The sequence below is a fragment of the Rhinoderma darwinii genome, chromosome 1, assembly GCF_050947455.1.
Source record: "Rhinoderma darwinii isolate aRhiDar2 chromosome 1, aRhiDar2.hap1, whole genome shotgun sequence".
NCBI lineage: Eukaryota > Metazoa > Chordata > Amphibia > Anura > Rhinodermatidae > Rhinoderma > Rhinoderma darwinii.
This window is the reverse complement of record NC_134687.1, coordinates 387,749,523-387,893,701: the sequence shown is the minus strand read 5'-3', so window position 1 is coordinate 387,893,701 and position 144,179 is coordinate 387,749,523. Positions and strand designations below refer to the sequence as shown.

The 144,179-nt window shown below is 40.9% G+C and overlaps 2 protein-coding genes across 9 annotated transcripts; one reads left to right on the top strand and one right to left on the bottom strand.

The window, feature by feature from the left end:
- Positions 1-75,280: 75,280 nt before the first annotated feature.
- Positions 75,281-130,005, bottom strand: RMI1 (RecQ mediated genome instability 1). Of its 7 annotated transcripts, none has more exons than XM_075828607.1 (3): positions 129,024-130,005; positions 88,494-88,550; positions 75,281-77,443 (listed from the first exon to the last, which is right to left on the bottom strand). In XM_075828607.1, the coding sequence occupies exon 3, from the start codon at positions 77,433-77,435 to the stop codon at positions 75,897-75,899; it is 1,539 nt and encodes a 512-aa protein (XP_075684722.1). In that variant the 5' UTR covers positions 77,436-77,443; positions 88,494-88,550; positions 129,024-130,005; the 3' UTR covers positions 75,281-75,896. The 7 variants fall into 7 exon arrangements, with proteins under 7 accessions (XP_075684722.1, XP_075684736.1, XP_075684729.1 ...); XM_075828621.1 differs by lacking the exon at positions 129,024-130,005 and adding an exon at positions 128,709-128,952; XM_075828614.1 differs by lacking the exon at positions 88,494-88,550 and having other exon boundaries at positions 129,011-130,005.
- HNRNPK (heterogeneous nuclear ribonucleoprotein K) lies at positions 129,226-136,551 on the top strand. Of its 2 annotated transcripts, none has more exons than XM_075828656.1 (15): positions 129,226-129,346; positions 130,723-130,807; positions 130,946-131,043; positions 131,204-131,260; positions 132,202-132,245; positions 133,041-133,113; positions 133,192-133,305; positions 133,533-133,661; positions 133,760-134,067; positions 134,214-134,271; positions 134,573-134,588; positions 134,715-134,779; positions 134,976-135,145; positions 135,807-135,885; positions 136,419-136,551. In XM_075828656.1, exons 2-14 carry the CDS (start codon positions 130,753-130,755, stop codon positions 135,844-135,846), a joined length of 1,227 nt encoding a protein of 408 aa, XP_075684771.1. In that variant the 5' UTR covers positions 129,226-129,346; positions 130,723-130,752; the 3' UTR covers positions 135,847-135,885; positions 136,419-136,551. The 2 variants fall into 2 exon arrangements, with proteins under 2 accessions (XP_075684771.1, XP_075684779.1); XM_075828664.1 differs by having other exon boundaries at positions 129,227-129,346; positions 134,235-134,271.
- The last annotated feature ends 7,628 nt before the right edge of the window (positions 136,552-144,179 follow it).

The window sequence follows — 144,179 nt, the reverse complement described above, 5'->3', positions numbered from 1 at the left end:
CCCCAACTCCTTCCATGTGTCCCTCCTGAAACCAGTGGTCCTGAACCGCTACAGCAAGTCTTCTAGTTCCACAGTTGCTCCCAGCGGTCCTTCTGATGTATTCGAGGTAAGGGAGATCCTGGACTGCAAAAGGGTAGGAGGAAGGACTTTCTATTTAGTGGACTGGAGAGGGTTTGGTCCTGAGAAGAGGTCCTGGGAGCCAGAAGAGAACCTCATTGCTCCTGCTCTTATTAAAAAGTTCCTCTCTCGCTCTGGCCCCAAGAAGAGGCGGCGTAAGAGGGGGGATACTGTAGTGTCCATGGCCACGGGCCGTCGGGTTTACTCACCTCCCGACACCCGCAGCCATGGATCCGTGAGCGCTGGTCCCCATTTCCTTCCTAGGAGACGCCAGCGCTCTGTTCTGCTGTGTGCCGTAGGGTGCGCGCGTACGCTCGTGCCCGGCCTTAGAGGGCCAGCGCGCGCACATAGGAAATCGTCATCATCATCATCAACTGCCATGATTTCCTGGTCTATAAGAAGGCCCCAGCCCTCCTGATCCTTACCTGAGCGTTGTTAGTTTATCCCAGTCTGTCTTGCAAATGGTCCCTTAGTGTTTCCCGTTCCAGTTGCTACCCGTGCCCTGTTACCTGTTCCTGTATCCTGTACTGTTCTTGTTCCTGTGCCTACCAGTGTTGGAGTCGTGTCTACTGCACCTGCTGTCATTTGCCACGTACAGTGTCGTTTGCCACGTCCAGTGTCTCCTGCCACGTCCAGTGTCTTCTGCCACATCGGATACTGCCCGCCACATCTGGCGCTACCTGCTGCATCGGCCTCCATCCGTGCTGAAGCCACAGCCACCGTCTGGACTAGTTCAGGTACCCAAGCGTTACTATTGACTTTCATATAGACTGTGACCTGGTCAGCTGCCTCTTCGCTACGGCGGAGCGGCCTAGTGGGCCCACATACCCTGTGACCGTGACACTCTTTCACCCCCCACTAGCGTCTTTCTCCTTTATGGAACTTTTTCGAATTACCGGAGATCATCATCTACACATTATTCTCATAATGCCAGCTGAAAAGAGTATGCTGTGTCCAAATACTCTCCCAAGTTTAGATGTTAAAGGTTATTATTTCTATTTAAAGGTATTTCTGTTGGTACTACTCATAACTATTGCTATTTCAAGGTACGTATACATCTCCAACTATGGCTAATGCAACTATAATTTTCTGTACATTCAATGTAAAAGGATGCAATTCCCCGCCCAAGCGTAGACAAATTTTTTCTCTGGTGTCTAAAGAAAAATCAGAAGTACTCAGGGGTGGGATCCGGCTGGTTTGCTCCGGTTCTCCAGAACCGGTTGTTAAAAATACGGCCGGTTCACTGAACCGGGTGAAGTGGGAAGCCGGAGCAGGTCCCCTGCACTCAATTGTACCGACGTCCTTAGGACGCGGATACACTGAAGTTGCCTAGCGCTGCCCTGGTGAGGCACATGATGCCTCGCCATTCGTTGCTTTAGTGATGATGCAGTCGGCGAGATGACGTCATCGCGCCGCTGCATCGTTCCGCTGGAGGAGGACTGGCATCGCTGGAGGATGGCGCGGGAACGGGATGGGTAAGAATATAATGTGTTTTTTGTCATTTTCCTTCTACTGCGGGCAGCGTTGGGGGACTTATCTATAGGGGACTATAAAGGGAACAGTAACTACAGAGGACAAGACATAGGTAACAGTAACTACAGGGGATAATACATAGGTAACAGTAACTACAGGGGACTATATAGGGAACAGTAACTACAGGGGACTATATAGGGATTAGTAACTACAGGGGACAATACATAGGTAACAAAAAAATATTAGCTCCTATGTGTAGAAATTTTTTACTTTCCCTTTCCCAGTCCCTTGGTTGAACTTGATGGACATGTGTCTTTTATCAACCATACAAACTATGTAACTATGTAACAGTAACTACAGGGGACAATACATAGGTAACATTAACTACAGGGGACAATACATAGGTAACAGTAACTACTGTGGACTATATAGGGAACAGTAACTACAGGGGACTATATAGGGAACAGTAGCTACAGGGGACAATACATAGGTAACAGTAACTGAACGGGACTATATAGGGAACAGTAACTACAGGGGACTATATAGGGAACAGTAACTACAGGGGACTATATAGGGAACAGTAACTACAGGGAACTATAGGGAAATAACTACAGGGGACTATATAGGGAACACTAGCCACAGGGGACTATATAGGGGCCCTTATCTACAGGGAATGCCTCAAGGGGGCCCTTATCTACAGGGAATGCCACAGGGGGCCCTAACTACAGGGAGAGCGACATGGGGCCATATCTACAGGGACCGCCACAGGGGCTGTATCTACAGGGGGCACTATACAGGGAACGCTACAGGGGGCACTATAGAGAGAACACTACAGTAAATGCCACAGGGGGCTCTATCTACAGGGAACGCTACAGGGGGCCCTTTCTGCAGGGAACGCTACTACCTAAAGAAGGCTCTACTGGGAGCACTATCTACAGAGGGCTCTATGGGGAGAACTATCTATAGAGGGCTCTACTGGGAGCACTATCTACAGGGGGCACTGTGTGTGGTGCATTACTTTACAGTGTTTGACACAATTATATTCAGGGGCACAGTGTATGGTACTATTATATTCAGGGGCACAGTTTGTAGCGCTATTATATTCGGGGACACAGTGTATGATACTATTATATTTGGGGGCATAGAGTGTGGTACCATAAGAATTTGCTCTTCGTTTATAGGTGCAGAAATGTTGAAAAAGTGAGCATCTGAAGACATTTGAGCAGCAAATTGACCCATTTCCATAGAAATGGGTCATGGCCAGGAGGCATCATAGAGTTCTGGACCAGATGGAAAAGTAAAGAGAACGACTAGAATCTGAGAAGTCGTCACCGGTGACTCACTAAATGTAAATGTTTATTCTCCCTGTGACTGCTCAGTACTATAGTCACTGTATGATCTGCAGCGAGATGATGTGTGTATCGTTCTTTTTTGTGAAACAGCAACTGCTAGCATATCCTTACCATCGTTCCGGTTATACTGGGAGCTGTAGTTTTATGCCGTACAAACTTATATGGCAGGGGTTAAACTAAATTTGCTAATGATGTCTGTACTGAGCTGTATTTGTACTGGTGCTGTATATATGTACTGAGCTTTGTTCTGGTGCATTATATATGTACTGAACTGGGTTCTGGTATTGTATATATGTACTGAGCTTTGTTCTGGTGCTGTATATATGTACTGATCTTTGTTCTGGAGTTATATTCATCATAACAGCCAAGCTCAATACATATATAAAGCACCAAAGAGAAGATCAGAACATATATACAACTCCAGAACCAAGCTACGAGTATAAATACAGCACCAGAACAAAGCTCAATACATATATACAGCACCAAAGAGATCAGAACATATATACAACTCCAGAACCAAGCTCTGAGTATAAATACAGCACCAGAACAAAGCTCAGTACATATATACAGCACCACAACAAAGTTTAGTACATATATACAGCACCAGAACAAAGCTTAGTACATATATACAGCACCACAACAAACTTAGTACATATATACAACACCAGAATCAAGCTCAATACATATATACAACACCAGAACAAAGCTCAGTACATATATACAACACCAGAACCAAGCTCAGTACATATATACAACATCAGAACCAATCTCGATACATATATACAACACCAGAACCAAGCTCAGTACATAAATACAACACCACAAAAAGGTTAGTACATATATACAGCATCAGAACAAAGCTCAGTACATATATACTGCACCAGAACCATGCTCAGTACATAAATACAGCACCAGAACATAATCCCGTACATATATACAGCACCAGAACAAAGCTCACTACATATATACAGCACCAGAACAAAGCGCAGTACATATATATCAGAACGACCAAGCTCAAAACATATATATATATATATATATATATATATATAATATACACTACCGTTCAAAAGTTTAGGGTCACTCAGAAATTTCTTTATTTTTGAAAGAAAAGCACAATTTTTTTCAATGAAGATAACATTAAATTAATCAGAAATATACTCTATACATTGTTAATGTGCTAAATGACTATTCTAGCTGCAAACGTCTGGTTTTTAATGCAATATCTACATAGGTGTATAGAGGCCCATTTAAAGCAACCATCACTCCAGTGTTCTAATGGTACATTGTGTTTGCTAACTGTGTTAGAAGGCTAATGGATGATTAGAAAACACTTGAAAACTCTTGTGCAATTATGTTAGCACCGCTGTAAACAGTTTTGCTGTTTAGAGGAGCTATAAAACTGACCTTCCTTTGAGCTAGTTGAGAATCTGGAGCATTACATTTGTGGGTTCGATTAAACTCTCAAAATGGCTAGAAAAAGAGAGCTTTCATGTGAAACTCGACAGTCTATTCTTGATCTTAGAAATGAAGGCTATTCCAATGCGAGAAATTGCCAAGAAACTGAAGATTTCCTACAATGGTGTGTACTACTTCCTTCAGAGGACAGCACACACAGGCTCTAACCAGAGTAGAAAGAGAAGTGGGAGGCCCCGCTGCACAACTGAGCAACAAGACAAGTACATTAGAGTCTCTAGTTTGAGAAATAGACGCCTCACAGGTCCTCAACTGGCAGCTTCATTAAATAGTACCCGCAAAACGCCAGTGTCAACGTCTACAGTGAAGAGGCGACTCCGGGATGCTGGCCTTCAGGGCAGAGTGGCAAAGAAAAAGCCATATCTGAGACTGGCTAATAAAAGGAAAAGATTAATATGGGCAAAAGCACACAGACATTGGACAGAAGAAGATTGGAAAAAAGTGTTATGGACAGACGAATCGAAGTTTGAGGTGTTTGGATCACACAGAAGAACATTTGTGAGATGCAGAACAACTGAAAAGATGCTGGAAGAGTGCCTGACGCCATCTGTCAAGCATGGTGGAGGTAATGTGATGGTCTGGGGTTGCTTTGGTGCTGGTAAAGTGAGAGATTTGTACAAGGTAGAAGGGATTTTGAATAAGGAAGGCTATCACTCCATTTTGCAACGCCATGCCATAACCTGTGGACAGCGCTTGATTGGAGCCAATTTCATCCTACAACAGGACAATGACCCAAAGCACACCTTCAAATTATGCAAGAACTATTTAGGGAAGAAGCAGGCAGCTGGCATTCTATCTGTAATGGAGTGGCCAGCGCAGTCACCAGATCTCAACCCCATAGAGCTGTTGTGGGAGCAGCTTGACCGTATGGTACGCAAGAAGTGCCCATCAAGCCAATCCAACTTGTGGGAGGGGCTTCTGGAAGCATGGGGTGAAATTTTTCCCGATTACCTCAGCAAATTAACAGCTAGAATGCCAAAGGTCTGCAATGCTGTAATTGCTGCAAATGGAGCATTCTTTGACGAAAGCAAAGTTTGAAGGAGAAAATTTTTATTTGAAATAATTGCCTTTAACACTGACTCACTTGACCCCTTATATTTTATATACCCAATTTGATGACCCTCTGAATTTGTGGAGCTCACTGGACTCAGTGTCATTGGGTGATCTACACAAAGGAGGTACTGTTCCATCCATTACTTATATTAATGACTTGAGAGCGGGTCAGCATTTGTCCAAAGCACAATATGAACATTTTCACAGTATTAGTACCGCTTTTCTGAACAAATTTACTATAAGCAGGTCACTCTTATGGTTTGAAGCTCTAATTAGCTCCACTTATCTGCCTAAGAGGCTAATCTCCATGTTATATAATAAATTACTCACCTCAGATGTACAGGATAAACCCCCCTTTCTGGTAGCTTGGGAAAAAGACTTGAAGGTTTCATTTTCCCCCAGAGATACCTCAGCTATACTTAAGAGGTCACATGGTCTTTCCAGATGTGTTAGGAGCCAAGAAAACTCCTTTAGGCTTCTCACTAGGTGGTATAGCTCCCCAGACATTGTAGATGTACCATACTGCATCAGAAGTTTGTTGGAGATGTGGCAGGTACTCCCAAGTACTCGCTTTCATATGTGGTGGGACTGCCCTATTATTGCTCCGTACTGGTCCTATATTGAATCGACTATTAACATGATCTGCTCTACGACTATTAAGATAACTCCTTCTCTAGTACTTGTTAACCTACCTTCTTCAGACTGCATTCTGACTAAGCATAATTTACCTTCGCTCCTTATAATGGCAGATAAACTTTTCATCCCTCTTAATTGGTTGAATAAAATGCCACCCGATATCTCTTTGTGGTTAACTATAGACTAGAAGAATTAGCCAGTTGGGAGTCTAGAACACATGAAAAATTCTTACATCTATGGGCCCCTTGGAGTGCTTGGGTTCGGATGCACCTCCCATGTCCTTAGCATAATTCCATCCTTGCATTTGTAGTGCTATAACTTACTGCTTGTTATTTGCTTATTCCTGCAGTGGTTTCTTTATTGTAATGTATTAGCGGTCCTCATCTGATATATATGTAAATGTGTTTTAGGACCTTTCACTTTAGGTGATTCATGCAAAGTAATTTTGAGTACCCCTACTATGTGTTATCTTGTTTTTCTATTTCTTTATGGCAAGTCCTATCACACTAGTTATGAAGACTGAAATTTATGTACTTTCTGTGATGCATTTCTGTTGTACTGTATTCTCTATACCTTGTGACCATAGAATGTAACATCTCATGTGGGAATTTATTGCTCAAGTTACGATTTTGTATTTCTTATTTTAAAATAAAGATTTTAAATATATATTCTTATGGACTAGTAGCATAGTTATTTATATATCTAGATTTTATGGGACAGACCTTTTACATTTATGAGACAGACCTTTTACATTTAATGAGACTTTTTGTAGTAAGACTTTTTCTCACAAAGTAATATAAAAATGAAGAAGCAATTTTTTAAGTGATTTCCAAATGATTTCCAGCTATTTCTTATTACTGTATGGAGGAATACAGTAGCTACTTTTTAAAATTGGTCACAATCGTGTTTGTATGACAGTGCAATGATTTTCTAGGCTTTTTACATGTATCCCTTTGTGTAAGTAATGATATCTTTTTTTTTTTTTTTAAATTTGTTGGACAGCCAGGACAACATAGAGTTACAATGCATAAAGTTGTTAAAAATGAAATGCATTCCTCATGTGCTTTTAATGCGATTTTCTGAAACTGCACTAAAATAACATGCGGTTTTGATGTGTTTTCTGTGTATTTTTTCTTCTCTTTTTTTTCTTTCCCCCATGCATTACTTCCTCTCTCTGCACTATTTTAAAAAAAAAATACATACAATTACCTCATAAAAAAACACATTACTATTGATTACCTGCGGTTTCCCCATAGTAGTCTGTGGGAGAAGAACAATTCACAAAAGCGTGGGTTACGCAACAGATAGAGCTGCTGCAGTTTAAAAAGAGAAGTAAACAAATGCAAAGCAGCTCTAAAATTACACTCATGATAACGGCAACATGTGGACTACACTTTTTACCAAACACATCCTTATGGTGAACTAAGGAATACAATTCCCTGTCAAAGTGCAGCGGAAACATATGAACGGTCCATTAAAAGCTTTCAGCTAATGCACTATGGGGTCTTTTCCTGGAATAAAAATGACAGTGGCTATGCACCATAATGACCTAAGAGATTTTGTGTAAATATACAGTTTACCTGCTTTGTCTCATTTTATTGATCTTGTTAAACACTACTTACAGTATGTCATTCACTAATATGTATGTATATATTCTCGAACTTTGATAATATTTGAAAGACTCCATACTGTCATATTTTCTGTTAAATTAACTGCACATTGCAATATCAGTCATTTTCGACTGATAAAAACTTCACATTTTGATTAATGGACAGGACATCTAGTGGTTCAATATAATATCTAGTCCTTCGAAAGGACTGATTGAAGTGAATGGGAGAAAAGGCTGCAATACCTGTGAATTGCTGCTAAATGTGTGTCAAACATTCACAGTGAGGAAGTAGAAATGAAGGGGAAGCAGCGCTTGTACGAGCACTGAACCCCCTTCAAAACAGCCGATCGGTGGGGGTCCTGGGAGTCGGACCCTGACCCATCAGCTATTGATGGCCTATCCTGAGGATAGGCCATCAAGTTTTAATGGCTGGAAAACCCCTTCAAAGCTAATCGCTGAGGGTCCAAGCAGGGAGACACTTTGTGATCAGCTTATTGTCCAGGTGCCCTTCTAACAAGTAGGGATAGACCAAAGTGGAGAACTTGTTTAACCCGTTAGTGACCGGCCCATCGTGTTTCTACGTCGGTCACTAACGGGCCTTATTCCGATGCCATAGACTTTTTACGTCGCGGCATCGGAATAAGTTTACAGAGCAGGGAGCTGTCAAATCTCCCTGCTCTCAGCTGCCAGAGGTAGCTAAGGGCTGGGAGCGTCCCTGCTCTGCCGTGTGAGATCGATATTAGTATCGATCTCACACGTTTAACCCCTCAGATGCGGTGCTCAATAGCGAGCACCGCATCTGAGTGGTTTTGGAGGGAGGGAGGGAGTGTCTGTGTCTCTAATGGCAGCCGGGGGTCTAATAAAGGCCCCCAGGTCTGCCTGGAGTGAATGCCTGCTAGATCATGCCGCAGGCATGACCTAGCAGATGCCTGTCCGTGTTAAACGGACAGGCAGTAATACACTGCAATACAAAAGTATTGCAGTGTATTATAAATGCGATCGCAGAATCGTATATTATAGTCCCCTAGTGGGACTAGTAAAAAAGTGAAAAAAAAGTTTAATAAAGTTAATTTAAAAAAAAATTTGAAAAAAAATGAAAAACCCAGCTTTTCCCCTTACAAAATGCTTTACTATTAAAAAAACTAAATAAAGTTAAAAAGTTACACATATTTGGTATCGCCGCGTCCATAACGACCCCGACTATAAATCTATTACATTATTTAACCCGCACGGTGAACGCCGTAAAAAAATTAATAAAAAACTATGGAAAGATTGATGTTTTCTGTGAATACTGCCTTTAAAAAAATTTGATAAAAAGTGATCAAAAAGTCGCATCTACTCCAAAATGGTACCAATAAAAACTACAAGTCGTCACGCAAAAAAAAGCCCTCATACAACCGCATCGGCGAAAAAATAGAAACATTACGGCTCTTCAAATATGGAGACACAAAAACAAATAATTTTAAAAAAAAAAGCGTTTTTCCTGTGTAAAAGTAGTAAAACATACAAAAACTATACAAATTTGGTATCGTTGCAATCGTAACAACCCGCTGAATAAAGTTATTGTGTTATTTATACCACACGGTAAACGGCGTAGATTTAGGACGCAAAAAAGAGTGGCGAAATGTCAGATTTTTTCTATTCCCCCCCAAAAAAAAGTTAATAAAAGTTAATCAATAAATAATATGTACCTAAAAATGGTGCTATTAAAAAATACAACTTGTCCCGCAAAAAACAAGACCTTATACAGCTATGTCGACGCAAAAATAAAAAGGTTATAGCTCTTGGAATTCGACGATTGAAAAACGTAAAAAATAGCTTGGTCATTAAGGTCGAAAATAGGCTGGTCATTAAGGGGTTAATAAAAGGTTTACTTGTGATTATTATTAGATTGCTCCTAGTTGTATAATTTCAAAATAATACTGTGATATTGATTTGCTATGCATTTAATTTCCCTAACTATCTATAATAATCAGTTGAAGAATGTAAAGTTTAGAATTCAGTTTTAGATAAATTACAGATTAATTAATTACAGGTTCACATGAAATTATCTACATTTCAAATTATTGACTTGACTGTGCCAACTTTTCAATATTAGTCAAATCACTCTTTGGGAGGAGATATTATTTTTGTGAATTTCATAAATTGAGTGGCAGAAATTTAGCTTGTTTGCATTCAAAAGACCTTACCGGAATACCATACAATACATTTGGGAAGTCTTCAGACCCTTTAAATTTTTTCACATTTTGATATATTGAGACCTTCTGCTATAATAAAAAAAATAATCACGTTTTTTCCCTATCATTCTGCAATCAATACCCTATAATGACAAAGTGAAAACAGAAAGTTCGTAATCTTTGCAAATTTATTAACACCTTCAGGAATGAGCCATGTTTTGATTTTTCATTTTAGTTTTTCACTCCCCGCATTCCATGAGCGATAACGCTTTTATTTTTCCGTCAATAGAGCGGTGTGAGGGCTTATTTTTTGCGGGAGGAGTTGGTTTCTTTTGGTATTATTTATAGATCCATATAATGCTCTGAGAAACTGAAAAGAAATAATTTGCGGGCTGAAGTGTCGCCACGTTCAGAGAGCCATAACTTTTTTTTTTTTACCGATTGAGCGGTGTGAGTGCTTATTTTTTGCGGGACGAGCTGTAGTTTTTATCAGTACCATTTTTTGATCACTTCTTATTAAATTTTTTTTACACCCAAGTTGACCAAAAAACAGTGATTTTGGCGTTTTACATAATTTTTTACGGCGTTCACCATGCACGTTAAATAATGCTATATTGTTATAGTTCAGACTTTTACGAATGCAGCAATACCAATTTTGTTTACTTTAGGGGAAAATGGGAAAAGGTTTTGTTTTTTTAACTTTTAATTTATTTTTTTTTCCACTACTAAAAACTTTTTTCACTTTTTTTGTTACAAACTTTACTAGCCCTCCCCTAGGGGACTTGAACCAGTGATACGTATTGCAGTATATTGTCATTTTTACAGGCTTCTGTTAAACCCTTAGCAGAGGCAGAGTGAAGGCAGCCCTGGGGGCCTTCATTAGGCCCCTGTGTGGCCATGACAACCGTCGTCGTCATCCCCCCCCCCCTGATCTCATTGCAGGGGGGGTGATGAGCTGTCGGAGGTGGCCACCCCCCTCTTTTCAACACCTCAGATGCTGGGGTCGCGACTGACCGCAGCATTTAAGGGATTAAACAGACAGGCACAGCGCGAACGCTGCTCCTGGCTGTTAGTCCCGGGTGTCCCCTGTAAAATACAGCCGACACCTGCAGCATATGGAGTGCAGACAAAACAGATAAAAACAAGGGGACATATATACAAAAACACCGAAAAAGGCCATACTTACAAATGGACACAGCCAGGTCAGAAACGCTGATGAAGGAGAGTGAGCAGGTGCTTTAAATAATAATAGCCACTCCCACTAGTCTTGAGGGGAGTGGTGTGTGGTGCATGGGATGTGTAGTAAGAAATAATAAATGAATAGTGTATGTGCAAGTGTAATAATGTAAGTGAAATATAGGGGGCAGTAATGAGTAAAGTGCCTCAAAAATAAATGAATAATGGGGTGCAAGTGTGTGAAACATGGAGGGATAGTGTGTAAGTCATGAGGCGCAACGTGTATAGCCAGGTAGAAGCCTATTTGTGACGCCTTGATAATTCATAGAGCGGGCTACCCTGCTTGCTATGCCAAACAACAACACACCATGCTCTCCCAGCATCAAAGACCCGGCTGTGTCCAAGAGAAGCGAATAAACGTAATAATGAAAAATACCTGGGGTATTAGTGATCATTTTGGGCAAAAGGACGCAAGCTCGCAATCCACGACAAGGATCCCCAGACTTGCGAGTCCCTAACTCCCTAACTGGAACGAAAAGCTCCTGATGCACAGACAAAACAGATAAAAACAAGGGGACATATATACAAAAACACCGAAAAAGGCCATACTTACAAATGGCCTTTTTCATTTATTTTTGAGGCACTTTACTCATTACTGCCCCCTATATTTCACTTACATTATTACACTTGCACATACACTATTCATTTATTATTTCTTACTACACATCCCATGCACCACACACCACTCCCCTCAAGACTAGTGGGAGTGGCTATTATTATTTAAAGCACCTGCTCACTCTCCTTCATCAGCGTTTCTGACCTGGCTGTGTCCATTTGTAAGTAAGGCCTTTTTCGGAGCATATGGAGCGCGCTGAGTGCGTGTGTGCGCTCCAAACATCAGCCCCTGCACCCACGATTACTTCGTTTGGTTGGGCGGCCAGCTCTAGGAAGAGTCCTGGTTGTTCCAAACTTCTTTCATTTAAGAATTATGGAGACCACTGCGCTCTTGGGAACTGTAAGTACTGTAGAATTTTTTTTGTACCTTTCTCCAGATCTGTGCCTCCACACAATCCTGTCTCTGAGCTCTACAGGCAGTTCTTTCCTCCTCCATGGCTTGGTTTTTGCTCTCATATGCATTGCCAGCTGTGAGACCTTATATAGACAGGATTGTGTATTTCCAAATCATGTCCAATCAAATGAATTTACCACAGGTGGACTCCAAGGTGTAGAAACAATTCAAAGATGATCTAGGGAAATGGGAGGCTCCCAGAGCTAAATTTCAAGTGTCATAGCAAAGGGTCTGAATACTTATGTCCATGCAAAATTAGAGTTTTTCGTTTTTAATAAAGTTACAAAAATTTCTAAAATTCTGTTTTCACTTTGTCATTATAGGGTACTGAATGCAGAATGATGCGGAAAAACTTTCCCGAATGCACTGTATATAGCTCATTAAATTTTATTGTAATTATTACAGTGGTGGTCTGGTCGTAACAATTAAATGGTGTATAATACAGTGTTTTTTTTAACCAGGGTTCCTTGGTCAGGTGTTCCCTAGAAGACAGGAGCAACAAGAACTTTTATAGTAGGAGTGTCAAATTTATTTCTGCCTGCTCATAGATGTATTGCATGAAGGCGGATAAATCAGCCAATAGAATTAAAGAATGTTTTACCTGCCCCTTCAACAAGCTTTTATAAAATAAAATTAAGATAAGAGGGTTTCCCATTGTAATAAGGTAGGGAATCACAGATATAATAAAAGTTATGAATGGTTTTCAAGAACCCTGCTTGTAGTCATTGAATGGGAACCTTCATTGTTTACTAACAGAGGGTGAAAACCTTTCCTGGTCCCTTGATGCTTAGGCTGGGTTCACACAACCTATTTTCAGACGTAAACGAGGCGTATTATGCCTCGTTTTACGTCTGAAAATAGGGCTACAATACGTCGGCAAACATCTGCCCATTCATTTGAATGGGTTTGCCGACGTACTGTGCAGACGACCTGTAATTTACGCGTCGTCGTTTGACAGCTGTCAAACGACGACGCGTAAATTGACTGCCTCGTCAAAAGAAGTGCAGGACACTTCTTTGGACGTTTTTGGAGCTGTTTTCTCATAGACTCCAATGAAAACAGCTCCAAAAACGGACGTAAAAAACGCCGCGAAAACGGCGCGAAAAACGCGAGTTGCTCAAAAAACTTCTGAAAATCAGGGGCTGTTTTCCCTTGAAAACAGCTCTGTATTTTCAGACGTTTTTGGTCACTATGTGTGCACATACCCTTAACGCTTGCTTATTGTAATAGTTCAGACTTTTACGGATGCGGCGATACCAATTATGTTTATTTCTTTTTTTACTATGCTCTAAGGGGGAAATGGGAAAAGGTTTTTTTTTTTAACTTTTAATATTTTTTACATAAAAAACAACAACTTTATTTAACTAAATGTAACTTTTTTTATTAGTCCCCCTAGGGGACTTCAAACAGTGATCGCTGGATCGCTTGCACTATATACTGCAATACTAATGTATTGCAGTATATCGTGATTCTGACAGGCTTCTATTAAGCCCTGCCGGAGGCAGCGTTTAATAGGAGCACAAAGATGGCGGACCTGGGGGCCTTCATTAGGCCCCCAGGCAGCCATAGCAAACATCGCCAACCCGCGATTGCATTGCAGGGGCGCGATGAGCTGTTAGAGGGGGTCGCCCCCTCTTTCTAACGATTTAAATGCCGCGGACGCTATTGACCACGGAATTTAACGAGTTAAACGAGCGGGATCGCGCTCGAGCGCGATCCCGCTCGTTACTCTGAAGTGTCGGCTGTAACATACAGGCGACACCCACATCGTATGGAGCGGATTCACTCCATGAGCCCGTTCCATACTTCCCCTACCCGACTTTGGCGTATGGATACGTCAAATTTTGGGAAGGGGTTAAGCCCTTAGGGCCCTAATAAGCAAGCTATTATTTTTTTTCTCGTTTTTTTTCGCATTCAAAGAGCTGTAACTTTTTTATTCTTCTGTCGACAAAGCTCGAGGACTTGTTTTTTGCGGGACTAGTTGTACATTTTAATGCCACCATTTTGGAGTAGATATAATTTTTCGATTAACTTTTATTACTTTTTGGGGGGGGGATAGAAAAAAAAAACTGAAATTCTGCCGTTGTTCTATGTGTTTTAAATTGACGCCGTTCACTGTGCGGCGTAAATAACATGTTACCTTTATTCTATGGGTCGGTACGATTACGACGATACCACATATGTAGAGGTTTTTTTATGTTTTACCGCTTTTGCACAATAAAAATACTTTTGAACTAAAATTATTTCTTTTTGCATCGTCGCTTTCCAAGACCCGCATTTTTTAATTTTTCCGTCAATGTAGTGATATGAGGGCTTGTTTTTAGCGGGACGAGATGTAGTTTTGATTGGTACTGTTTTGGGGTATGTGGGACTTATTGATTAACTTTTATTATAACTTTTTTGGGGGGCAATGGAAAAAAATAGCAATTTCGCCATTGTTTTTTGCTGTTTTTTTTTACGCTGTTCACCTTGCGGTTTAAATTACATATTAACATTATTTTTTGGGTCATTATGGTTGCGGTGATACCATATATGTGTAGTTTTATCTATTTTTCACATTTGTACTAATTAAAACCACTTTTCATGGAAAAAAATAGATTTTTTTACTGTAATTTTTATTAACCATTTTTATTTCACATTTATTAATTATTTTATTAGTCTCACTAGGGGACTTTACGATGCGATCTTCAGATAGCTGCTATAATGCTTTGGTATACTTAGTATACCAGAGCATTATTCCCTGTCAGTGTACATCTGACAGGCAATCTATTAGGACGAGCCTCCGGCGCATCCTGATAGGAATATGCCCAGGGCAGACCTAGGGGCCTTTATCAGGCCCCCGGCTGCCATGGCACCCCATCGTGGGCCCGCTATTGCCTTTGCGGGCCGCCGATGGGTGAGAGAGAGCGCTCACTCCCTCTGCAAATTATTTAAATGCTGTGGTCTGTAAACTTCGATTGTGGCAGGTGGAGCAGGAGCCCGGCTGTCATTAGACAGCCAAGCCCCGGCTCCAGGCTGCACGGGACACCTGTGCAGGACTTAGACTGTGACGCTGTAGTGACCGCCGTGAAAAGGCATATGGGTGATCACTAAGGGGTTAAGGCCCTATTACACCAGCCAATTTTGGCCCGTGCAGCGAGCGCCAATCAAATTAGTTTCTCTCCTTTTATGCCCATAGCAGCCAATGACACAGATGTATTCTTTGCAGCATGAGATGGTGCATTGTCATGCATGAAGATAATTTTGTTACGGAAGGCACGGTTCTTCTTTTTGTACCACGGAAGAAAGTGGTCAGTCATAAACTCTACGTACTTTGCAGAGGTCATTTTCACACCGTCAGGGACCCTAAAGGGGCCTACCAGCTCTCTCCCCATGATTCCAGCCCAAAACATGACTATGCCACATCCTTGCTGACGTCGCAGCCTTGTTGGGACATGGTGGCCATTCACCAACCATCCACTACTCCATCTATCTGGACCATCCAGGGTTGCACGGCACTCATCAGTAAACAACACGGTTTGAAAATTTGTCTTCATGCATTTCTGAGCCCACTGCAAGCGTTTCTACTTGTGAGCATTGTTTAGGGGTGGCCGAATAATAGCTTTATGAACACTTGCAAACCTCTGGAGAATCCTACACCTTGAGGTTCGCGGGACACAAGAGGCACCAGCGGCTTAAAAAAATCTGTTTGCTGCTTTGCAATGGCATTTTAGCAGCTGCTCTCCTAATCCTATTAATTTGTCTGGCAGAAACCTTCCTCATTATGCCTTTATCTGAACGAACCCGTCTGTGCTCTGAATCAGCCACAAATCTTTTCATAGTACGATGATTACGCTTAAGTTTTCTTGAAATATCCAATGTTTTCATACCTTGTCCAAGGTATTGCACTATTTCACGCTTTTCGGCAGCAGGGAGATCCTTTTTCTTTCCAATATTGCTTGAAACCTGTGGTCTGCTTAATATTGTGGAACATCCTTCTTAAGTAGTTTTCCTTTGATTGGGCACACCTGGAAAACTAATTATCACAGGTGTCTGAGATTGATTACAATGATCCAAAGAGCCCTAAGGGTATGTGCACACGATAGCAGGCATTTACGTCTGAAAAGACAGACTGTTTTCAGGAGAAAACAGCTGCCTCGTTTCAGTCGTAAATGCTCCTCCTCGCATTTTGCGAGGCTTCTCTGACAGCCGTAAATTTTGAGCTGCTCTTCATTGAGTTCAATGAAGAACGGCTCAAATTACATCTGAAAGAAGTGTCCTGCACTTCTTTTGACGAGGCTGTATTTTTACGCGTCGTCGTTTGACAGCTGTCAAACGACGACGCGTAAATGACAGGTTGTCTGCACAGTGCGTCGGCAAACCCATTCAGATGAATGGGCAGATGTTTGCCGACGTATTGTAGCCCTATTTCAGACGTAAAACGAGGCATAATACGCCTCGTTTACGTCTGAAAATAGGTTGTGTGAACCCAGCCTAAGACACAATACCATCCATGAGTTTAATTGAAAAACTAATAATTAAATGTTTATGACACTTAAATCCAATGTGCATAATAATTTGGAACACTGTGTAGGTCTGTATAGATTTTCATTCTCCAGGGGGTAAATAATGAAGGTTCCTATTCAATGACTACAAGCAACTATCTTTAAAACGGCAAAAGAATTGATACACACTGCAACGTCCACTGGGTATGTGCAGTGCGGATCATCATTAGGGCGGTTCGGGTGGCCGCCCGGGGCGCAAGGCTCCCAGGGGGCCCATGGCTGCCCGAACCGCACATGACCGCATGGACCCCCTCATGCCCGGTGGCGTCACTAGCACCGGAGGAGGCCCCGGTGGCAGGGCCGCACCTGTCATGAGGCAAGGTGAGTTTCTGCCCGACTCCCAGCTATTAGCAGCCGTGGCCTGTGCTGCGATCTCTCCCTGTGCTGCTTTAGAAGCTCCCCCTTCAGCCCCCCTTCTCTGCTCTACACACCTCTCCTGCCGCTGCAGTTACTAGTCAGGACGTGACGGAGGGGGAGGGGAGACTGTCTCGGGCCATCAAAGCTGCTGAACGCCCTTCACAAATATCCTGCATAAAAGGTAAGTGCATCTGTGTTTACAATGTGTACTTTATATGTGTATAATGTGCATATTCGTGTGTCTGTGATGTGTATATGTGTGTGTATGCATATAGTGTATGTATATAGTGTATGTATATAGTGTGTGTGTGTGTGTGTGTGTGTGTGTGTGTGTGTGTATGTATATATAGTGTGTGTATGTATATATATTGTGTGTGTGTGTGTGTATGTATGTATATATAGTGTATGCATGTATTTATAGTGTATGTATGTATATATAGTGTATGTATATACAGTGTGTGCATGTGTATATGTATGTATGTATATGTAGTGTGTGTATGTATGTATGTATATATATATATATATATATATATATATATATATAGTGTGTGTGTATGTATGTATGAATACATATATATACAAATAGTGTATGTGTGAGTATATATATATATATATATATATATATATATATATATAGTGTGTGTATGTGTGTGTGTGTATATATATATATATATATATATATATATATATATATATATATATATTTATATTTATACACATATACATACACTACCGTTCAAAAGTTTGGGGTCACCCAGACAATTTTGTGTTTTCCATGAAAACTCACACTTGTATTTATCAAATGAGTTGCAAAATGACTAGAAAATATAGTCAAGACATTGACAATGTTAGAAATAATGATTTTTATTTTAAATAATAATTTTCTCCTTCAAACTTTGCTTTCGTCAAAGAATGCTCCATTTGCAGCAATTACAGCATTGCAGACCTTTGGCATTCTAGCTGTTAATTTGCTGAGGTAATCGGGAGAAATTTCACCCCATGCTTCCAGAAGGCCCTCCCACACTTTGGATTGGCTTGATGGGCACTTCTTGCGTACCATACGGTCAAGCTGCTCCCACAAAAGCTCTATGGGGTTGAGATCTGGTGACTGCGCTGGCCACTCCATTACAGATAGAATACCAGCTGCCTGCTTCTTCCCTAAATAGTTCTTGCATAATTTGGAGGTGTGCTTTGGGTCATTGTCCTGTTGTTGGATGAAATTGGCTCCAATCAAGCGCTGTCCACAGGGTATGGCATGGCGTTGCAAAATGGAGTAATAGCCTTCCTTATTCAAAATCCCTTTTACCTTGTATAAATCTCCCACTTTACCAGCACCAAAGCAAACCCAGACCATCACATTACCTCCACCATGCTTGACAGATGGCGTCAGGCACTCTTCCAGCATCTTTTTAGTTGTTCTGCGTCTCACAACTGTTCTTCTGTGTGATCCAAACACCTCAAACTTCGATTCGTCTGTCCATAACACTTTTTTCCAATCTTCCTCTGTCTAATGTCTGTGTGCTTTTGCCCATATATATCTTTTCCTTTTATTAGCCAGTCTCAGATATGGCTTTTTCTTTGCTACTGTGCCCTGAAGGCCAGCATCCCAGAGTCGCCTCTTCACTGTAGACATTGACACTGGCGTTTTGCGGGTACTATTTAATGAAGCTGCCAGTTGAGGACCTGTGAGGCATCTATTTCTCAAACTAGAGACTCTAACGTACTTGTCTTGTTGCTCAGTTGTGCAGCGGGGCCTCCCACTTCTCTTTCTACTCATTAGAGCCTGTGTGTGCTGTCCTCTGAAGGGAGTAGTACACACCATTGTAGGAAATCTTCAGTTTCTTGGCAATTTCTCGCATGTAATAGCCTTCATTTCTAAGAACAAGAATAGAGTGTCGAGTTTCAGATGAAAGCTCTATTTTTCTAGCCATTTTGAGAGTTTAATCGAACCCACAAATGTAATGCTCCAGATTCTCAACTAGCTCAAAGGAAGGTCAATTTTATAGCTCCTCTAAACAGCAAAACTCTTTACAGCGGTGCTAACATAATTGCACAAGGGTTTTCAAGTGTTTTCTAATCATCCATTAGCCTTCTAACACAGTTAGAATTCACTGTATTTCAAAGATACATTCAATTGTGCTCCCACAACATAACAATTTTAAAGGATTCACTGGTGTGATATATGAGTAAAATATAACATTTATTTATAACTCTCTAAAAACAGGGGTACAATCACCACTGTGAAAAAGCCTCACCGTGTGTATAAAAACGTATTAAATAATAAACTCTGAGTTCTAATTCAATTGTGAACCTACTATAGCTCAGTGTTCAACAAGAATATCAATACGGAATCAGCATTTGAAAAATGGGCATAACAATAGTCTTGACCCTAATTCACACTAGAGTCCATGATAACCGCACCGGAAGCTCCTAGTGTTGAGGTATACAAACAATGCTAGTGTTCCCAATGCTAAAAAATTCCTATTCACAACCGACCCAACGCGTTTCAATACTCATCATCAGGGGTCTGTAGCTTGGTCACTCTGGCCAGGGATGCCAGCGATATTTAGTTCAGCAGCAGGTATTCTGCTGTGCTCCACGGAAGCATGCTCGGATAGATGTCAGCGGCAACACAGTTAGCAAACACAATGTACCATTAGAACACTGGAGTGATGGCTGCTGGAAATGGGCCTCTATACACCTATGTAGATATTGCATTAAAAACCAGACGTTTGCAGCTAGAATAGTCATTTAGCACATTAACAATGTATAGAGTGTATTTCTGATTAATTTAATGTTATCTTCATTGAAAAATACTGTGCTTTTCTTTCAAAAATAAGGAAATTTCTAAGTGACTCTGAACTTTTGAATGGTAGAGTATGTGTGTGTGTGTGCGTGTATAGTGTATGCATATATATATATATATATATATATATATATATATATATAGTGTATGTATGTATGTGTGTGTGTATATATATATATATAGTGTATGTATGTGTATATATAGTGTATGTATGTGTATATATATAGTGTATGTATGTGTATATAAATAGTGTATGTATGTGTGTGTGTATGTGTATATATATATATTTAGTGCATGTATGTGTGTGTATATATATATATATATATATATATATATATATATATATATATATATATATATATATAGTGTATGTATGTGTGTATATATATATATACAGTGAAGGAAATAAGTATTTGATCCCTTGCTGATTTTGTAAGTTTGCCGACTGTCAAAGATATGAACAGTCTAGAATTTTTAGGCTAGGTTAATTTTACCAGTGAGAGATAGATTATATAAATAAAAAAACCTGAAAATCACATAGTCAAAATTATATATATTTATTTGCATTGTGCACAGAGAAATAAGTATTTGATCCCCTACCAACCATTAAGAGTTCAGCCTCCTCCAGACCAGTTACACGCTCCAAATGAACTTGGTGCCTGCATTAAAGGAACAGTGTCATCACAAATTATTTTTTTATATGTTAAAGATGTTAGTGCTTTATTAAAAACGTTTATATTCATTTGTGTGTTTGTGTTTTACTTTTTCTTATTTTTACACTTTTTCTTCCCTATGGGGGCTGCCATTTTTTGTTCCATTTCTGTATGTGTCGATTAACGACACATACAGACATGGAATACGGCAGCCACAGTCCCATAGGGACTGCGAACGGCTCCCGTCCCATTGACTTCAGTGTACGGCGTCTGTGTGGGAACTGCGCATGCGCCGCTCCCACACAGTCCAATTCGAAATTGGCGCCGTCCGGCGCCATTTTCCTGTGGACCGGAAGTCGCGGCCGGACAGTAATATTACTACTTCCGGTCGCGGCTTCCGGATTTGTGCACTTGGACCAGCGGCAGCAAACGGAGCGACCGGGCCGGAGGGAGCCGCGGCGGCAGGAGCAGGTAAGAGATTTCAATGTATGTTCGTGTTTGTGTGTGTTTACTACTGTATGTAAACCTACTACACTGTGTGTTAGCTCAAAAAATGGCGACACACAGTGTAGGAGGTTACACCGTTCAAACCCCTCGTTTATCCCGGCACTAGCCAGGATAAAGGAGGGGGGGATGCTGAGAGCTCACTAGAGCGAGGGCTTTTTACCCAATTTTGCAAAGCTGCAATTTTGGGAAGAGCTCCATCTAGTGACCAAAAATGGGTAGTATTATAAATTAGAATTAATTTATAATATTTCCTGACTCGTGAAAAAAATAAAAAAAATTTGAACAATGTTTAATCACCCACACACTAAATGTTTAATTTAAAAAAAAAAAACATGTTTTTCTGGCAACACATTCCCTTTAAAGACAGCTGTCTTAAATGGTCACCTGTATAAAAGACTCCTGTCCACAGACTCAATTAATCAGTCTGACTCTAACCTATACAACATGGGCAAGACCAAAGAGCTTTCTAAGGATGTCAGGGACAAGATCATAGTCCTGCACAAGGCTGGAATGGGCTACAAAACCATAAGTAAGACGCTGGGTGAGAAGGAGACAACTGTTGGTGCAATAGTAAGAAAATGGAAGACATACAAAATGACTGTCAATAGACATCGATCTGGGGCTCCATGCAAAATCTCACCTTGTGGGGTATCCTTGATCCTGAGGAAGGTGAGAGCTCAGCCGAAAACTACACGGGGGGAACTTGTTAATGATCTCAAGGCAGCTGGCACCACAGTCATTAAGAAAACCATTGGTAACACATTATGCTGTAATGGATTAAAATCCTGCAGTGCCCGCAAGGTCCCCCTGCTCAAGAAGGCACATGTACAGGCCCGTCTGAAGTTTGCAAATGAACATCTGGATGATTCTGAGAGTGATTGGGAGAAGGTGCTGTGGTCAGATGAGACTAAAATTTAGCTCTTTGGCATTAACTCAACTCGCCATGTTTGGAGGAAGAGAAATGCTGCCTATGAAAGAACACTGTCCGCACTGTCAAGCATGGAGGTGGAAAGATTATGTTTTGGGGGTGTTTCTCTGCTAAGGGCACAGGACTACTTCACCGCATCAAAGGGAGAATGGATGGAGCCATGTACCGTCAAATCCTTCCCTCCACCAGGACATTAAAAATGGCTCGTGGCTGGGGCTTCCAGCATGACAATGACCCGAAACATACAGCCAAGGCAACAAAGGAGTGGCTCAAAAAGAAGCACATTAAGGTCATGGAGTGGCCTAGCCATTCTCCAGACTTTAATCCCATCGAAAACTTATGGAGGGAGCTGAAGATCCGAGTTGCCAAGCGACAGCCTCGAAATCTTAATGATTTGCAGATGATCTGCAAAGAGGAGTGGGCCAAAATTCCATCTAACATGTGTGCAAACCTCATCATCAACTACAAAAAACATCTGACTGCTGTGCTTGCCAAAAAGGGTATTGCCACCGAGTATTAAGTCTTGTTTGCAAAAAGGGATCAAATACTTATTTCTCTGTGCACAATGCAAATAAATCTATATAATTTTGACTATGTGATTTTCTTTTTTTTTTTTTTTTATATAATCTATCTCTCACTGGTAAAATTAACCTAGCCTAAAAATTCTAGACTGTTCATGTCTTTGACAGTGGGCAAACTTACAAAATCAGCAAGGGATCAAATACTTATTTCCTTCACTGTATGTATATATATATATATATATATATATATATATATATATATATATAGTGTATGTAGGTGTATATATATATATATATATATATATATATATATATATATAGTGTATGTATGTATAAATATATATAGTGTGTGTGTGTATATATATATATATATAATATATATATATTTCTGCAGCAATGCCGCAGAAAGTAGCAGGAATTCTGCTGCAGAAAAAAAGCACCATTTCCTGCCGTTTTTACTGGAGAAAATGGTGCATATTTTGCTGCGTTTTTCACAATGTTGCGGGGTGGTGACGTCTCCTCTGAAAAATGCAGCATTTCAGTCCACTATCCGCAGCAGGAATTGACATGATGCGGCACAAAAAATACGCACCGTGGGACAAAATTTCTGGTCGGAAATTTTGGGCAGCGGCTGGATGACATTTGTTAAATCTCACTCACTTTGCTGCTACAGTATTCTGCGTATTTTCTGGGCAGAAAATTTGCAGCAATTCCGTTAAGTGTGGACAAGCCCTAAAACCGTAGCAGCAGAGTAGATTAGATGTGAACAATTCAATTCACACGCTGCGTAAATAAGTGTGAAAAAAAAAGCTCAGAAATTGACCTGCGGTGCGGTTTTTTATTCCGCAGCATGTCAATTGTATTTGCGTAAATACTGCTTATTTGTTTCGGGTTTTTCCCATTTAATTCAATGGGAGGTAAAACCCACAACAGATAGCAGATGTTGTGTAAAAACGCAATTTAGAAAAAATATATACTTATACTTATACTTGCCCAGAATTCTGTTTCTTCGTCCAGGCCGGCCTCCTGGGATGACGTTTCACCCCATGTGACCGCTGCAGCCAATCTCAGACTGCAGCAGTCATATGGGATAAAATGTCATCCCAGGGCTGCAGTGTAGCAATGCTGTGTAGCACTATATACAAGGGCGGGGAGCGCTGTGTGGCACTATATATAAGGAAGGGAGTGCTGTCTGGCTCTATCTATAGGGGGCTGTGTGATGCTTTCTATAGGGGTGTGTGTGTGTGTGTGTGTGTGTGTGTGTGTGTGTGTGTGTGTGTGTGTGTGGCGCTATCTACACGTGTGTTTTGTGTGTGTGGTGCTATCTACAGGTGTGTGTGTGTGTGTGTGTGTGTGTGTGTGTGTGTGTGGCGCCATCTACAGGTGTGTGTGGCGCTATGTACAGGGGGGGGTGTTGCGCTATCTACAGGGGGGGTGTGTGAGGCGCTATCTACACGTGTGTTTTGTGTGTGTGGCGCTACCTACAGGGGGTGTGTGTAGTGCTATCTACATGGGTGGTTGGCGCAATCTACAGGGGGCACTGTGTATGTGGTGCTTTACTTTACAGTGTGTGACACAATTATAGTCAAGGGCGCAATGCATGGTGATTATGTTTATTATAGGAAATACTTGTATTCCACATAAAGTCTTTCTGAAGTCCAGGACTTATAGAAAGATTGGTGTTACCATTCCCAAGAGGATGTGTCCCTGCACAGTGTGATACTGTCAGTATGTAGGGACACAGCCCTGTGACAAGGGGAATCGTAACACCCATTTGTTAATGCTTGTGCAAAAAGGTAGTGTTAGCAATAGTTACAGCGCGGTGGTGGAGAAGGGGTGCCCAAGTTTGGGTAACAGCCCAGGGCCTATGGTCTACTTAATCCGCCACTGGGTAGGTGGACCCACTGGGCTACTCTGCCATAATAGAGCAGCTGCTGGCCAGACAGGTATAGGATAGTAGTCAATAGTAGATAGTTCCTTGATAGCAGGCTGGTGCCGGATTACTGGGAACAGGCTTGTGCTGGTTAGTTGTAAGCAGGCTTGGGCCGAATAACTGTAAGTAGGCTGGCGCCGGATAACTGTAAGAATGCTGGCGCCGGATTACTGGAAGCAGGCTGGCACCAGATTACTGGAAGCAGGCTGGAACCAGATTACTGGAAGCAGTCTGGAACCAGATTACTGGAATCAGGCTCGCGCCAGATTACTGGAAGCAGGCTGGCGCCAGATTTCTGGAAGCAGGCTTGCGCCAGATTTCTGGAAGCAGGCTGGCGCCAGATTACTGGAAGCAGGCTGATGCCAGATTACTGGAAGCAGGCTGGTGCCGGATTACTGGAAGCAGGCTGGTGCCGGATTACTGGAAGCAGGCTGGCGCTGAATTACTGGAAGCAGGCGGGCGCCGAATTACTGGAAGCAGGACTTGTCACGGACACTGGACTCAGGATACAGGACTGGATAGGGTACAGGACTGGTTACGGACACTGGACTCAGGATACAGGACTGGACATGGATACAGGCTAGACATGGATTTATAACCTTTGCAGACTAACTCTAGGTTAGAGCTAATGTTGCTCAGGCACTGAGGAAGTGGGCAGACTTCCTTAAATAGTCCAGGGTGTGCTGGGATAGGCTGGGGGCAATAATCCTGGTGTACGCGCGCTGGCCCTTTAAGAACTGGGATGTGGGCGCATGGGCATAGGCCGGGGGAGGAGGAGAGAGCAGAGTGCCCAGGCATCCCTGGGCAGGCAGACCTGTGGCCGCTACACACAAAGTATATTAGTGTAATGATGCCGGCTGGCCACAAGAGAGCAGACCTAGACTTTACCTATAGCAATCCCCTTTCCCAAGAACTAATAGTGTCTCCTGATACTCAGTTGTCCCCACTACACACAGTAGTAGCCGAATTGTGAGCCAACGGAACTGTTGAAGGAAAGGCAATTTCTCTAGGCACTGACCTTAACAACAGACACCACTAACCTTCACTGTCTCAAAGACTGTCCCTAATGGAGTTACTAATCTGCAGACACTGTCCCTAATACAACACCAGGAAAAAAACTAGAAACCAGAGGAAATTAAAACAAAGCTAAACAAATCCCAAACCCAGTGAAACAAGGCAAAGCAAAACAGAGAACAATTGAAACAGGATAAAACTGAACAACTAAACAAGACCAAACACTGAAGTAAAAACAAGGACTGAGGAAATACAAGACAGAGCTGAAAAACACAAGAAGGGTAAGGGTATGTTCACACGAGGTCATTACGTCCGTAATTGACGGACGTATTTCGGCCGCAAGTACAGGACTGAACACACTGCAGGGAGCCGGGCTCCTAGCATCATAGTTATGTACGACGCTAGGAGTCCCTGCCTCGCTGCAGGACAACTGTCCCGTACTGTAATCATGTTTTCAGTACGAGACAGTTGTCCCGCAGCGAGGCAGGGACTCCTAGCGTCGTACATAACTATGATGCTAGGAGCCCGGCTCCCTGCAGTGTGTTTGGTCCGGTACTTGCGGCCCAAATACGTCCGTCAATTACGGACATAATGACGTCGTGTGAACATACCCTAACACACGATCTTGCACAGAGTACAGAGATGCACAAGCAAACACACAAAGCATTAGCTATCACTGAATCATAATGCTGGATCTAGGGATTCTTAAGGAGAGGCAGACCAATCAGGTCACGCTTTCCAAACGAAATTCAGTGACTCGCATCAGTTTGGTCATCCGATCTGCACTAATGAATCAGCTGTGCAGCAGTTGTCTTAGTAACTGCTCCATCTGCTGATTAATAGCTAGGGGATGACGAACGTGCAGGAATAGACCCGCTGCTCGTAACAATTACAACATAGATTCATATTTTATCATACAGTGTATAAAATGTATTTCCTGAAACCAGAATACCCTGCTAACATTAATAATCATTAGTAATCATTTATTTTAAAAATCATTAACTACACACAAGGCTCTAGATTAATTTAACTCTTAAGGCACTATTATACGGTCCGACATAGGCCGTGAAAATGAGCGCCGATCAACGAGATGGATTGTTGATCGGCACTCATTTGCTCCTATCACACGGAGCAATGATTGGATACGTATAGGTACGAGCGCTCGTTACAACGATCACTCGTCCTTATACCTTTTCATCAAGTCAGCAGCGCATCTCTCTGATTACACAGCAAGATGCACTGCCGACAACAATGATTTTTAATTCTGCATAAAAAAAAATTATCAGCCGATGAACGAGCAAACGCTTGTTCATCGGCTGATCGTTTACCTTTTTACACAGAGCAATGATCGGGAACGAGTGTTCATATGAACGCTTGTTTGTTCGATCATTGGCCAGTGTAATAGGGACTTTAGGCTGGGTTCACACGACCTATTTTCAGACGTAAACGAGGCGTATTATGCCTCGTTTTACGTCTGAAAATAGGGCTACAATACGTCGGCAAACATCTGCCCATTCATTTGAATGGGTTTGCCGACGTATTGTGCAGACGACCTGTAATTTACCCGTCGTCGTTTGACAGCTGTCAAACGACGACGCGTAAATTGACTGCCTTGGCAAAGAAGTGCAGGGCACTTCTCTGCAACGTAATTTGAGCCGTTCTTCATTGAACTCAATGAAGAGCAGCTCAAGATATACGAGCGTCACAGACGCCTCGTATATTACGAGGAGGAGCATTTACGGCTGAAACGACGCAGCTGTTTTCTTCTGAAAACAGGCTGTCATTTCAGCCGTAAATGCCTGCTATCGTGTGAACATACCCTCACTCTCGGTTATTAAAGTGACCTAGATAAATAGAATTCCAGCCATCAACTATAATATCTGTTATTTACGTACAAGAGTACAGTATTGGAAATACAGACTAATTATTCTAAAAGCATTATTCAACTTGATAAGAACCCCTCAACTATAAGGCTATGTTCACACTGAGTTTTTTGCAGGAGGAAAATTCCTCCTGCAAAAACTGCTCCAGACGGTTTTTGCACAGTGGTTTGACAAAAACTCGTCAAAACACTCGTTGAGGCGTTTTTTTCCTCTTTCTGACTGATTGAAATGGGGTTTTGGAGGCAGAACCGCCTCAAGATAGGTCATGTCGCTTCTTTTTACCGTGACACGGTTTTTTTACTCGCTGGGAGGCATTGGGAGGCATTTTCGGGCGGTTTTTGAGGAGTTTTGCGGCGCGGTTTCCGCGTCAAAAAACTCTGTGTGAACAATGCCTAATACCTTCTCATTACTGCGGTCACAGTGATGGCTCATGAGCACAGTATATAGTTGTTGTAAAAAAAAATATGTATATACATACACATATGTTATATACACACACTGTGTGTATGTGTATGTATATATATATATATATATATATATATATACATACACACACTGATATATATATATATACTGTATATGTATATATATATATATATATATATATATATATATATATATCTCCGCCTCATTGGTTAATTCCAGGAGAATATTTAGAAGTGCTTGGAACTGAAAGGGATAGTAAATAAATTTTTTAGGCTGAAAGCTGAAGTGGATTGATTAGGAACAATTTTGTTCTGTTTTATACAATAAAGGGATGAACTATACCGTGCGCTGAGCCAATTTGCAGAGCAACCTCTTCTCGCTAATTGCTGCAAGACTAATGTAGAAGAACACTTCTAGGTAAGTAGAGAAATCCATTTACCAAACCATGACATTTAAGTAGAGAACACAAAAACTGGATTTTTTTTTCCATTACCCTTCATATTAGCCCTGCTATATTCCACCTGTGACCCTAGTTTTGTGAGGACAGTGCTTTTCTATTTAATGTCATATTTTGAAAAAATATATTCGCTAGAAAATTGTTCAGATTGCAAAAACATAATTAGCGGCATAACCAAACCCATTAATTCCTGATAATGCTTTAAAACGTAAAATTAATTCATTAAATGCTTCTTTAAACCTGTAATATACCAAGTGGAGGGCGAAAGCCATATTAAATTTAGTACAACATTCCGTGCAATGTTCCAGCAAGATGTATCCATTGTACTTTTGACCCAATGCTTGTGAAGGGAATGTTTATACGGATATTTTATTTATCTCAGGGCTCATGGACACAACAACATTACAGAACTCAAAAGTAGTGTATGGGACCTTACTGTACCTATGCATGCCTCCGATATCATAAGGAAGTTATAATTTTTTGTCGGATTCTGTATAAATGTGAGAAAGATAAAAAATCATGTCACACTCAAGATGCCGCACATGGGCTTAATTGTAGCAGCCATAGCAGCTGCCTTGAGACCCAAAAGGTTCGGGGCGGCCACTCAGGTACAAAAACTTTGTTCCTTTTTGTAGGGGAAATAAAGAGTTGGTGGGTTTCTGCTATCAGGTATTATTAGGGTATGTGCGCACACACACACAAGGGAAAACAGCTCCTGATTTTCAGACGTTGTTTAATCAAAGTCGCGTTTTTCACGGCCGTTTTTGGAGGTGTTTTTCTATAGAGTCTATGAAAAATGGCTCCAAAAACAGCTGAAGAAGTGTCATGCACTTCTTTTTCGTGGCCGTTTTTTTACATGGCCGTTTTGAAAAACGGCCGCGTAAAAAACGCCCCGTCGGAAGAGAACGCCGTTTTTCCCATTGAAATCAATTGGCAGATGTTTGGAGGTGTTGTGCTTTCGATTTTTCAGACATTTACGGCCCATAAAACGTCTGAAAACACTCCGTGTGAACATACCCTTAGGGTAGATTCACACAAGGCAGGCTTTGTCTCAAAAAACTCTGTGACTAAAAAACAGTTCTATTCATCTAAATGGAATTTGCAGTAATCCATGTGCTCGCAGAAGAAACAACCCCATTGAGATTAATATAACAGATTTTTAGTTGCAGAAACTTCTGCAACTAAATCTGCCATGTGTGAATCCATTCTTATGTGGATTTTTTGATATATGGCGCTATTATCCGAACCTTTAACCCCTAGCAGCACCACTATACATCGTTGTGGGAGGTTACTTCCTGCACAAGGACATATAGTTACTGAGTCGTTCCCGGTGCACACTGTCGGCGACAGTGTGCATCGGGAACCGGGAGGAGAGCTGTCTCCGACAGCTGACACTCCACACTTGCCGGCCAGCGGTCATTTACAGCCGATTTTGGTTGCGATCGCCACATTTTAGGGGTTTCAAGCACATTTAGCACCTCCGGCTGGTCCTGATAGTCACTTCCTATCACTCTGACAGGAAGCCTGTGTCGTTCCCGATGCACACTGTCGCCGACAGAACCGGGAGGTCAGCTGTCCCTGACAGCTGACACTCCAGTGTTGCCGATCAGCGGCTCATCGCCCCAGATTTAGGCAATTAACTCTTTAAATGCGGCGATTGATTGAGAGTTACGCTGTTTCCGTAACTCGACCATGTAAGCAAGAAGTGGCCGGAAGACAGCGGAGCTTAGGGGGCCCTGTTCTAGAGATAGGTGGAACCCGCATCTATCTGACATTTATGACATATCCTGTGGATATGTCATAAATGTCCGTCATGGGAAAACCACTATAAAAGCCACGGTCGCTATTGACTGCAGCATTTAACTAGTTAAACGGCCAGGAACAGCGGCATCACTGTTCCTAAACATTAGTGCAGCGTGTCAGAAGCTGCCACCTGCAGTGTATGGAGCAGGCTCAGTGCGTGAGCCCGCTCCATACATCATCCCCTCCATGATGTTCCGGCACATCACGGGTCGGGAAGGGGTTAAGTAAGGAGCAGTCTGTGCCCTGACTGCCGACTATAAGACGCAGGAACTTTTTAGCAAGATTTATTCTTGCTAAAAACTGCGTCTTGTAGTCCAAAAAATACAGTACATATGGTATGGTCGTAATCGTACCGACCTGCAGAATAAAGTAAAATGTCATTTATTGTGCACGGTGAACGCTGTAAGAAATAAAGAATTTAAAATGCCAAAAATCTCTGTTTTTGGTCACCTTAGCTCTAAAAACAAATGTAATAAAAAGTGATCAAGAAGTTGTATGTACCATAAAATGGTATCAATAAAAGCTACAGCTCGTCCTGCCAAAAATAAGCCCTCACACCGTTCAATCAACCAAAAAATTAAAAAGTTATGCCTCTCAGAATGTGATGATACAAAACAATAATATTTTTTTTAACAAATAGTCTTTTCTTTGTAACAGTAGTAAAAAATTCAAAAAACTATATCAAGTTGGTATCAGCGTAATCGTATTGAGACGCATAATAAAATTAAGTTGTTGTATTTACCACAGGTTGAAAGACGTTAAAACAAAATGGAAAAAACTGTGATTCCTCAATTGTTTTTGGGAATTTCAGCCCGCAAATAATTTTTAGTGGACAAAAATGTTGATCGGAATTTTTACGGCCTAATTCCACTAAATTCTACAAAAAACTTGTTGGGTCAAAATGCTAACTATACCCCTAGAAGAATTGCTTGAGGGGTGTGGTTTCCAAAATGGGGTCACTTTTGGGGGATTTCCATTGTTTTGGTCCCTCCAGGACGTTGCAAACGCTACATGGCACCGAAAACCATTCCAACAAAATCTGCGCTCCAAAATCCAAAAGGCGCTCCTTTGCTTCTGAGAACTGCTGTGGGTCCAAACATCAGTTTATGATCACATATGGGGTATTGCCATAATCGGAAGAAATTGCTTTACAAATGTTGTGGTGCTTTTTTGCCTTTATTCCTTGTAAAAAAAAAAAAATTCAATGTTTTAGCAGAAAAAAAATAGATTTTCATCTGCACAGACTAATTTCACTAAATTCTGCAAAAAAACTGTGGAGTCAAAATGCTAACTACACCCCTAGAAAAACGCCTTGAGGGGTGTAGTTTCCAAAATGGCGGTACTTTTCGGGGGTTTCGACTGTTTAGGCACCACAAGACCTCTTCAAACCTGACATGGTGCCTAAAATATATTCCTAAAAAAAGAAGGCCCCAAAATCCTCTAGGTGCTCCTTTGCTTCTGAGGCCGGTGCTTCAGTCCCATTAGGACACTAGGGCCACATGTGGGATATTTCTGATAACTGCAGAATTTGGGCAATAAATATTGTGTTGCATTTCTCGGGTAAAACCTTCTATGTTTTCTAAATTTATTACAAATCAATTTCGGCAACAAAAAAAAATTTAATTTGTAAATTTCACCTCTACATTGGTTTAATTCCTGTGAAACGCCTGCAGAGTTAAAACACTTTATGAATGCTGTTTTGAATATTTTGAGGGGTGCAGTTTTCAAAATGGGGTGATGTATGGGGACTTTCTAATATATAAGGCCCTCAAAGCCACTTCGCAACTGAACTGGTCCCTGAAAATATAGCCTTTTGAAATTTTCTTGAAAATGTGAGAAATTGCTGCTAAAGTTTTAAGCCTTGTAACGTTCTAGTAAAATAAAAGGACGTAAAAAAAACAATTCAAACAAAGTAGACATGGGAAATGTTAACTAGTAACTATTTTGTGTGGTATTACTATCTGTCTTACAGGCAGATACATTTAAATTTCGAAAAATGCAATTTTTTGCACATTTTCTCTAAAATTTCACGTTTTTCACAAATAAATATTGAATTTATTGCCCAAACTATTTCCCTAACATAAAGTACAATGTGTCACGAGAAAACACTCTCAGAATTGCTTGGATAGGTTAAAGCATTCCAAAGTTATTACCACATAAAGCGACATGTCAGATTTGAAAAAATCATCTGTCTCCACAAGGCCAAAACAGGCTGTGTCCTAAAGGGGTTAATAATTACTACTTACGTTGCTGTTTTATTTTCCTGTCACTAGGTGGTGAGGGGCCATCTAATATTGCTGTGGGGCCCCATGAATACTAGTTATGCCCCTAATACCATATCACGTAGGCATATGGCGACACTAGGACTTCGTGCGCCTCTATAAAGGCTCTGCCATGTGCTTGAGCCCTAGTATGGAAATATTAAGCTCATGGACTATAGATTTTAGTGGATTTCATAAGTTGCATAAATAGCAATTCACTATTATAGGACTGAAAACACTTCTTTTACAAGCAGGGGCAATCGAATATTGATCACAGGTATTCAGGCAACTTCTTACCACCCCTGCAGCCCAACAACTGGGATCCATTGGCAGGAGTTAGGGCATTTACAGCAGCCTGTAGTTTCACAATGTACTGCCCCTGTCCGCCTTGCTGTGTGGTCACACAGAACTGGCAGAATACAGCTAATAATATTTTAGGGAACGGTTATTCCAGCTTTTTCATATATTCCAACATCCAAGATGATTTTTAAACAATGTATTATATTTCTACCTTTTCGTAATGTTGTCTGTAGCTGTGATATTGTAATTTAGCCATATTATGTGCTGTCACTTCTACATTAGCATGAACTGAGGACCTGCTGAGTAATTACTTTATAACCTTATAACGAAATGCAGCAACCTGCAATAATTATATTCTAAAAATTATTAACAGCTCGATTTATAAACCTGAAGCATTGCGGTTTATTTGTCTTGAATTCTTGAAAATAAATCAATATAAATCAATTATAGATATTAGCAATATAAATACAATTTTAAACCCTTGCAGCATCAGGACGCACCGGTACGTCCTGTATTGCAGTGCTTTAAGCCACCGAGACGTACCGGTGCATCCTGGCTAAGAACTGTCACCCTGTGAAATGACAGGGTTACAGAACGGTGCCATCCACTGTTTATGACAGTTGATCGGCACAGTAAGACGGCAGGGGACCAATCTCAACGGTCCGCTGCCACGATCGCTGTGATTGATCAGTCACAGCAGTCTGACCAATTACAGCTCCTTGAGAACGTGCATGTGATGGAGCTGACTCAGAAGCTGATCCAGTGCCATCACCGCCGGGTGTCAGCTGTATATTACATCCGACACCCAGCTGTAATGGCCAAGACCGGAGCTAGCCTCCGATCCGGCCGATTAACCCCTTAGATGCAGCGATCGCTGCATCTAATTGGTATCTAGCCTGTCAGCACCCCTGACAGGTGTCAGCTGTTTGTCACAGCTGACATCCTGCTCCGATCCGGCCGATTAACCATTTAGATGCAGCGATCAAAAGCGATCGCTGCATCTAGGTGGTTAGAGCGCACACGATGACCGCTAATGGCAACCATCGGCACCCGCGGGGGTGCAGATGGTTGCTACGGCAACCGGAGGCCTGACAATGGCCTCCTAGTACGGAAGCCTATTGGGCCCAACCGGGAGGCCAAGCCTAATAGGCTTGCTGTCAGTGAATAACTGATAGCTCTAATACACTGCACTATGTAGGTAGTGCAGTGTATTCGAATAGCGATCAGGGCTTCATGCCTTCAAGACCCCTAGTGAAAAAAAAGTTAATAAAACTTTAAAAAAATACGTTTCACGTTAAAAAAACAACAATAACCGCCTTTTTTCCCATAAGAAGTATTTTATTATAGAAAAAATGGAAAACATTAAAAAAGGTACACATATGGGGTATCACCGCATCCGTAACGACCCGAACTATAAAAATATCATGCTATTTTAACCGCACGGTAAACACCGTAAAAAAAAATTAAAACCAATTCCAGAATCGCTGTTTTTTAGTCACTACCCCTCCCAAAACAGAATTTTAAAAAATGATCTAAAAGTTGCATGTACCCCAAAATTATACCATTAAAAACGAAAGCCCGTCTCGCAAAAAACAAGCCCTCCTACAGCTTTTTTGATGGAAAAAAAAAAAAAAGTTATGACTCTCAGAATATGGCAACAGAAAAAATAAATTATTTGAAACAAAAGTGATTTTATTGTGCAGACTGTAAAGGATCTGCCAGGCACAGCTTCTTTATCAACGCCCATAGGTAATCAGTCTGCACCTGCTTCTAGGTCTGTGAGACTGACTCCATCTTCCACCACTCAGGATGGCAGGCTTAGGAGTGGGAGAGCCTATCGCAGCCTGGCCAGACGGAGCTAGCTCCCGCCCTCTGTCTATTTATACCTGCCTTTCCTGTTCCTCCTTGCTTGTGATTCTTCTCTGTTGGTTTCCTGGCCCTGCTGCAGCTTCTTGTACTATTTGTCCCTGCTTCGTATTGACCCTGGCTTGCTGACTACTCTCCTGCTCTACGTTTGGTACCTCGTGCTCTCCTGGTTTGACTCGGCTTGTTCACTACTCTCCTGCTCTGCGTTTGGCACCTCGTACTCTCCTGGTTTGACTCGGCTCGTTTACTACTCTTGTTGCTCACGGTGTTGCCGTGGGCAACTGCCCCGTTTCCCTTAGGTTCTGTGTTCCCTTGTCTGTTTGTCTGTCGTGCACTTACTGAGTGTAGGGACCGACGCCCAGTTGTACCCCGTCGCCTAGGGCGGGTCGTTGCAAGTAGGCAGGGGTTGAGTGGCGGGTAGATTAGGGCTCACTTGTCTGTTTCCCTACCCCCATCATTACATATTCACAAGCCTATATACCTAGTCTACCCTGGTCCCTGACACTACTATGGACCCCCTTGAGACCCTGGCTCAGCAAATGCAGGGTCTCTCCCTACAGGTCCAGGCCCTGGCTCAGAGGGTCAACCAGCCTGATGCTACCATGGTAGTGCCCCTCACCTCACCTCTTGAACCCCACCTCAAGTTGCCTGACCGATTCTCAGGAGACCGGAAGACTTTTCTCTCCTTTCGGGAGAGTTGTAGGCTCTATTTTCGCTTAAAGCCCCACTCCTCAGGTTCTGAGAGCCAGCGGGTGGGTATAATTATGTCCCGGCTCCAGGAAGGGCCCCAAGAGTGGGCCTTCTCCTTGGCTCCTGACGCCCTGAAAGACCTGCTAGTTAGCTACCCCTCTTCTGACTCCCTAGACCAGGTTATGGCTTTAGCGGTTACGACTTGACCGACGTCTCAGGGAACGACGATTTGAACGTCTTGGTGTTTTCTCCTCTGACTCCCCCATGATGCCTCCCGAGGTTCCGTTGCTTCGTTCTTCCACGGAAGACTCGGAGGTACCTTTGCAACTCGGGGCCTCCGTGTCCCCCCAACAACGTAGAGAGTTCCGCAGGAAGAATGGTCTCTGCTTCTACTGTGGGGATGACAAGCATCAAGTGAACAACTGTCCTGGGCGTAAGAATCAGCAGCCGGAGGAACTTCCGCGCCTAAGTGATCATCGGGGAGGTCACTTGGGCGCACAGGTATTTCCCATAAATAAGAAACGTAATAAAATCTTGCTTCCCTTTCAGGTCTCTTTTGGTGGTAGGTCTGCTACCGGCAGTGCCTTCGAGGATTCAGGGTCTTTTGCTAATATAATGTCTGTGGAATTTGCTATGTCTCTAGCTATGCCTTTGATTGATTTGCCTAAACCTGTCCCGGTAGTGGGTATCGACTCCACTACTCTTGCTAATGGTTATTTTACACAGCATACCCCTGTTTTTGAACTCCTTGTTGGCTCCATGCATTTGGAGCAGTGCTCTGTACTGTTAATGCAGGGATTATCGTCCGATTTGGTTTTAGGCCTTCCCTGGTTGCAGTTGCATAATCCCACGTTTGACTGGAATACTGGGGACCTTACCAAGTGGGGTAATGAATGCTTGACGTCATGTTTTTCTGTTAATTCTATTTCTCCCCCTGAGGAGGTGAACACGCTACCTGAATTTGTTCAGGACTTCGCTGATGTTTTCTCTAAGGAGGCCTCCGAAGTGTTACCACCTCATAGAGAATACGATTGCGCTATCGATTTGGTACCAGTAGCTAAGCTCCCTAAGGGTAGGATATTTAATCTCTCTTGTCCCGAACGTGAAGCCATGAGAGAGTATATCCAAGAATGCCTGGCCAAGGGTTACATTCGCCCCTCTACTTCTCCGGTAGGTGCTGGCTTCTTCTTCGTTGGGAAGAAGGATGGTGGTCTTAGGCCATGCATTGACTACCGAAACTTGATTAAGGTCACTGTGAGGAACCAGTATCCCCTTCCTTTGATTCCTGATCTCTTTAATCAGGTTCAGGGGGCCCAATGGTTCTCTAAGTTTGATCTACAGGGGGCTTATAACCTTATCCGCATCAAAGAGGGGGATGAGTGGAAGACTGCGTTTAACACGCCCGAAGGTCATTTCGAATACGTCGTCATGCCCTTTGGGTTGTGTAATGCTCCCGCGGTCTTCCAGAATTTCATAAATGAGATTTTAAGAGACTACCTGGGGGTATTTCTTGTAGTGTACCTTGATGACATACTTGTGTTTTCCAAGGACTGGTCCTCCCACATTGAGCATGTCAGGAAGGTGCTCCAGGTCCTTCGGGAAAACAAACTGTTTGCGAAGACCGAAAAATGTGTGTTTGGGGTGCAGGAGATATCATTTTTGGGTCAAATCCTCACTCCTCATGAATTCCGCATGGACCCCGCCAAGGTCCAGGCTGTGGTGGAATGGGTCCAACCTGCCTCCCTGAAGGCGTTACAGTGCTTCCTGGGGTTCGCTAATTATTACAGGAGATTTATTGCTAACTTTTCGGTCATCGCTAAGCCTCTTACGGATCTCACTCGCAAAGGTGCTGATCTCCTCCACTGGCCTCCTGAGGCTGTCCAGGCTTTTGAGGTCCTTAAGAAGTGCTTTATCTCGGCCCCGGTGCTGGTTCAGCCCAACCAAATGGAGCCGTTTATCGTGGAGGTTGACGCGTCCGAGGTGGGAGTGGGGGCTGTCTTGTCCCAGGGTACCAGGTCCCTCACCCATCTCCGTCCCTGTGCCTACTTCTCCAGGAAGTTTTCGCCCACTGAGAGTAACTATGATATTGGCAACCGCGAACTCTTAGCCATTAAATGGGCATTTGAAGAGTGGCGCCACTTCCTGGAGGGGGCTAGGCACCAGGTAACGGTCCTTACCGACCACAAGAATCTGGTTTTCCTAGAATCTGCCCGGAGGCTAAACCCGAGACAAGCTTGATGGGCGTTATTTTTTACTAGATTCAACTTTTTGGTTACCTATAGGGCTTGGTCTAAAAATATTAAGGCTGATGCACTGTCGCGTAGCTTCATGGCCAGCCCTCCTTCGGAGGAAGATCCTGCTTGTATTTTGCCTCCAAGTATAATCATTTCCTGTATTGATTCTGATTTAGTCTCTGAGATTGCGGCTGATCAAGGTTCAGCTCCCGGGAACCTTCCTGATAACAAGCTGTTTGTTCCCCTGCAATTCTGGCTAAGGGTACTTAGGGAAAATCATGACTCCGCACTATCTGGTCATCCATGCATCCTGGGTACCAAGCACCTCATTGCCAGAAACTATTGGTGGCCTGGGTTGCCTAAAGACGTTAAGGCCTACGTCGCCGCTTGTGAAGTTTGTGCTAGGTCCAAGACTCCCAGGTCCCGACCAGCGGGCTTACTACGTTCTTTGCCCATTCCCCAGAGACCTTGGACCCATATCTCCATGGATTTTATCACCGATTTGCCTCCATCTCAAGGCAAGTCGGTGGTGTGGGTTGTAGTAGACCGCTTCAGTAAGATGTGCCACTTTGTGCCCCTCAAGAAACTACCCAATGCTAAGACGTTAGCTACCTTGTTTGTCAAACACATCCTGCGTCTCCATGGGGTCCCTGTCAATATTGTTTCTGACAGAGGGGTACAATTTGTTTCATTGTTTTGGAGAGCCTTCTGTAAAAAGTTGGAGATTGATCTGTCCTTCTCCTCGGCCTTCCATCCTGAAACTAATGGCCAAACTGAGAGGACTAATCAGTCTCTAGAACAATATTTAAGGTGTTTTATCTGTGAATGTCAATATGATTGGGTCTCATTCATTCCCCTCGCCGAATTTTCCCTTAATAACCGGGTCAGTAACTCGTCAGGGGTCTCCCCCTTTTTCTGTAATTTTGAGTTTAATCCGCGGTTTCCCTCCGTTTCACCTGGTAGTTCCAACAATCCCGAGGTAGAAGTCGTTCATCGGGAACTGTGCACAGTCTGGGCCCAGGTTCAGAAGAACCTAGAGGCGTCCCAGAGCATACAAAAAACTCAGGCAGATAGAAGACGTTCTGCTAACCCCTTGTTTATGGTCGGGGATCTGGTGTGGCTATCGTCAAAAAATTTGCGCCTGGAAGTCACGTCCAAGAAGTTTGCTCCCCGGTTTATAGGGCCGTACAAGGTCATTGAAGTCCTCAATCCTGTCTCCTTCCGACTGGCGTTGCCCCCATCTTTTCAAGTACACGACGTGTTTCATGCCTCCCTCCTTAAACGCTGCTCCCCTTCCTTGGCTCCCTCGAGGAAACCTCCGGTCCCTGTTCTCACCCCTGAGGGGGTAGAATTCGAGGTGGCCAAGATTGTGGACAGCAGGATGGTCCAAGGCTCCCTCCAGTACCTGGTCCATTGGAGAGGATACGGGCCTGAGGAGAGGACGTGGGTACCCGCCCGGGATGTTCACGCTGGGATATTGGTCAGGAGGTTCCACCTTTGTTTCCCCAATAAACCAGGTCCACTTAGAAAGGGTCCGGTGACCCCTCATAAAAGGGGGGGTACTGTAAAGGATCTGCCAGGCACAGCTTCTTTATCAACGCTCATAGGTAATCAGTCTGCACCTGCTTCTAGGTCTGTGAGACTGACTCCATCTTCCACCACTCAGGATGGCAGGCTTAGGAGTGGGAGAGCCTATCGCAGCCTGGCCAGATGGAGCTAGCTCCCGCCCTCTGTCTATTTATACCTGCCTTTCCTGTTCCTCCTTGCTTGTGATTCTTCTCTGTTGGTTTCCTGGCCCTGTTGCAGCTTCTTGTACTATTTGTCCCTGCTTCGTATTGACCCTGGCTTGCTGACTACTCTCCTGCTCTGCGTTTGGTACCTCGTGCTCTCCTGGTTTGACTCGGCTTGTTCACTACTCTCCTGCTCTGCGTTTGGCACCTCGTACTCTCCTGGTTTGACTCGGCTCGTTTACTACTCTTGTTGCTCACGGTGTTGCCGTGGGCAACTGCCCCGTTTCCCTTAGTGTAATGGCCGGAAGGAGGTGAAGGGAAAGTGAGCCCTAATCTACCCACCGCCCTGTCCCTGCCTACTTGCAACGACTCGCCCTAGGCGACGAGGTACAACTGGGCGGCGGTCCCTACGCTGTCTAAGTGCACAGGAAAACAAACAGGGAACATGCAAGGGAAGGGGCAGTAGCCACGGAACGCCACGAGGAAACGGAGCGGCGAACGGACAGTCAGGACCAGGACGAAGTGAGTACACCCAAGCGGGCAAGGAGACAGAAGCAAGCCAGGGGCAAAGCAAAGCAGGTCAAGCAGAACTGCAGCAAGGCAGAAGCACGGCAGAAGCAGGCTGGAGCAAGCAGCAGTGGGGCCAGGAATCCAAAAGAATTACAAGCACTGAGGGAGAGAACAGGGCAGGTAATAAAGGACAGGGGGCGGAGCTAACTCCGACAGACCAGGCCGCGATAGGCTCTCCCACTCCTGAGCCTGCCACCCTGGTTGGTGGGAGATGGTGTCAGTCGAACAGGTCTGGCCTCAGGTGTGGATTGATTAATCCCAGGAGTATACCTAGATGAAGTACCTGGCAGATCCCTAACAGTACTCCCCCTTTTATGAGGGGCCACCGGACCCTTACTAAGGGGACCCGGTTTAGTGGGGAAGAGAAGGTGGAACCTCCTGATCAATACCCCAGCGTGAACATCACGGGCAGGTACCCAAGTCCTCTCCTCCGGCCCGTATCCTCTCCAATCGACCAGGTACTGGAGGGAGCCCTGGACCATCCTACTGTCCATAATCTTGGCCACCTCGAATTCCACCCCCTCAGGGGTGAGAACGGGAACAGGAGGTATCCTCGAGGGGGACCAGGACGGGGAGCAGCGTTTAAGGAGGGAGGCATGGAAGACGTCATGTATGCGAAATGATGGGGGGAGCTCCAGACGGAAGGATACAGGGTTGAGGACTTCAATGATCTTATAAGGTCCAATAAATCGGGGAGCAAACTTCCTGGACGGGACCTTAAGGCGCAAGTTCCTGGACGACAACCAGACCAAATCCCCGACGACAAACCGGGGGTTAGCAGAACGTCTACTATCCGCCTGAATCTTTTGTGCGCTCTGGGACGCCTCTAGGTTCTTCTGAACCTGGGCCCAGACGGTGCACAGTTCCCGATGAAAATCCTCTACCTCAGGATTATTGGAACAACCAGGGGAGACGGAGGAGAATCTTGGGTTAAACCCGAAATTACAGAAAAACGGGGAGACCCCTGACGAGTTACTGACCCGGTTATTCAAGGAAAATTCAGCAAGGGGAAGGAATGAGACCCAATCGAATTGACAGTCAGAGATGAAACACCTTAAATATTGTTCCAGGGATTGGTTGGTCCTTTCCGTTTGGCCATTAGTTTCGGGATGGAAGGCGGAGGAGAAGGACAGATCAATCTCCAACTTTTTACAAAAAGCTCTCCAAAATAAGGAAACAAATTGTACCCCTCTGTATGTAATGGCCGGAAGGAGGTGAATGGAAAGTGAGCCCTAATCTACCCACCGCCCTGTCCCTGCCTACTTGCAACGACTCGCCCTAGGCGACGAGGTACAACTGGGCGGCGGTCCCTACGCTGTCTAAGTGCACAGGAAAACAAACAGGGAACATGCAAGGGAAGGGGCAGTAGCCACGGAACGCCACGAGGAAACGGAGCGGCGAACGGACAGTCAGGACCAGGACGAAGTGAGTACACCCAAGCGGGCAAGGAGACAGAAGCAAGCCAGGGGCAAAGCAAAGCAGGTCAAGCAGAACTGCAGCAAGGCAGAAGCACGGCAGAAGCAGGCTGGAGCAAGCAGCAGTGGGGCCAGGAATCCAAAAGAATTACAAGCACTGAGGGAGAGAACAGGGCAGGTAATAAAGGACAGGGGGCGGAGCTAACTCCGACAGACCAGGCCGCGATAGGCTCTCCCACTCCTGAGCCTGCCACCCTGGTTGGTGGGAGATGGTGTCAGTCGAACAGGTCTGGCCTCAGGTGTGGATTGATTAATCCCAGGAGTATACCTAGATGAAGTACCTGGCAGATCCCTAACACTTAGGTTCTGTGTTTCCTTGGCTGTTTGTCTGTCGTGCACTTATTGAGTGTAGGGACCGTCGCCCAGTTGTACCCCGTCGCCTAGGGCGGGTTGTTGCAAGTAGGCAGGGACTGAGTGGCGGGTAGATTAGGGCTCACTTGTCTGTTTCCCTACCCCCATCATTACACAGACACTGCAAAACATAAAAAACAACGATATACATATGGTATCGCCGTAATCGTACCGACACGCAGAATAAAGTAAAATGGTCATTCATAGCGCATGGTGAACGCCATAAAAAAAATAAAAACATCAGAAATGCTGGTTCTTTGTCACCTTGCTTGCCAAAAAATGAAATAAAAAGCCTTAAAAAAAAAAAATTAAAACTACAGATTGTCCCGCAACAAATAAGCCCTCACACAGCTCCGGTTAAGAAAAAAGAAAAAAGCTCTGCCTCTCAGAATATGGCGATGCAAAATGTGCAGAGCGCACCAAAAGCGCATAAGATTGGGCACCAATTATCAGTGCGCAACTGGCCCCACATCTGTGGATTATTATTTATTTACCCCATTATTATACCCTCTTATTATGCCCTGATTTACTCTGCACAGATTACATATGCCCCCACATTATAAACTGAAATACCAATAAAACCCCAAACAGACCTACTACCAATAAAAATCTGCGCTCCAAAAGCCAAACGGCGCTCCCTCCCTTCTGAGCCCTACAGCGTGCCCAAACAGCAGTTTACATCCACATATTTGGCATCCGCATACCCAGGAGAACCTGCTTAATAGTTGAAGGTATTTGTCTTCAGTGATACGAACTGGGCACAACACATTGTGCACTAAAATGTCATATACCTGGAGAAAATTGCAATTTTCACTTTGCACCATCCACTGAGCATTCATTTCTAATAAAAAAACAAAAACCTGTTAGGTCAAAATGTCCACTACATCCCTTGAAAAATGCCTTGAGGGGTGCAGTTTCCAAAATGGGGGTTACTACTTGGGGGAAAATCACCAAAATAGGCCTCACATGCCCAATTGCTCTTTCACTCCTAAGCCCTGTCATATGTCCAAGCAAATGATAAATGCCTTGAGGGGTGTAGTTTACAAAATGGGGTCACTTCTCAGGGTTTTCAACTCTACTCTGGTACCTAAGGGATCTCTGCAAATGCGATATGGCGCCTGTACACCAGTCCAGCAAAATCTGCGTCTATTAGTCAAATGGCGCTCCTTTCATTTTGAGCTCTGCCATGTGCCCAAACAGCAGTTTAGGGCCACACGTGGGGTATTTCCGTACTCAGGAGAAATTGGGTAACAAATTTTGTGTTGTTTTTTCTCCTATTACCCTTTGTGAAAATAAAAAATTGGGAGCAAAACTACATATTATTTGGGGAAAAATAATTTTTCATTTTCACTGCCTAATTCTAATACAATCCATGAAACACCTGTGGGATCAAAATGCTAAGTACACCCCTAGATGAATGCCCTGAGTGGTATAGTTTTCAAAATGAAGTCACTTCTCAGGGGTTTCTACTGTACTGGTACCTCAGGGGCTCTGCAAATGCGACATGGTGCCCAAAAAACAATCAAGCAAAATCTGCATGCCAAGTAGCACTCCTGCCATTCTGAGCCCTGCCATGTGTCCAAATAGCAGTTTATGACCACATATGGGGTATTGCCGTACTCGTGAGAAATTGCTTTACAATTGTTTGGGTGCATTTTCTCCTTTATGAAAAAAATGCAACGTGTTAGTGGAAAGAATGTAGATTTTCATGTTCACTGCCTATTTCCAATAAATTCAGAAAAAAAACCAGTGGATTCAAAGTGCTCACTATACTGCTAGATAAATTCCATGAGGGGTGTACTTTCCCAAATGGGGTCACTTTGCGGGGTTTTCACTGTTTTGGCCCCACAGGGGCTTTGCAAAAGTGACATGGCGCCGCAAACCATTTGAGCAAAATCTGTCCAAAACTTGAGCTCCAAAAGTCAGATTGTGCTCCTTCCGTTCGAAGCCCTGCAGTGTGTCCAAACAGCCGTTTATTACCACATATGGGGTATTGGTGTGCACAAAAGAGTTTGCCTTACGAATGTTGGGGTGCTTTTTCTCCTTCATCTGTTGTGCAAATGAAAAAATATGAGCTAAAACGACATTTTATTAGAAAAAATTTCGTTTTCACGCCATAATTCCAATAAATTCTGCAAAAAACCTGTGGGGTCAAAATGCTAACTATAACCCTAGAAATATTCCTTGAGGGGTGTAGTTTCCAAAATGGGGTCACTTTTGGGGGGTTTCCACTGTTTTGTTCTCTCCAGGGCGTTGCAAACATAACATGGCACTGAAAACTATTCCAGCAAAATCTGCTCTCCAAAATCCAAATGGTGCTCCTTTCCTTGTGAGCCCTGCCGTGGGTCCGAACAGCAGTTTATTACCACATATAGGGCATTGCCGTAATTGGGAGAAGATGCTTTACAAATGTTGGGCGATTTTTCTCATTTATTCCTTGTAAAAATGTAAAACTTCTACGTTTTTTCAGAAAAAAGATTTTCATTTTTACAGACTAAGGTCTCATGCCTACACGGCCATAGCCATGTGCACGGTCCTTGACTATGGCGTGGATGGCCCAAGGAGTATCATCCACAATCACGGACCATGCACATAAAAAATGTGCATTAATTTCAATGGGGCTGGACTGCATTTACAAACCGTAAAATTACTTGTCCTGAGATTTTGCGGTGCGCAATTTCGGTCCCCACATGGTCCGTGTAAAACACGGTTGTGTGTATTGGCTGTAATACCCATGGCCATAAGCCGTCAGGTTTACTCACCTCCTGACGGCCGCAGCCATGGATCAGTGAGCGCTGGCCCGCATCTCCTCCTCAGGAGACGCCAGCGCTCACTTCTGCTTCACTCTGCTGTGTCCCGAATATAAGAACCAAATTAGCCCATGAGCACCCTGGACTATAAGAAGGGCCCTGCCCCTTCCTGCATTGCCTGAGCGTTGTTGTTGTCGTTTACCTATGTTCGTCTCTGCAAATGATCCCTTAGTGTTTCCTAGTTCCCAGTGTTCCCGATTCTGCTACCTGTATCCTGTGTCCCATGCTATCCAGAATCAAGTGTCGTTTAGAGTTGGAGTTGAGTCGTGCTGTGTACTACGCCTTCCTGGTTACCCCACGCCTGGTGTCCACGTGCTGCTACTTCGCTACTGGCAGTCTTCGCTACTGCCAGAGGTACCACAGGTACAACTATCCGAACTATTGACTTTGACTTGTACCCTGTTGGCCAGCTGCTATACCGTCAAGGCAGTACGGCCCAGTGGGTCCACGCACCCAATGTGACATGGGTCCATAGAAATGAATGGGTCTGCAATTCAACCGCATTTTTGCGGATGAATTGCGGACGCAAATACACGTTCGTGTGCATGAGGCCTAATTCCTAATTCCAAATCCGCTCTTGCGGTGCCAAAACAGTAGAAACCCCGCCACAAATGACCCCATTTTGGAAACTATATCCCTTGAGGAAATTATCTAGGGGCATAGTGAGCATTTTGACCCCACAGGTTTTTTGCATAAATTATTGGAAGTAGGACGTGAAAATGAAAATCTATATTTCTACCAATAAAACGTAGGTTTAGCTAATTTTTTTTCATTCCCGCAAGGACTAAAAGAGAAAAAGCACTACAAAATTTGTAGAGCAGTTTGTCCCGAGTAAAACAGTACCCCACATGTGGTCATAGACTGCTTTTTGGACACACGGCAGGGCTTAGAAGGGAAGGAATACCATTTGGCTTTTGGAGCTCAAATTTAGCAGGAAAGGTTTGCGGAGGCCATGTCGCATTTGCAAAGCCCCTGAGGGGACAAAACAGTGGAAACCCCCCACAAATGACCCCATTTTGGAAACTAAACCCCTCAAGGAATTTATCTAGGGGTATAGTGAGCATTTTGACCCACAGGCTTTTTGCAGAACTTATTGGAAGTAGGCCGTGAAAATGAAAATTTTAACCAATAAAACGTAGGTTTAGCTAATTTTTTTTCATTCCCACAAGGACTAAAGGAGAAAAAGCACCACAACATTTGTAGAGCAGTTTCTCCCGAGTAAAACAGTACCCCACATGTGGTCATAAACTGCTGTTTGGACACACGGCAGGGCTCAGAAGGGAAAGAACACCATTTGGAGTTCAAATGTAACTGGAATGGTTTGCGGTGGCCATGTCACATTTGTAAAGCCCCTGAGTGGTCAAAACAGTGGAAGCAGTCTGGCTTGGGGGTCATTGTGGTGCTACCTCGGACAGGGACAGGGGTGCTGCCACTACCGTGTATTGTGGTCAACATAAGGACGTCCCTCTTGTCCTTATACTTGACCAGCAGCAAGTTATCGCTGTGTAGTGTCCTGCTTTCTCCTTTTCTTAGGCGGGATTCACACGACCGGGTCCCGCCCGAGCCCGAGTGTCGGCCGGTAAAATCGGCCATTTTGCCCGGCCGGTTTGCATAAAGTTTTGCGTCCGGGCCGGGCAGATCTGGACAGTGACATCAGCGGCAACTCCTGAAGGGGAATCCCCATGTGTTCGGGGATTTCGCTTCAGGAGTTTCCCCTGATGTCACTGCCCAGATATGGACAGAGACATCAAGCGCTCTGTCCAGGAGCGGAATCCCCGAAAACACGGGGATTCCGCTCCTTCAAGGAGCTAAAGTGCGGCTAGCACATAGCAGAGCAGGGAGATACCTCCCTGCTCTGCTATAGTGGCGTCGCTACAGTAGTAGCAGCCGCAGCAGCAGCTGCTAGCGGCGCCATCGAAGGTGGCGCCGGGCCAGGGCACTTTTAAAACAAGCAGGCGAAGGGAGCCAGCGCAGCGCTCCCTTCCACCTGCTGTACACCCCGGCCCTGCCACACAGTGTACAGCCATTCGTCCGAATGGCATCAACTCCTCCTCCTCACATGCACTCTGCGCTGTGAGGAGGAGGAGATAGAGCGCAAGCGCCGGAAAACCCGGCCATCACTCGGGACACATTCCGGTGATGGCCGTGTATTACCCGGCCCCATAGACTTCTATGGGAGCCGGGTGGCCGGGTACCCGGCCGAAAATAGAGCATAACCTATTTTTTGACGGCCGGTTTTCCCGGCCGTCAAAAAATCGGTCGTGTGAATAGCCCCATTAGGGGTCTATTATTCCTAATGCAGCCGGGTGCCGGCCGATTTATGAACAGCCGGCACCCGGCCGGGAAACCCTGTCATGTGAATGAGGCCTTAGGGGTTGCCCAATCAGATTTTTAGAGAGGCCTCTCTGATTTTTGCGCACGGTGCATACTACAGTGCTTCTGGTGGAGAGGCATTTAAATAGTGGGGTGCTGGTATAGAAGTTATCCACGTAAAGGTGATAACCCTGGTCCAGCAGTGGGTGCACCAAATCCCACACTCTTTTTACACTAACTCCCAGGACAGGGGGGCATTCTGGAGGTTCTATCCTGGTGTCCTTCCCTTCATAAACCTGAAACCTGTAGGTGTACCCTGAGCTGCTATCGAACTTGTAAGATCACTATGTGCTGTGTAAATGAATGGAAAGAAGTGTATGACGCTGATTGGTCAGCATCATACACTTCTCTCCACAACGCCCACTTGGTCAAAAAGTAAAACATGCCCAGTTGGTCATTAAGAAACTCATTAGCATAAAGCTAAAATAGGTCGTAACTCCGTCAAAAATGATCATTCTAAATAAAAAAAAACACTGCTGTAATCTACATTACAGCGCCGATCACATTATGTACCAGATAAGCCACTTATAATGTGGTGACAGAGCCTCTTTAATGAGTCCATGAGCTTCAAACCCTTTTTGCAAATTCACAATCTGCGTAAATTTTATCTTTGGGGTTCTATATCGTTTTCATGTTGTTCTAACTTAATTTCTTTCTATTTCAGCTATATTAGATATATTTGCTCTGCTATACTCTGTTCGGAAGAGGTTTTGATGGGATGGTGAGATTACTCTACAACACTTGTCATAAGCTATTCCTGGAGAGACGTCTTGATTTGAAGAACAGTAGCAACATCGCTCCTTTATTATTTAATTTATTATATTTTCACAACTCTTGTGTTATATTCTATTTGGCGATATGTCAATATACGTTTAAGTAGCTAGTGATGAATTCCCTTTTGTATATAAAGTGTCAGTATTGAGGAGATTTCGCTTTATATATATTATATATATATATATATATATATATATATATATATATATACATACACATATATAATATGCATTAGGCTTATTTAAAATGTTTTTTGTACTTATATTTATTACTGTCATATCTCGTTTTATATGACCTTATACTCCTTATTGATCCTATAATATATCTATTTCTATACAAAATATAGATGTATTTTTTCACTTTTTTAGTTATGTATTTTGGTTTTTCACATGTGTAATCATGTATTTTGTAAAATAATTATAATTTTTTTATGTTATTGCTTTTCACTTTAATAATTTGCACACATTTATATACATAACATACAATACTTTTTTACACACATTACTTACACTGAGTATCATGTATTCTATTGAGCATCGGGTCATGGTACACTTTTGACAGTGATGTATTTATTACTATCAATATTTATTATAAAATATATTTTTTCTTTTTTCATTTATATACTCTGATTTAATTAAGATTATTTTTTATATATATATATATATATATATATATATATATATATATATATATATATATATATATTTTTAAGATACAGGGGTGTTGTTTCTTCATTGATTCCCTTATGGATTTATCGATATATGAGGCCGTATCCAACCCCTTTCTGATATGTATATTTTTACTACTATGCATTGTATTGAGCTGCCTTCTTATTGCATGGCTCCCAATCTTCTGTCTGTGTTATTGTGCACAGACGCTCGTGTGCGCATGGGCTGGGGGCATCGTATTCCGGAGTGCCGATGTTTGTCTGCATTGCTATGGTGATGTGCTTCAGTGACGACATGGCGCTACGTCATCAGGCGGACACGGGGCGCTTCCGGTAATGCGGTGGCTCCCAACATGGGAATCGAGCGCAGATTTACGCATTCATCACAGGTGAGAACTATCTGGCATCCCTAGTATCCCTATTTAAACCCCAGGATTTGTTAGCCTCCTAACGAAGCCGATTCTACAGGTGAAACGCGTGTCTAGGCGGTCTTTTGAAACATCTCACGCAGCTAACCTCCCTTTCTCCACCATGACTTCAGGTACACTTGTTTAATATCCTTCTGGTTTTTCACCCGGTCATTACATGGTATGGGTGTTTGACTTATACATTTTCTATTAGCATATCGGCATACAGTCTTGTAGATGGTGTATGTGCACCATCAGTTGGTGCTTTATCTATGTACCATTTATCCATCGAATACTATTCTTCTATTATTCACATATCATATCATAGACTTTTTGCATAATAGAGTGGTGGGATTATGTATGAGTGGTTACGGTATTTTTGAGGTGGGCTGTTCTGTTGACCCCTAGGTTTTTAACATCTTACCTACCTGATATTCTCTCTAATCATTACCTTCGTTATATAATTGTTTTTGATACCATATATTTTTGATATGTTAAAGATTTTGATATTTTTTTGCAATACTTGGCATTTTTATTTATTTCTAGGTGGCTATGTCCCCTGTGCTTTCGCTTATAGGCTGTCTGTCCTAACATGCCTCAGTCACATCTGCGGGAATCCACATTTCGCATGAGTGCTGCTTGTATAGAAATCAGCTGTTCTGATTTTGCGGTTATCGCCATTATACTACAATGCCATAACTAGAGACTGTTAAACGCTTATGGCAGAATGTAGTTGGCAGGAGAGCGGTATCTGCGACTACAAATTTTCTGCAAATTCTTCTAATTCAGTATAGGCAGATAGCACCTTCAGTGAAATGGAACATATGTGTCAAGGACTATTTAAAAAAAAAAAATCTATTTGCTAAAGCTTAATTAAGGGGAATTTATCACCTATATATTTTTTTTTTACTATTTAAAACCAGATAGTGAAACATACATTTTTTCTAATTTTTTTTAATTTTTTTTCCTGTATATGATTATGGGGGGCAGCCATCTTGTCTGAACTGCAAGATTTAAGATTTTTTTTTTTTAAAAACAGATAATGACATAGAAAATATAATTCATTTTCTTATGACACATTTCCTTTAACTCCTACATGTACGTCAGATGTGCGCTCTGTCAAAATGATGCAGACTTATACAGCCAACAGCCGCCTGAAAAAACAGGGATTGGAGATTGCGCCGATTCCGACCGTTTAACCCCTCAGACGCTGCAATCAATAGCAAACGCAGAATTTGAGCAGTTAGACAAAGGGAGGGGGATCCCTCTGTTCCCCAAAATCCCCTCCTCTACAAAATCTGAGTGCCAAGTGGTTGCCGTGAAGGGATCTAAGTCTGCTGTCTATGCTCTACTATTAAGCTCTACCAGAGGCAGGGCTTAATAGAAGAACACAGAAAAAGGTAATACATTGCAATGCATAAAGTATTGCAGTGTATTGCATGAGTAATCCATTGATCGCATGGTAAAGTCCCCTAGGGGAACTTTTAAAAAATATATTAAAATAAATAAAGTGTAAAAAAATAAATAATTTTTCCCATTTTTTACATAAAATCAAGTAAAGACTCAAACAAGTAAACACAATTGGTATCACAGCGTCCGTAAAAGTCTGAAATATTAAAATATCACGTTACTTAAAGAGGCTCTGTCACCACATTATAAGTGCCCTATCTCCTACATAAGGAGATCAGCGCTATAATGTAGGTGACAGTAATGCTTTTTATTTAAAAAAAACAATCTGTTTTCAGCACTTTATTAGCGATTTTAGATTTATGCTAATGAATTGCTTAATGCCCAAGTGGGCGTGTTTTTACTTTAGACCAAGTGGGCGTTGTACAGAGGAGTGTATGACGCTGAACAATCAGCATCATGCCCTCCTTTCCATTCATTTCCTCAGCGCATAGGGATCCTTTTAGATCGCTATGTGCTGTCTTATACTTATACTAACACATGAACCATACTGAAGTGTTTAGACAGTGAATAGACATTCCACGGAATGTCTATTCACAATCTCTGCACTTCGTTACTGTTTCTGTGGTAGTTACAGCAGAGGAAGCGTAATCTCACGAGATTACGCTGTAGATGACAGGTTACAACGAGATTACGCTTCCTCTGCTGTAACTACCACAGAAACAATAACGAAGTGCAAAGATTGTGAATAGACATCCCGTGGAATGTCTATTCACTGTCTAAATACTTCAGTATCGTTAATGTGTTAGTATAAGATAGCACATAGCGATCTAAAAGGATCCCTATGCGCTGAGGAAATGAATGGAAAGGAGTGCATGACGCTGATTGGTCAGCGTCATACACTCCTCTGTACAACGCCCACTTGCTCTAAAGTAAAAACACGCCCACTTGGGCATTAAGCAACTCATTAGCTTAAATCTAAAATCGCTAATAAAGGGGTGAAAATAGATTGTTTTTTTAAATAAAAAGCACTGCTGTCACCTACATTATAGCGCCGATCTCCTTATGTAGGAGATAGGGAACTTATAATGTGGTGACAGAGACTCTTTAACACGAAAGATAAATGCCGTAGGAAAAAAGAAAATTCACAATGCCAGAATTTCAGTTTTTGGCCACCTTAATTCCCCCCAAAAAAAATTGAACAAAAAGTGATTAAAAAGTCGTATATAACGTAAAATTGTACCAATAAAAACTACAGCTGGCCCCGCAAAAAAAACAAAACCTTACACAGCTCTATAGACGTAAAAATAAAAAAGTTATGGGTTTCACAATATGGCGACACATATTGTTATTTTTTTTTAACCAATTGTTATTTTGTAAAAGTAGTAAAACATAAATAAAACTATATAACTTTGGTATCAATGTAATAGTAATGAGCCGCAGAATAAAGTTAACATGTAATTTTTACCGTACAAAAAACAACCCAAAAATTTGGAAAAATTGCGTTTTATTTCAATTCCTTCCAACAAAATATTTTTAAACCATTTCTCAATACAATAAATGGCACCATTAAAAAATAGAAATCGTCCTACACAAATAAAGGCAGAAAAATAAAAAAAAGTTATGGCGCTTGGAATGCGAAGTTGGAAAAATGAAAAAACAAAAATGAAAAAACTAAAATGTACTGTGTCCTTACAGGAGTTGTACCAGAATGAACAATTGTAACGTAGGGTTCGTGGACCCACAGGACCGTATCGCCTTGGCGTTATGGCAGCTGGCCAACAGGGCGCAGGTCAGAGTCTATAGTTCATATAGGGTACCTGTGGCAGCTCAGACAGTAGCAAGGCAGGCTTGGCTGGGACTAGGCAGCAGGTAGACGTCAGGCGTGGAGAAGGACAGGCGTGGTATACAGCACGGCAACAGCTCAACACGGCACTAGATCAGGATACAGGAACAGGGAAAACTGGGAGCAGGAAACACTAGGAGGCCATTTGCAAGACAAACTTAGGATACGACAACAACGCTCAGGCGTGGGAGGAAGGGGCTGAGACCTTCTTATAGCCCAGGGTGCTCAGGGTGCAATCAGCACAATCTCCCACATGCGTTCGCTCTGGCTTTTTGAGTCTGGACTGAGCTCGCGAGCGCACCCTGGTGGTCACTGTGGAGCAGGACGACCGTATTTGCAAACATCTCTGGAGAGAAGGGCGTCGACTGGATGGAAGGAGTTCGTGGTCAGCGACCAAGGACATTACAACAATTATCCCCAATTCACAGTGGTCCATTTAATACATACGTCATGAAAAGCTATGAAAAATCCCATGACATATACGTTCAACGAATGCCCGTAATGTGTGCCATGCGTCACCTATAGGCTCCCTTGTTAGGCCCCATGCACATGACCGTAATTTTGATCCGCAATTACGGATCAAAATACAGATCCATTCTTTTCTATGGCCAACAGACACATTCCTGTATATTTACGGGAAGGTGTCCGGGCCGTAGAAAGCATCAGTAAAAAATAGGATATGTCCTATGTTTTGATTTTACGGACCGTGCTCCCATACTTTATAATGGGAGCACGTACTGCAAATGTGGGTGACTGTCCGCAGCCGGCTGTGTCCGTAATTACAGACCGTGATTACGGCTACAGCCGTGTGCAGGTGGCCTTAAACTGTATACACCATGCGACACATGTTTTTTTATGGTATTCGGTTGAATTGAATAACAGTCTACTACTCTACTTTATACCTAAAAAAATAAATAAATAAAAAGTACACCGACATATACAGGGTGATTACAAATAGTCAACAATTCAGCAGTAATTCCCTTCTGATGAGGAGGGGAAGGGAGTCACCCCTCTACAGGCCCCTAATTTATATTACTTTTGTACAGTCTGTTACCCTACACTCTAATCTCCTGGACTTCAACCATCAGCTTGCACAGGTACAGCAGAGGTCTTTCTCTGCTATCTTTGGCACCCACACTTAGGCACAGTAGCAAAAGTCTCTCGCTACCAGGAAACGCTCTCTCCCCCTCTATCTTCTTTCAATCTCAGGCGCCACACCAATACACAGCGTTTGGTGCGGTCACCGGACTAGCACATCAGTAATTGTTCCCCTGCGCAAGTGCCGCTCAGCCCGTCCACACTGCAGTTTCAGCTGTCAGCCTCTTTTAAGCAGCAGGGTCACGGGTCACAGATAGTGCTACTTATCCGGTATAGCTAAGCCATTTATGTTTGATACTGTAGTGGTGAGCCTGGGTATCCAGGTCTATCATGTCTGAAATATTGCTCCAAAGCCGCTGTATCGAAGCCTTTAATTTGTGATACTGTATCTAATTCCATGATAATTCAGATAGTGCTACTTCTCCAGTGTATCTCAACCTATCATGTTTGACACTGTGTTGCTATGTCAGTGTATCTAATCCCATGATAAATCAGATAGTGCTACTTATCTGGTTTATCTCAGCCTGTCATATTTGATAGAGTGTTGATGAATCAGTGTATCTAAGCCTATGCTATTTTAGTCTGTACTATTTATCCAGTGTATTTTACGGTCATGATGCTGTCTGCTGAGCCAGTGTATCGAAGACTGTTACGTGTGATACGGTCTGCTGAGCCACTGTATCTAAGCCTATGTTGTGTGATGCTGTCTGCTGAGCAGGTATATCGAAGCCGATCAGGTCTCTGTGCTGCTAAGCTGGTGTATATAAAACTTACATGTGTAATGGTGTATACATTCCTTGCACTATACACAATTTACTGTACCCTAATGCAAGCAGACTGTAAACAATATTTATTTTCCAACTTGTGGCTCTTCAGCATGCCTAAGAGTTGTGAACAGACCCTTAGTGCAATGGCTGATCATCATATGGGTGGTACGGGAGGCCGCCCGGGGCCCGAGGCACCCAGGTGGCCCATGGGCACCCGAACTGCACATAATCTTAAAAACTATGCAGTGCACTTGCGCTGCTAACTGTCGCTGTGGAGATGGGGAGAAGGTCCAGGGAGAGCAATTCAGGGCTGACTTAGCCAGGATAGTGAAAGCTACGCCTCTCTACATAAAAGTGCTCCGAATAGTAGGCTAAAGAACCTTTGATAACGTCATGTCCATGTGACCCCGCCCACCAATCAGGTCCTTCTACCATAGTGAAGAAGCAGAATATTTGCAGGGGAGAAGGCCCGCCCACCAGTCAGGTCTTTACACAGAGCCCCAGGCTGGTGAGTGCTTTTCCAAACCCTCGTCCATTCATCCCTCCCTCCATCTCTTCATCCCTCCCTCCATCAATTCATCCCTCCATTATCCCCTCCCTCCCTCCATCAGTCACTCCCTCCCTTCATCCCTCCATCACTCCCTTCATCCCTCCATCACTCACGCCCTTCCTCCCTCCATCACACCCTCCCTTCATCACTGCAGTGTGTGGCGCTATCTACAGGGGGCTGTGTGGTGCGATCTACAGGGGGCTGTGTGGTGCTATCTACAGGAGGGTACGTGTGGTGCTATCTACAAGAGGGTATGTGTGGTGCTATCTACAGGGGTCTGTGTGGCGCTATCTACAGGGGTCTGTGTGGCGCTATCTACAGGAGGGTATTGTGGCGCCGTCTACAGGGGGCTGTGTGTGGCGCTATCTACAGGAGGGTATGTGTGGCACTATCTGCAGGAGTTGTGTGTGGCACTATCTATAGGGGGCTGTGTGTGATGCTATCTACATGGGGGGGTTTGTGTGGTGCTATCTAAAGGGGGGTGTGATGCTCTCTACAGGGTGTGTGTGGCACTATATATAGGTACCGCTGTGTGTGTGATGCTCTCTACAGGGGGTGTGTGTGGCGCTATCTATAGGGGGTATAGCGGTATCTATATGGGGATGTGTGTGACGCTATCTACAGGGGGGGTGTGTGTGACGCTATCTACAGGGGGATGTGTGGTGCTATCTACAGGAGGGTATGTGTGACGATTTTCTACAGGGGTGTGTGTGTGGCGCTATCTACAGGGAGATATGTGTGGAGCTATCTACAGGGTGCTGTGTGGTGCTATCTACAGGAGTGTATGTGTGGCGCTATCTACAGGGGGCTGTTGTGCTATCTACAGGAGGGTATGTGTGGCGCTGCCTACAGGGGGTTGTGTGTGGCGCTATCTACACGAGGGTATGTGTGGCTCTATCTGCAGTGGTTGTGTGTGGCGCTATCTATAGGGGCTGTGTGTGATGCTATCTACATGGGGGGGTTTGTGTGGTGCTATCTAAAGGGGGGTGTGATGCTCTCTACAGGGTGTGTGTGGCACTATATATAGGTACCGCTGTGTGTGTGATGCTCTCTACAGGGGGTGTGTGTGGCGCTATCTATAGGGGGTATAGCGGTATCTATATGGGGATGTGTGTGACGCTATCTACAGGGGGGGGTGTGTGACGCTATCTACAGGGGGATGTGTGTGACGCTATCGACAGGGGCTGTGTGTGTGATGCTATCTACAGGGGCTGTGTGTGTGATGCTATCTACAGGGGCTGTGTGTGTGACACTATCTACAAGGGCTTTGTGTGTGACGCTATCTACAGGGGCTGTGTGTGACGCTATCTACAGGGGGATGTGTGTGATGCTATGTACAGGGGGTCTGTGTGACGCCATCTACAGGGGCTGTGTGTGTGAAGATATCTACAGGGGCTGTGTGTGTGACACTATCTACAGGGGGCTGTGTGTGCACTATCTACAGGGGCCTTTGTGTATATGGTGCTTTATTTTACATGTTGGACACAATTATATTCAGGGGCGCAGTGTATGGTGCGATTATATTTAGGGGCACAGTGTGTGGCACCATGATAATTTTATCTTCGTTTATAGGTGTAGAAATGTTGGAAAAGTGAGAAACAGAAGACATCTAAGTGGAAAATTCTGCAGAAATGGGTCATGACCGGGAGAAGTTGTCATGAAGTCTGGACCGGATGGAGAAGAAAAGAGGAAAAAAGTTGCAAGAATCTGAGAGGTCGTCACCTGTGAGTCACTAGATTTATAGAGAATCTGTCACCGCTCCAGACATTTTTATTATAGGAAATCCTTGTGTTTCACAAAAAGTCTTTGTGCAGTCCAGGACTGATAGACAAATGCGTGTTACCATTCCCCTTGTCAGGAGGATGTGTCCCTGCACAGTGTGATACTGTCAGCGATGGTTGGAGACTGTCAGTCTGTAGAGACACAGCCCTTTGACAAGGGGAAACTTAACACCCATTTGTTAATGCTTGATCAAAAAGGTAGTGTTAAAAATAGTTACGGCGCGGCGGGGGAGAAGGGGGGCCCAAGTTTGGGTAACAGCCCAGGGCCTATAGTCTACTTAATCCGCCAGTGCCTTAGTGCTATATAAGATTTAAGTATAAAATATGCAGTTACTCTGCATATTACTGTATAACATCAAAGTGCCTACTGTCTATGTACAGTACCTACATATGGTAAACATGTAAACTATATAAATTTGTATTTTTTTATTTCTGCAAACACATTATATTCATGTGTTTGACCATATATAGAAACCATACATAGATAATAGGCACTTTGATGTTATTGAGTAATGTGCAAAGTAAATTCTATAGTCTTTACGGACAAAAGTATTGGGACACACCCAGGGGCGTAGCTAAAGGCTCATGGCCCCCCCCCGCAAACTTCTCATGGCCGACGGTCTGCAGCTTTCAGCTGCATCGCTGGGTCTCCTAAGTGACCCAACAATGCAGCACTAGCAGCCGGGGGCGTCACTAAGGCTGGGTTCACACACCCTATTTACGGACGTAATTCGGGCGTTTTAGCATTGAATTACGTCCGAAAATGCGGCTCAAAAGCGTTGGCAAACATCTGCCCATTCATTTGAATGGGTCTTACGATGTTCTGTGCCGACGGTCATTTTTTTTTACGCGCCGCTGTCAAAAGGCGGCGCGTAAAAAAGACGCCCGCGTCACAGAAGTGCCTGTCACTTCTTCAGACGTAAATGGAGCCATTTTCCATGGACTCCATAGAAAAACAGCTCCAATTACGTCCGTAATGGACGCAGCGAAAGAAACCTGCACATGCCATTACGGCTGAAATTACGGTGCCGTTTTCTCTTGAAAACAGCACCGTAATTTCAGCCGTAACAGACGCTGCCGTGTGAACATACCCTCAGGGCTTAAAATGTCAGGGAAATAGCCCCAATACATATGTGTCCGCCCAAAAAAAAGTGTGTATATGAGACAGCATAGCATATCTATAGCACTACGACCCTATAAACTATGGATAGGATTAGATACAGTGGCTCAGCAGACAGTATCACACATGATAGGATTAGATACAGTGGCTCAGAAGGCAGTATCACACATGATAGGATTAGATACAGTGGCCCAGCAGACAGTATCACACAGGATGGGATTAGATACAGTGGCTCAGCAGACAGTATCACACATGATAGGATTAGATACAGTGGCTCAGCAGACAGTATCACACATGATCGGATTAGATACTCAGCTCAGCAGACAGTATCACACATGATTGGATTAGATACAGGGCCCAGCACGCTGACATTGCGTCTCCAGCGCTGGACCCAGGATAGGTAAGAATAATAATTTTGCTTCTTTATGTGTTACTGATTATTTTTGTGTGTTTGTGTTTTTTTTACAGGTTCGGTTGTTGGACTTCGGATTCGAGGACTTCAATGACGGCGTTTTTTTTATTCTCAATAAAATGGTTAATGAGGGTTGTGTTTTTTTATTTCAATAAAATATTTTTTCTATGTGCTTGTATCTTTTTAAACTTTATTATCACCGCCTTAGTAATGGCCGCTGGCTGATTGACAACCTCCATTACTAAGGCGAGGCTTAATGTTAGCCGGTGCAGAGGCCAACACTAACCCCCATTATTACCCCGGTACCCACCGCCACCAGGAGTACTGGGAAGAGCTGGGTACGAACCAGTACCCGACCATCTGTAGTGACGGTCAGGCACCGGCATGGCCGCAGGCTGGTAGTATTAGGCTGGGGAAGGCCAAAAACAGTGGCCCTTCCCACCCTTGTAATGCTGCCTGCTGCTTCTGTGTTGTATCTGGCTGGTTATGAAAATTGGGGGGGACCCCACATCGTTCTTTCCAATTATTTTGTATTTTTATTTTTTTTAAATGACGTGGGGTCCCCCCCATTTTTCATAACCAGCCAGATACAATAAAGCAGCAGCAGCCTAGCATCACCAGGGTAGGCAGGGCCACTGTTTTTGGCCTTTCCCCTCCTGATAATACCAGCCTGCGGCCACCCCAGTGGCCGACCATCACTACAGATGGTCAGGTACTGGATCGTACCCGGCTCTTCCCAGCACGACTGGTGGTGGTGGGTACCGGGGTAATAAAGGGGGTTAGTGTTAGCCTCTGCATCGGCTAACACTAAGCCCCGCCTTAGCAATGGATGCTGTCAATCAGCCGGCGGCCATTACTAAGGCGGTAGTAATATAGTTTAAAAAAAACCACAAAGACATAGAAAAAATATTTTATTGAAATAAAAAATAAAAAACACACAGCCCTCATTAACCATTTTATTGATAATTTAAAAAAAGCTGTCATCGAAGTAGTCCTGGAATCCGACGTAGTCCAACGACCGAACCTGTAAGAAAACACACAAAAAATGATTAGTAACACGTGTGTTAGGCTTAGATACAGGGCCCATGTGTGATACTGTCTGTGGGACCCTGTATCTAAGCCTACCACAACGTAGGCTTAGATACAGGGTCCAGCAGACAGTAATCTTATACCGTGTGGTAGGCTTATATGCAGGGCCCATCAGACAGGATCACACATGGGCCATGTATCTAAGCCTACCATGTAATTGGCTTAGATACAGGGCCCAGCAGCCAGGATCACGCATGGGCCATGTATCTAAGCCTACCATGTGATTGGCTTAGATACAGGGCCCAGCAGACAGGATCACGCATGGGCCATGTATCTAAGCCTACCATGTGATTGGCTTAGATACAGGGCCCAGCAGACAGGATCACACAATCTGTGATCCTGTCTCATGGGCCCCCTAAGCCTGCTACATTGTAGGCTTAGGGGTTGTACAGTCCCTAAACATTGATGGCCTATCCTCAGGATAGGCCATCAATAGCTGATGTGTCTCTCGGGACCCGCAAATCAGCTGTTTTGAAGGGGCCGCAGCAATCGTACGAGAGCTGCTTCCCCTTCATTTCACTACTCGCCCACACTGTGAATCGCCGACACGGATTCACAGTGTGACCGGAATGAAGTGACAGGAATGAAGGGGAGCAGCTCTCGTACGAGTGCTGTGGCCCCTTCAAAACAGCTGATTGGCGGGTCCCGGGAGTCGGACCCCGCCAGTCAGGACTAACGTTACCTTCCTCTTCGGCCGCGGCGGGAGTTCTGTCGTCTCGACGCTGTGCGCGGCGCATAGCGCTGTGACGTCAGGACCTCCGCTGCGATCCGGAACCAGGAAGGTAAGTAAAGTATGTTACTATAGTAACAGGGGCCCGCGGCCCGAGTTACTATAGTAACTTTTTATTGATGTGGTGCGGGGGGCCATGGGCCCCCTGGCTTCGGGGCCCGGTCGCAATTGCGACCGCTGCGACCCCTATAGCTACGCCAGTGGACAGACCTCTTTACTGGTTGCCGACACAGGACGAGAATACTAATCTTGAGCAGTGGGTACTTGGTCGCATTAGGATGAGTATTCTCGTCCTATATGACAGCCAGTGTCCGCATGCCATGATGAGGGGGGCAAAGGCCGTAATACACACCCGCAGCCCCGCTCTAACGGCGGAGAAAAGAGAAACCTCTTCTCTCCGCCCTTAACCCCTTCAATGCCGCTATCAAAGCTGATCAGGGCCTTCAAAGCAATACTGAGAAGGGGACTCCCCTTTGATCGCGTCACAGGAAATCCCTGTGATGCGATCGATGGCTATACCTGGTATGGGCAGACAGCCCAGGGTCCATTGAAGGACCCCAGGGCTGTCTGACCATATTCCTGTTAGGGCATACTTAGGTATGCCCAAACAACTGCCTGTATACAATCAATACACAGGCTAATGTACTGGTATATAGATATATGCCAGTACATTAAAGTTTAATAATAAAAACCAAAATGAAAAACCCCTCTAATGGCAATAAAAAAAAGTAAAGTTAATAAAAACATGAAGTAATGTTAAATAAAAAATAAATATATATTTTTTTTTTAAATACACAGAAATACACATTTTTCACAAAAAATAAACTTTTCAAAATATAAGTCCCAAAACATTAAATAATATACGCATATTTGATATGGCCACATCCATAACAACCTGTACAATAAATGTATAATGTTATTTATGACGACTGGTGTTTGGTGTATAAAAAAAGAAAACTGCAGTGGAACTGCTTTTTTTCTATATTTTTGACAAAATAAAAATTTATATAAATTAAACGATAATGTAAATGTAGCAAAAAATGGTACATACATAAAGTACAACTCGACCCCCAAAAGTCTCATACAGCTAAGTCGGACAAAAAACGAAAAAGATATAAGCGCCGGAATGCAAAGAGGGAAATATAAAAAAATAGTTCAGTCCTCAAGGCTAAAATTGGCCGTGTCCTTAAAGAGACTCTGTCACAACATTATAAGTGCCCTATCTCCTACATAAGGAGATGGGCGCTGTAATGTAGGTGACAGCAGTGTTTTTTATTTAGAAAAAACGATCTATTTTTACCACTTTATGAGCGATTTTTAGCTTTATGCTAATTACTTTCTTCATGCCCAAGTGGGCGTGTTTTTACTTTAGACCAAGTGGGCATTGTACAGAGGAGTGTATGACGCTGACCAATCAGCGTCATACACTTCTCTCCATTCATTTACACAGCAGATAGCGATATAGCTATATCGCTATGTGCAGCCCCATACACAAAGACTAACGTTACTGCAGTGTCCTGACAATAAATATACATTACCACCAGCCAGGACGTCATGTGTATTCAGAATCCTGACACTTCTGAATCTTTTCTGTGAGATTTCCAGCAAGGCAAACGTAATCTCGTTTTAAATGACAGTTTACAGCGTAATCTCGCGAGATTACGTTTGCCTTGCTGGAAATCTCAGAAAAGATTCAGAAGTGTCAGGATTCTGAAAAGACATCACGTCCTGGCAGGAGGTAATGTATATTCATTGTCAGGACACTGCAGTAATGTTATAATGTGTGTATGATGCTGCACATAGCGATATAGCTATATCGCTATGTGCTGTGTAAATGAATGGAGAGAAGTGTATGATGCTGATTGGTCACTGATTGGTCAGCGTAATACACTTCTCTCCACAACGTCCACTCGGTCAAAAGTAAAAACACGCCCACTTGGGCATTAAGAAACAAATTAGCATAAAGCTAAAATCGCTCCTAACGTGGTAAAAATAGATCGTTTTTCTAAATAAAAAACACTGCTATCTACATTATAGCGCCGATCTCTTTATGTAGGAGATAGGGTACTTATAATGTGGTGACAGAGTCTCTTTAAGGGATTAATCATTGAATTCAGGCATTTCATTCAGTCCCATCACCACAGGTGTATATAATCCATCACCCAGTCGGCCTTTACAAACATTTGTAAAAAAAAAAAAAAGAGTCGTTCTAAAGAGCTCACCGAATTCCAGCGTGGTACTAGAATAGGATGTCACCATTGCAACAAGTCAGTTTGTGAAATTTCTTCCCTCTTGGATATTCCACGATCAACTGTGAGTGGTATTATTGCAAAGTGGAAGCATTTAGGAACCACAGCAACTCATCCATAGTCACAGGGCAAAGAGTATACCATTGATCCCTACCTCCTGACTCTAATCCTTCAAGTTTAGAGCGGGTATACCCGGGATCTGGCTACTAAAGCTGGGAGATGGAGTGCTGGAAGCAGTAGTGAGCTGCAGCGGGGTATACCCGACCTAAACTGGAACAATTAGATGTGGGAGACAGAGATCACAAGTGGTATACTGCGGGGAATGCTCTGAGCCCCTTCGGCTGCATGAAGCGGCAGGATTAGTAAACCCGATGGTTACTCTAATTTCTGACTTGCCCTGCGAGGAGATGGAGCGCAAATAATTTGTTTATCCACTAAACACTTCCTCTTGCCCCTGCACATACCAACAATAAAAGATATGATCTTATTTTGCTATTCAAGCATTAACACACTAAATTTTTTAAAGTTTATTTTTTATTTTTCACATGATTATAAATGTATTATTATTCATTATTATTACTAATGTCCTGGTTGTTTCATCATATATTTTATTTATTTACACACATATATATACTTTTTATTATTCGTTTCATTTTTATGACTATATTGTGGATTTTCTGATTGAAGATCCTCGTTATATTCATATCAAGCTGCGATGTATATATTTATTTGATTATTATATTGCCTAAGATTTGTATTTCGATATTTTTGTATTGTGATGCTTTATTTATTGTTTATGAGAATATTCTATGTAACATGCATTTATCATTGTAATTGATATTATTAAGGTTGAAATTGCATTCATGTGATTAGCTATAAAATGTGTTTCAGATACAATATACACTACGTATTAATGTTCAGCTGTTCTGATCTCCTCCTTCCATGGCATTATGGTGATACGGGCATTCACTTACTGTTTATGTCCGTCTACCTGGTGCTTTGGGACGACAGGATCAGGCAGCGTGTTATTTACATTCTTGGTGAGTATGATACTCCTGGCAAGTTTGCCCTTTCTTAATATGGCCACATAGTTCATGTGTTGCGTGTGTGTCGTTCTGGTCTCCTCCCCCTGGCACCGCTTGATGACGCAGTGCCTCTCTGCTGTTCCAGGGTGATGTGAACATGGCGGCCATACGCGTGCACATAAGATGCACCAATAAGATTCTCTAGGTATGCGATTATGCTAGTACGGCATTAACATTATAGTCTGGGCAACCTTGCCCTTTTCCAACATGGCAATGATTGCTTCAGTGTCATGTGCTTGATGATGCAGTGCCTCTCTGCTGTGCACACATGATGAATTAATAAGGTACTCTGGGCTCATGTGCTTGAGTGTTCATTTACTTCACCTGTATGTGCAGGAATGTCATCCTTTGATTGGAGTATGTGATAGTGTTCCCTCCTATATATACTCAGGACTCCTCACTTACAATTACCCCTTGAAAAAGCTGACGGCAAAGCGTACGTCGGGGTGTTTTGGTGTGGTCTGTGGTTGACTCATTTAGGGGCAGACATGCAAAATATGGGTTGGTATTTGACATGGATCTGATCCTGATTTTATATATTTTTTATATCTTGGATCAGTCTCTGACACTCTCATTTGTATTTTTTGTCCAGTATGTACATATTTAGTATACCGTTAACTGTTGAGGGATTCTTGTACAGTATTGTCAATACCTTGACAATACACTGTTTGATTCCATGGATGTATAATATGATACATTTGTTGCTCCTAGATACCACTACCACATTTTTATGTGTTGTTTTATATTGTATGTGATGGTCTATGTATGTTTTTAAATATTTTCCAAATAAAGATATTTTTTTTATATTGGTTAGTGCTTTACTTGTACTATGGTTATCTACACTTCTAGTATTGTTGTCTATATATGTCTTCTTAGGCGGGATTCACACGACCGGGTCGTTCCCGAGCCCGAGTGTCGGCCGGTAAAATCGGCCATTTTGCCCGGCCGGTTTGCATAAAGTTATGCATCCGTGCCGGGCCGGGCAGATCCGGACAGTGACATCAGCGGCAGCTCCTGAAGGGGAATCCCCATGTGTTCGGGGATTCCGCTTCAGGAGTTTCCCCTGATGTCACTGCCCAGATATGGACAGAGACATCAAGAGCTCTGTCCAGGAGCGGAATCCCCGAAAACACGGGGATTCCGCTCCTTCAAGGAGCTAAAGTGCGGCTAGCACATAGCAGAGCGGGGAGATACCTCCCCGCTCTGCTATAGTGGCGTCGCTACAGTAGTAGCAGCCGCAGCAGCAGCAGCTGCTGCTACTACTACTAGCGGCGCCATCGAAGGTGTCGCCGAGCCAGGGTGCTTTTAACAAGCAGGGGAAGGGAGCCAGCGCAGCGCTCCCTCCACATGCTGTACACCCCGGCCCTGCAACACAGTGTACAGCGATGCCATTCGTCAGAATGGCATCAACTCCTCCTCCTGACATGCACTCTGCGCTGTGAGGAGGAGGAGATAGAGCGCAAGCGCCGGGAAACCCGGCCATCACTCGGAACACATTCCGGTGATGGCCGTGTAATACCCGGCCCCATAGACTTCTATGGGAGCCGGGCGGCCGGGTGTCCGGGCAAAGATAGAGCATGTCCTATTTTTTGACGGCCGGATTTTCCGGCCGTCAAAAAATCGGTCGTGTGAATAGCCCCATTAGGGGTCTATTATTCCTAATGCAGCCGGGTGCCGGCCGATTTATGAACGGCCGGCACCCGGCCGGGAAACCCTGCCGTGTGAATGAGGCCTTAGGTATTCTACACTAAATTTTGCGGTAATGCAAAGTGACGTAGAGAAAGCAGAGGTCGATGGGAACGTAATGTGGGGATACCTGGCGGCGACCTGACTTACATAAGAGTTTTTTTCACAGATTTACATTTTTATTACCTATCATTTACAAAAATACTTTAATTTTCATTTACCATTAGAAACAACATTAATCTTTATTAGTGATGTCCTCTTTAATAGTCGATTATTCCTAGACTAAGTTTTGGACCCCTTTTTAAGTATTGCCGTCACATTTACTACATGCATGTGTTGCAAACCAGACCCGGTCTTAAAACCCAACTTATCCAAAATGACGTGCGCGTAAGTAATAGAATGACTTTAGGTAAACTGATGTACACGTACTTTATGGTAATCGGACGGGGAAAAGAAGTGACTGACAGCCAGTATCCGGCCAATGACGCCGGCCACTTAACCGCTCAGATGCCGCAGTCTTTAGCAGCCGCGGCATCTATAGTGTTTGACAGACGAAGGGGGCTCCCTCTGTCAGTTCATTGGAGCCCCGTGATGCAAATAAATTGCCTATCATTTTATTACTCAAAAGACAATAATGCTTTGGTATACCATATGGTACACCATAGCAATAAATAAGCGATCAGCAGATCGAACAGGAAGAGATAGCTACATTTGAGTGTTGATTGGCTGCTCAAATGTAAGTTCCAGTTTAGTTAAGGTCAGTTCAACACAAAGAAGGAGATGGGTATTATAAGGGCACTGGCACATATGAATGTGCACTGCTTTAACAGTGACTAATCTGTGAACCAGTTTATTACATTATGGTCACTACTATTTGGCTTGCAGAGTTTTATGGGTATTGGGGACCATGGTATGAGTAATTGTGTGTGGTAATTACAGTGCTGGTACTACTATTTTGTCTCCGCTACTATATGGACACTGCAGTGTGGAAGACCCATAAGTTGTGCTGTATAGGTACCATGTGCCAATAGTGTGGTAAAAGTCTGATGTGAGCATTAGTTTGGAACAATTCAGAAGCACCACTAGCATAAACTAAAGCGGGCCATACACTAGAGATTTTGGACGGCCAAATAGGTTGATTTAGACCATTTTCTGTCAACTGTTGGTGCCTTTTCGGGACACAATCAAGTGGTGATAGATGCGGACTGAAAGCAGAAATAAATGGAAGAGATTGATTACTTACCGGTAATCCGTTTTTATGAACCTATGACAGAACCCCCGGAGAGACATCCCATTGGCTGAACAGGAAGCCCGATGATATACATAAAAGAACACACCTCTACACACACACACACCCAGTCTTTAGGAAGATCTCAGGATGAGGAATATATATATATATATATATATATATTGTGACAACTTGGGGGACAACTTAGCTCACAGGATCGCCATCTCCAGGGTGAGATGGTTGGCACACATAGAAAGTTCACTCGTTGACTAAGGGTTTAAACCAGCCGCAGTGAGCTTTATTGTCTTCAACACAACAAGCAGTGTTGCAAAAAAACCATACAAAGTAAACGCTAGGCCATCCAGCCTCTAAGAGACCCTGAGCCTTGTGCCCAGTACCTACAAAACTTTTACAGCTTTACCTTACACGGTGGTGACTGTCACAGGCTAGCATGTCTGCCTTCCCCAGACTGAGAGCACTGTGTGAACAGTACACACCTGAATTAAAGAGCCGTCTTAGGTGAAGCCTAACTGGGCTCATCAGACAGCCCAAGACATGGACTGGCTGTATGGAGTGGAAGCCCGCCCTTCTCCTTCACACTCCAGCAAACCAGGCCCTATTCCGGGTTTTATACCCAAGCAAGAGCAGAGAAAGCCCTCTCTGCTGTACATGTTCCCTGGTTGCATAAAACCAGACCGTTTCTGCACTGTCCAGTAGCTGCACTGTTACATATCCCCCCCCCCCCCCCCTTTGATAAAGGCTGTAGGACTTGTCACATTACAATCTTCCTCCAGGGTCAAAGCTCCTACGTTGGGACATAATTAGACTTAGGGTCACCCCTACAGTAATAGACATTTGATAATCACCCCTTGGTTCAGACACTGGCTCATAGTGTTCAGTAACTCATCTCATGAGTTGTGGTATACACCGTACCCTTTAGCAAACCACTTTCAGACGCTATACTCCCCTCCATCTTGGAGTTTTGTGTCTCAGTATTTAAATGCTCAGACTGTCTGCCCAGAGACACTTTTTCACCGTACTAACCAGACATCTCCGGGTTACTTCTATCAGACCCGGTAGTGGTCGTCTCTGCAGCAGTGTTAGAGCCCGCATCCTGCTTTTTTATATAGCACCGCTTGTTGCCCTTAGCAAGCTGTCTGGTGTCACATGCAGCTTCCATGGCTAAAGCACACGCAGTATCAGTATCTATTGAACAAGCCTGGAAGACCACCTCTATGGCTCGCCTCACCTTCTGGGAAAGGGTGGGCGCTACATGGGTCTCAACATCTAAATGAGAAAGACTTGCAGGGGGCAGAACTTCTAAGGGTGAAGCAGTAGCCCTTCTCACACTATACGTGGCAGTAGTGTCCTCATTGGTCCCATTGACAGCCCCAACCTCTTGGGAAAGGTTTTCATGTACATCTGGTTCACTACTGGGCGGTTGATTAGTGACCGAGGCCACAGCCACCAGCGCACGCACCTCACTGACTCCACCGTCCAAGAACTCATGTGCGTCACTTAGGGCTACATTCACACTGGTGGGGTCGCTCAGATAAAAAGGTGGATCACTGCTGCTGGATTCAGCTGACTCCAACAACATTCTCAGACCCGTAGAGTTTATCACCACTCCACTCACACAGAGCAGCAGTAAGGCCATTGTCAACCATCGCAGTAGCATACAGCCGGTTGCCATAAGGAACAATGCACACATCACATGCAACAGTCTTGTTATTGTGAACCATGACCTATAAGGGCACACTTGAGCTAATCGCCTGTTCTGCCTTGGCTGCGGTTTCTTCACCCACCCGTTCAAACACTGCATTCCCCTGCTCAGGCTTTGTGACATACTCATGGGTTAAAGACATGTTAGGCACAATTTTCGACATTTAACTAGTGTCATCACATAAACGCTGTGCATCAAATAAATTATGTGCGTCATTTTTAGCAGGCATTTCATGAATCAGATTTTTATCATTTGACATCATTACTACTGGTGCATTTTGCCTTTTTGGCAGTGGAGCAGCACACCCTGCAGAGGACTTTTCCCTGTAATAGCTACAATGCTTATCAAAGATATTTTCTTTCTCCCACAACTGCCAAAAATGAGGAAAGTCCCTTCCCAGCACAAACTCCTCACCAAGTTCCTCACATTTTATAAGTCTGTGCTGCACAGTCCCAAACTTAGTTTCAAAGTCAATCAGAATGGTCTCACCCAACTCAGGATCCTTCTTCACGAACAGCAAAATGTCCGGATGAACCCTCGAGACCTCTTGGCGAAGATCCAGACTGACCAGTAGTGGAATCCCACCAACCAACACTTCACATGTTTTCTCATGCGATTTCTCTGGCCTCCTGACCAGAGAAGAATCAGGTGCACATCCATCTGCTTGATGGCATCTCCAACAGCGCTCCTTTTGCTGAACCACAGCAGCAACATGCTGTCAAGTTTGGTTGCTCCTAGCAACCACATCTGGGCGATACAGCACTCTTAGCTTTTTAACAGCTGCCCAACATTGCTTGGGAACACCTTTTCGATTCACATAGTAATCCGCTCGCAAACATCTCCAACATGAGTCCGGGTTGTTGCCCTTAGCAACGGTATTCAGTTTGTATCACAGGTATGCCTGCTCTGTGCTCTTCTCTGCAAACTGTCTGTAACACCTGAGGAGTACCCGGCATCAATGCAGCTGGCGTTGAAAAGCATACACTTGGTCTGGAAGGCTGTGTTTCCATGGATAGAACTGGTGCCCTTAAAGCCTCTCGATCTGCTGCAACCTGTGCCAGGAAACTTTGGTTATCCTCCCTCTGTTTGGCATTTGTTTCCTTCAGCTCTGCATTTATCTGCACCATTTGTTTGAGGAGCTCATCCACTGCAAACTCCATGAGCACAGAAAACAGTCTCTTTAATTGGGCTTCTGTCCTTTTAAATTTTACTGCACACTTGTGCCATTTTATTGCCTGCGTTCTCCACCATATGTGACAACTTGGGGGACAAATTAGCTCACAGGATCGCCATCCCCATAGTGAGATGGTTGGCACACATAGAAAGTTCACTCCAACACGTTGAACAAGGGTTTAAACCAGCCGCAGCTAGCTTTATTGTCTTCAACACAGCAAGCAGTGTTACAACAAAACCGTACAAAGTAAACCCTAGGCCGTCCAGCCTCTAACTAAACATTAAGTGTCCCTCACTAAGAGACCCTGAGCCTTGTGCCCAGTACCTCAAAACATAGGCAGCTTTACCATACACGGTGGTGACTCTCACAGGCTAGCATGCCTGTCTTCCCCCAGACTGAGAACCCTGTGTGAACAGCACACACCCGATTTAAAGAGCCGTCTCAGGTGAAGCCTAACTAGGCTCATCAGTCAGCCTAAGACATGGACTGTCTGTATGGAGTGGAAGCCGCCCTTCTCCTTCACACTCCAGAAAACCAGGCCCTATTCCGGGTTTTACACCCAAGCAACAGCAGAGAAAACCCTCTCTGCTGTACATGTTCACTTGTTGCTTAAAACCTGACAGTCTCTGCACTGTCCAGTAGCTGCACTGCTACTATATATATATATATATATATATACAGTGAAGGAAATAAGTATTTGATCCCTTGCTGATTTTGTAAGTTTGCCCACTGTCAAAGACATGAACAGTCTAGAATTTTTAAGTTGGGTTAATTTTACCAGTGAGAGATAGATTATATTTAAAAAAAACAGCAAATCACATTGTCAAAATTATATATATTTATTTGTATTGTGCACAGAGAAATAAGCATTTGATCCCCTACCAACCATTAAGAGTTCAGCCTCCTCCAGACCAGTTACACGCTCCAAATCAACTTGGTGCCTGCATTAAAGACAGCTGTCTTAAATGGTCACCTGTATAAAAGACTCCTGTCCACAGACTCAATTAATCAGTCTGACTCTAACCTCTACAACATGGGCAAGACCAAAGAGCTTTCTAAGGATGTCAGGGACAAGATCATAGACCTGCACAAGGCTGGAATGGGCTACAAAACCATAAGTAAGACGCTGGGTGAGAAGGAGACAACTGTTGGTGCAATAGTAAGAAAATGGAAGACATACAAAATGACTGTCAATCGACATCGATCTGGGGCTCCATGCAAAATCTCACCTCGTGGGGTATCCTTGATCCTGAGGAAGGTGAGAGCTCAGCCGAAAACTTCACGGGGGGAACTTTTTAATGATCTCAAGGCAGCTGGGACCACAGTCACCAAGAAAACCATTGGTAACACATTACGCCGTAATGGATTAAAATCCTGCAGTGCCCGCAAGGTCCCCCTGCTCAAGAAGGCACATGTACAGGCCCGTCTGAAGTTTGCAAATGAACATCTGGATGATTCTGAGAGTGATTGGCAGAAGGTGCTGTGGTCAGATGAGACTAAAATTTAGCTCTTTGGCATTAACTCAACTCGCCATGTTTGGAGGAAGATAAATGCTGCCTATGAAAGAACACTGTCCGCACTGTCAAGCATGGAGGTGGAAACATTATGTTTTGGGGGTGTTTCTCTGCTAAGGGCACAGGACTACTTCACCGCATCAATGGGAGAATGGATGGAGCCATGTACCGTCAAATCCTGAGTGACAACCTCCTTCCCTCCACCAGGACATTAAAAATGGCTCGTGGCTGGGGCTTCCAGCACGACAATGACCCGAAACATACAGCCAATGCAACAAAGGAGTGGCTCAAAAAGAAGCACATTAAGGTCATGGAGTGGCCTAGCCAGTCTCCAGACTTTAATCCCATCGAAAACTTATGGAGGGAGCTGAAGATCCGAGTTGCCAAGCGACAGCCTCGAAATCTTAATGATTTACAGATGATCTGCAAAGAGGAGTGGGCCAAAATTCCATCTAACATGTGTGCAAACCTCATCATCAACTACAAAAAACGTCTGACTGCTGTGCTTGCCAACAAGGGTTTTGCCACCAAGTATTAAGTCTTGTTTGCCAAAGGGATCAAATACTTATTTCTCTGTGCACAATGCAAATAAATGTATATAATTTTGACAATGTGATTTTCTGTTTTTTTTTTTATATAATCTATCTCTCACTGGTAAAATTAACCTAGGCTAAAAATTCTAGACTGTTCATGTCTTTGACAGTGGGCAAACTTACAAAATCAGCAAGGGATCAAATACTTATTTCCTTCACTGTATATACACATACATTATGATACTAATTTTAAAAAATGGTTCTCCGTAAAAAATTTACTTTATGTATTTAGATTATAGTTTTTACTGGTCTTTTGCTGCTTCTCACTTTTAAATTCATTAATTTCTACAGGTTTATTTACCTTCCATGATACGGATCCAGGGCATTCTTGAATTTATATTTATATATTATACATACCCGTATTTGGGCTTTTTATTTCATTCTTCTATCCAATGAGGGTTCAATTAGATTGTGCTTGTTCGCAATCTATATATACGTAGTTTGTAAACACTAATTATGTAGCTCTCGTTGCTTGTAACGTGGCAACGATTAGTTGATGCCGCTTTCGGCTCTCGTCTGCTCTGCGCATGCATGTTGAGGGTTGGTGACGCTTGCGTACCAGCATCAGGTATCCTAGTGACTGATTACACTTGTTACTTCCGGTTTTCGTCAGCCGGCTCAGCACACACTTGAGGGACATGGACGCCGTGAACAGTAAGCATTATTTAAATATTTAAATATATGAATTACTTATCATGGTCTCGATTGGTTAGTGGTCCTACATGGGTAATTTGCAACACAGCTTTTTGAATATTTGATCATCATATAAATTATGTCTGTATTATGTCTTTTTTTCACATTTATTATCATTTTAATTGTTGAATATGTCACTTTACACTTTTGTATCAATGTTGGAATATTTTGATACCCTAAACATGACTTTGCACTTAGCTACTTGCTTTATATTTTTTTTAATTATTTAAATTACTCTGAGATTGATTGCTGTTTTTTGCACATGCTTCATAAACCTTGGATTGTGTATGTATCACCATGCTTGAAAAAAGTCGTAATGTTGGACTAAAACGTCGCACTTTTTCTATGTTGGTTTGAATCAAACCACAGTTTTTCATCCACTCTATCGGAGTGCTGCAAGATGTATACATACATATACATACACATACACACACATATATACAAAGAGATTTCGTCTGGACCTTCAATTGGTCCTTAGATCTACTCATCATCTATGAAAGGAAGTAAATGAAGGGGGAGAAACTAGGGGGGTGCTGTCATGGGTTCATGAAAAACCGATTACCGGTAAGTAATCAATCTTTTACCCTTTCACCTATGACAGCACCCCTGGAGATGTAAAATAGAACCCCAGTTTTTAGGGTGGGACTACAGCTTGTAATACTTTCCTACCAAGACCCAAGTCAGCAGCTGAACGCAGCTGTAACCTATAATGCTTAACCCCTTAATGATCACCGATTAGCCTTTTCACGGCGGTCATTAGTGGGCTTTATTCTGATGCAATAGCCGTTTCACGGCGCTGCATCAGGATAAATAAACAGAGCAGGGAGCCGTTAAATCTCCCTGCTCTCAGCTGCCAGAGGTAGCTGAAGGCTGGGGCATCCCTGCTCGAACGTGTGAGATCGATATTAGTATCGATCTCACCCGTTTAACCACTCAGATGCGGCGCTAAATAGCGTGCGCCGCATCGGAGTGGTTTTGGAGAGAGGGAGGGAGCTCCCTCTCATCCCACTGACACCCGGCGATAAGATCGCCGAGTGTCTGTGTCTTCTATGGCAGTCGGGGGGCCTAATAAATATACGGATGATCGCATATTAAAGTCCCCTAGAAGGACAAGTAAAAAAAAAAGTTGAATAAGGTTAATAAAAATAATAAAAAGTGAAAAAAAAATAAATAAAACACACTTTTACCCCTTACAAAATGCTTTACTATTAAAAAAAACAACAAAATAAAGCAAAAAAGTTACACATATTTAGTATCGCCGCGTCCGTAACGACCCCGACTATAAAGCTATTACATTATTTAACCCGCATGGTGAACGCCGTAAAAATTTAAATAAAATATAATGGAAAAATTGCTGTTTTCTGTGAATCCTGATCAAAAAGTCGCATCTACTCCAAAATGGTACCAATAAAAACTACAAGTCGTCCCGCAAAAAACAAGCCCTCATACAACTGCAACGGCGGAACAATAAAAAAAAAAGTTATGGCTCTTCAAATATGGAGACAAAAAAACTAATAATTTTTTAAAAAAAGTGTTTTTGCTGTGTAAGTAGTAAAACATACAAAATCGATACAAATTTGGTATTGTTGCAATCGTAATAACCCGCTAAATTAAGTTATTGTGTTATTTATACCACAAAGTAAACAGTGTAGATTTAGGACGCAAATAATCGGGGCGAAATTTCAGGTTTTCTTCTACCCCCCCCAAAAAATGTTCATAAAAGTTAATCAAGACTTTTTCCTGCCGAAGAGCGAAATTACTCTATTGGGGATCGGGAGTTACTGGCCATCAAGTTGGCACTGGAGGAGTGGAGACATCTGCTAGAGGGCACAGTTCATCCCATCCTGATATACACCGACCACAAGAATCTCACCTATCTCCAGTCGGCTCAACGGCTAAACCCCAGTCAAGCCAGGTGGTCGCTGTTCTTCACCAGTTTCCAACTTGTGCTCCACTACCGTCCCGTTGACAAAACTGTGAGAGCCGATGACCTGTCTAGGTCATTTGAAAAAGAGGACACTGTGGAGACCCCTCATTGTATCATAGATACATCCAGCATGGTTACTGCTAATCCCCTGCAAGTTAGAGACATCCCTCCGGGGAGGACTTTTGTTCATTTGGCAGACAAGAGGAGAATCCTTTGCTGGGGACACAAACTGGCTGAGCACACTGGTGTTTTTAAGACTCGAGACCTGATCGCTCGTCGTTTCTGGTGGCCCATGCTGCGCAAAGATATATTTTTCTCTTCCTGCAGCGTCTGTGCTTCTAATAAGGTTGCTCTCTCCAAGCCTGCTGGCCTGCTCCAACCTCTGCCTATGCCCAACGCTCCCTGGCAGCATATTGCAATGCACTTTGTCACAGATCTTCTTTCCTTAAAAGGAAGCAATACTGTCTTGGGTGGTGGTGGACCGATTTTCGAAGATGGCACATTTTATCCTGCTGACCAGCCTACCTTCTGCTCCTCGACTGGCCAATCTCTTCATTCTGCACATCTTCCGCTTGCATGGCTTTCCCCTTCATATAGTGTATGATCGGGGGGGGTTCTGTTCTACTCAAAATTCTGGAGAGCCCTCTGTAAACTTCTAGATGTGAAATTGGACTTTTCCTCGGACTACCAACCCCAGTCCAATGGTGAAGACAAGAGGATTAACCAAATCATGGAAAATTATCTTCGCCACTTCATCTCTATGCAGCAAGACGACTGGGTACAGCTTCTTCCATGGGCCGAGTTCTCGTATAACAAGCACACAAGTGAGTACACTACCTCCACGTCATTCTATATTGTCTACGGATAACATCCGCAAATCCCTCTTCCTGTTTCGGCTACATCTCAGGTGCCCGCAGCAGACTCTGCATTTGGGGACTTTCTACAAATCTGGCAGCAGACTCGGTCCTCTATTCCGCAGGCAGTCAATTGCATGAAGTGAAAAGCAGATACACGAAGGAGAGCCGTCTCAGTTTCTTCCTGGAACCAAAGTCTGGCTGTCCTCAAAGAACATTCGTTTGAAGGTGCCCTAATACAAATATGCTCCCAGGTTCCTCGGACCATTTGAGATCCAGCAACAGATAAACCCTGTCTCCTATAAGCTTTGACTGCCTCCTACACGCAGAATCCCCAACTCCTTTCATGTGTCCCTCCTGAAACCTGTGGTTCTGAACCGCTACAGTAAAACTCCTAGTCATGCAGTTGCTCCCAGCTGTTCTTCTGATGTGTTTGAGGTAAAAGGAGCTCCTGGACTGCAAGAGGGTAGGAGGAAGGAATTTCTATTTAGTGGACTGGAAAGGGTTTGGTCCTGAGGAGAGGTCCTGGGAACCAGAGGAGAACCTTAATGCCCCTACCCTCGTTAAAAAGTTCCTCTCTCACTCTGGACATAAGAAGAGGGGCTGTAAGGGGGGGGGGGTACTGTAACGGCCGCGGTCTGCCGCCTCCCCTTACCTGCTGACGGCCACAGACCTCTCTCCTCCTGCACATGCATCCGCTCTGCCCTGCAGTGACCACTAGGATGCCTTAGGGGGCAGCGCGCACATGTAAATAATTTATTATCACTCCTTGCCTGAGAGTTGTTGTGTATTCCCATGTTAGTCATAGCAAATGGTCCCTTATTCGTATCCTGTTCCCAGTCTTCCTGTGCCCTGCTACCTGTATCCCGTGCTGTGTTTGTTCCTGAGCCTTATCGAGTGTTGGAGTCATGTTGTGACAACTGTCACGCCTGCTGTTTTACACTACGTCTAGTGTCATCTGCCACGCCTGATATCATCCGCCACGTGTGGCGCCATCTACGTTCAAGTTCCATCTGTGCCTAAGTCTCTGCTACTGTCTGGACTATTTCAGGTACTCGTGTGCTAAGACTTTGTATAGACAGTTGTTTGGCTAGCTGCTACTCCGCAACAGCGATGTGCCCTAGTGTGCTAAGACTTTGTATAGACTGTTTTTTGGCTAGCTGCTACTCTGCAACAGCGGTGCACCCTAGTGGGTCCACATACCCATGAATCGCTACAAAGACATAAAAATAAACATTTATGATCAGACTGCAAAAAAACTTGAAAGTGCTATAAAAATACTTTAATTTGTCAAACATTAAGACACAAAGCAAGTGAAAACCTTGAAAATAAGCATTATTAAACAGGCAACCTATAGGAATCTGAACAATATACACATGAATTACAAATACATGGGGAACAAGCTAGATTTTGTCTAGGCAGTATTAATACACTCACAAACTGTTTATATTTCCTATTAACTCAATGTGTATTGTTCTTTCATACCCATTGCTCTTTTAAAAGTTATTGAGAACACTGATCTTGCCAAACCAGTTTGGTTTCTTGCTTCTAAAAGAGACAAGATCACTATCGATATATGTACATACTTATTAAAACAACCTCTAATTGTAAAACATTTTAAAATAATAAATCTTACATTGTTTTGTACACTAAATTCACTTGGTAAGAGCAGTATAAAAAATAAAAAAAATTCACAAATTCTCGTGCTCACTTCAAGAGGTAATATTCAACAATCAATTATACAATATTTGCAAGAAAAATAATAACACAACAAAAGGTTTTTACAAAATATTTTTACATTTGTTTTAGAAATGAGCAAACTCTTATGCCCTGTCAGCTATAGTTATAATTATTTAATGGGGCAGAGGCAGTCATATGAATATCTTATCTGGTTACTGATTTAACCGTCTCCTTAGGCTTACACCCATTTCTTCACAGACCTCTTGTAAAGCCAGCACACTTGCTTGGGATGTTGTAGGGTTGTATGAAATTGTCATTATCCCAAAGAAGTCAATCAGCACCTTCTGACACTTCTGAAGGCCATCTAAAAGTTTATTCTGCTGGCCCGGATCCCTTTTAAGCCTTTTCATTTCAGGCACTGAAAACCCTATTAGTTTTGTGAGGACATCATTGCTAAACTCAACATCTAGGTATCCAGTACCATCCGATATTTTTGCTTTTAAACTCCAGATGCCACATTTACTGGTGAGATTTCCATTTAAAGTCACAATAAAGGACTTTAACTTTAGGTATTTGACAGTAGTACTTTGATTAGTCAATACAGTTGACAAGTTGGTAAATGGAGGAACATCTTGTTGACCAGAGACATCATGAATCGATGTCTGATTAGTAGATGGAGTATTCGGGGTGACAGCTGTAGAAGTAACTATTCTTGCAGATGAATTGTTAGTGATCTCAGGCTGCTCCATAGCCATCTCTTCTAATTCCCTCTGAATTTCTTCCTCTAAAAATAAATCATCATCCAAATCATAAACCTCCGGATTATTCGTAGCTTGACTAGTTTCATTTGAGGTGGTGATCTGTGCTTGCCTAATACTAGATACTTGTGCTTGTTGGCGTTCCACGTGCGAGACACTTGAACTGTGACTTGAGTTTTCACTTCTACTGTAGTAGCCACTTTCAGGAACTGTGTTATTGTTGATAGTCAATTCCTCACTCTCATTAAGACTTGCTAGTAGATCTTCATCTGATAAGTCTATTGCTTGGGCAATTGTCTCTTGTGGCCTGGCTGCAACTTGATTTTGTACTGGAGTTCGCTGTGGCAAAGTATCTTCTTCCATACCAATCAATCTGGAAAGAACTTTATCTTGTCTATATTCCGCCACAAGAGCTTCCACTTCGCCTCCAAGAACTTTTACATTTTCCGGTTTAATGAGAAGTACACCTAGACGGCAAGATATGGTACCCTGTAACAGGATTTTTGTTCCCGGTGGAAGCCCGGCATGAAGCACTGGTACAGTTTGGTATTCCATTCCCTGAATGTTTTGAATTCCATCCGTTAACTGTAGCATGAGCATTCGAGATGGTTTGGATTCCCATGAGTGTTGCGTTGCTTGTGTTGTAGCTGTAACCTGGTCATTTGCATTTTCCCTCCCTCTCAACTTCTGCAGCTGGGAATATGCAGGTAGGCTGACATCAACTAAGGAATCTATTTGTATCGCATAAAACCCACTTAATTCAAATTTTGGGGAATTTAAGACACCCGCTGGTAGGATTTGGTTCTCCAAATCTCTTAAATTAGTAAGTAGCCATTGTTCAAAAACCTGTTTATTGATTTGAGCCTGGGACAGCGAAGAACCCACATTTTCTTCTTGTATCCAGTTAATGCAAGCTTCTAACCATTGATCTGGAACCTTAATATGCCAGGTCGATGACAGCCATGTTTTCACTCTAATAGCACATGTACTCATTTTGAAAACTGAAATAAAGAAAAAGAGAAAGAAATTATGAGCACTCTCTCTAAAGAATAATATTTGAAAACCATATGAATGCTTAAAATTCTTCCTTTGAAAGAACAAGATATTTTTGCAAAGCATCTACGACGAAGTGTTCTTCTATATCCATAGAATTTTTACAGCAGTATATTTACAAAGCCAGGGCTCGACAACAATTTTATGCACCACAAAAAACTGCAGTATGGCTCGTTCATGAAATCAAATGTTTAGATACCATTTTATGCACCTGCAATCGCAAAGAGGCAACAATGTTGTGTTCCTTGTAATCTCAAAACGTGGGAGAATGAATTAGCATGCACACGTGTCTTCATGTCCCCCCCATAAGTAAAAATTAGCGACAATAAAATTTAGCATTGCACTGTCACCTACTGCAAAGTGTGAGAATCGTGGCGCGTAAAATAGCTGTTAGTCCTGGGCTTACCAAAGAGGAACAAAATCTTTGCGGTATACGAAGGTCACACTTTTTTTCTAAGGCTAACTTATATAACATGTTTACAACCACTAATCAGAATGGTATATAGTGTTTACAAGTTCTGTCAATATTCGTTAATGTTCTTCTGGTTAGGAAGATGATGCATTTTCAAAAATAACCAAATAAAAAGGGGTTCTCCATTTTCCCACAATCTTGAGTTAGGGTCAGTTCACACGTGGTGTAAATGCTGCGGATTTTCCGCAAGGGATTTAGTTTTAAAAATTTGCAGCATAATACAGTAGCTGCAGAGTGGATGAGATTTGAACAAACCTCATCCACACACTGCGTAAATAATGAGCGGGGGAAAAAACGCTCAGAAATAGACCTGCGGTGCTTTTTTTCTATTTTTTTATCCGCAACAGGTTCATTGTATTTTTGCAAACGCTGCTTGTTGCGCGATTTCCAAATTGAATTCAATAGGGAAGAAAAACCCACAACAAAAAGCAGATGTTGTAGTTTTTGCAGCGACTCAGAGAAAAAAAAATCTTATACTTACCCAGAAGTCCATGTTTCATCCCATGTGACCGCTGCAGTCACTCACAGGCTACAGCGGTCACATGAGATGAAATGTCATCCCAGGGCTGCAGCGCGTCATGAAGTCAGAGAGATGCATCGAAAGGGCTTGTCCACACACAACGGAATTGCTGCAGAAAATTTCTGCAGCAATTCCATTGAAAAACTCAGACATCCCGCTGCGGCAAAAACGCACCATTTCGTGCGGTTTTTACGGCAGAAAATGGTGCGTATTTTGCTGCGTTTCTCACTATGTTAGGAGATGGAGACTAGGGATGTCACGATACCAGAATTTGAACTTCGATACCGATACTTTGTGTAGTATTGTGATTTCGATACCAAAACGATACTTTGCCAACAGTAATAATAAAATAAAAATAAGTTCTTCCATTTTGTGATGTGAGGCGCGAGGTGTGATGATGCCTCACATTAATAGTAATTAACCCCATTATGTTTCTCAGTCATAATGGGTTAATGTGTAAGGTAAATGATGGGGTTAATTACTATTAATGTGAGGCACATGGAGGTTAAATTCATCCCACCTCGTGCCTCACATTATCCCCTTTAGGACACAGCCTGTTTTGGCCTTGTGGACACAGCCTATTTTTTCAAATCTGACATGTGTCACTTTATGTGGTAATAACTCCGGAATGCTTTTACCTATCCAAGCGATTCTGAGATTGTTTTCTCGTGACATATTGTACTTTATGTTAGTGAAATAATTTGGTCGATAAATTCAATATTTATTTGTGAAAAACTTCAAATTTTAGCAAAAATTTGCATTTTTCTAAATTTAAATGTATTTGCTTGTGAAACAGATAGTAATACCACACAAAATAGTTACTAGTTCACATCCCCTATATGTCTACTTTATGTTTGCATCATTTTTTTTCACGTACTTTTATTTTTCTAGGACGTTACGAGGCTTAGAACTTTAGCAGCAATTTCTCATATTTTCAATAAAATTTCAAAAGGCTATTTTTTCAGGGACCAGTTCAGTTCTGAAGTGGCTTTGAGGGCCTTATATATTAGAAAGTCCCCATAAATCACCCCATTTTGAAAACTGTACCCCTCAAGGTATTCAAAACCACGTTCAGAAAATATTTTAACCCTTTAGGCGTTTCACAGGAATTAAGGCAAAGTAGAGGTGAAATTTACAAATTTCATTTTTTTTGCCGAAATTCATTTGTAATAAAAAAAAAATCTGTAACACAGAAGGTTTTACCAGGGAAACGCAACTCAATATTTATTGCCCAGATTCTGCAGATTTTAGAAATATCCAACATGTGGCCCTAGTGTCCTAATGGACTGAAACACAGGCCTCAGAAGCAAAGGAGCAGCTAGTGGATTTCGGGGCCTCCTTTTTTTAGGAATATATTTTAGGCACCATGTCAGGTTTGAGGAGGTCTTGTGGTACCTAAACAGCCGAAACCCCCCCAAAGTGACCCCATTTTGGAAACTGCACCCCTCAAGGCATTTTTCTAGGGGTATAGTTAGCATATTGACCCCACAGTTTTTTTGCAGAATTTAGTGGAATTAGTCTGTGAAGATGAAAATCACCTATTTTTCTGTGGAAACATAGAATTTTTTCATTTTTACAAGGAATAAAGGAGAAAAAGCACCCCAAAATTTGTAAAGCAATTTCTCCCGATTACGGCAATACCCCATATGTGGTCGTAAACTGATGTTTGGACCCACAGCAGGGCTCAGAAGGAAGAGAGCGCCTTTTGGATTTTGGAGCGCAGATTTTGCTGGATTGGTTTTCAGTGCCATGTCGGGTCTGCAACGTCCCGGAGGGACCAAAACTGTGTAAAACCCGCCAAAAGTGACCCCATTTTGGAATCTACACCCCTCAAGGAATTTTTCTAGTGGTATAGTGAGCATTTTGGCCCCTCAGGATCTTTTTTAGAGCTAGGGTGACCAAAAAAACAGCGATTTTGGCGCTTTAAATTCTTTATTTATTACAGCGTTCACCGTGCGCAATAAATTACGTTTTAATTTATTCTGCCGGTCGGTACGATTACGCCGATACCATATGTGTAAAGTTTTTTTTAAGTTTTGCAGCGTTTGCACAATAAAATTAAGTTTCTATAAAATAATTTATTTTCTGGGACACGCTATTCTGAGCCGTAACTTTTTTATTTTTTCGTCAAAAAAGCTGTGGGAGGTCTTGTTTTTTGCGGGACGGGTTGTAGTTTTTATTGGTACCATTTTCCGGTAAATGCGACTTTTTGATCACTTTTTATTCTATATCTTGGGAGGGGTGGTGACCAAAAAATAGCGATGCTGACAGTTTTCCGTTTATTTTGTTTGCGGCGTTCACCGTGCAGAAAAATTAACATTATAGTTTCATAGATTGGGTCGTTACGAACGCGGCGATACCAAATATGTGTACTTTTTTTTTAACGTTTTCATTTTTTCCCTATAATAAATGACTTATTATAGGAAAACAAAACCTTTTATTTTTACACTTTTATAAAACATTTTTATTAACTTTTTTTTACTTTTTACACTTTCTTTTTTTGACCTGCAGCTTTGATCGCTGCTAGAATACATTACACTACCTAGGTAGTGTAATGTATTCCAACTGTCAATGTGACGTCACAGTCACTCTGACAGTTGGTCTACGAGGATCAGCAGAGGCTGATCCTCATAGGCTGACATACATGGCAGACCTGGGGGCCGTTGTCTGGCCCCCGGGTGCCATCACAAGCATCAGAAGCCCCCACGATTGCATGGGGGCTGCTGATGCGCTACAAACCCGCTACATGCGGAGATCGCAATCGAGCCCCGCATGTAACGGGTTAATTGCCGAAATCAGCGGCGATGAGCCGCTGATCGGCAACACTGGAGAGTGTCAGCTGTCGGGGACAGCTGATCTCCAAGTTCCCGATGCACACTGTCGCCGACAGTGTGCATCGGGAACGGCACAGTAACTTTCTGTCACTCTGACAGGAAGCCTATCAGGACCAGCCGAAGGTTGGTCCTGATGGGCTTCTGTCCATGGCAGACCCGGAAGCCATTGTTTGGCTTCCGTTTGCCATACTAACTATCGGCAGACCCCGCGATTTCGGACGGGGGTCTGCCGATATGTTAGAAACCCCTAAAATTCGGCGATTGCCGAATTTAAGGGGTTAATGCGGCGAAATCAGCGGCAAAGGACCGCTGGCCGGCAAGAGGGGAGTGTGAGCTGTCGGCGACAGCTGACCTCCTGGTTCCCGGTGCACACTGTCGCCGACAGTGTGCACCGGGATTAACTCAGTAACTGTACGTCCTCGTGCGGGAAGTAACTTCCCGCAACGACTGACAGTTACGTCCTGGTGCGGATAAGGGTTATTAACCCCTTAGTGACCAGCCCATTTTAGGCCCTAATGACCAAGCTGTTTTATTCGTTTTTCTATAGTCGCATTCAAAGAGCTATAACGTTTTTATTTTTTCATCTACATAGCTGTATGAGGACTTGTTTTTTGCGGGATTAGTTGTACTTTTTAATGGCACCATTTTTGGGTACATATAATTTTTATATTAACTTTTATTAACCTTTTTGGGGGGGATTATAAAAAAAACCTGAAATTCCGCCATTGTTCTATGCATTTTTAAATTGACGCCGTTCACTATGCGACGTAAATAACATGTTACCTTTATTCTATGGGTCGGTACGATTACGGCGATACCACATATGTAGAGGTTTTTTATGTTTTACGATTTTTGCACAATAAAAACACTTTTGAACTAAAATTATTTGCTTTTGCATCGTCGCTTTCCAAGAGCCGTAATTTTTTTATTTTTCCATCAATGTAGTGATTTTTTGGGCTTGTTTTCTGCGGGACAAGACGTAGTTTTGAATGGTACTGTTTTGGGGTGCATGGGACTTATTGATTCATTTTTATTATGACTTTTTTGGGGGGCAATGGAAAAAAATAGCAATTTCGCCATAGTTTTTTGCGTTTTTTTTTTACGGTGTTCACTTTGCGGTTTAAATTACATATTAACTTTATTAATGGAGTCATTACGGTCGCGGCGATACCACATATGTGTACTTATTTTTTTTTTTTACACTTTTACTAAATAAAACCACTTTTTATGGAAAAAAATGGATTTATTTTTTTACTGTACTTTTTATTAATAATCTTTATTTCACTTTGATGACTGATTTTATTAGTCCCACTAGGGGACTTTACTGTGCGATGTTCCGATCGCTGCTATAATACTTTGGTATACTTCGTATACCAGAGCATTATTGCCGGTCAGTGTAAATCTGACAGGCAATCTGTTAGGACGTGCCTCCGGCGCGTCCTAACAGGCATATGTCCAGGGCAGACCTGGGGGCTTTTATCAAGCCCCCGGCTGCCATGACACCCCATCGGAGACCCGCGATTGCATTCGCGGGCCGCCGATGGGTGACAGAGGGAGCACACTCCCTCTGTAAACAAAGTTAAATGCCGCGGTCGCTATTGACGGCGGCATTTAACGGGTTAAACGGCCGCGATCGAAGTAAACTTCGATTGCGGGCGTTGGAGCAGGAGCTCAGCTGTCATCAGACAGCAGAGCCCCGGCTCCTGCCTGCACGGGAGACCCGTGCAGGACTTAGACTAGGCTGACGTGAAAAGGCGTCAGCCTAGCCTAAAGCCCATTAGTGACCGACGTAAAAAGGCGTATTAGTGGTCACTAAGGGGTTAAGTTACGTTTTTTTTGTTTATTTTTTTACAGCGTACACATCATAAATTACGCAAAAAAAATTGTTGTGCAGGTTATGCCAATACTGAATATGTGTATATTTGATGTATTCAGACTTATTTTAATGTTTATTGTAAAAAAAGGTGTATGTGTATTTTTTTAAAATGTCATATTACTTTATGTTTTTACTTTATTTTTAAACTTTAATGTACTGGCATATATCAGATATATGCCAGTACATTAGCTTGTGTACTGATAGTACACAGGCAGTTGTTAGGACATACCTCAGTATGCCCTAACAGGAAATATGGTAAGGCAGCCATGGGGTCCTTCAATGGACCCTGGGCTGTCTGGCCATATATGGTATAGCCCTCGATCGCCTCACAGGGGCATCCCCCCCCTTCTCATTTTCTCCTGAATGCTGCAGTCCGCTTTGGTCGCAGCATTTAGGGGAATAGCGGCAGAGATAAGAGGTTTCTCTCATCTCCGCCGTTATAGAGCGGGGCTGCAGCTGTGTAATACGGCCATTGCCCCGATCCTGACATAAGTGCGAGCGTGGTCAGCATGAGGTGATGCGGCCAGCGCTGCACTAATGAGCGCAGGCACTGAAGACAGAACATGGGGGTGTTTTGCAGTGCACCCGCCATGTTCTGTCTTCAGTGCCGCCACTCATTAGTGCAGCGCTGGCTGCATCGCATCATCCTGACAGCGCGCACTTGTCAGGACTCAGGAGCGCGGCAATGACTGTATTACACAGCCGCAGCCCTGCTCTCATACATTCATGTATTACAATACTGAGCTGTGCGGCCGCACAGCTTAGTATCGAAATACATGAAATAACGGTATCGAACCGTTTCAGGATGCACAGTATCGAAGTTTCGATGCATCGTGCATCCCTAATGGAGACATGTCCTCTGAAAAACTTAGCATTTCTGGCCACTTTCAGTAGTAGGAATTGACATGCTGCAGTCCGAAAAATATGCACCGCAGGTCAATTTCTGCTCTGAATTTTTACACAACATGAGGATGAGATTTGTTAAATGTCATCCACTATGCTGCTACTGTATTCTGCTGCATTTTTCCCGTCCGAAATTCCATCCGGAATGGCTGTAATTTCTTGCTGCACACAGGGTGGATACGCTGTATGCTTTTACACAGCATATCCGCCCTGTGTGAACATACCCTTAGAAGGATTCCTTAACAATAAACAGATCACAAAGGGTCCCCCTGCTGGGACAGCCAGCGATAAACTGTAATCTGTGGGGAAACCTGGCAGTGTTTAATTTCCCTGCAGCGCCACCACAGGGGAAATTAAGTGTTACACAGTGCCCATTAAAATCAATGGACTGTCTGTGTAATGTAGGACAGGTCCTTCAAAGCGATAGGGATCTTTGTAGCTGCTCTGGCCACTGCGGCCAAGAGATGACGATCTCAAACTGAGAACTCCCCACTCTATCAAGTCAGGATTCTGTTTGAGCATATGAAAACGGATTTTCGAAGCTGAACAAGCCGTTTAAAGCAGCCATTAGAGTACCATAGGGACTGCCAAGTTATTTTCTATAGTAAGCAATGCTGTATTTGTAACAGCAGTTTTTTAAACAATAGGTCATGTTCACATTTTGTGGTTTAATAAAAATAGAGGCAATAACAGGTCAATCAATACATGTGATCTCTGCAGTGATCAGAAGCCACAGATTTTCTACAACAGTTCTAGGAAATCTTCCAAGAACTGCTGCTACCGAAAACCAGTGAACAGAAAGTGCAAAGTTGCCAAATATATGCATATTGTGAGAACGAATAACACTATAAAATGCTGCATTATCCCTAAGAGTGAAGGTACTGATGCAATGTAAAGGTAATCACAGAATCTGTTGCACCACTAATGCTCGTGTGAATGCATCCTCACCACTAGAGGGAGAGGGTGGCGGAGTACATTTTTATAAAATTTGAGGGATGGAGGGGCACTGCTGTAACTATTAAAGGGAGCTCTATCTTGCCTACTGGAGGTGCAAAACATCAAGTGACGAGCAGGCCAAACTCTCATACCCTTGGTTGCAGTGTGGAATACACATCTTTTAATATCTGTGAAAGCTAGAAGAGAACACCAAAATATTACTTTGACTAATTAAACAGCAGTGGGTAGCTAAACCGGAAAAGATTTATCGGCCTGCCCCCTTAAGATTATTGTCCCCAACAGTCCAGGCCCTAGGCTCTTTTACCCCAACCCCCAGTAATTACATTCCTATAACTGAAAATATCTACATACATTTGATTCAACAAAAGCAAAGTGTTTACATTCAGCAAGACCATTGTTGCCAGCTGTCTTTACTATGAATAGGCGGCGATAGCAAACACATTGAATGCTAAGCAAAATAAGAGAGCAAGTAACACTGGCTGTGCAAGGTGTTACATAGAATTCAATAAACAGAGATCCTAAAATGAAAAAGAAATTAAATATTCATTCAACTTGTACTAAACTATGCAACACAAAGCTGAAAAAGTCAATAAATCAGAAGAGAAGGAAATAAACCAAAATCCATTTAAAGGCTGGGTTCACACTGAGTTTTTTGCAGGCGGAAATTCTGCCTCAAAATTCAGTTTGGAAGTTTGAGGCAGATTTTCCTCTCCCTGCACGCCGATTTTCGCTGCGTTTTTCGCCCGCGGCCATTGAGCGTCACGGGCATAAAACGCTGAAATACGCTTTCTCTGCCTCCCATTGATGTCAATGGGAGGTCAGAGGCGTAAACCCATGAAGATAGGGCATGTCCCTTCTTTCTCCCGCAAGACGGTTTTACCGCTCACGGGAAAAAGACGCCTCCGCCTCCCATTGAAATCAATGGGAGGCATTTTCGGGCCGTTTTTGACAAGTTTTGCGGCGTGGTTTCCGCGTCAAAAAACTCGTCAAAAAAACTCAGTGTGAACCCAGCCTTACAATCTAACTTAAATATTCCTTATTCAATTAAGCAAAGTCCAGGCACTATAGACACTGGGAACAACTTTCCTAAACTTCAAGGACAGGATTGAAAAGAATCCATCAAAAGGTGGCACTTAACCTTCCCTATGCCAGCTTCTATGCACTTAACCTTTCTATGCCAGTTTTCTGGCATAGAAAAATCGCAAAAGTCGAAATTTGCATGCCGAACACCTTACATTTGAGTACACATTTGTTTCTTTATACAAGTGGACTATATATTTCAATATCTTTGAGGCAAAAGACACTCTTGGCCATGTTACACATAAGTCATTAGAATTTCCCAGCGTATGCACCAAACGTTGATCCCTTAGGCTACATTCACAAGAGCATGGGCAACCTCGGACGTAAAAAACTAGTTTTTCACATCCAAGTTGCATCCGTGCAGGACGTGTTATCACGGACCCATCATAGACTAGAGTCTATGGAGGGTTGCTTGAAAACGCAGGAAAATAGGACATTTCCGATTTTCTTTCACGGACCCTTCACACACTCTGTTATAACGGCCCCATTGAAATACATATGTTCGTGTGACGGCCGTTATTTTTAACGGCCGTCACACAGACGAGTTACACGCTCGTCTGAATGAGCCCTGTTTCTATTTCCAATAATGGATTTTATCTTTGATATGACTTTCAGATGAGGTTTGCACGATACAATCAAGGTCATAATGGTGATTGGAATAAAAAAAATAATTACGCCAGGGCTCTACGGCGTTATACTGCCTGCAATGTGTTGTGTTAACATGTGAGCCGCGTTCCTTGGCACTAGGGAGAGGGAGGAGTAATGGAATTCAGTCTGCTATTGCAAATAAATTTATGTACACATGTGATGTCATGCAATCCCATAGGCTAAAACTGCACGCAATGCAATTTATTGTGTTTTAAATCTGCATGGGCCATAGCCTTAAAGGGTTAGTCCCATTCTGTTCAACAGGAGTTATGGAAACAGCCAAGCAGTGCTCGCTAGGCTGTTTCCATAACTTCGATTAAACAGAATGGAGAAAGCCGCGGGCATGTGTGCCCACATTTTTACATAATCCCTGCCTGAAATCGGTGGCCGTCTCATCAAGCTCTCATTCTCACATCCCTATCAGACATTTATGACATATGCTGTTGATATGCCATAGGTGCGTGAGATGGGAATAACCCTTCAAATAGGTCAGATCAGTTTTGTGACTGAGGCTGGGTTCACCCTGTGCGTGTTTGTGGCGTTTGTTTTTGTTTTTTTGGTAGATAAACTATGTCTCTCAAAGACGTAATTCATCAACCAAAGCAAAAAAACGCAATAAAAAAACAAAAAAAACACAGTGTGAACCCAGCCAAATCAGATCATTAGGCTATTTACCCACACCAGTTTAAATTTTGGGTGTGATTGGACAGAAATCTGTACGTGTAGACGTCCCTTTGCATGGCACAACTTTTGACTGAGGAGCGTCAATGTTACCCCGGATGGCTTTCATGAGAGCCTTGCGCTCTGCAGTAATACGTATTGTAAAGGTCACTGCAAGCAGCATTTACATTTGCTTATCACGTCATCGATAATATTTTTTTATGGTGGCACAATCATTGAAGATAAACATACTAGCAAATCGTAATGATACTTGGACAGTGTAAACAGCCCTTAAATGTACCAGGTGCTCCACCAGTTCCAACAAAAAAAATGAAAGACCGAAAATTAATATGGTTCTGATATTTTGCTCCATAAGCCATTGACATTGCGGAGAGAAAATTTAGATTTGTATGCTTTTTAAATAAAAAAAAGTATATTTTGCATAAACAAGAATTGCTTTTAGAACATCTGTTGACGGATGCATTTTGTACATATGCAAATAACCAAATTGTGCCCGTTTACAGCTCCTACGAAACAGTGATAATACAATACGTTAGTGTGGGAGGCATAATAAAGATAGAACAATTTATTGTGGATTACTAAATGATGAAATGTCAGACAAGCCAACAATGTCTGAATGCTTGAAATGATTTTTCCATCACATCGGAAACCCTTTTTGGTGACATTTGCTAGGATTCACTGCGCTACCCGACTCTTGTTATTTCTCTCCTTACCCAATTAATGTTCTGCATCCCAGTTGCAATGGAAACCAAACTGGCTGGCAGTGGGAGGAGGTCAGCCTTTCCTCGAAGCTACTAGATAGTGTGATGATTAAGGTTATAACGTTATGGCCATTATTTGATCAACAGAAAAACAAACTATGATATTTGTTCTGTCACCGGGCCATACTCTTAGAGATGAGGAAATGTGCAAGATGCCCTCACAAAACTAAATGAGTAGGTGAAAATAAATACAAGTTTGATGGGCAGGGAAATGCCAACACATGATACATGTCTGGTCAAGAGAGCTCACTTTATTTTGCCACTACCTGTTTTCCCATTCAACACCTCGAAATGCCATTTAGTGGGTCCAGGGTTAAGTGTTACTAAAAAAAAAAAAAAAAAGTACAGATATTATTTGATGGGCTGTGTTCTAATGACATTCCGAGTTAAAAAATTCATATACAACAAACCTTAGATAATCCATAATGTGCTGGGCACTACAGGGCCTAGTGCATAAGCCCGAATTGCTGTAGGAACACAGAATCCCTATGGCTCCGTATTACGGACCCATACACACTCCGCCGTATGGTGCCTCCGTGAGGCACTGAATTTTCCTCTAGAAGCAATGCTTCTAGGATGTAATACAGTAGCAAAATCTCTTTGGGCATTATTTATAAAGAACTAGTAAAGACTAAAATAAGAACAGTGGCCCATAGCAACCAGCCAAATACTTCACATAGCCTATGCTAGGATCTGACTGGTTAACGTTTTGTTTGGCACAAATCTGTCACAGAGAAAACATGGCACCTAGTAACCAGTCCACATATTTCTCCACTGCATGTTAGAAAATCAAAGCTGAGCCCTGATTGGTTGCAAATTGTAAAAAAGTCAGGCTCTGCTCACACTACCGCAAAGACACCAAAGCCTCCCTCAGCTGTTCCGTCACATTTCACAGCAAGAATAGTGCAGCATGCAGCGATAATCTTGCCGTTAAAACGATGGACATAGTCAATGGAGTCTATCGGGCGGCTCAGGGTCCGAATACAATGAGGGGTAGAGGAAAGCAGCTATCAGGTTCCTTAACTTTTTATTTTATGTTTGTTTTTCCCTTTCATGAGACGCTATTGTGAATAGGGATGCATGGAAACTTCGATACTGTTTTGATACCGTGCACCCTCAAACGGTTCGATACCGTTATTTCATGTATTTCGATACTAAGCTGTGTGGTCGCACAGCTCAGTATTGTAACACATGAATGTATGAGAGCGGGGCTGTGGCCGTGTGATACAGTCATTGGCCCGCTCCTGAGTCCTGACAACAAGTGTGTGCGCGGCCAGTATGATGTGATGCGGCCGGCCCTGCACTAATGAGCAGCGGCACTTAAGACAGAACATGGCGGGCACACTGCAAAACACCCCCATGTTCTGTTTTCAGTGCCTGCGCCACCGCTCATTAGTGCAGCGCCGGCCGCATCACCTTACGCTGACCGCGTACCCCGCACTTGTTGGGAGCGGGGCAATGGCTGTATTACACAGCCACAGCCCCGCTGTAACGGTGGTGATGAGAGAAACCTCTGATGTCCGCTGCTATTCCCCTAAATGCTGTGATCAAAGCTGACCATGGGATTCAAGGGGAAAATGAGTAGGGGGGGGATGCCCCTTGGATCGTGTCACACGAATCCCTGTGACGCGATTGAGGGACATACCATATATGGGCAGGCAGCCCAGGGTCCATTGAAGGACCCCAGGGCTGTTTTACCATATTTCCTGTTAGGGCATACTTAGGTATGTTCTAACAACTGCCTGTGTACTATACGTACACAGGCTTATGTACTGGTATATAGATATATGCCAGTACATTAAAGTTTAAAAATAAGAACAAAGTAATGTTAAATAAGAAAAAATACACACACACATTTTTTTTTACAATAAACATTAAAATAAGTCTCAATACATAAAACATACACATATTCGGTATTGGTGCGGCCGTAATAACCTTCACAACAAATTGACAATTATAAATGAGAAACATTATTAATTACTATTAATGTAAAGCACATTCAAAGTTCATCACACCTCGCACCTCACATCAGAAAATGGAAGAACTTATTTTTTTTTTTATTACTGTTGGCAAAGTATCGTTTTGGTTTCGAAAATCACAATGCTACACAAAGTATTGGTATCGAAGTCCCAATTCTGGTATCGTGGCAACCCTAAGGCCCCATGCACACAAACGTGCAATTATGGACCCGCCCGGTACTATTGACCGCGGACACCTTTCCGTAGTGGTACGGAAAGGTGTCCGTGCTGTAGGACCGTGCTGGGAAACATGGAGCATGTCCTACTTTTCGGATTTTGCCGGCCGTGCTCCCATACTTTGCGGGCTGTGATTACGGGCACGGCCGTGTGCATGAGGCCTCATTGTGAAGTTCCATACAATATATATTTTGGCTTTTGAAAATACTTGCATGTATACTTAGATTATGTTATTTATTATAGTTGCAGTGTAATAAATGCCAGAGGGATAGTATTAAAGGGGTTGTCCGATACAAAAATGTAAATGTTTTAATTTGAGATTCCGGTTAGGGATGTGTAAGAACACTGCCTAGCTTTTTTTTTTTAATTCAATTTACTTACTGCACGCGCGCTGCGCTCAATTTGCATTGTTTACCTCTGATACTTGTCGGCCGTTTCCTGTAAGTCTCATTGCCTAAATTCGGCACAGGCGCTGTGACAGCAGAGGATTGGGCATGCGTGGTAAACACTGTTTATGTAGCAACCAAGCACGCTCAGAGACGGCTGAGAAAGACTATCCGGTCCACCCCATCCCTTAGTGTATAGTGACATCAGAAATTACGTAGCCGTCCATTGAGCCGGCCAGAAACGGGAAGTAATAGCTCATGTACGGGGCAGCGCCGGAAGTTCAGATTTTACGGTTGGAGACGTATCACGTGACCGGCTTTGGAATAGGGTATTAGAAACAACAATGCAAATGCAAGTATATTACAAACTGCATTCATTTTAGATGTTAAGTTAAATATGATTGAGTAAATTGGGCCCGGAAAACCCCTTTAAGTCTCTGTTTACACTACCATCACAGCTTTCGTTGACAACGGAGTCATAACCTCTGCACTAGACCAGTATTTCAACGGATTAAAACAGACAATGACAGACCCCACTGACATTAATGGGGTTCATCGGGTCTACACCATTTGTTTCGACAAGAATAGAGCTGCAAACTAAGCTATTTTTCCTGTCAAAAACACTGGAAAGCTGGACAGAAACCCCTAAGGGCTTATGTACACGAACGTGTAATACGTCCGTGCAACGCGCGTGATTTTCACGCGTGTCGTACGGACCAATGTTAGTCTATGGGGCAGTGCAGACAGTCCGCGATTTTTGCGCAACGTGAGTCCGTTTCGTAAAACTCATGGCATGTCCTATATTTCTGCGTTGTTCGCGCATCACGCACCCATTGAAGTCAATGGGTGCGTGAAAATCACGCGCAGCACACGGAAGCACTTCCGTGGGACGAGCGTGATTCGCGCAACAGCTCTCAAACTATGAATGTAACAAACATCCATACGGGGCTGACACACGGAGCTGCCAAGTGCCTTTTGCGCACGCAAAACAAAGCGTTTTCTGCGGCTGGAAAAACGCACACGCTCGTGTAAATCCGCCCTAACTCAAATGTAAAGAGTCTAACTTGGGTAAAAACTATAACAAAGAATTATTTAAAGAGGACTTGTCAGGTCCCCAAAAAATCACCACCATACCTTTATTGCTGCTTTCCGAGCATTTTTTTCTAAATCGCTCAACGTGCCTCCATGCCCTCCCACAATCAGCCTCATTCGTTTCAGGGGCTGATATGCGAATACATGAATAAATTAACTACTGGGTGTTCACCACCACCCAGTTATCAATTAATTTAGGTATTAGAATAGAAGTCGCCGAAAGGAACACAGCTGACTGCTTAGGAACAATAGAGCGATTAAAAAAATAATAATCTATATATTTTTTAAGTGTTGTCAATCAGGGGAAAGGCAGGAATAGCGGCATCATGGTGATTTTTTGGGGGACCTGACAAGTCCTTTTTAAGCTTCTTAAATAAATTAATTACATTTTATGTAATTATAATTTTTTTTTTTTATTGAGGAATAAGTTGATGGATAAACGAGGTCAAATACACCATATTAAAGAAAAAAAAAAAAAAACTGAGGACAGTCTGAACGTGATATACAACCATATTTTATTATTAAACAGAATTTAAAGAACTAATTAAATTAAATAGGTCTACACACCAGTCAAATCAATAATGCCCACAGTTCATAGCCCATCAGGTACAGCTGAAAGTTGCCAGGGAACTGCACCCACAGGTGACAAAGTAATCCGCAAACATGTCCCTGACCTGGAGTCCAGACACATCAGGCATTTCATTAACCCACTCATTGATTCTCTCTATGGTGGGCATGTTCTCCTTAACATCAACAGTCTCATGGACACAAAGATAATTATGTAGAACACAGCAAGCCTTTATGATGGACTCTACCATATCAACATCAAGCTGTAATGCTTTCAAGAAGACCCTCCATTTACCGCTAAGAATGCCAAATGCGCACTTAACATAGTGGCGTGCCCGGGATAGTCGATTATTGTAGATACGTCTCCTAGTATCCAGTCCTCGCTTAGGGAATGGCCTCAGCACATTGCTAGTCACCATATAGGCCTCATCTGCCACAATCACAAAAGGCACTGGAGACTCCGTGCTTCCAGGCAGAGGTCTGGGGTTAGGCAGGGACAATTGAGATGTCAGATGCCGTTGTCCCATTCTAGTTGCACTTAAGACCCTAGCGTCTGTTGTGCTCCTATCGGCCATGGTATGTACAGCTACAAAACGGTATTGGCTGTCGGCCAACGCCAGCAATACCACTGAAAAATATTTCTTATGGTTGTAGAGCCGAGAACCTGTTATTGGAGGCATCTTTACCCGAATGTGCTTCCCGCCTAAGGCCCCCACACAATTCGGAAATTGTGTGGTTACTTCAAAATGGGTAGCAATGTCTAGCCAGGCCTCTGTAGTAGGTGTGGGCATTACTGTCGGTTGCAGTTTTTCCCAAATGAGGTCACATGTTGCTCTAACAATTCCAGGAATGGTTAATTTGCAGAGTAAGAAGTCTACGTGAAGTGACTCAAAAGAATTGCCAGTCGCGAGGAATCTGCAGAAGAGAAAAAAAACAAATACATAATCGATTAACAAAAATAATAAATTCCAAAGAGGTCAATTAGCTAGTTTTACTAAAATAAAGAAAAGAAAAAGCGTTACAATTATTGAACAAGTTAAAATATGATCTAGAAATGCACTTACCGCAGAGTGACCAACAGTTGCTCCTCAGGCAGTAGGTTATGCCTCATATTGGTATCCCGCAGGATCAGACCTGAGCGCAGCTCCTCCAGAAGCTTGTCAAACATCTCTATTGAAATCCTACAGAATTGGCAGAACTTCTCAGGATGCTGTCTGAGATCCTGGTAGAGGGTAGCAAAGTGCCCCTCTGAGGTCCTCTGGGACACATTAGGGTGCACCCGAAGTCTGGGGGTCCTCTGCTCCTCCTCAATGTCTCGCCGCCTCCTTAACCTTCTACTTATAAGCCATGCCAGGAGCACTCTATCTCTGGGTGTCATAGATAAAGCCATCCTGAAATAAAAATGCAATTGCTATGGGCAACAGCAGAACTCAACAGCTGCAGCAAGCAATTGGTACCTGTATAGCAATGTGACCTCAAGTAGTGTGAGCCCTAAAGTCGCCTCCGAGGAAAACACTGTACATACCAAAAAGATACGGAGACGTAAAGTGTGGTGGGATATGATGTGCAGAACGCTGTTTTCAAGGTAACAAATGGTTTAGGCAAATTTTAGATACTGCTTAACCCCTTAGCGCACCTTGACGTAACTGTACGTCGAACTGAGCAGTAAGTTCGCGCACCTTGACGTGCAGTTACGTCTGTGCTTTGACAGTTAACCGCCGCGCGGCGCTACACCACTGATTTCGGCAGTTAACCCCTTAATTGCGGCGTTTGATTTGAACGCCACAATTAATAATAATAATAATCTTTATTTATATAGCGCCAACATATTACGCAGCACTTTACAATTTAGAGGGAACATGAAATAAACAATATCAGACATTACATAGTGACAAAGTTCATTTACAATTCAAACCTGGGGAGTGAGGACCCTGCTCGCAAGAGCTTACAATCTATGAGGACATAAGGGAGACACAAAGTGTAACAGTGTTTGTTCTGTACAATAGTCCGGCCATTTTTATACACATGCGGTGGTAACATAAAGCTGCATGAGCCGGTCACCAGCCACTATCCATGTATGACGGACATGAAGAGAAGGAGTGTGAGGGAATCTTATTCTGATGACTAATCTAAATGGAGGGCCATGGAAAGGAGTCAGATTAGGGAATGTTATAGGCCTGTCTAAATAGATGTGTTTTCAGGGCACGTTTAAAACTGTGGATATTGGGAATTAATCTGATTGTCTGGGGTAGCACATTCCAGAGGACGGGTGCAGCACGAGAGAAATCCTGGAGACGGTAGTGGGAGGTTCGGATTATGGAGGATTTTAATCTAAGGTCGTTGGCAGAACGTAGAGTCCGAGTAGGGTGGTAGACAGAGATGAGGGAGGAGATGTAAAGAGGTGCAGCACTGTGGAGAGCTTTGTGGGTGAGAGTAATAAGTTTGAATTTTATTCGGAAGGGGATGGGCAACCAGTGCAGTGACTGGCACAGATTAGAGGCGTTGGTGTAGCGGTTGGTCATAAAGATGAGCCTGGCTGCTGCATTGAGGATAGATTGGAGAGGGGAGAGTTTAGTGAGGGGAAGACCGACTAGTAATGAGTTACAGTAGTCAAGACGAGAGTGAATCAGAGCAACAATGAGAGTTTTGGCAGTTTCCTCCGTAAGAAAAGAGCGGATTCTGGAGATGTTTTTGAGGTGAAAATGACAGGAGCGTGAAAGTGATTGTATGTGAGGAGTAAAGGAAAGATCTGAGTCAAAAATAACCCCGAGACAGCGGGCGTGCTGCTTAGGAGTTATGATAGTGCCACACACAGAGATGGAGACATCAGGTTTAGGGAGGTTAGTAGATGGTGGGAACACAAGGAGCTCAGTTTTAGAAAGATTCAGTTTCAGATAGAGAGAGGACATGATGTTAGAGACAGCGGACAGACAATCACTGGTGTTCTGTATTAGAGCAGGGGTGATGTCACGGGAAGAGGTATATAATTGGGTGTCATCAGCGTAGAGATGGTACTGGAAGCCAAATCTGCTGATGGTTTGTCCAATAGGAGCTGTGTAGAGAGAAAAGAGGAGCGGACCTAGGACTGATCCCTGAGGAACCCCGATATCAAGGGGAAGAGGAGAAGAGGTGGAACCAGCAAATGACACACTGAATGAGCGGTCAGAGAGATAGGAGGAAAACCAAGAGAGAGCCGCGTCCTTGAGGCCAATAGAGTGGAGCATGTTAAGTAGGAGTTTGTGGTCTACAGTGTCAAAGGCTGCAGAGAGATCCAAAAGAATCAGGAGAGAGGATTTACCGTCTGATTTAGCCGCCAAGAGATCATTTGAGACTTTAGTAAGGGCAGTTTCTGTGGAGTGTAGAGTGCGGAAACCAGATTGTAAGGGGTCAAGAATGGAGTTAGCAGAGAGATAGCGGATAAGGCGAGAGTAGACCAAGCGTTCCAGGAGTTTAGAGATGAAGGGCAGATTAGAGACTGGTCGGTAGTTGGCAGCGCTGGATGGGTCAAGTGTTGGTTTTTTCAATAATGGGTTTATAATGGCATGTTTAAAAGCGGAGGGAAAGATACCAGAGGAAAGAGAGAGGTTAAATATTTTAGTGAGGTGACTAGTGACAGCTGGGGAGAGGGACTGGAGGAGGTGTGAGGGGACAGGATCACTAGGGCAGGTAGTAGGACGAGAAGAAGAGAGGAGCCTCGAGACTTCTTCTTCAGTTATTGGGTCAAATGCTGAGAGTGAAGAAGAGGGAGTGCGGGGGGGGAAGGGGATCGATGTTACTAGGGGACTGGGAGATAATATCATGCCGGATGTTGTCAATTTTAACTTTAAAATAATTGGCCAGGTCTTCAGCACTGAGATCTGTGATTGGCGTCTGCACTTTAGGACTAAGGAGGGAGTGAAAAGTATCAAAGAGGCGTTTTGGATTATTAGATAGTGTGGAGATGAGAGAAGTGAAGTAGACTTGTTTGAAGCGGTGAAGGGCAGAGTTGTAAGTTTTGAGCATAAATTTGTAATGGAGGAAATCTGCATCCAAATGCGATTTTCTCCACAGTCGTTCGGCACATCTCAAGCACCGGTGAAGAAAGCGGGATTGAGGCGTGTGCCAGGGTTGTTGTCGTCGTCTTTGTCGGGTGGTTCGGAGTGTAGTGGGGGCTGCTTCATCCAATGCATTTTTGAGAGTGTTATTATAAAGTTTGGCAGCCAGATTGGGACAGGAGAGGGAAGAGATAGGGGACAATGAGGACTGTAGACTGTCTATGAGTTTCACAGTGTTAATGGCATGTAGATTTCTGTATGTCTGATACGTAGGGATGACCTGAGGAGGCAGAGAATATTTGATAGTAAAGCAGAGAAGATTGTGGTCAGAAAGCGGGAGAGGAGAGTTAATAAAGTCAGAAACTGAGCAGAGCCGGAAGAAGACCAGGTCAAGTGAATGCCCGTCTTCATGTGTAGGAGAGTTAGTAAGTTGTGACAGACCGAGGGACGAGGTTAAAGATAGAAACTGGGAGGCAGATGAGGAGATTGGGTTATCAATGGGGATGTTGAAGTCACCCATGATGAGAGTGGGTGTTTCAGAGGATAGAAATTGTGGAAGCCAGGCAGCAAAATGATCCAGGAATTGGCGGGGTGAGCCCGGTGGGCGGTAGACAACTGCCACTCGGAGGGGAAAAGGGTGAAAGAGTCTGAGGGTGTGGACTTCAAAAGAGGGAAATGTGAGTGAGGGGACCGGGGGAATGACCTGGAAAGTGCAGTGTGGGGAAAGAAGTATACCTACTCCTCCACCCTGCCTGTTCTCAGGTCTGGGGGCATGAGAGAACTGGAGACCACCATAAGATAGAGCAGCAGTGGAAGCAGTGTCAGACAGGTGTAGCCATGTTTCTGTAAGAGCCAGAAGGTTGAGAGAGTTAGAAAGGAATAAGTCATGAATAAAGGTGAGTTTGTTGCACACGGACCGAGAGTTCCAGAGAGCACAGTTAAAAGAGACAGGAGAAGACCTACAAGGAATGGCAAGAAGATTTGCAGGGTTTCTATGTGTGGCAGGTAAGTGGTTGAGCTTGGCAGAAGAAAAGGGAGGGCCAGGGTTGGGAGAGATGTCCCCTGCAGCTAGTAGCAGGAGAATGGAGAGAGACAGCAGGTGGTTCTGTGATTTATGAGAGCGTTTTTTATGTTGGGCAGTGGGATGAGATGGGTTAAGTTGACTGAGGAGTTTAGGTGTTTAGCGCCGATCGGCAGCCCCCATGTGAAATCACGGGGTCTGGCGATCGTACCCATGGCAACTGGACGCCAGACAATGGCTTCCGGGTTGCCATGTACAGAAACCTATGAGGACCACCCGGAGGGTGGTAGTCGTAGGCTTCCTGTCAGTGTGACTGTCACGTCACAATGACAGTTGGAATGCATTACACTACGTGTGTAGTGTAATGTATTCCAGCAGCGATCAGAGCTGCAAGTCTAAGTGTCCCCTAGTGGGACAAGTGAAAAAAGTAAAAAAAAAGAATAAAAATGTTTTAAAAAAAAGTGTAAAAATCAAAGTTATAAGTGACATAAACTGCTTTTTTCTCCTATAATAAGTCTTTTATTATAGGAAAAAAATGAACATTTAAAAAAAAAGTACACATATTTGGTATCACCGCGTTCGTAACGACCCCAACTATAAAACTATAATATTATTTTTCCCGCACGAAAAACAATGCCAGAATCACTATTTTTTGGTCACCACCCCTCCCAAAATATGCAATAAAAAGTGATCAAAAAGTCGCATGTACGCCAAAATAGTACCAATAAAAACTACAACCTGTCCCGCAAAAAACAAGCCCTTAGGCCTCATGCACACGACCGTATTTTTTCCCACCCGTAAATACTGGCGTAAATACGGGTCCGGTGTCACACGTATTCCACCCGTTTTGCACCAGTATTTACGAACCCGTGCCCGTAAATATGGGTCCGGTGTCACCCGTATTTACGGGCACATTTTTGGCGGCAAAATAGCACTGCACTAATCGGCAGCCCCTTCTCTCTATCAGTGCAGGATAGAGAGAAGGAACAGCCTTTTCTGTAATAAAAGTTAAAGAAATTCATACTTACCTGGCCGTTGTCTTGGTGACGCGTCCCTCTCTTCATATCCAGCCCGACATCCCTGGATGACGCGGCAGTCCATGTGACCGCTGCAGCCTGTGATTGACCTGTGATTGGCTGCAGCGGTCACATGGCCTGAAACGTCATCCAGGACGTCGGGCCGGATGTCGAGAGGGACGCGTCACCAAGGCAACGGGCGGGAGACCGGACTGGAGGAAGCAGGAAGTTGTCGGTAAGTATGAAAGTCTTTTATTTTTAACAGGTTTATACTGATCGGTAGTCACTGTCCAGGGTGCTGAAAGAGTTACTGCCGATCAGTTAACTCTTTCAGCTCCCTGGACAGTGACTATTTACTGACGTCGCTTAGCAACGCTGCCGTAATGACGGGTGCACACATGTAGCCACCCGTCATTACGAGAGCTCCATAGACTTCTATGGACTGTCCGTGCCGTTATTACGGCCTGAAATAGGACATGTTCTATCTTTTTCAACGGCACGGGCACCTTTCCGTGAGAAAACGGGAAGGCACCCGTCGCCAATAGAAGTCTATGAGCCCGTTATTACGGGTCGTAATTACGACCCGTAATAACGGGAGTTCTTACGGTCGTGTGCATGAGGCCTTACACAGCTTTTTGGACTGAAAAATAAAAAAGTTATGGCTCTCAGAATATGGTGACACAGAAAATAAATTATATTCTAAAGAAGTTATTTTATTGCGCAAACGCTGCAAAACATAAAAAAAACTATATACATATGGTATCGCCGTAATCGTACCGACCCGCAGAATAAAATATAACTGTCATTTATAGCCCAGGGTGAACGCTGTCAAAAATAAATAAAAATCATTGTCAGAATTTATGGTTTTTGGTCACCTGGCTTGCCGAAAAATGGCATAAAAAGTGATCAACAAAATCGCATGTACCCCAAAATGGTACCAATGAAAATTACAGATTGTCCCGCAACAAATAAGCCCTCACACAGCTCCGGTGGTGAAAAAATAAAAAAAGTTCCGGCTCCCAGATTATGGCGATGCAAAATGTGCAGAGTGTTCCAAAAGCGGATAGGATCGGGTGCAATTTATAAGTGCGACACTGGCCACATATCTGCGGATTATTATTTATTTACCCCATTATTATACCCTCTTATTATGCCCTGATGTACTCTGCCCAGCCTACATATGCCCCCACATTATAAACCGAAATACCAGCAAAACGCCAGAGCTACTACCAAGCAAAATATGCGCTACAAAAGCCAAATGGCGCTCCCTCCCTTCTGAGCCCTACAGCATGCAGGAGCCTGTAAAAATCACAATATACTGCAATACATTAGTATTGCAGTGTATTCTACCAGTGATCTAACGATTGCTGGTTCAAGTCTCCTATGGGGACTAATAAAATATGTAAAAACAAAAGTAAATAGTTATTATTAGTGGAAAAAATTTAATATTTAAAGTCCAAAAAGAAACCCTTTTCACATTTTTTCTCTAAAGTAATGTAAAAAAATAAAAAAGATACACAAAATTGGCATCGCTGCGTCCGTAAAAGTCCAAGCTATTACAATATACCATTATTGAACTCGCACGGTGAAGGTCGTGAAAAATAAAAAAATTTAAACTGCAAAATCTCAGTTTTTTGGTCACCTTGGCGCTACCAAAAAATTTAATAAAAAGTGCTCAAAAACTCTTATGTACCAAAAAATGGTACCAATAAAAACTACAGCTCGTCCCGCTACAGCTCGTACCACTCTATTGACGGAAAAATAAAAACGTTGTGGCTCTCGGAAAGTGGGGAGGAAAAACGAAAACGAAAAACATGGATCAGTTCAGAAAGGGTTAATTACTTTCTAATGAAAAAACATTTCTGACCTCATGTGGGGTATAGCCGTACTCGGGAGAAATTGCTTTACAAATGTTGGGGTGAATTTTCTCCTTTATCCTTTGTGAAATTGAAAAAATTCAAAATTTTAGTGGAAATAATGTTGATATTAATTTTCACAGCCTAATTCTAATAAATTCTGCAAAAGACGTGTGAGGCCTAAATGCCCACTATACCCCTAGATAGTGGTGTAGTTTCCCAAATGGGGTTACTTTTGGGGGGTTTCCACTGTTTCGGTCTCTCAGTGGCTTTGCAAATTCGACATGACACCCAAAAACTATTCCAGCTAAATTTGTGCTCCAAAAGCCAAATAGCGCTCCTTCCCTTCTAAGCCCCGGTGTGGGTCAAAACATCAGTGTGGTGTGGGTCAACTTTACCCCTAGAAAAATTCCTTGAGGGGTGTAGTTTCCAAAATGGGGTCACTATTGGAGGGTTTCCACGGTTTTCATCCCTCCAGTGCATTGCAAACGCGACACGGCACTGAAAACTATTCCAGCAAAATCAGAAATCCAAAAATCAAATGGCGCTCCTTCACTTCTGAGGCCTGCTGTGGGTCCAAACAGGAGTTTATTACCACATATGGGGTATTGCTATAATCGGAAGAAATTGCTTTACATATGTTGGGGTGTTTTTTCTACTTTATTCCTTGTAAAAATTAAAAATGTCTACGTTTTTTTTCACAAAAAAAGTAGATTTTCATCTTCATATACTAATTCAAATAAATTTAGCAAAAAAACTGTGGGTTCAAAATGCTAACTATACCCCTAGATAAATTCCTTGAGGGGTATAGTTTCCAAAATGGGGACACTTTTGGGGGGTCTTTACTGTTTTGGTACCACAAGACCTATTCAAACCTGACATGGTGCCTAAAATATATTCTAAAAAAAGGAGGCCCCAAAATCCACTGGGTGCTTCTTTGCTTCTGAGGCCGGTGTTTCAGTCCATTACCGCACTAGGACCACATGTGGGATATTTCTAAAAACTGCAGAATCTGGGCAATAAATATTGAGTTGCATTTCTCTGGTAAAACCTTCAGTGGTACAGAAAAAATTTATTACAAATGAATTTTCGAAGAAAAAAAATTAAATTTGTAAATTTCACCTCTACTTTGCTTTAATTCCTGTGAAATGCCTAAAGGGTTAAAACACTTTCTGAATGCTGTTTTGAATACTTTGATGGGTGCAGTTTTCAAAATGAGGTGACTTCTGGGGACTTTCTAATATATAGGGCCCTCAAAGCCCCTTCAGAACTGAACTGGTCCCTGAAAAAATAGGCTTTTGAAATTTTCTTGAAAATGCGAGAAATTGCAGCTAAAGTTCTAAGCCTTGTGAGGTCATAGAAAAATAAAATAATGTTCAAAAAATTATGCAAACATAAAGTAGACATATGGGAAATATTAACTAGTAAATATTTTGTGTGGTATTACTATCTGTTTTACAAGCAGATACATTACAATTTATAAAAATGCAGATTTTTGCAAATTTTCTCTACATTTTGGTGTTTTTGACAAATAAATATTGAATTTAACGACTAAATTTTTTCAGTATCATAAAGCACAACATGTCACGAGAAAACAATCTCTTGGATAGGCAAAAGCATTCTGGAGTTATTACAACATAAAGTAACACATGTCAGATTTGCAAAAATCGGCTGTGTCCACAAGGCCAAAACAGGCTTAGACACTAAGGGGTTAAATATGCACGGGGAAGGGTAAATAATTTTTATAGGCACAAATCATAGACTATTCTTGGTTTATAAAGGCTTCTTTCTACCATCGCGTGTATAAAAATGAAGGGTTTATCCTCATTCACACAGTCCAGGACTGATTCCTAAACAGGGAGAAACAACTGCACCAAAACGGCAAAGTATGTACAAAGCCAAAGAGTGGCGTACATATGCCATAGAAACATAGAAGATTTTCTGCAGAAAAAGACCACATGGTCCATCTAGTCTGCCCTTATATGACTTCTTTTTCAGTACTGCAGCTCTGCTCCTATTCAAGTGGATAAGAGCAGAGCTGCAGAACGGCCGCTATGCTTCCGGCTCCAACTACTGCACACCGTTCAAAACATCCGGGGGAAACCCAGAGGCATGTCGGACCCGCACCGATCATATACGGATTACCTGTGTAATCACAGCCTGCTGAACGCAGACAGCCACCCGCATTTGCGGGTCGTGCTCCCATACAAAGTAAATATACAGGAAAGGGGTCTGCGGTCAACAGAAGTGAATGGGTCCGTAATTGCGGATCGCTATTATAGACGATTTATACTGTTGTGTGCACGGGGCCTGGGGGTATGTGCACACAGCTTATTTTCGGCCCGTAAACGGCCGAAAAATCGGAAGCAGAACGCCTCCAAACATCTGCCCATTGATTTCAATGGGAAAAACGGCGTTCTGTTCCGACAGGCCGTTTTTTTACTTTCGCGTTTTGAAAAACGGTCGGGTAAAAAAACGCCCGCGAAAAAGAAGTGCATGTTACTTCTTGAGCCGTTTTTGGAGCAGTTTTTTTATTGACTATAGAAAAACAGCTCTAAAAACGGCTGTAAAAAAATGCCGCGAAAAACAACAGTTGCTAAAAAAAATGGCTGAAAATCAGGAGCGGTTTTCCATTGAAAACAGCTCCGTATTTTCAGACGTTTTTTGCTAAGCGTGTGAACACAGCCTTACAATGTGTGGCACTGCTTAGGCCCACATTATTTTATTGTTTTTGGACTGTATGGGGTTGGTGGCAGCACTGTATAGCATTGTTTAGGCAACTGAAGCGTTATTTGGCCACCATATGACACTGTTTGGCATGTTATTTGTACACTGTATGAAAAAACCCCATACAGGGAAGGGGGGCAATAACAGAAGGTACTACACAGGGTAAGGCCGGCCCTGCCCATAGATATAATATCAGTGGTTTTAAACAACTTATCGTATGTGTATGGCAAGCTTAAAGAGATATTCCCAACTGGAACATTCAATAAATTTAAATAAGATCATATTTATTTCTGTTACTGCAACATAGGGATGCACAATGTATCGAAACTTCGATACTGTTTCGATACTGTGCATCCCCAAACTGTTCGATACCGTTATTTCATGTATTTCGATACTTAGCTGTGCGGCTGCACAGCTCACTATAGTAACACATGAATGTATGAGAGCGGGGCTGCGGCTGTGTGATACAGTCATTGGCCCGCTCCTGAGTCCCAACAAGTGTGCGCGCTGTCAGGATGATACGATGCAGCCAGCGCTGCACTAATGAGCGGCGGCACTGAAGACAAAACATGGCAGGCGCACTAGAAAACACCCCCATGGTCTGTCCTCCGTGCCTGAACCGCCGCTCATTAGTGCAGCGCCGGACGCATCTCCTTATACTGACCGCACACGCACTTCCTGTCAGGAGCGGGGCAATGACTGTATTACACAGCCGCAGCCCCGCTCTATAACGGTGGAGATCAGAAAAACCTCATCTCCGCCGCTATTCCCTTGAATGCTGCGATCACAGCTGACTGCAGCATTCAGGGGAAAATGAGAAGGGGGGATGCCCCTGGATCGCATCACAGGAATCCCTGCGATTGAGGGACATACCATATATGCGCAGACAGCCCAGGGTCCATTGAAGGACCCCAGGGCTGTCTGACCATATTTCCTGTTAGGGCATACTTAGGTATGTCCTAACAACTGCCTGTGTACTATCAGTACACAGGCTAATGTACTGGCATATAGATATATACCAGTACATTACTATCAGCATATAGATACATACCAGTACATTACTATCAGCATATAGATATATACCAGTACATTACTATCAGCGTATAGATATATACCAGTACATTACTATCAGCGTATAGATATATACCAGTACATTACTATCAGCGTATAGATATATACCAGTACATTACTATCAGCATATAGATATATACCAGTACATTACTATCAGCATATAGATACATACCAGTACATTACTATCAGCATATAGATACATACCAGTACATTACTATCAGCATATAGATATATACCAGTACATTACTATCAGCATATAGATATATACCAGTACATTACTATCAGCGTATAGATATATACCAGTACATTACTATCAGCGTATAGATATATACCAGTACATTACTATCAGCATATAGATATATACCAGTACATTACTATCAGCATATAGATATATACCAGTACATTACTATCAGCATATAGATATATACCGGTACATTACTATCAGCATATAGATATATACCAGGACATTACTATCAGCATATAGATATATACCAGTACATTACTATCAGCATATAGATATATACCAGTACATTACTATCAGCATATAGATATATACCAGTACATTACTATCAGCATATAGATATATACCGGTACATTACTATCAGCATATAGATATATACCAGTACATTACTATCAGCATATAGATATATACCAGTACATTACTATCAGCATATAGATATATACCGGTACATTACTATCAGCATATAGATATATACCAGTACATTACTATCAGCATATAGATATATACCAGTACATTACTATCAGCATATAGATATATACCAGTACGTTACTATCAGCATATAGATATATACCGGTACATTACTATCAGCATATAGATATATACCAGGACATTACTATCAGCATATAGATATATACCAGTACATTACTATCAGCATATAGATATATGCCGGTACATTACTATCAGCATATAGATATATACCAGTACATTACTATCAGCATATAGATATATACCGGTACATTACTATCAGCATATAGATATATACCAGTACATTACTATCAGCATATAGATATATACCAGTACATTACTATCAGCATATAGATATATACCAGGACATTACTATCAGCATATAGATATATACCAGTACATTACTATCAGCATATAGATATATACCGGTACATTACTATCAGCATATAGATATATACCAGTACATTACTATCAGCATATAGATATATGCCAGTACATTACTATCAGCATATAGATATATGCCAGTACATTACTATCAGCGTATAGATATATACCAGTACATTACTATCAGCATATAGATATATGCCAGTACATTACTATCAGCATATAGATATATGCCAGTACATTACTATCAGCGTATAGATATATACCAGTACATTACTATCAGCATATAGATATATACCAGTACATTACTATCAGCATATAGATATATACCGGTACATTACTATCAGCATATAGATATATACCAGTACATTACTATCAGCATATAGATATATACCAGTACATTACTATCAGCATATAGATATATACCGGTACATTACTATCAGCATATAGATATATACCAGTACATTACTATCAGCATATAGATATATACCAGTACATTACTATCAGCATATAGATATATACCAGTACATTACTATCAGCATATAGATATATACCAGTACATTACTATCAGCATATAGATATATACCGGTACATTACTATCAGCATATAGATATATACCAGTACATTACTATCAGCATATAGATATATACCAGTACATTACTATCAGCATATAGATATATACCAGGACATTACTATCAGCATATAGATATATACCAGTACATTACTATCAGCATATAGATATATGCCGGTACATTACTATCAGCATATAGATATATACCAGTACATTACTATCAGCATATAGATATATACCGGTACATTACTATCAGCATATAGATATATACCGGTACATTACTATCAGCATATAGATATATACCAGTACATTACTATCAGCATATAGATATATACCAGTACATTACTATCAGCATATAGATATATACCAGTACATTACTATCAGCATATAGATATATACCGGTACATTACTATCAGCATATAGATATATACCAGTACATTACTATCAGCATATAGATATATACCAGTACATTACTATCAGCATATAGATATATACCAGTACATTACTATCAGCATATAGATATATACCGGTACATTACTATCAGCATATAGATATATACCAGTACATTACTATCAGCATATAGATATATACCAGGACATTACTATCAGCATATAGATATATACCAGTACATTACTATCAGCATATAGATATATACCAGTACATTACTATCAGCATATAGATATATGCCAGTACATTACTATCAGCGTATAGATATATACCAGTACATTACTATCAGCATATAGATATATACCAGTACATTACTATCAGCATATAGATATATACCAGTACATTACTATCAGCATATAGATATATACCAGGACATTACTATCAGCATATAGATATATACCAGGACATTACTATCAGCATATAGATATATACCGGTACATTACTATCAGCATATAGATATATACCGGTACATTACTATCAGCATATAGATATATGCCAGTACATTACTATCAGCATATAGATATATACCAGTACATTACTATCAGCATATAGATATATACCAGTACATTACTATCAGCATATAGATATATACCGGTACATTACTATCAGCATATAGATATATACCAGTACATTACTATCAGCATATAGATATATACCAGTACATTACTATCAGCATATAGATATATACCAGGACATTACTATCAGCATATAGATATATACCAGTACATTACTATCAGCATATAGATATATACCGGTACATTACTATCAGCATATAGATATATACCAGTACATTACTATCAGCATATAGATATATACCAGTACATTACTATCAGCATATAGATATATACCAGTACATTACTATCAGCATATAGATATATGCCAGTACATTACTATCAGCATATAGATATATACCAGTACATTACTATCAGCATATAGATATATACCGGTACATTACTATCAGCGTATAGATATATACCAGTACATTACTATCAGCATATAGATATATACCAGTACATTACTATCAGCATATAGATATATACCAGTACATTACTATCAGCATATAGATATATACCAGTACATTACTATCAGCATATAGATACATACCAGTACATTACTATCAGCATATAGATATATACCAGTACATTACTATCAGCATATAGATATATACCGGTACATTACTATCAGCATATAGATATATACCGGTACATTACTATCAGCATATAGATATATACCAGTACATTACTATCAGCATATAGATATATACCAGTACATTACTATCAGCATATAGATATATACCAGTACATTACTATCAGCATATAGATATATACCGGTACATTACTATCAGCATATAGATATATACCAGTACGTTACTATCAGCATATAGATATATACCAGTACATTACTATCAGCATATAGATATATGCCAGTACATTACTATCAGCATATAGATATATGCCAGTACATTACTAGCAGCATATAGATATATACCAGTACATTACTATCAGCATATAGATATATACCGGTACATTACTATCAGCATATAGATATATACCAGTACATTACTATCAGCATATAGATATATACCAGTACATTACTATCAGCATATAGATATATACCAGGACATTACTATCAGCATATAGATATATACCGGTACATTACTATCAGCATATAGATATATACCAGTACATTACTATCAGCATATAGATATATACCAGTACATTACTATCATCATATAGATATATACCAGTACATTACTATCAGTGTATAGATATATACCGGTACATTACTATCAGCATATAGATATATACCAGTACATTACTATCAGCATATAGATATATACCGGTACATTACTATCAGTATATAGATATATACCAGTACATTACTATCAGCATATAGATATATACCGGTACATTACTATCAGCATATAGATATATACCGGTACATTACTATCAGCATATAGATATATACCGGTACATTACTATCAGCATATAGATATATACCAGTACATTACTATCAGCATATAGATATATACCAGTACATTACTATCAGCATATAGATATATACCGGTACATTACTATCAGCATATAGATATATACCAGTACATTACTATCAGCGTATAGATATATACCAGTACATTACTATCAGCATATAGATATATACCAGGACATTACTATCAGCATATAGATATATACCGGTACATTACTATCAGCATATAGATATATACCGGTACATTACTATCAGCATATAGATATATACCAGGACATTACTATCAGCATATAGATATATACCGGTACATTACTATCAGCATATAGATATATACCGGTACATTACTATCAGCATATAGATATATACCAGTACGTTACTATCAGCATATAGATATATACCAGTACGTTACTATCAGCGTATAGATATATACCAGTACGTTACTATCAGCGTATAGATATATACCAGTACATTACTATCAGCATATAGATATATACCGGTACATTACTATCAGCATATAGATATATACCAGTACGTTACTATCAGCATATAGATATATACCAGTACATTACTATCAGCATATAGATATATACCAGTACATTACTATCAGCATATAGATATATACCAGTACATTACTATCAGCATATAGATATATACCAGTACATTACTATCAGCGTATAGATATATACCAGGACATTACTATCAGCATATAGATATATACCGGTACATTACTATCAGCATATAGATATATACCAGGACATTACTATCAGCATATAGATATATACCGGTACATTACTATCAGCGTATAGATATATACCAGGACATTACTATCAGCATATAGATATATACCAGGACATTACTATCAGCATATAGATATATACCGGTACATTACTATCAGCATATAGATATATACCAGTACATTACTATCAGTGTATAGATATATACCAGTACATTACTATCATCATATAGATATATACCAGGACATTACTATCAGCATATAGATATATACCAGTACGTTACTATCAGCATATAGATATATACCGGTACATTACTATCAGCATATAGATATATACCAGTACATTACTATCAGCATATAGATATATACCAGTACATTACTATCAGCATATAGATATATACCGGTACATTACTATCAGCATATAGATATATACCAGTACATTACTATCAGCATATAGATATATACCAGTACATTACTATCAGCATATAGATATATACCGGTACATTACTATCAGCATATAGATATATACCAGTACATTACTATCAGCATATAGATATATACCAGGACATTACTATCAGCATATAGATATATACCAGTACATTACTATCAGTATATAGATATATACCAGTACATTACTATCAGTGTATAGATATATACCAGTACATTACTATCAGCATATAGATATATACCGGTACATTACTATCAGCATATAGATATATACCAGTACATTACTATCAGCATATAGATATATACCGGTACATTACTATCAGCATATAGATATATACCAGTACATTACTATCAGCATATAGATATATACCAGTACATTACTATCAGCATATAGATATATACCGGTACATTACTATCAGCATATAGATATATACCAGTACATTACTATCAGCGTATAGATATATACCAGTACATTACTATCAGCATATAGATATATACCAGTACATTACTATCAGCATATAGATATATACCAGTACATTACTATCAGCATATAGATATATACCAGTACATTACTATCAGCATATAGATATATACCGGTACATTACTATCAGCATATAGATATATACCAGTACATTACTATCAGCATATAGATATATACCGGTACATTACTATCAGCATATAGATATATACCAGTACATTACTATCAGTGTATAGATATATACCAGTACATTACTATCATCATATAGATATATACCAGGACATTACTATCAGCATATAGATATATACCAGTACGTTACTATCAGCATATAGATATATACCGGTACATTACTATCAGCATATAGATATATACCAGTACATTACTATCAGCATATAGATATATACCAGGACATTACTATCAGCATATAGATATATACCAGTACATTACTATCAGTATATAGATATATACCAGTACATTACTATCAGTGTATAGATATATACCAGTACATTACTATCAGCATATAGATATATACCGGTACATTACTATCAGCATATAGATATATACCAGTACATTACTATCAGCATATAGATATATACCGGTACATTACTATCAGCATATAGATATATACCAGTACATTACTATCAGCATATAGATATATACCGGTACATTACTATCAGCATATAGATATATACCAGTACATTACTATCAGCATATAGATATATACCAGTACATTACTATCAGCATATAGATATATACCAGTACATTACTATCAGCATATAGATATATACCAGTACATTACTATCAGCATATAGATATATACCAGTACATTACTATCAGCATATAGATATATACCGGTACATTACTATCAGCATATAGATATATACCAGTACATTACTATCAGCATATAGATATATACCGGTACATTACTATCAGCATATAGATATATACCAGTACATTACTATCAGCATATAGATATATACCGGTACATTACTATCAGCATATAGATATATACCAGTACATTACTATCAGCATATAGATATATACCAGTACATTACTATCAGCATATAGATATATACCGGTACATTACTATCAGCATATAGATATATACCGGTACATTACTATCAGCATATAGATATATACCGGTACATTACTATCAGCATATAGATATATACCGGTACATTACTATCAGCATATAGATATATACCGGTACATTACTATCAGCATATAGATATATACCGGTACATTACTATCAGCATATAGATATATACCAGTACATTACTATCAGCATATAGATATATACCGGTACGTTACTATCAGCATATAGATATATACCAGGACATTACTATCAGCATATAGATATATACCGGTACATTACTATCAGCATATAGATATATACCAGGACATTACTATCAGCATATAGATATATACCAGTACATTACTATCAGCATATAGATATATACCAGTACATTACTATCAGCATATAGATATATACCAGGACATTACTATCAGCATATAGATATATACCAGTACATTACTATCAGCATATAGATATATACCAGGACATTACTATCAGCGTATAGATATATACCAGTACATTACTATCAGCATATAGATATATACCAGTACATTACTATCAGCATATAGATATATACCAGTACATTACTATCAGCATATAGATATATACCAGTACATTACTATCAGCATATAGATATATACCGGTACATTACTATCAGCATATAGATATATACCAGTACATTACTATCAGCATATAGATACATACCAGTACATTACTATCAGCATATAGATATATACCAGTACATTACTATCAGCATATAGATATATACCAGGACATTACTATCAGCATATAGATATATACCGGTACATTACTATCAGCATATAGATATATACCAGTACATTACTATCAGCATATAGATATATACCGGTACATTACTATCAGCATATAGATATATACCGGTACATTACTATCAGCATATAGATATATACCAGGACATTACTATCAGCATATAGATATATACCAGTACATTACTATCAGCATATAGATATATACCAGTACATTACTATCAGCATATAGATATATACCGGTACATTACTATCAGCATATAGATATATACCAGTACATTACTATCAGCATATAGATATATACCGGTACATTACTATCAGCATATAGATATATACCGGTACATTACTATCAGCATATAGATTAGGGATGCACGATGCATCGAAACTTCGATACTGTTTCGATACTCTGCATCCCTAAACGGTTCGATACCGCTATTTCCTGTATTTCGATACTTCGCTGCGCAGCCGCACAGCTCAGTATAGTAATACATGAATGTATGAGAGCGGGGCTGCGGCTGTGTAATCGAGCCATTGCTCCGCTCCGGAGTCCTGATAACAAGTGAGCGGGGTCAGGATGATGCGATGCGGCCGGCGCTGCACTAATGAGCGGCGGCACTGAAGACAGAACAAGGCGGGCGCACTACAAAACACCCCCATGTTCTGTCTTCAGTGCCTGAACCGCCGCTCATTAGTGCAGTGCCGGCCGCATCACCTCATGCTGACCGCGCGCGCACTTCCTGTCAGGAGCGGGGCAATGACTGTATTACACAGCCGCAGCCCCGCTCTATAACGACGGAGATCAGAGAAACCTCTCATCTCCGCCGTTATTCCCGTGAATGCTGCGATCACAGCTGACTGCAGCATTCAGGAGAAAATGAGAAGGGGGATGCCCCTGGATCGCGTCACAGGGAATTCCTGTGACGCGATCGAGGGACATGCCATATATGGGCAGACAGCCCAGGGTCTATTGACGGACCCCAGGGCTGTCTTACCATATTTCATGTTGTTAGGACATACCCAAGTATTTCCTAACAACTGCCTGTGTGCTATCCGTCCACAGGCTAATGTACTGGCACATATCTGATATATGTCAGTACATTAAAGTTTAAAAACAAAGTAAAAACAAAGTAATGTTAAATTAAAAAAAAAATACACATACGCTTTTTTTACAATAAACATTAAAAAAGTCTCAATACATAAAATATACACATTCAGTAATGGCGCGCACAACAATGTTTTTGCATCATTTATGATGTGTACGCTGTAAAAAAATGAAATAAACACGGCTTTCTTTCACTTATTAATGTGAGGCGCGAGGTGCGATGAATTTACCCTCCATGTTCCTCACATTAATAGTAATTAACCCCATCATGTACCTCGCACATTAACCCATTATGACTGAGAAACAGGATGGGATTAATTACTATTAATGTGAGGCGCATTCAAAATTCATCACACGTCGCGCCTCACATCAGAAAACGGAAGAAATTTATTTTTTTTATTACTGTTGGCAAAGTATCGAAATTGGTATCGAAATCGCAATACTAAACGAAGTATCGGTATCGAAGTCCAAATTCTGGTATCGTGACATCCCTAATATAGATATATACCGGTACATTACTATCAGCATATAGATATATACCAGTACATTACTATCAGCGTATAGATATATACCAGTACATTACTATCAGCGTATAGATATATACCAGGACATTACTATCAGCATATAGATATATACCGGTACATTACTATCAGCATATAGATATATACCAGGACATTACTATCAGCATATAGATATATACCAGTACATTACTATCAGCATATAGATATATACCAGTACATTACTATCAGCGTATAGATATATACCAGTACATTACTATCAGCGTATAGATATATACCAGTACATTACTATCAGCGTATAGATATATACCAGTACATTACTTACAGCATATAGATATATACCAGTACATTACTATCAGCATATAGATATATACCAGTACATTACTATCAGCATATAGATATATACCGGTACATTACTATCAGCATATAGATATATGCCAGTACATTACTATCAGCATATAGATATATACCGGTACATTACTATCAGCATATAGATATATACCAGTACATTACTATCAGCGTATAGATATATACCAGTACATTACTATCAGCATATAGATATATACCAGTACATTACTATCAGCATATAGATATATACCAGTACATTACTATCAGCATATAGATATATACCGGTACATTACTATCAGCATATAGATATATACCAGGACATTACTATCAGCATATAGATATATACCGGTACATTACTATCAGCGTATAGATATATACCAGTACATTACTATCAGCATATAGATATATACCAGTACATTACTATCAGCGTATAGATATATACCAGTACATTACTATCAGCATATAGATATATACCAGGACATTACTATCAGCATATAGATATATACCAGTACATTACTATCAGCGTATAGATATATACCGGTACATTACTATCAGCATATAGATATATACCAGTACATTACTATCAGCATATAGATATATACCAGTACATTACTATCAGTATATAGATATATACCAGTACATTACTATCAGCATATAGATATATACCGGTACATTACTATCAGCATATAGATATATACCGGTACATTACTATCAGCATATAGATATATACCGGTACATTACTATCAGCATATAGATATATACCAGTACATTACTATCAGCATATAGATATATACCAGGACATTACTATCAGCATATAGATATATACCAGTACATTACTATCAGCATATAGATATATGCCAGTACATTACTATCAGCATATAGATATATACCAGTACATTACTATCAGCATATAGATATATACCGGTACATTACTATCAGCATATAGATATATACCAGTACATTACTATCAGCATATAGATATATACCAGGACATTACTATCAGCATATAGATATATACCAGTACATTACTATCAGCATATAGATATATACCAGGACATTACTATCAGCATATAGATATATACCAGTACATTACTATCAGCATATAGATATATACCGGTACATTACTATCAGCATATAGATATATACCAGTACATTACTATCAGCATATAGATATATACCAGTACATTACTATCAGCATATAGATATATACCAGTACATTACCATCAGCATATAGATATATACCAGTACATTACTATCAGCATATAGATATATACCAGTACATTACTATCAGCATATAGATATATACCGGTACATTACTATCAGCATATAGATATATACCAGTACATTACTATCAGCATATAGATATATACCAGGACATTACTATCAGCATATAGATATATACCAGTACATTACTATCAGCATATAGATATATACCAGTACATTACTATCAGCATATAGATATATACCAGTACATTACTATCAGCATATAGATATATACCGGTACATTACTATCAGCATATAGATATATACCGGTACATTACTATCAGCATATAGATATATACCAGTACATTACTATCAGCATATAGATATATACCAGTACATTACTATCAGCATATAGATATATACCAGTACATTACTATCAGCATATAGATATATACCGGTACATTACTATCAGCGTATAGATATATACCAGTACATTACTATCAGCATATAGATATATACCAGTACGTTACTATCAGCATATAGATATATGCCAGTACATTACTATCAGCGTATAGATATATACCAGTACATTACTATCAGCATATAGATATATACCGGTACATTACTATCAGCATATAGATATATGCCAGTACATTACTATCAGCATATAGATATATACCAGTACATTACTATCAGCATATAGATATATACCAGTACATTACTATCAGCATATAGATATATACCGGTACATTACTATCAGCATATAGATATATACCAGTACATTACTATCAGCATATAGATATATACCAGGACATTACTATCAGCATATAGATATATACCAGTACATTACTATCAGCATATAGATATATACCAGTACATTACTATCAGCATATAGATATATACCAGTACATTACTATCAGCATATAGATATATACCAGTACATTACTATCAGCGTATAGATATATACCAGGACATTACTATCAGCATATAGATATATACCAGTACATTACTATCAGCGTATAGATATATACCAGGACATTACTATCAGCATATAGATATATACCAGTACATTACTATCAGCATATAGATATATACCAGGACATTACTATCAGCATATAGATATATACCAGTACATTACTATCAGCATATAGATATATACCAGTACATTACTATCAGCATATAGATATATACCGGTACATTACTATCAGCATATAGATATATACCAGTACATTACTATCAGCATATAGATATATACCAGTACATTACTATCAGCATATAGATATATACCAGTACATTACTATCAGCATATAGATATATACCGGTACATTACTATCAGCATATAGATATATACCGGTACATTACTATCAGCATATAGATATATACCGGTACATTACTATCAGCATATAGATATATACCGGTACATTACTATCAGCATATAGATATATACCAGTACATTACTATCAGCGTATAGATATATACCAGGACATTACTATCAGCATATAGATATATACCAGTACATTACTATCAGCATATAGATATATACCAGGACATTACTATCAGCATATAGATATATACCAGTACATTACTATCAGCATATAGATATATACCAGTACATTACTATCAGCATATAGATATATACCAGGACATTACAGTTTAAAAATAATAAAGTAAAAACAAAGTAATGTTAAATTAAAAAAAAAAAATACACATACACTTTTTTTACAATAAACATTAAAGTAAGTCTCAATACATAAAATATACACATTCAGTATTGGCGCGGCCGTAATAACCTGCACAACTATTTTTTTTGCATCATTTATGACGTGTACGCTGTAAAAAGATAAAATAAAGACTGCTTTCTATCACTTATTGTGAGGCACGAGGTGTGATGATGAATTTAACCTCCATGTGCCTCACATTAATAGTAATTAACCCCATCATGTACCTCACACATTAACCCATTATGACTGAGAAACATGATGGGGTTAATTACTATTAATGTGAGGCAAATGGAGGTTAAATTCATCATCACACCTCGCGCCTCACATCAGAAAATGGAAATGGAAGAACTTTTTTTTTTTTTTATTACTGTTGGCAAAGTATCGAAATTGGTATCGAAATCGCAATACTAAACGAAGTATCGGTATCGAAGTCCAAATTCTGGTATCGTGACATCCCTAATATAGATATATACCGGTACATTACTATCAGCATATAGATATATACCAGTACATTACTATCAGCGTATAGATATATACCAGTACATTACTATCAGCATATAGATATATACCAGGACATTACTATCAGCATATAGATATATACCAGGACATTACTATCAGCATATAGATATATACCGGTACATTACTATCAGCGTATAGATATATACCAGTACATTACTATCAGCATATAGATATATACCAGTACATTACTATCAGCATATAGATATATACCAGTACATTACTATCAGCATATAGATATATACCAGGACATTACTATCAGCATATAGATATATACCAGTACATTACTATCAGCATATAGATATATACCAGTACATTACTATCAGCATATAGATATATACCAGGACATTACTATCAGCATATAGATATATACCAGTACATTACTATCAGCATATAGATATATACCGGTACATTACTATCAGCATATAGATATATACCAGTACATTACTATCAGCATATAGATATATACCAGTACATTACTATCAGCATATAGATACATACCAGTACATTACTATCAGCATATAGATATATACCGGTACATTACTATCAGCATATAGATATATACCGGTACATTACTATCAGCATATAGATATATACCAGTACATTACTATCAGCATATAGATATATACCGGTACATTACTATCAGCATATAGATATATACCAGTACATTACTATCAGCATATAGATATATACCAGTACATTACTATCAGCATATAGATATATACCGGTACATTACTATCAGCATATAGATATATACCAGGACATTACTATCAGCATATAGATATATACCGGTACATTACTATCAGCATATAGATATATACCAGTACATTACTATCAGCATATAGATATATACCAGGACATTACTATCAGCATATAGATATATACCAGTACATTACTATCAGTGTATAGATATATACCAGTACATTACTATCAGCATATAGATATATACCAGGACATTACTATCAGCATATAGATATATACCAGGACATTACTATCAGCATATAGATATATACCAGTACATTACTATCAGCATATAGATATATACCGGTACATTACTATCAGCATATAGATATATACCAGTACATTACTATCAGCATATAGATATATACCGGTACATTACTATCAGTGTATAGATATATACGGTACATTACTATCAGCATATAGATATATACCAGTACATTACTATCAGCATATAGATATATACCGGTACATTACTATCAGCATATAGATATATACCAGGACATTACTATCAGCATATAGATATATACCGGTACATTACTATCAGCATATAGATATATACCAGTACATTACTATCAGCATATAGATATATACCAGGACATTACTATCAGCATATAGATATATACCAGTACATTACTATCAGCATATAGATATATACCGGTACATTACTATCAGCATATAGATATATACCAGTACATTACTATCAGCATATAGATATATACCAGTACATTACTATCAGCATATAGATATATACCGGTACATTACTATCAGCATATAGATATATACCAGTACATTACTATCAGCATATAGATATATGCCAGTACATTACTATCAGCATATAGATATATACCAGTACATTACTATCAGCGTATAGATATATACCGGTACATTACTATCAGCATATAGATATATACCAGTACATTACTATCAGCATATAGATATATACCGGTACATTACTATCAGCATATAGATATATACCAGTACATTACTATCAGCATATAGATATATACCGGTACATTACTATCAGCATATAGATATATGCCAGTACATTACTATCAGCATATAGATATATACCGGTACATTACTATCAGCATATAGATATATGCCAGTACATTACTATCAGCATATAGATATATACCAGTACATTACTATCAGCATATAGATATATACCAGTACATTACTATCAGCATATAGATATATACCAGTACATTACTATCAGCATATAGATATATACCAGTACATTACTATCAGCATATAGATATATACCAGTACATTACTATCAGCATATAGATATATACCAGTACATTACTATCAGCATATAGATATATACCAGTACATTACTATCAGCATATAGATATATACCAGGACATTACTATCAGCATATAGATATATACCAGTACATTACTATCAGCATATAGATATATACCGGTACATTACTATCAGCATATAGATATATACCAGTACATTACTATCAGCATATAGATATATACCAGTACATTACTATCAGCATATAGATATATACCAGTACATTACTATCAGCATATAGATATATACCAGTACATTACTATCAGCATATAGATATATACCAGTACATTACTATCAGCATATAGATATATACCAGTACATTACTATCAGCATATAGATATATGCCAGTACATTACTATCAGCATATAGATATATACCGGTACATTACTATCAGCATATAGATATATACCAGTACATTACTATCAGCATATAGATATATACCGGTACATTACTATCAGCATATAGATATATACCAGTACATTACTATCAGCATATAGATATATGCCAGTACATTACTATCAGCATATAGATATATACCAGTACATTACTATCAGCATATAGATATATACCAGTACATTACTATCAGCATATAGATATATACCAGTACATTACTATCAGCATATAGATATATACCAGTACATTACTATCAGCATATAGATATATACCGGTACATTACTATCAGCATATAGATATATACCGGTACATTACTATCAGCATATAGATATATACCAGTACATTACTATCAGCATATAGATATATACCAGTACGTTACTATCAGCATATAGATATATGCCAGTACATTACTATCAGCGTATAGATATATACCAGTACATTACTATCAGCATATAGATATATACCAGTACATTACTATCAGCATATAGATATATACCGGTACATTACTATCAGCATATAGATATATACCGGTACATTACTATCAGCATATAGATATATACCAGTACGTTACTATCAGCATATAGATATATACCAGTACATTACTATCAGCATATAGATATATACCGGTACATTACTATCAGCATATAGATATATACCAGTACATTACTATCAGCATATAGATATATACCAGTACATTACTATCAGCATATAGATATATACCAGTACATTACTATCAGCGTATAGATATATACCAGTACATTACTATCAGCATATAGATATATACCAGTACATTACTATCAGCATATAGATATATACCGGTACATTACTATCAGCATATAGATATATACCGGTACATTACTATCAGCATATAGATATATACCAGGACATTACTATCAGCATATAGATATATACCAGTACATTACTATCAGCATATAGATACATACCAGTACATTACTATCAGCATATAGATATATACCAGTACATTACTATCAGCATATAGATATATACCAGTACATTACTATCAGCATATAGATATATACCAGTACATTACTATCAGCATATAGATATATACCAGGACATTACTATCAGCATATAGATATATACCGGTACATTACTATCAGCATATAGATATATACCGGTACATTACTATCAGCATATAGATATATACCAGTACATTACTATCAGCATATAGATATATACCGGTACATTACTATCAGCGTATAGATATATACCAGGACATTACTATCAGCATATAGATATATACCAGTACATTACTATCAGCATATAGATATATACCAGTACATTACTATCAGCATATAGATATATACCGGTACATTACTATCAGCATATAGATATATACCAGGACATTACAGTTTAAAAATAATAAAGTAAAAACAAAGTAATGTTAAATTAAAAAAAAAAAATACACATACACTTTTTTTACAATAAACATTAAAGTAAGTCTCAATACATAAAATATACACATTCAGTATTGGCGCGGCCGTAATAACCTGCACAACTATTTTTTTTGCATCATTTATGACGTGTACGCTGTAAAAAGATAAAATAAAGACTGCTTTCTATCACTTATTGTGAGGCACGAGGTGTGATGATGAATTTAACCTCCATGTGCCTCACATTAATAGTAATTAACCCCATCATGTACCTCACACATTAACCCATTATGACTGAGAAACATGATGGGGTTAATTACTATTAATGTGAGGCAAATGGAGGTTAAATTCATCATCACACCTCGCGCCTCACATCAGAAAATGGAAATGGAAGAACTTTTTTTTTTTTTTATTACTGTTGGCAAAGTATCGAAATTGGTATCGAAATCGCAATACTAAACGAAGTATCGGTATCGAAGTCCAAATTCTGGTATCGTGACATCCCTAATATAGATATATACCGGTACATTACTATCAGCATATAGATATATACCAGTACATTACTATCAGCGTATAGATATATACCAGTACATTACTATCAGCATATAGATATATACCAGGACATTACTATCAGCATATAGATATATACCAGGACATTACTATCAGCATATAGATATATACCGGTACATTACTATCAGCGTATAGATATATACCAGTACATTACTATCAGCATATAGATATATACCAGTACATTACTATCAGCATATAGATATATACCAGTACATTACTATCAGCATATAGATATATACCAGGACATTACTATCAGCATATAGATATATACCAGTACATTACTATCAGCATATAGATATATACCAGTACATTACTATCAGCATATAGATATATACCAGGACATTACTATCAGCATATAGATATATACCAGTACATTACTATCAGCATATAGATATATACCGGTACATTACTATCAGCATATAGATATATACCAGTACATTACTATCAGCATATAGATATATACCAGTACATTACTATCAGCATATAGATACATACCAGTACATTACTATCAGCATATAGATATATACCGGTACATTACTATCAGCATATAGATATATACCGGTACATTACTATCAGCATATAGATATATACCAGTACATTACTATCAGCATATAGATATATACCGGTACATTACTATCAGCATATAGATATATACCAGTACATTACTATCAGCATATAGATATATACCAGTACATTACTATCAGCATATAGATATATACCGGTACATTACTATCAGCATATAGATATATACCAGGACATTACTATCAGCATATAGATATATACCGGTACATTACTATCAGCATATAGATATATACCAGTACATTACTATCAGCATATAGATATATACCAGGACATTACTATCAGCATATAGATATATACCAGTACATTACTATCAGTGTATAGATATATACCAGTACATTACTATCAGCATATAGATATATACCAGGACATTACTATCAGCATATAGATATATACCAGGACATTACTATCAGCATATAGATATATACCAGTACATTACTATCAGCATATAGATATATACCGGTACATTACTATCAGCATATAGATATATACCAGTACATTACTATCAGCATATAGATATATACCGGTACATTACTATCAGTGTATAGATATATACGGTACATTACTATCAGCATATAGATATATACCAGTACATTACTATCAGCATATAGATATATACCGGTACATTACTATCAGCATATAGATATATACCAGGACATTACTATCAGCATATAGATATATACCGGTACATTACTATCAGCATATAGATATATACCAGTACATTACTATCAGCATATAGATATATACCAGGACATTACTATCAGCATATAGATATATACCAGTACATTACTATCAGCATATAGATATATACCGGTACATTACTATCAGCATATAGATATATACCAGTACATTACTATCAGCATATAGATATATACCAGTACATTACTATCAGCATATAGATATATACCGGTACATTACTATCAGCATATAGATATATACCAGTACATTACTATCAGCATATAGATATATGCCAGTACATTACTATCAGCATATAGATATATACCAGTACATTACTATCAGCGTATAGATATATACCGGTACATTACTATCAGCATATAGATATATACCAGTACATTACTATCAGCATATAGATATATACCGGTACATTACTATCAGCATATAGATATATACCAGTACATTACTATCAGCATATAGATATATACCGGTACATTACTATCAGCATATAGATATATGCCAGTACATTACTATCAGCATATAGATATATACCGGTACATTACTATCAGCATATAGATATATGCCAGTACATTACTATCAGCATATAGATATATACCAGTACATTACTATCAGCATATAGATATATACCAGTACATTACTATCAGCATATAGATATATACCAGTACATTACTATCAGCATATAGATATATACCAGTACATTACTATCAGCATATAGATATATACCAGTACATTACTATCAGCATATAGATATATACCAGTACATTACTATCAGCATATAGATATATACCAGTACATTACTATCAGCATATAGATATATACCAGGACATTACTATCAGCATATAGATATATACCAGTACATTACTATCAGCATATAGATATATACCGGTACATTACTATCAGCATATAGATATATACCAGTACATTACTATCAGCATATAGATATATACCAGTACATTACTATCAGCATATAGATATATACCAGTACATTACTATCAGCATATAGATATATACCAGTACATTACTATCAGCATATAGATATATACCAGTACATTACTATCAGCATATAGATATATACCAGTACATTACTATCAGCATATAGATATATGCCAGTACATTACTATCAGCATATAGATATATACCGGTACATTACTATCAGCATATAGATATATGCCAGTACATTACTATCAGCATATAGATATATACCAGTACATTACTATCAGCATATAGATATATACCAGTACATTACTATCAGCATATAGATATATACCAGTACATTACTATCAGCATATAGATATATACCAGTACATTACTATCAGCATATAGATATATACCGGTACATTACTATCAGCATATAGATATATACCGGTACATTACTATCAGCATATAGATATATACCAGTACATTACTATCAGCATATAGATATATACCAGTACGTTACTATCAGCATATAGATATATGCCAGTACATTACTATCAGCGTATAGATATATACCAGTACATTACTATCAGCATATAGATATATACCAGTACATTACTATCAGCATATAGATATATACCGGTACATTACTATCAGCATATAGATATATACCGGTACATTACTATCAGCATATAGATATATACCAGTACGTTACTATCAGCATATAGATATATACCAGTACATTACTATCAGCATATAGATATATACCGGTACATTACTATCAGCATATAGATATATACCAGTACATTACTATCAGCATATAGATATATACCAGTACATTACTATCAGCATATAGATATATACCAGTACATTACTATCAGCGTATAGATATATACCAGTACATTACTATCAGCATATAGATATATACCAGTACATTACTATCAGCATATAGATATATACCGGTACATTACTATCAGCATATAGATATATACCGGTACATTACTATCAGCATATAGATATATACCAGGACATTACTATCAGCATATAGATATATACCAGTACATTACTATCAGCATATAGATACATACCAGTACATTACTATCAGCATATAGATATATACCAGTACATTACTATCAGCATATAGATATATACCAGTACATTACTATCAGCATATAGATATATACCAGTACATTACTATCAGCATATAGATATATACCAGGACATTACTATCAGCATATAGATATATACCGGTACATTACTATCAGCATATAGATATATACCGGTACATTACTATCAGCATATAGATATATACCAGTACATTACTATCAGCATATAGATATATACCGGTACATTACTATCAGCGTATAGATATATACCAGGACATTACTATCAGCATATAGATATATACCAGTACATTACTATCAGCATATAGATATATACCAGTACATTACTATCAGCATATAGATATATACCGGTACATTACTATCAGCATATAGATATATACCAGTACATTACTATCAGCATATAGATATATACCAGTACATTACTATCAGCGTATAGATATATACCAGTACATTACTATCAGCATATAGATATATACCAGTACATTACTATCAGCATATAGATATATACCGGTACATTACTATCAGCGTATAGATATATACCAGGACATTACTATCAGCATATAGATATATACCAGTACATTACTATCAGCATATAGATATATACCAGTACATTACTATCAGCATATAGATATATACCGGTACATTACTATCAGCATATAGATATATACCAGTACATTACTATCAGCATATAGATATATACCGGTACATTACTATCAGCGTATAGATATATACCAGGACATTACTATCAGCATATAGATATATACCAGTACATTACTATCAGCATATAGATATATACCAGTACATTACTATCAGCATATAGATATATACCGGTACATTACTATCAGCATATAGATATATACCAGTACATTACTATCAGCATATAGATATATACCAGTACATTACTATCAGCGTATAGATATATACCAGTACATTACTATCAGCATATAGATATATACCAGTACATTACTATCAGCATATAGATATATACCGGTACATTACTATCAGCATATAGATATATACCGGTACATTACTATCAGCATATAGATATATACCAGGACATTACTATCAGCATATAGATATATACCAGTACATTACTATCAGCATATAGATACATACCAGTACATTACTATCAGCATATAGATATATACCAGTACATTACTATCAGCATATAGATATATACCAGTACATTACTATCAGCATATAGATATATACCAGTACATTACTATCAGCATATAGATATATACCAGGACATTACTATCAGCATATAGATATATACCGGTACATTACTATCAGCATATAGATATATACCGGTACATTACTATCAGCATATAGATATATACCAGTACATTACTATCAGCATATAGATATATACCAGTACATTACTATCAGCATATAGATATATACCAGTACATTACTATCAGCATATAGATATATACCGGTACATTACTATCAGCATATAGATATATACCAGTACATTACTATCAGCATATAGATATATACCGGTACATTACTATCAGCGTATAGATATATACCAGGACATTACTATCAGCATATAGATATATACCAGTACATTACTATCAGCATATAGATATATACCAGTACATTACTATCAGCATATAGATATATACCGGTACATTACTATCAGCATATAGATATATACCAGGACATTACAGTTTAAAAATAATAAAGTAAAAACAAAGTAATGTTAAATTAAAAAAAAAAAAATACACATACACTTTTTTTACAATAAACATTAAAGTAAGTCTCAATATATAAAACACACACATTCAGTATTGGCGCGGCCGTAATAACCTGCACAACTATTTTTTTTGCATCATTTATGACGTGTACGCTGTAAAAAGATAAAATAAAGACTGCTTTCTATCACTTATTGTGAGGCACGAGGTGCGATGATGAATTTAACCTCCATGTGCCTCACATTAATAGTAATTAACCCCATCATGTACCTCACACATTAACCCATTATGACTGAGAAACATGATGGGGTTAATTACTATTAATGTGAGGCAAATGGAGGTTAAATTCATCATCACACCTCGCGCCTCACATCAGAAAATGGAAATGGAAGAACTTTTTTTTTTTTTTATTACTGTTGGCAAAGTATCGAAATCGCAATACTAAACGAAGTATCGGTATCGAAGTCCAAATTCTGGTATCGTGACATCCCTACTGCAACATATTCCGCAGCGCAGTACAGAAGTTGCAATCCCTCATGGTCCCCAATATAAATTCCTTATTTTTATGTTTTGGAGTGAGAAAACACATGGGGAGAACATATCACCTTCATGCAGATGTTGCCCTTGGACGGATTCGAATCCAGCGCTGCAAAACCACAATGCTGACCACTGAGCCACCGTGCTGCCACAACACCTATCTTCAGTACCAGGGTCACCGCTCCCAGTCTGCTTGGCGAGGCATACGCTGCATCCAGGCGAGGTCAGAAGGGAGAAGCACTTGACCAGAAGTGTATGGTTCTATCCATGCATTCCTATGGGAGTTGGAGCAAGCGGGTTCAGCTGTTTGCGTAACTCCCATAGTAATGAACAGGGAGCTGCGCACATGCGTGGCCACCTCTCCTCCATTCATTCCACACCTGGAAGTGGCAGTTTCCTTACCAGGCGGGTCTTGTGGCCTCCGATATGGAGACAGTTGTGGATCCTAGAGTTGATATGCCATAAATGTTTTAGTGGGGAATACCCCCTTTAAGGCCTCATGCACACAACCGTAGTCATGTGAACGGCTGTGACTTTCGGGTTAGACGGCCGCGGAGTGTCACCCACGGGCCGCCCGCACATCATGGGCTGTGCACATGGCCGCGTGCATTCATTACTATGAGCCTGGACCGCAGAACACGGCCGTAATAAGACATGTCCGTTCTTTTTGCGGTCCAGGCTCCAGGGCACGCACGGACCGTGGAAACCATGGTTGTCTGCATGTGCCCATTGAAATGAATGGGGCCGAAATACGTTTGTGTGCATGGGGCCTTACCTTAGGGTCTTTACACTAGCGATCATGTTTACATTACTCTGTTCCGTTATTTTACATTCAAGTGAATAGTTCACGCACAGCACCAGGTCAGGGGTGATATAATACAGAGAGAAAATGTAAAAGTAGTTGCGCTGAAGACCCAATATTCCAGGTATCTGTAGGAGACCCAGAAGTCAGATCACAAAACGGTTTCCAAGCGTTCGTAATACAATGAAGAGTGAATGAAGGAGTCGATCAACGTTCATTACTTGCAGAGACCATTATTATTGGCGGGACAAACGGTCAATGTGGAAAAACAGTGTCAATTCCGCCAAATGTCTCAAGGCGCTCATACATCAGAAAAACTTGGGTCGAACCTGCCGATTCACGCGGGATCGGCCAACCATCTAACGTGTAGGGGGCTGCCGGACTCTCCCAACATATGACGTTGGGGGAACGAAGAAATGGACATGTTTGATTTCAACACGTCCAATGCTTTGTTAACCCCCAGAAAATAAGCTGGTGACAGCAGATTGTTCCCCCTCTCCCACTGAAATAAATGGCCGAGCATATATGTATATGGAAATAATTCTCAAAGACTAGCACTTCTGTTAATCGTTGAGCAGAACGTGGGATAAGGAACAATGATCGGGCGTGTGTGGCCATAGTGGCGTGCAGGCGGGCATGCTATGGACGTTCATCTCATAGAGATGAATATACAGAAAATCAATGGCACGCTATGTACATGATACATATGGCTCCGGAGCACGGCCCAGCTCCCGCTCATCACTCACCCACTGGCTCGCACGAGGCGCCAGCACACAACCGGTATCAGCGCATTGGACTAGAGGGCCGCAGGCTGTGCAGGAACTCGCGGCGTAACGCGACATTTCTCCCCCTCCCCCGATCCATTGTCTTGGCAACGGGTTTGCCGTACTGTGCTTTAGAACCTCTGAAGACCCGTTGTGTTTTGTTCCTACACTGATCAATTACGCATAGGTAAGCATGGGCTGTAAAGCCCTTACCGGCCATTATCCATATGGCCGCCATGTCAGATAGCATCTTCTAACCACATATTACACGTTACAGTACATACAATATGCAGTTACCGTAAACACGTCTGGTAACCGCTCACGTTTTGCGTACGTGCCGCACAGTACTAGACGCTGTTTTTTTTATTTTCTTCGTCTTCGCCAGGATTTCCATTCAACCAAGCTTGTATAGTACAGTGCACTGTTGGAAGAAGTGGGCGGGGCTAGAATTGATTGGCTTCTTCCTCAACCAATGCAATCGATTCCCCCTAGTGACCAGCCAATCATCGTCAGAGAAGAGAGCTGTACGCTTATCTGTTCTATAGGTTGCACTCCGTGTGGTTTCGTCTTGTGCTTTGGCCGTGTTAGTGGAGGGAGCTCGGGTGAGGCGGAGGAGCGAGGTAAGTAAACGGGGCAGTTTAGACGCAGGGCTTACTGCGGTGACTCTGAGCTGAGTTCTGAAGGCCTATACGGGTTTTTATTAGTGTGTGCGTCACTCTGGTAGCGGGTATTGCGGTCGTTAGACCTTGGCGCAGGGCTTCTTGTTTTCGGCCACGACGGTGTAGGTTCTACTCGGAGCCCGCTAAATAAACGGATACGGACTAATAGGGAGGGTTTTCCATTGTCTGCTGCAGGCCTGAGGTGACGTCAGGGAGAGCGGTGTCGCCGTTACCAGGCGTATTCTCGCCCATCCCCCATGTCGTCTTTCTTTACAGTTGCTGAGGGGAATGCTGACGGGTTCTGTTACTCCCGCTTCCCTAGTGTTACCGGAGGACTAGACCGTGTATTTGGGGTAGCAGTCTGCGCAGTTTACCTCATGGGTTAGGGGATGGCGCATGGTGTAGGACTTGTACTGTGCGTAATGTACTGATAACGAGTTTTTAGGCGGGCTTTGTATGTTTCGCAGCCGCCATGCTGTCTACCCGTCTTCTCGCAGTCACAAAATGGCTGGTGGCGGAAGCTTGCGGCTGAGGGGCGGGGCCGCTGTGGCCGGTGTCCTGTACTAGCGAGGAGACAAAGGAAGGGTCGGAGTCTCGGTCTGTCGCATCCTATTGTTCTTCGTGCCCAGTGTAGACTGCATGGCGTTTATATGAGCACGGTCTCCCCTCGGTGTGACGGCGTTTGTGACCGTTTTATCCTTTGCTCAGTTTACCAAAACCAGTGGATGTTTTTATATCGTGACAAGGGCACGCGATCTGCTCGTATTCTAGAGCTGCTCATATCTATCTGTAGTCCCCCAGGACTGTTAATAATTGAGATTATATTTATTAATAATCCCATAGAAAAACACTAGTCGGTCTCTAAATTCGAGTATTTGCCGTCCAGTTATATAAAGCTATTATTCCCTTCTGAGTAATTTCAGGCTGAGATGACTAGTGTTGAACAAAGGGGTATTCAGAAGATATCTGGCCCCCATGATCACAAATCCTCTCCAGTTCTGTGACCCTCCAGATACGTTTACATAGGTGGTGTTAGTAGCTCTTGTATAGGCTAATGTAATAAGTCGCTTCCTTTGGGTTTGCCGTGCCTTTATGTTATTGGTGTGTTACACTGATTGGCTATTGAGACTGGTTAGATAAATCAGAATTGCAAATGAATGGTTTCTGATAGGTCACTGGGCTCTAGAGGAGTCATCGCTTTGTCCCGCCCCCTACAATTCCTTTCTTATAACCCGGGTGGCCTGTTTAGGTTCTGTCATTGGCTTTTCTCTCCTCCATCAGCAGTAGTAGATCTGCCACCATGATGATCTGCTATTTTACCTGTTGTCTCTTCACAGATAGCTGCCACCACCTTGTAAGTTTATTTCATGAAGATGGAGACAGAGCAGGAAGAGGTTGAATTCACTAACACTGAGACCAACGGTGAGATGCTGCCTTGCGTTATGTCGCCACTGTATCTCTGGAGTGGTGATAGCCGCATGATTCGTCGTAATGTTTTCCATATGTGCTAGATAAAGATCTCCATTGCACGCTGATTTAATACGATTACCTTTCCCGTAGGAAAACGTCCAGCAGAAGACATGGAGGATGAACAGGCTTTCAAGAGATCCAGAAACGCAGATATGATGGTGGAGTTGCGTATTCTGCTCCAGAGCAAAGTACGTTTACGGCGAATGTTACAATATGCAGCCAGATGTGTTCCTTTGCGTCATTGATGATTTGAAATATTACTACTACAGGGCATATATCTGTGCGATGATCACTGGTCAGTAGTGACTGTAGCAGTAACTAATGTCATCTGTATTGGTTTCTTTTCAGAATGCCGGTGCAGTGATCGGTAAAGGAGGAAAGAATATAAAAGCACTTCGGACAGACGTGAGTGTTTCAAAACCAATCCCCCTCTCCACTGTGGTTTAGTCCTTTTAGAGTATCTACACAGCAAAGACAGTTCCACTTAAGCTTTGTACATGGGGATTGTGGGGACTTAGCTATAGTAGAACTACAGTTTCTAGCTTTACTTGCAGTATGGTTAGGATAGGCTAGTGTTTCTTTAGATAAATGACACAACGTTTAATAGAATAAATGGTTAGTAGCCGTACAGTCAGTACAATGTGTAAGTGGGTTGACTCGTGATTAGACACTTGCATAACTTCTGAATCAGTGTTGCGACGCTTACATGAAGTGTACCTGGCACTCTGTGCCTAACACAATCTTTAGCGTGCTTTTTGGTCTTTTTTTTTTTTTTCGTTACTTGCCTGTTAACCACCATTTTTTGAGTATCACAATTTGCCTTGGATTTTCACTTAGACAAGTGGAATTGCTTTCATTTGTACGTTTTTCTTTAGCTCCATTTGGTCTCCATTTGAGAACGGTTTTGGATCTGCTGAGATCCTTCATATTATACATCCGTCTGAGGGAATGTGTCTAGACCCACGAGCCAGCCCGCTAGAGTTTTGTAATTCCTAGAGTTTAACTGCAGTCAGCATTTGTAATCTCAAGTGTTTCGATATGCCTTAATACCATTGCGTTAATTGTAAATTGAGTCTAGTTTGTATTAAATTAAAATGTATTGCTTTTCCCCCCCTTTTCCCTCTCCTTGTTTTTTTGGCCACGTATCTCCGTTGCCCATGTACTGGATCGTCTTACCCCTGCGTTGCCCATCATGACGGCCCATCTACCCCTGAACGCCCATGTGAAAACCCTGGTTGGCTATGCCCAAAAATGTGCTCGTTGCCCAACGGGCACTTTTCCTGACATCTTCCGATTGAATGCCCATGCCCAATGCCAACATCCACGAACGCCAATGACCAATGCAGTACAATGCCAGTGTTTCAGTCCCAGACAGCAGTGGCCCCGAGCGGTATGTCCCAACAGTTTATGCCTCACTGCCTGATTAGAAAGAGAAATGTATTATAACCTGCCTTTTAATATGATTAGTTTCCCCTACATAGTGTTATTTTCTGTCTTGTTTTCCCATTGAATTTTTTTATTTTTATATTTCCTTTCTTCTTCTCTATCTAAGTTATAGTCTTTGGACCCACTAATTTCCATATAGAAGGGAAGCAAACATCGCTTCGAGTTGCATATTTCCACAATGTACCTTTTATTTTCTAAGTGGTTTCTGTCTACATGGCCCACCTGATTCCTGCAGCATTGCCTGTTTCATTGTTTACTATTCCTTTCCTAATTAGGTGCTAACTCTTAATTGCTCTTTCACTTCACATTTCTGTTGCTTATTGTCATTTTAATTTGATCCTCCAAAGCTCATTTATATGTCCAGTTTCTGAAGGTGTTTCATCCATACAGTATCCACCAATTGCATTTTCAGCTCTCCCTGCAGTGCGCCAGTTTCATTCAGATAGTGAGGGTGTCCTAAATTAGTGGTGACGGGGAATGTGATCATTCACTTGTTTCCAGTTCTGTGCCTCTTTTTGCCCGCTTTATCTAAATCCTTCCAGAATCCCTTTCCCTCACCAGCATCTAAACGTTTACTGCCCAGTCACATTCAACTGAAGGAAAAATTAAAAAGGAAAAAAGCGCATGTGTACATCTTTAAAATAGACTTTTTAGATATACATTTTAACATCCTTATCACTATAGATGTGAAAGCTTTAGTAACATTGTTTTGTTTTTTCTTGTCGTGTGTGTTGTCCAGTATATTAAGTATCAGTGCAGACATTGAGACAATTGGCGAAATCCTGAAGAAAATCATTCCCACATTAGAAGAGGTATGTGTGGTTTTGTTCAGTTTTTAATTTTACTTTTCTTTTCTAGATCTTTTACAACAATTGTACTTTTCTTTGCAGTACCAGCACTATAAGGGAAGTGACTTTGACTGTGAGTTGAGGCTCTTAATTCACCAGTCTCTGGCAGGAGGCATCATTGGTGTCAAGGGTGCAAAGATCAAGGAACTCCGAGAGGTATGGAATTGGTTTGTTGTACTTATCTGTCGTTAATGCTTTTTTACAACAATGGTATAAAATTCTCTTTTGGATTTCGCTGTTTATCACTGTTGGTGAGTGCGTTCTCTTAAAAGGACATGTATTTAAGCTGTTAAGTGCTGACTACAGATGTATATTAGTTTTCCGTATTCTTGTAATAACAACTTAACAGACTCAACCTATTTTTATTTTATTTTTTCCCCCAGAACACACAGACTACGATTAAGCTATTCCAGGAGTGTTGCCCCCATTCTACAGATCGTGTTGTGCTTATTGGCGGAAAACCAGAAAGAGTGGTTGATTGCATCAAAGTTATCCTTGACCTCATATCTGAAGTAAGCATTATTTGAATTTTTTTAAAATCCTACTTTTTTTTTTGTGTGAATCTATAATTAAGGTTTTTTTTTTTTTTGTTTTTTTTTGTTCTTGTCAGTCTCCAATCAAAGGAAGAGCACAACCCTATGACCCCAACTTCTATGATGAAACATATGATTATGGTGGCTTTACAATGATGTTTGATGACAGACGTGGACGGCCTATGGGTTTCCCGATGCATGCTAGAGGCGGTTTTGATAGAATGCCTCCAGGTCCAGGTGGTCGTCCAATGCCTCAGTCAAGAAGAGATTACGATGATATGAGCCCAAGGCGGGGTCCACTCCCACCTCCTCCAGGTCGTGGAGGCAGAGGTGGCAGTAGGGCCCGCAATCTTCCACTTCCACCACCCCCACCACCAAGAGGAGGGTGAGAATCTTTTTATATTTTTAGGTTGCAATTAAAAGCAAATGCTAAGTTGCATAGTTTATGTTGTGATGTAGTAATGATAATCTTCTGTTTTTATATTGTCCTTTTTGTTGCTGACTACTGACATTTGCTTTGTTTATATATAGAGATTTTGATTTTATTTCTAGTGACCGGAGAGGGAGACCTGACCATTATGATGGAATGGTAGGTGTCATATTTTAATATTTTTTTTGCGTAACCATACTTATCGCATTTGTTTTTAAAATTGACAAAGCCCAAACAGGTGGTTGTTTTTTTTTTTTGTTTTTTTTCTCTCCCACTTTTTTTTTTTTGTTACACACAAATTCTAAATAAGTGACACTTAACGTTAGTATAATCTGGTGTGCTCAACGGTGTGGAGAGAAAAAAAAAGTGTATAAAAGTGATCATTGCAGTTAGAACTTGCACATGTATAACTTTGGCTTTCTGACTAACATTTGTCTTTTTATTTTTGTTTGTTTTCCAGGGTGGCTCCGGATATGGTAAGTGTTTTGGATTTATTTTTTTTGTTTCCTATGTACTTTACAATACTCTATTTTGGGCATAGACTTCTGTGGGCAATGTTCTTAGTGTTCCATTCCAATTTTCTTTTGTTCTGTTCTTTCTAGGGCGGGGATCCTATGGGGATATAGGTGGTCCTGTCATAACCACTCAAGTAACTATTCCTAAAGATGTAAGTACAATTTTCATTTAGTATTGTAAACCCCCTCTTCTCTTTTTTTTTTTTTTTTTTTTTTTTTTAATGCAACCACTCCAGTCGTGTTGTCTTTTTTTTTAATGATTGTTGTAGCCTTTAAGAGTTGGTTAGTTTTTATAGAAGCACGTATTCATTTATAATCTAATTTTTTTTTATTTTTTTTTTTTTTAAGTTGGCCGGCTCTATTATTGGAAAAGGAGGTCAAAGGATCAAACAAATTCGTCATGAGTCTGGTGCGTCTATCAAAATTGATGAACCATTGGAAGGGTCAGATGATCGAATCATCACAATTATAGGCACCCAAGACCAGATACAGAATGCACAATATTTGCTTCAGAACAGGCAAGTTGTTGACCCTTTATAATGCATGATTCTGAGACTAATATCTTCGCTAGAAGTTGTATGAAGCCTTTGTAATACTTTTAACTCCTTTTTTTCCCCTTTTCAGATTTTCTGGCTTTTTTACCTCCTATCTTTTTTTTTATTACTAAAAATCAAGGTGCTTTAAAATAAATTCTGCTTCATGAAATTAACAGCTCAACTTTCTGTCGTGAAACTGCTGCAAAAGATCTGTAAAATGAACATTATATTAATGTGCCTGTAGATATAATATTAGAAGAAATCAGTGGATGTTGGTTTAGTTCTGTGTGGAAGACTAGTGATTTTGTTGTTTTTAGATAACAGCATTGACAACAAATCACGGTCTGCCATATGGCACAGACCATGCCTCTACAGGACAAGTTACAGTCGTTTTGATTGGATGCTATAATGCAGCGTTTCACACCTCTTCTATTTACTAACCCCCTACTAATTTTTGTTAATTTGGCTTAATACTATAGCATGTTTTGGGTTATTTGCATTGTAAATATCACTAATTTGCATATTAATCACTCTTTTTTTTTTTTTATTAACTTACGTGCTAGCCTTTTGGGTTTATACCTTCTTATTTTTGTCAGGTTTATGCGCTTACAGGTTCTAATGCAAGATTTTCTTTTTTTTATAGTGTGAAGCAGTATTCTGAAGATTATGCTTATGGGTTTTGACTTCTAAACATTGAGAGGCACATGCTCAAGGGTTCTAATGTAAGATTCTCTTTTTTTATAGTGTGAAGCAGTATTCTGGCAAGTTTTTCTAAGACTAGTGAAGAATGAAGGAAACCTGCATCCTTTTTGTTTTTCTTTATCTTCGCTTCTGATAAAAAAATAAAAACATTCCTCTACTTCATAGGTGTACTACATTTTAAGGTGTAGAAAAATAATTGGTGTTTGATATGTAACGATCTAGTTCTTTGCCATTGAGAGTGGTTTTTATAGCCGTTCAGTCTGGGATCAGATGCAGAGTTTTTTTTAATCAACCTTGAAGCTTTTAATGAACTTGTGGATGGTTTACATAATTTATATATTTTAAGAACAAATGGTTATCACTCGGGAGTAGTGGAAATTTACTGTTTTGTACATTTTTATTTTTTAATAAATGTAGTTCACTCTGGGGTTTGTTTTTATAACTGCTATATGCTGATCACCTCTTTAATTGTGACTCTTGGTTTTTGAACATAAGTTCTTAGTGTTTTAGGTTGAATAAAGCACAAACCCCATTTTTGGTTTCTCTTTTACAGAACTCTTTAACAGACCACATTAATGACGAAGAGGAAAGTGTACAGTGAGCAGTGCTGAAATTAAGTTCTCCTTTGCACTTGAGCTTGTTTTACAATTATTTCTATTCTCACAATAAAAACAGTTTTAAGGAAACTTAGTTCCATGGCGTGTTTATCAAATAATTTTCAAATCTAAATGGGTACTTTGCAATTGGTACTTGGAGAGAATGGTGTGCTTCAAAACGTGTGTTCAAAATGCAGACTTTGGTTTTTCCCCAAAAAAAAAATTTCTTTGTTCCTTCTGGGTGTTCTTTAAATATATCGTTTTTGACTTTTTAGTTTACAATGTAAATTAACAATTCTTTTCATGTTCCTTTTTATCAGGACTTAATTCTAGAACTATTATTCACAATCCAAAATGCCTAAGATCCTATCTCCCCATTTGGATTTGAAAAACAAAAGACTGAGTCTGACAAGTGCAAGCCGCGCTTATTTTTCCACTGCCCTGTTCCAACTTTCATCTTTGGACAGTATGCATGATGCGAAGTAGTAGAAGTGATCAAATTACACAGTCATTCTTAAAGGGTTATAATTCCATTAGTTTTAGTTTACAAACCTTGAGTTTCTGCTTAAAGGGACTGTCACTACTTTATTAATTCCCTATCTCCTAATAAGTCTAATAGGCGCTACACGGAGACTGAGGTAGCTCCACCTCCAGAGAATCGCTGCTGTTATCTTATGTTGCTCATTTACATATTTAGAATAAAAAACGCATCGCTTTTAAAATCTTTTTGGGACACAACGCTAGTGAAAATTATCAGTGTGACAACGCCTATTAGATTAGCTAGGATATAGGGCTTTGCTACACGAGTGACCGTCTCTTTAAGAACGTCCGATAGCAGAAGTGGGTAATCAGTAAGGCTTTTCTGGCAATTGGCATAAGAATAGCAGTGTGATAATGCTACACTGTGGAGGGTTTGCCTTTTGATTCAGTAACCTTCACAGAGTAGAGTTTGTCTATTTTAAGTTTTCATGTCCTGCTTGGGTTCAGCCATCTGCTATGTTTTTAATATTTTATATATCCGGAACAAAATATGAATTTCTTTTTCAGGCATAAGTGGATTCCAAAATATATTGTTTAGAACCGCTCCAATGAAAAAAAAACCTGGAATGCTTTCTTTCCCCCCCCCCTCTTTGGTTGCTTTTGGATTACAAACCAAGATCTGGATCTCTGGATGCATTTGTTAATAGTAACCACGCTATGAATTCACAAACAGCGGAGAATTTCCCACTTCCAAGAGAATTGTACAGAATTAGTAGAGCTGAATGAATTATATCTGCTTTATGTTAAAGATTTAGTGTGTATTTTGTTTTTTGTATCTTTTTATTTTTTGGGTTTTGTTTTGTTCTAAATTCAGTTATTACATGGAGAATGAAACTCTACTTAAGCATTTCTGTGCAAATCTTACTGGGATAACTGTTAATATTTGAGCAGCTGAAAAGTTTGCGTTTTTGTTACTTCAGGGTTTTTTGTTTCTTAGATTTTTCGAAATGTTCTAGTTTTAAATCCTGTTTTTCTTTACCTGCTTTGTCTGTTTAGAATTGGGGTTTGTGTTCACTGTAACAATGTGTCGACTACACATTGCTGTTTTTATCACTTTTACATTGGTATGTTGTAACTGAAATAAGTCACCTGTGTTAGTGTATTGAGATGACCAGCTGTGCCCTTTTATCAATATAATTAAAGTTTAAAGATTTTTTTTTATTTTTTTGTTTTTTTAATTAGATGTAGCCAAGTGAGCAGTGAAACATTTTATTTTACTAAAAAAAAAAAACCCACAAATTAGCAATTGTCTTTTGCATTCTGTTTAAAGTTGGAAATGTCATGCTAGTCGTTTATAGCTGTAGACTTTAAATAAGGGAATCTAAACTTTTTTTTTTCTCAGAACCTTGGGAGCTTGAGACATTACTTGCTAGTTTCCCGTTTGTTTGGTATGCAAATAAAAGTTTTTGCATTTGTACCAATCTCTTTCACTGCAGCTCTGGGGGTGGGGAACAGATGCCACTAATGGCTATAAAATAAAAGTACCTTCACGTGATCATTGCACATTTTGGAACATTTATGTACTTTAGCACAGTAGATGCTTTTCTCATTTTAAAGAGGCTCTGTCACCAGATTTTGCAACCCCTATCTGCTATTGCAGCAGATAGGCGCTGCAATGTAGATTACAGTAACGTTTTTATTTTTAAACGAGCATTTTTGGCCAAGTTATGACCATTTTTGTAGTTATGCAAATGAGGCTTGCAAAAGTCCAAATGGGTGTGTATTATGTGAGTACATCGGGGCGTTTTTAATACTTTTACTAGCTGGGCGTTCTGATGAGAAGTATCATCCACTTCTCTTCAGAACGCCCAGCTTCTGGCAGATCACGCTGTGACGTCGCTTCCCCAGGTCCTGCATCGTGTCAGACGAGCGAGGACACATCGGCACCAGAGGCTACAGTTGATTCTGCAGCAGCATCAGCGTTTGCAGGTAAATAGCTACATCGACTTACCTGCAAACGCTGATGCTGCTGCAGAATCAACTGGTGCCGATGTGTCCGTCACGATGCAGGACCTGTGAGTGACGTCACAGATCTGCACTGCCAGAAGCTGGGCGTTCTGAAGAGAAGTGGATGATACTTCTCATCAGAGCGCAAAGCTAGTAAAAGTATTAAAAACGCCCCGATGTACGCACATAATACACGCCCAGTTGGACTTTTACTTTTAAACACACCCACTTGGACTTTTGCAAGCCTCATTTGCATAACTACAAAAATGGTCATAACTTGGCCAAAAATGCTCGTTTTTTAAAAATAAGAACGTTACTGTAATCTACATTGCAGCGCCTATCTGCTGCAATAGCAGATAGGGGTTGCAAAATCTGGTGACAGAGCCTCTTTAAGTAGTGTTTATATAATATATATTAGTCTGAAATTTACCCATTAAAAAATATATAATTAGTTGCCTGCATTTTCATTATCTAACCCCTTTTAAGAGAGGTTGTGTTTATGTGGGGTATTATTTGGAAAGAAGTCTTAATGATTTTCAAAGCAGCTTAGGCTTCGTTCACGTGCATCAGGGCTCCGTTCCGTCTGTGCTTTCCAGCGGAGCCCTGACTGATACAAACTGAAACCATAGGTTTCTATTACCGTGTATTTAAACAGTGACTGATCCGGTGCCAATGGGCTGTTTGCTGCCGTTGTGCAAGGGTTCCATCGTTTTGACGGGATGAATATCATAGTCCAGTATTCATCCCGGTAAACTGAAACCATTGGCACCGGATCCGTCACCATTGAAATCAATGGTGAATGAAACGGAAACCTATGGTTTGTGTCAGTCAGGGTTCCGTTGCGATGGAACGGAGCCCTGACGCAGATGTAAACCTAGCCTAATTTGGTAATTTTTAGGTACGTCCTACAGAACCATGGCTGACGCTGAATGTAAAGGGAATTCTGAGTAAATGAAGTATTCTACTGTTCAGGATCCTTGTCTATTAGCCAGAGCAGAGACTTGCTATAGAACGACAATCACTTTTAACGCCTAAGCCCATTTATGCACTACACAGACAACTTCATTGAGTTCAATGAAAAACTGCAAATGTTTCTTTATGTCCTGTGGTATTGCAGGGGGGGTTTAACACTTGCTGCCAGGTTTCCTCACGGTTTAAAACTGACACGCTGGGACCCTTTCAAAAGAAAGGGATAGTTTACGTTTAAAGGCTATGCACACTTTAGAAGCAAAATTATAATTTTTTTTATTTTTTTTTTCAATAAATACTTAATGTTTTACTGAGCTACCGTAATGTGTTCTGTCAGGTCAGCTGTACTGACTGATCGGCTGCAAGCTGGTCCTGTGTGTCTGATATGCAGGATCCAGCGAATAACTGACATCTAACTTCATGAACTTAGATGTGATTGTTGGATTCTGCCTGTTAGATCTGCAGGACCAGCTTTCAGCTGACCTGATGGAATGATACCACCTATATCTCCAAAAGGTATTTAAAATCAGAACATTCATTTTATGCAAAATGTTTTTTGCTTCAAAATGATACATAGCCTTTGTCATGCAGGAACACATTTACTTAGAGGTGATAAAGTTTGTGGTTTTCTAATTATATCCTGGACAAAATATATAAATGGGAGGGGGGAGGGGGCAGGCATATTATATTTTTGGCCTGAGTAGAGAAAAATATATTGTTGAAACCTTTTAACTTTTTTATTTTTAAAGAGAAAAATGTAAAAGTGAATTTTTATATATCTGGGTGCGTAGAAATAAGTACTTCAGTCCGTCTTTTAGAGTCATATTTTGGGATGCTTCTCAAACTGGATGTGTCCAAACGTGACTGCTTATAGTAAGGGTATGTGCACACACTAATTACGTCCGTAATTGACGGATGTATTTCGGCCGCAAGTCCCGGACCGAACACAGTGCAGGGAGCCGGGCTCCTAGCATCATAGTTATGTACCATGCTAGGAGTCCCTGCCTCACTGCAGGACAGCTGTCCCGTACTGTAATCATGTTTTCAGTACGGGACAGTAGTTCCACGGAGAGGCAGGGACTCCTAGCATCGTACATAACTAGGCTGCTAGGAGCCCGGCTCCCTGCACTGTGTTCAGTCCGGGACTTGCGGCCAAAATATGTTCCGTCCTTTATGGACGTAATTAGTGTGTGTGCACATACCCTTACATGGAAAATAAGAACAATCCGCATATGTTGTCTGTGTGTAGTGAAGTAAGTGGTTTAAGCCAGTTAAGTAACCGTTTAAATATCTCGGGTGCAGGTGGTGAAAAACCCCACACGTACAAAAGTAAATGGCTATATACGGCAGCTGTACCACGCAGTGTATGAAGGGTGAGAATAGGAGTGCTCTTGAGAAGCCTTAGGTGGATTTGCATACTGTAAGTGTTTGGGGAAAGAAGCTATTGCATGTTTGTTTTTTGTTTTTCTCCTCTCCTTGTGTAATGTTTCTTTCACTGCTGGGGCATGGTTAGGATATTGCCTATTAATGCAAGCCACAAATAAGAGTTGTAATAAATATTGTAAAGCTTGCGCATGAAAGATGGGACTCAGAAATGAAGTAAAGTTTGGTCCCTCCATTTAATATATGTTCTTTTTGGTTTAAGAAATACAATGCATCTTGCAGTTCCTGAAGTGGATTGGTCAGATATTTAGGCTGCGCTGGCTGAAGGAAGCATAAAGAAGGGACAGACGCTGATTTCAGCAGGTTTTTTTTTTGTTTTTGTTTTTTTTATTAGTAATGTTCAGTATATGGAACTTATACTTGTGATGCGTGGCCATAAGGCTGAATCTAAGTATGTTCAGGCTACCCCTGCGGATTAATACTTTTCTTTCTATGTGCCGTAATTGGGAGAACGTGTCAACCCGCAGGGGAGGGGGACAGCGTGAATATAAGGTCTAAATACTTACTACTTAAAGTTACCTAATAAGACAACCTGCTGAATGCTGCGTGTCTGTCGCTGCTTTGTTGCTCTCAGAATAAATATCCAACTTTCATCTTACGCAGTGGGACATTTCTGTATGTGTAAAATATTTATGCTACTTAAAAAAAAATATACATATAATATACTAGTTAAACACACTTTTCTTTGGTATTTGTGCACTACCGCAGTCCAAAGATTGTCCTATGAAAATAGAATAATCTGTAAAGCCTGGTTTCAAACAAGCGTAGTAGGGGTGTCTTAAAGGCGTTGACTAGAATACTTGTGGTTTGTTAATCATTGGGCTGCTACTGCAGCCATTTAAAATGTGATCATATGTTTACAAGATATGCCATACGTGCATACCAATCATACAGTTTAGAGCGTTGACACTTTATATTTTTTTTCTGAAAAACAAATTGGCATAAGAATGTACTTTGTACTAGCATAATTCAACAGTAACTGTCCACCAGCCTGGTTGTGTTGCACGGCTGTTTGCGAATAATATGGACTAAGATCAATGCTAGTATGAGCAAGCCTACCAATTAAGGAAAATATCCTTAGAAGAACAGGAAACAATCATAAATGGAGATACTATGACAAATTCAACTGGAAGACTTCTCTTAACTAGGTGACGGGAATCAGAGGTTTTAATGAGAGGCTCCTGAGGGTATGTGCACACGACCTATTTTCAGGCGTAATAGAGGCGCTTTACGCCTGAAAAGACACCTCCAATATGTTGGCAAACATCTGCCCATTGCTTGGAATGGGTCTTACGATGTTCTGTGCAGACGAGCTGTCCTTTTACACGTCGCTGTCAAAAGACGGTGCGTGAAATTACAGCCGCGTCGAAGTGCAGGGCACTTCTTGGGACATAATTGGAGCAGTTTTTTATTGACGCCAATGAAGAACACCTCCAATTATGTCAGTGAAAGATGCCGCAAAAAACGCGTGCACTTGTAAAAGCGTCTGCAATTCTGGAGCTGTTTTCTCCTGAAAACGGCTCCGTAATTTCAGACGTATTTGGCGTTGCCATGTGAACTTACCGTTAGACTCATTTTAACATATTGAAGATTTATGTCTCAAGGTTAAACCAAGCTAAAGCCGGCTGTACGCTTAAAGGCTATAGACACCTTTTTAAAAAAAATAAAAATGTTTTATTGCTGTCAACTGATTTTGTGGTAAAAGATAATTTCCCCAGATTTCTATTAAAAATGGCAGATTTTCAAGTGCAGTCAGCATGTATTCACTTACAGTGGAGTCTACTCTGGCCTGTTACCAGTCAAATCTTGCTCTTCAGCCCGTCTATCTGATCTTAACGCTCTTCTAGTCTTTAAGATAACTGTCGCTGATGGCTATTCCCACGTACACATACGTGCTCAAATAATTTTCAGTGGAGAGGGAAAGAAGTTGCTGGCCGATGCTTCTTTGCCCCAACAACTGCCGGGGGAATACCTTCATACACATCAGCTTGTCGGCCGAAATCAGAGGCTTTGGCCGATTATCGTCTCATGTATGGGAACCCTAAGATGTAGTAGAACACTATCTGTACTTCATGGCATGCTGTAAAAGAAGTTAATTTGGAGTTGTCCCAACAAACCAAGGAAGATTATCTCCAATAAGAACAGTTACTGAGATTGTGTGCTGTTAAATCTAAATATAATTAAAGGCGTTTTCCTGGAATATGAAAAAAAAAACAATGTAATGCTATAATATAAAAGAATAAACTATACCTAAAATAAATAATTCATAAATCAATATGATATGCTCCCGTTGGTTGATTTCTATGATGTCTGCTATTTCACAGCTGTTCAAAATTAGGCAGGGATACTGCTTCACAATTTCAAGATGGCCGACACTGGATACTACAATTCCCATGAGCCCTCATTATATTGCAAGTCTGCCTGCCCCTTTTTGTAATCTCAAGAGAGTTTTCAGTTTTCCTGTCTCTTGCTTAGCTCTACCTAGTGAATTCTGAGGAGACCACGGAAATGGTAACTAACATGGCTGCGTACATAAATAAATACCATTGTGTTGCTGGCACCAGGGCATTATGTATATATATATATATATATATATATATATATATATATATATATATATATATAAAATCCTGTTTGTCTTAGTCTATTGACTGCTGGATAGAAGAGACGGTTAATTAGCAGTACCTGCAAATACTAAGCAATCAGCATTACCCTATAAAGCTCCCAGAGACCAGAATGAAGATGCATTTTATTTGTCCTTTGCTGTGGATAGAAGATGATGACCTTCAGCGTTATTTCAGGCCCTCTATACAGAGAGT

Excerpts from the sequence above, each read along its gene's own strand:
- HNRNPK (XM_075828656.1), top strand. The coding sequence starts at position 130,753 with ATGAAGATGGAGACAGAGCAGGAAGAGGTTGAATTCACTAACACTGAG. Across the intron at positions 133,306-133,532 it reads AGATCAAGGAACTCCGAGAG|AACACACAGACTACGATTAA; the intron begins GTATGGAATTGG and ends TTTTTCCCCCAG. Across the intron at positions 135,146-135,806 it reads CAATATTTGCTTCAGAACAG|TGTGAAGCAGTATTCTGAAG; the intron begins GCAAGTTGTTGA and ends TTTTTTTTATAG.
- RMI1 (XM_075828614.1), bottom strand. The coding sequence starts at position 77,435 with ATGAGTACATGTGCTATTAGAGTGAAAACATGGCTGTCATCGACCTGG.